Genomic DNA, 144179 nt, shown 5'->3' on the forward strand with positions numbered 1-144179 from the left:
GGCTATGATTCTTGACTAGGGGCTACGCTTGGTAGCGTCAATCGCTTAGATGGCTCTAGGGGCTTGGCCGAGGAGCTAATTCCCCTAAAGCCAAGGTCCCACGCCAAAAACTGAGTTTTGGACAGAACCAAGGTATTGTATGGTCCTTGGACTCAAACCTATGGGGAAACCAACTACTTGGATGAGAAAACTGAGTTTTGGACAGAATCAAGGTATTGTATGGTCCTCGGACTCGAACCTATGGGGAAAACCGAGTTTTGAAAGAAAAACTGAGTTTCGTAAGGTCGGCTACTTGATAAAAATTCTAAGTTACTCAGTCCTCAGCTCAAATACCATAAAAGGTTAAAGCTATTAAAAGCGTTAAGAAGATGGTGAAATGCCCTACTATTCAGCAACCTGGAGGGGCTGTTCATTTTGTGGGTTGCATGTCTTCGGATGGTTACTTCCTACACCGCATCGAGCATTCAGTTGTCATCTCGGCTATTTTTGGGGTAAGTGTTATTTTCGCAAGTCGGCATTGTTGTGCCAAACAACTCTATTAAAATCATGGCAATATCTTATCCTTAGCAAGAATTTTGATCCTAAGTGTCATTAGCTCAAGTCTGTATTGTTGTGCCGAATAGCATTCGTAAGTTCATAGTAGCGCCTTTTTCTTTGATAAGGGATTTCGGCCCTAAGTATTGTGCTCTAAGGTCGGCGGTATTGTGCCAGGCCGCCTTCATAAGCTCATCATGATGTTCCTTTCTTTTTCTTCCTAATAAGGGTTTCAACCCTAAGCATCACTTCTTCAATTCAGTAGTATTAAGCCGAATAATTTCTATAAACACAGAGTAAGATCTTTTTATTAACCAGGATTTCGGTCTTAGTCATCGGTCAAAGTATAAAAATAAAAAGAATTCACAAGATAGTATGTTTATTCACGGCATAACCATTTCGGAAATAAAGAGATTGAATGTATGAAATAAAACAGTAACAACTTTTATTAAAATAAAGAGGTATTACAACGTACAAAGAAGGGCTTAAACAAGCCTATACAGAAGGTGAATTACAAAAATAATAAAAGAAAAACAACAACAATATAAACGGTCCGATGTCTTTTCAAAACTCGTCTCCGAAGTCTTTCCAAATTCTGCCTTGGTAGCGCCCATATTGAGAGAAGGACCTTCTTCAGAAGAAGAGGGAGGAGATGAAGAGAAAGAAGGAGGAGAAGAAGAGAGAGGAGAAGAAGAGGAAGAAGGAAAAGCGCCAGGATGGATCTGGCGGTGGAAAGAAGAAGAAAGAGAGGTAAAAGGAAGCACCAGTGAAGGAAGAGAGGAAGAAGCGGGGACACTTGGTCCCTGCGTCAGTCCTGACTCCTAACACGCTGGTGCCATGTTAGTTACGCTCATAAGAGAGCGGCTGGTACTGATAATGGGTGACCCCAGCTCAGTCACGTCGAAAGTTTGACGTGACGAGCCCCTGCTTCGGATTTTGGCTAAAAGAAAGGTAAGAAGGATCTTGAGTCTCCACCATCCTTGCCCTGACCGAGCCATTTTGAGTCTCATAAGAATATGGTGTTTCTGGGAGACATACGATTCCTCCATTACTTATTCCTATCTCGGACGTATCACGATTTAAGGTGTAACCAGCGGGTAAAAGTAAACTCTGGAGGGAGTCTAAGGGTTTCAGATTTTGGGAGGATTAAAAGGGTTCGTGTATGGGAGAAAATAATCTCTCGCTTTTTCTTTTTATATGAGGGGCGAGGCGGAAGGTATTTAATATGTTCAGATCTCCAAGGAAATCTGTAAACAAGAATATGCCCGCTCCACTTCCCCACACCATCAATAACCGTTAAATTTGAATGGTCTCGTAAAGGGAAACTATTAAAGGCATGTTTTGGATAGCCAAACGGCATGAGCGCGTCGTGAATAAATTTAGAGGAATGTCTCGTAGATCGGTACATTTCCTGGGCAGACGAAGAGACGTCAACATTAATGAAGGGCTGAGTTGAACGAGCTATAATAAAGGCTTGGTATTATCAAAACCCTCCTCTCCAACCAAGAGGTTGGACAGCAGGGTTTTGAGGGGCTATTGTGGGGCCCAATAATCCGTGGGCCAGGCCCATTTACTTGTTGGGGTCTAAAGGCCCAAGCCGAGGAAGGTAATGGCCCAGGCTCGGCAATACAAATACAAAGTAGCTTTGGGACACAGTCGAGGACGATTCAGTCCTCGGCATAACCGAAATCTCACAAGAGGAAAGGGCAAAAATGGTATAGAAATAACTTTGGAAAAAAAATCTAAAAATATCTATGACATTTAGAAAAGGGTACGCTGGGAAATATGACGACCAGGGAAAGCTGCCCTTACTGCCATTCAATACTCTACACCTGACAGAGCCATATTCTCCGGTTTTTACAACCATCCCCAACCACTTTGGGTATGGGTTGATGGGACAAGTATTAATCTTGAAAAATCGAACCCCACACGTGGACGTTGGATAAGTAAGACAGGCTAGTATAAAAGGAAAAAGGAAGCAATTCGGGGAGGGGCCTGGGAAAAATGGCCAAAAACCAGAGCCTCCCAGCCCGCCTCCAGGAGAAAGACTCCAGGGGCGAAAACAACTTAACCATGTATGGATATCACGAAAAACCCACCGCCTGGTGACCAAGGCCTAGCCTTTCAAACCCACGCTCTACAAATGATATTGTTTGGGCCTTTTTACGTGCGAACCCAACACTGTTAAGGTTCGTTCCAAATCGTGTCCTTACAATAATAATAATAAAAAAGCTTGTGTCTCTAGCATTTTCCTCATTTTAGTGACCGTAAAAAAAATATATAGATTTAAAATCTAAAACAAAATATATAAGAAAAATGGCTCAACAACAAAAACAACCCTGCCCTTTAAAAAATTCTAAGCAAAAATAATTTTGTTCTTATCCACAAAAAATATATATATTCAACAGCTAAGTAGTAGCAAAGTAAGAGATTGAAACTGTAGCACACAGCTAACAATAAAGTCAACCCCTCTAACCCAAAGTTCTGGCTCCATCCCTGTTCGTTGTACAAGTCAGTCATGCAATCAATTAAGGCGTAAATACACTTTTGATCCCTACATTTTGGGTCATTTTTTGATTTGGTCCTGTATGGCACCAAGGTCCTAAGACCCAGATGGGCCTTGGGCTCAGGCCCAATGGCACGGCCCCATCACTCTAAGCTCTGCTTGAAACTACCTTCAAGAAATACGAGCTTTGAACCTCGGCCCCTAAACTATGCTCGGCATAAATTTCCCGAACAATCAATGAAACCTTGTCCAGACGTACCATAGGATGCTCGGCAGTTCGGGGAACATCACTACCGAGCATATTCACCTGAGTTGGAACCAAGTTCCAAAGCCATAATCGCTGCATTCCACTCTCACCTAAACATCCACTTATAACAGATAATATTGGACCTTCAATTGCACTAACAATAGCAGTAATCATGATCTCCTCACTAACTTAAAGCTATAAATAAGAGAAGTTGGGGAAGAAGAAGGGGTTTAGAAAAAATGGAGAAACAACAGTCATTTAGGAAGGGAGGAGGGATATTACTTTGAGTTTCTGTGCCGAGAATGACCCAAAATAGGAAATCCTAAAACCCACTTTATAAATAAGTTGTGAGCCCAAGTGAGGTTGAGCCCAACAGTCTCATTTCAGGTGCGCACAGGTCCCTAAATTGATTTTGCTGTTAGGTCAATTCCTGATTTTTTTAAATCGTTTTTAAATTGGTCCCTGTCGCCATCCAAGTAACAGAATCCTATTACGTAGCAGACAGAGTGCCCTGATTGCTGACATAATGCTGACGTGGCACTGACATGACATTAAAATATTATTAAAAAAATTATTTGGCATTTTTCAATGCCAGGTCAGCATTTTAATTTTTTTTTTAATTTCTGATAAAAAATTTCAATTTAAACTGAAAAAATTCAAAAAAAAAAAAACTTTATAGTTTTAAAGATTGAGGAAATTTTTTTTTAGAGCAATTAACACTATTCACGCTCTATGTTGGCGTTTTTGTGTTTGTGTTTGTGTTTGTATCTATTTCATTTTCTTCTTTCTTTTAAGATAAACCAAAAAAAGTAAAATCAAAACAAAAATAAATTAATAAATATCCCAAACAACATCAGCCAGATGCGTATTTATCGTGCTAAAAAACACAAATTAGTTTGTGTGTTTGTGTGGCATTTGTCTCTCTTAGTCTATCTCTCTTGATATGAGACGACTTGCTCTTAGATTGAGTTGGCTGAAAAATATCCCAAACCACGACTGAGAAAAAGAAGAGGGAAGAAGATCGGCCCAGAAGAATTAGAAGTGGAGATCGGCCTGAGAAAAAAGAAGAAGAAGAGGCAGAGGAGCAGACTTTTGCTTGTTTGTGTTGTTTGTGTTTGTATCATTCTTTTGCTTCTTTCTTTGTCAATCTCCGACTTTTTTTCTCTCTCTAAACCCGAATCCCTCTTCCTCTCTCTTTTGATTCATGGGTTTTGATTCATGGGTTCATGGGTTTGTGGGTTTGATTTTTCTGGGTTCATGGGTTTGATTATTTGCTAAGAAAATCAATAAAAGAAAAGAAAAAATTGATTATTTTAATTTTCTGGGCAAGTTTTCATCTTCTTTTCTGTAGAACATGAAGAAAAGTTCTGGGTTCACCTGCATTGTTCTGGGTTTGCATTTGTTCTGGGTTTGCTCTTGATTCTGGGTTTTATTTCTTGTTTTTCTGGATTTGTTGGAGATTAGATTTGGTTGTTGGATTTGGATTTGGGTTTGCCAGAGATTGGATTGGTTGTTGGGTTTATTTCTTGAATTTTTGGGAAGAACAAATTGGTATGTTCTTATGGGAAAAAATAATGAAAGTAAAAATGATAATAATAATAACAGATTTAAGGCCAAAAATAATAATAATAATAATATGAAAGTAAAAATTTAAAATGCTGACCTGGCATTGAAAAATGCCAAATAATTTCTTTTAATAATATTTTAATGTCATGTCAGTGCCACGTCAGCATCATGTCAGCAACCAGGACACTCTGTCTGCCACGTAATAGGGTTCTGTTACTTGGATGACAGTAGGGACCGTTTTAAAAAATTAAGGACTAACTTAGGAGCAAAATCAATTTAATGACCAAATCGAGAAATGGTCTAAAATGTAGGGACCAAAAGTGTATTTGCGCCATCAATTAATTATTATTATTATTTATTTGAAAAAAAAAAAGAATTTAGTTGTTATTGTGGTTCCATTTTTAATAATTAAATTTGGGCCAAAAAAAAAAAAGTTAAGGGAAGATATACAAAACCTCCCGTGTCTCTTCCTTAAAACAAAGAATCTACTTAAGGTTTTTTGTGTAACACTCAATCCATTTATAGTATTATTTTATAAGCAAGCAATAAATGTGTAATACAGTCCTCTGATGGACTACGTCACTTGTTTACCATTCTACTAAAAAATTCTCACTTGTTTAAAATTGCTGAGTCAGTAATTAGTTTCTATTTAAAAAATTTTCTAACTTGGCAATTTTAAACAAGTGAGAGTCTTTTAGTGGAATGATGGATCACGTCACTTGTCCATCATGAGGACCTTATAATTTCTCCCTCTTCACATGTATTGTTTTATGTGAATATACAACTCTAAATATGGACATGTCATTACACAAGCAACTCACTGTTTATTTTCACAAATATTTAACAGTTTATACATAAAAGCAATATGAGACAAAGGTCAAGTGTTATATTCAAAACCTAGGTGTTTTACATGGAAACCACATGGGTTTTCTAAACTATCCCCACCCCCCCCCCCCCCCCCAAAAAAAAATTTTAAAATAACTAGAGTGAGTAATAGTTTTTGGTAAATTTTTTAATTTATTTTCCATTTATTACCCTTTCTTCAATTAAAAAATAAAGACACATTTAACAACAGGGGTTCTCTTAACATAACATTATTTCAAATCTATATCTATATAATAATATCTAAAAGTTGAAGTGCAGAATTTATTATTACCATTCCCTTGTTGAGCAACATCAGTGTAACATTTCGGTCCATTCAGTCCACTTTAGTGCATTTTATTTGTAAAATCTATTAGTAAATAATTAAATGAATTAATTTAATTATTTTGTCCAAATCTATTAGAACATGAAGTTACTTAAGCTTTTTTTAAAATTAATATTAATCTAACAGTAAGTTCTTTTAAATAATGCATCTTATGAATGTTTGGTTTTAAATTTTAAATAGTAAAAAGAACATTTAAACGATAACGTTTACTAACTAAAAAATTTACAAACTGACATGATTAGTTAGTTACACATCAACAACATAATAAACAAATTCCTAATTATTTTGTAGTGATATAATATCTAAAAACTAAAGAGTAACATTTATTGTTATTACACTCCTTTTGAGCCAGATCAGCATAGTATTTCGGTCCATTAAATATAATTCGGTTCAATCTGTTCCATTTGGTCCACTTCTGTCCGATTTGGTCCGTTCGGTCCATACAGTCCACTTAGGCTCATATGGTCCAGTTCAGTCTGTTCAGTCCAATGCATCTCAATTCTATCTGTTTAGTCTACTTAAGTCCATTCGGTCCATTCAATACAATTTGGTCCATTTGGTCTATTTCGGACTAATTGGGCCTTAAATTAATTTATTCTTTTTGTAGGTTTTCTTTTCAATTTTGAGTTCAAAATTTTATTTTTTTGAACTCAAATTTTTGGGTTGAAAAGTATGAAATTTTATTCTATTTGGGCCAAAATCTTTAGTTTTAGGCTTAAAAATACAAACAAAATAGGCATTATAATTTAGAGATATGAACCTTAAAAAAGTAATAAAAATGATAAATATTCAAAAGAATACCTTAAAATTCCAGTTTCAATAATATAGACATTATACTATTATTTGGAAATAAAAAATATATTACAATTCTAAATAATTTAAATTTAATATAACATGTTACCTGTGTTATGGGATGAGAGAGTAGATTTAAAAAAATATATTTTTTGTAGTCAACTAATTATGGTATATTTAAATAAATAAATAAATAAGTCTTTTTAATAGCATCTTATCCATTTATATAAAACAATCATATTTAGAAGTGTGCATGGATCAAGTTAAATCAGAGTTGAGGTAATTCCAAACTAACAAGATCTTTGTGAGGAGAAATCTCCAAACCAACTCAACTTAGCTAGCTTGTAGGGGTATTGGGTTTGGTTGGTTGGGTAGTCAGGTTGTGCTTATTTAATCAATCCTAATAGAAAAATTAATTAAGTTTTCATTCAACCATTTAAAGTCATTATTCAATATAAATTATCATTATTTACTCAATTGCATGGTTTTAAAAAACTGGTATAGTCAAAGAACCGAAAAAACACCCGATTCCCACTTTTTATCGATTCTTGATCTATTTTTTCTTTTAAACATTTAGACCCTATTTGGTACACCCACTCAAATGCATGTTTACAATTTTTAAATAACATTATACGTATTTCTATACACTTTTTCACCCATAGCCACAGGTATTTCCATATATGTTTTCAAATACATATTTTCAATTTTTAAGTATATATACCAAACACCTCCTTAATAGCGTGGTCGGGTTACGTGGTTGAAAATTTTGTCAACCCAACCCAAGCTTCAAAAAAAATACTTAGAACTCAACCTGAGACGTTAAGTCAAGTTGGGTTAATCTACGTGAGTTCATCGATTAGTAGATTGAGTGCATGCCCTTAAATTCCTAATCTAGTTCTCATCTTCCAACAGAATCAAAATTTTCTTTGAAATACAATCAATCGCCATACTCACTTAAAAGAATATAAAGTTGGAACGGACCAAGCACGACTTTGTAGACATAAAATATAAGCCTAGAGTCTCCACATGACATGCATGAACAATATGCACGTTTTTTCCCATCAAGAAAATCCATGGAGACAAAAAATAAAATATAAAATCAAGCATACAAACAAACCCATTTATTTATTTTTTTTAAAGAATATCTGAAATCCAAATCATCCCCAAGGACCCCAACCCAAGATTCTTGGAATGGAAAGAAAAACACTACTCGTCATAGTATGCTTCTGTAATATTTGAAGAACTCAACTACGAGAAATAATTCAGAATTGGAGAGGTAGCAAGCAAATCAGGACCGTCGACAGTAAGCCTTGCACATATGTTGGCAATCATAAAAGCAAGGTCCACCACAGTGAAGTGGGCAATCCAATCTCATGCCTCTACACCTTCCTCGACCCATGCATTGGGCAAACTCTCCTAGCTTATATTCTTCCTTCTTGTTCATGCCTACTCCTCCTCTTCCCTTTCTTTTACCATGTTTTGGTTGTCCTCCACAACCCCATTTATACCAACCACCCCCTCCACCTCCACCCCCCCATCCCCATCCCCATCCCCATCCACCACCACCACCTCCTCCACCTCCCCTCCCTCACTCTCCCCTCCCCTCCTCTCCCCTCCCCACCACCTCCACCTACCACCTCCACCTCCACCTCCACCTCTCTATAATATGCACCATTATATCTATTCTTTTTGTTGATTTCAACTTCATTGTAGGTTTTGTTCCATCCACCTGTATCTTCATTTCCTTGAAGAGCTAAAGAAGTAGTGTTGCTTTGAGAATTGGCCGTGCCATTTCCTATCTCATCACCTTTCATCCCAATAACACCAATGGCAATAAACAGGACAACCCATGTAAACCTTATTGTATGATTTGTATCCATACTTTTGGACGTCCAAATATGCAACTATGAAGTAATCGCCACAAATAACAGCTTATATATATGTTAAGTGTAGTGGCATTGCCAGCTAGACATTTAGTCCACTTAATCCAGAGATCACAAATATAAAACAAAGAGATGCCTTTGGTCTCACTTTGTACCCCACTTGTACAATTGCATTAATTAACTCAAGTTGCAACCAGCAAGAAGCCTAAAAAAAAATTGCTCATTCTAAACTACTTGGGAGCACCGATCCTTGCCCACTCATGCGCACACACCCTTTTATCTTTGTCTCAGCTGCTCTTACAAGTTTTCTTTGTCTCCTAGGGACCACCTAATTCGTCTTAAGTTTGGCTTAGAAAATTATTTGAGTAAACAATATGGTGAATCACATTGTTTTTATCAAAGAAGTTATATAATGGAAAAGTAGCATAAGTCGAATTGTTAAGAACTTTTTTTTTTTTTTTTAATACAAGATAAAATTTCTATTCTAACCTAATCTAAGTGTATATATGTGTGAAGTTCCCTCCTGGAGACTTAAACTCCGACCCTTGCCCCCTACACCCTATAAACACTTATACTTGTGAAGTAACTAACGTACCAAAGGTGTGCAGTGGTCGAATTGTTAAGACTTAAGACCTCTCTCTCATGTGAAACCCATTATGTGGAAATGACCTAAATTTTAAAAGCATCATGTGCCCTATATTGATAAAGATTTATAAAAAAAGCCCCCCCATCTCGCAAATAACTGACAGTTTGGGTCCGTTTGGATACAGCTGAAAACTGAAAACTGAAAAACACTATAGTAAAATAATTTTTAAATGTGTGAATAGTATCATGAAACCTATTTTTAATGAAAAAATTGCTGAAAAATGAAATTTGTGAGTTTGTGAACAGTGCACGGTGTGCACTGTTCACAGAAAAAGTCAAACTTTTCTGCAGAAAAAAGAAAAAAAAATTCTGAAAACACCGTGCACTGTTTACGGAAAAAGTCAAACTTTTCTGCAGAAAAAAGAAAAAAAAAATTCTGAAAACACCAAAAACCGTGCACTCTTTACGGAAAAAGTCAAACTTTTCTGCAGAAAAAAGAAAAGAAAAAATTCTGAAAACACCGTGCACTGTTCACGGAAAAAGTCAAACTTTTATGCAGAAAAAAGAAAAAAAAAAAAAAAATTCTGAAAACACCAAAAACGCAACCATTAGCCCTGACCCTTTAAGAAGTCCCATAGTCTGTTAACTCTAATCCCATTTCATTTTTCATACACATACCATGTGTGACGGGCTTGAAAATTGCACATAAACTGGCTGATTATCCAAAATGTCATCATTTTTTTTTTCCAAAAAAACAAAAAAGTCCGTACCAATTTAGAAAGTAAACAAACTAGGCAACTACGTATAATGATGTAGGTCAGCCAATGATATCAGTATCACTAAGTCTGAGGATGTCTTTTGCTTGGCCTTGAAGTCTGTGAATCAATTGAGGAAGCTACGTTACAGCAAGCAAGCAGTGCTTAAAGATGGTGGGGGCAGTGTGGTGAAAGTAATAATGCATTTCATTCCAATTTACCAAATAGGTAACTGATCAGTAAGTCTGGTACCAATATGCCATAACTATTTTCATAACTTTAGACATGTTTGATATATGTGTTTAAACGTATGTTTTCAGTTTTTAAACAATATTATACGTATTTTCATACACTTTTTCACCCATACGCATTTCCAAAAAATACAAACAACATTACTAGAACAACATTACCAAACAGATCCTAATTGTGAACTTGTCACTTTCTATAAAATAAAAAAATAAAAAAAATTGTTAATTTATCTACGTGCAACTTTTGAGTGGTAGAATTGTGAACCTATATAGACTCATCATTTTTTTTTCTACCACATTACAACTCGCTACTTAGGCAAATCGTGGCCAAAATTATAAAAATTATAGTGGGAGTAGACATACCCTTTGCAAATGGCCCAGGAATTGGTTGCAAGACATGGTCAGGCCTGGCCATCATGCATGTTCCCAACTACTCCATTTGGATCGTATAATTGAAGATTTATACATACGGAGATTATTTTACAAGCAATATTTTTAAAATCGGCGCTTTCACCTGTACCTGTATATATGTAGGAGTAGTTACTGACTGCTAGAGTACTGTATCAGTTGGTGTGATTGAACATTCAAGAAAAGGTTGTTGAGGTATTGTTTGAACTTTAAAAAAATATTAAAAAACACTAAAGATAAATGAAAGAAGAACGAATAGAGTTTAGAACAATGTGATGGGAGAACATTTCAAATAGCCATAAAAGGTGCCTTTTGCCTTAGAGACGAGCCAGAACAGACAAATTACATAAATTAAGGGTTCAAAAAGCTTCATCAACAATAAATCAAAGAATATAGAAAATCTCCACAACTTCTTTCATTCTCATTGACATTACCTATTGTGAGTGCTTTATATTATCGGTCCCATTACACTGAAAGAAAAACATGACCAACATGCACAAAGATCATGTACTCTCCCTTCCCAACATTTTTTTTCTCATGCTAAATAACTCACTGATCTTGCCCTTTTCAAGCCTTGAGCCCATGTGTTGTTATTTCAATTCTTACTTCTTAGGGCTTTGAGGGCTGTAAACGAGCCAAACTTTGTCGAGTAATGCATGTTTAAGCTTATCTCATCAATAAAAATTAAATGCTCAAACTTGGCTTGAGCTTGAGACAAGCCTAAAAACAATGTTTAAACTCGAGCTTGTGAGAATGCCAAAAAGTTTGAGCTCGCCTTGACTTGGCTTGATTAATTAGTCAAGCCAAGCTTGAGCTCAAATTCAAGCTCAAGTCAAGCTTTTTAGCTTGGGATCCAAAAAAATTGCATCATCAAATGCTTATATCACCAAAAATCAAGTAAACAAAAAACAATAATATACTCATTTTATCATGCTTCTAATTCCACTCGTGATTAGAAATTGTTCAAATTACAACTTTACATAATTATATCCATCCATTCATCATTCATTGTCTATAGCATGAGTAATTGTTCAAAATACAATTTTTACATTCACATTTGTCATTCATGCAACTATTATCTTCACAAATCTAAATAAATGAACATTCCAAATCCATTCATCATTCATTGTCTATAGCTTGAGTAATTGTTCAAAATACAATTTTTACATTCACATTTGTCATTCATGCAACTATAATCTTCACAAATCTAAATAAATTAACATTCCAAAACATATATGAATAAACAAGCTATAAATTAACATTCTAAAACATATGTGTAATGTCATAATAAGGAGTTTATTTAATAAACATATATCAAGCTATAAACGAGCCTAAGCTCGGTATGTTTTTATCGAGCCTTATTGTTCATGAGCTTGTTCGCAAACAATTTTTTTTTTTTTTTTTTAGGCTCGACTTGTTTATCAAAAAAGCCTAAAATTAAGGCTCAAGCTTGGCTTATTTATAAACAAACGAACATAAACGAACTTTTTATTGAGCCGACCCCGAGTTGTTCATGAACGATTTGGTTTGTTTACAGCCCTAGGACTTTGACTTGCTCAAAGCCTATGCTGATTCAGTTATTCAAACTTTGATGACTATTTTCATTGCTCCATTGTTTTACTTTTCTAGCCTTGGATGACTTGTTTTACTGATTCAGTTTTCGAGGCTTTTAATAAATTGCCCAAAATCTATTGATTCAATTTTTTCACCAAGAGCCTTGTTACTCAATAGGCTCAGGGCATGGTGAGTAAAGTGAGGCAAGGCATTTTTGTCATCCCTACACAGATAGTAGTTGAGACTTGAGAGGATTCCCCCCCAAGGCTAGCCCTAGGCTTAGGCCATGGCCTAAGGTCCCCTGACATAAAAAGGCCCCCAAATATTGGGCGGTAAGTTTTTTTTTTTTTTTTTTTTTTTTTTTTTTTTTTATTTTTAAATTAAAGAAAAAGTGTGAGTTAGGTGTATATTTTATCCCAATTTTTGGAAGACCTAATATATTAGAGTTAAGCTATTATATTACAAGTTTTATTATATAGGTTTGACAAATTGATATGTCACCAATGAAGTAATTTAATACTCATTTATTATTTTGTTGAAGTGCCACCTCACTGTTACATCACTATGTAAGTTTTTTATAGTAAAATTTGTATTAAGTTTAGCATTTTCTCCACACACACACACAAAACTGTGTATGAAAAATGCTAAAGCTAATACAAATTTTAGGAAAAAAAATTTATAACTAATGTGACAGGAATATAATTGGTGTTACTTAAATAATATAATAAAATGAATGTTTTAATAACTTTTCTTTTATTGATGATATGCCAATTTGTAAAACCTATATAGTAATTATCATTAGCTCACTTTGGGTGAATCATATTAATAAGCAAGAATTAATAATGAATTTGAAATTAAATAAAAATAAATAAATATTATTTAAGTGATATTTAGATGTAAAAAGACCCCTATAAAATTCTCACCTTAGGCCTCAAACAATCTTGGGCCGGCATTGATCCAGCCTCACATCAATACCTCTTTAGGCAAGGGAAGATAACCTGTGTAGGACAAAGCATTTTTGTCATTTATACACCAATAACAATTGAGAGGAAGCCCTTTTAGCAACGAGTTTTGGACTCTTCTTTTTGATAATCTAATAGTTATAACAGTAGGAATGGGGGGTTCAAACCTTTGTCTCCTCATAAAGGGGAACAAGAAGGAAATGCCACTAACTTATAAGGCTTTTGGCCACTCCCAAACAAGAACTTGGATCTAAAAGCCTTCCAATCCCAGTTTAACATATAACAAGGTAAAGGAAAACAAATCCACAACTGTGTTAACAAGCATAGTGTGTATGGGCGGCCAAAACAAATACAAATTACATTTTAAGCCACATTGTTTGTGGGTGGCTTCAAAATTCCAACAAAAAAATTTTAGATTAAAACCTATACTTCAAAAAAAAAAATAATAATAATAATAATAATGCATACATTTATGGTACCTAGTTAAGGAAAAAACATTTAAACAAAATCCCTTGAAAGTGGCCCTAAGATGGAGAATAAAAAGTCTTGAATCCAAGATATCATGGATCTTGTGAGGCTTTGGTAACCAGTAAACCAACCCCTTGGGATTCAGCATTTGTGTGTCTACATATTAATAATGTGGTAACAAAATCATATAAATAACAAAAGTTAGAAAGAAGTGGATTCGTGCAATCTTACCATTTTCTTTAGTTTAGGGAGTTAATTTTCCAAACTAAAACCAAAAGCGGTCACTTTTCAAGCAACTCAGAGTTGGAGCATCTAATCTCATTTTTCCCAGGATAATTCAAACAGGCATTAGGGAGAAGGAAAGGATCATGAATGGTGGTATCAAAACTTGAGCAAGTTGTGACTCTTTGGCCAAAATCACACACTAACAGGAGCATTATGGAGTGAGGATTATAAAGATTCTTAGTTCTTACTCATGCTTTTAATCACCTTTTTGTGTCGCATCATGTCATTCTTGATGTTTCACCAATATTTTCCCTACTACTGCACTTCTTTTCTGCAACCTCAAATAAGTGCAAATTAAGGCATCAATTAATATATCTGAGATAATTGGCCTAGATACCTTTGAAGCTAATTACTAAAAAAGAAGATAGATTACATATAAAAAGGAAGGAAAAGAAAGAAAGGTTTATTAATAAATAATAACAAAAAAAAAAGGAAGAAGAGGAAAAGCAGTAATGTGTAAGACCAAAACAAATAAGCGAGACCTAAATTAAAGAGCTTTTTCTTCCTGGGGTTTGGAAAATGTGCTTCTGAAATAGGGCTAGTAATAATCTAGTTCAAGCTGCTCTAGGATGTGTTTTGTGGCCCAAAGATATGAATAGTGGCCTTCTATGATTTCTGTTACATCAACCTGCAAAACCAATGGAGGAATCATCAGTATTGAATAAAGCAAAATATGAGCATGAATTACAATACTCAATGAGCAAGATAGGAAACAAAGTACGTACATTCTCAATCCCAGGTACATCAACAGGTTGAATACTAGCTAATCCTTGAGAAAGTAAACTGTACATGTAAAACCTCTTAGTTCTATATAAGTATTGAATTCAAAGATAGTGCTAATTAAAAGAGGTAGAGGAGGCAAATAGCAATGCGTCAGATGCAGTAATTCAGGGTATCACATAACTTGAAAATAATAATAATATGTCACCATTATAAATGGTGGGAGTTCCTCGTCTAACAATAAACCATAGGGTTTAAGAAATTCCTAGCAGATATATATTAATTATGTTGGCAATCCATTTCATATTACTAAGATTCAAGTACACTTTTGGGCCCTTAAAGTTTGGGGTTATTTTCATTTTAGCCCTTGTGTTCCAAAATTTTTATTTTAACTCTTCATATTTGATTCCGTTTTCATATTGGCCTACCATCCAATTCTGTTAGTAATCTGAACGTTAAGTACCAAATAAATGGTGTCCATTAAGCCACATCACCTCATATATTGTCAAGTATCACTAGATTATTAACAGAAATGGATAATATGGCCAATATGATAACAAAATCAAACATAAAGGGCCAAAATGAAAATTTTGAAATGTAAAGAGCCAAAATAAAAACAACCCTAGAATTTTAAGGGCCAAAAGTGTACTTTTGTCTATAATTAACAAATCATCTCCCAAGTAGTAATAACTAGGTGAGGCATAATTCATAATTTTATTGTAAAAACAATGGGCAGTATTTAAGATATCAAGGAACAAGGAAAATTTCTAGTTAAGGCCCAAGTCCAACCCTACTTGGTGTACAAGGAAAAAAAATCCTGGTCCAATCATACTTGGTGTGCAAGCAAAGAAATCATGATTCTACTCGTATTGCAAGTCTTTTAACTCTAATTAGTCTAGAACATCAATCTAGACCACATTTATTTTCGTCTTTCTATTTTCACAAGCAATATATAAGCATATGAAACAAGCACAATATTTTCTTCTCATGTTTGCTGATAATATAAGAGCTACTAAAATATCTTCCCTCACAAAAACAATATCCAAATTTACATGTGAATGACCTATATACCTTGCACGGAAAATAATGCCAAGTGTCCAGTCAATTGTGGAATAAGCATTCACAAATCTGCCAGCAACCATCTGCAAACCACTACCAGGCTCTAGTACAACGGACCACTACCAACCTCTTGAAAAAAAACAGCAGTATAGAAAAGCTTGTACAATGAACCAATCAAGAAATCACAAACATAGCCAACTACCTTTCTAGCCTCCTCCCAATTTTCATCTTTAATTGAAACTGGTGCTCCAAGAAGAACAACCCGTTCTACAAGTCCAGCTACAAAAATATAACAAAAAAGAACTTCACTCAAATAACAATCCCATCTATCAACAAATTTGAAACAACAATCCCATCTATCAACAAACATGAAGCAGAGTGAACACTACCGTTATCTCCTTCTGCATCAGCCAAACAATGGAGACATTTAAAAATTACTCGCGCCCCTAGTGACTCAGTGAGAAACCTATAAGTGTTACAGGCCTGGACCATGCATGGAGAAGGTATGGATGATACCAACAATCTCATAAATATATTTTTAAATTAACATGAAATTTTCCTACCCGTTTCCTTGCAATCCCTTCAACAACACCTTAGCAAGCAACTTCCCAGCTTTATCTAACCTAAACGAAAAGAAAGGAGAGGCTAGAATTAAATTGAGAGGGAAACCAGGATTCTCAGTAATCACTCATGCTCATTACTAATATTTCAAATTTGTGTTCCTGATAGTGAGAATGCTAAAATTTAAGAGACTGATTCAATGCACACATGCAAAGACGATGAAGAATGTTGTCGGATTTGAAGACTAACTAAAAAAACAATTGCCATATAATGTGCACTTCTCTGATAGCAAGTACGTTTAATTTTTTCCAGAATTACTAGGAGCATTTTGCAACTTGTGGATGACCCTATTCACACTGGATTGGGATGTCATGTGTAACGAATGTCGTCCAATTATATCACCCCCACCCCCCCACCCCCCAAAAAAAAAAATACTACTTGCATTTGGTTACTTGATGAAAAAATCAAGTACAGTCCAAAGCATCATGGTACAGTGGGAAAATCATCCCTTCTTGGAAGAAATAGGTATTCCAAATTCATTATTTTTGGCCAAGCAAACCAGTGTATCAGTGATATTCCTATGTTGTGCACATAAATGAAGGTCACCACTCAACACGTTGTTGCCTGTGTGTATAATATGCATATATTGAAACTCAAGACAACTTTCCTATATCTTCCATCTTGATAAGTAGGTCTTCCCTAGGCCAAAAAAAAAAAAAAAAAAAACAAAACAAAAGATAACTAACCTGTCCACAGTAATTGCCCATTCGCTGTCTATAAGATCAGATGCTGTGATTAATGTAGCAAAGCCAATGCCGCCACAAGTGTGCTTAGTATGGTCATGATGGCACCTTGTTTCATTAATTGCAATGCAGCTCCTGCAAAAGGAGAAAATGTTGTCGGTCATTAAAATGCAACCTATAGATTGTCATTAGTAGTGAGAGTTATAAGGTTCAGGAAAATACTTGAAGTAAGCCAATCCTGAATTGCAGTGCTCAATGCAATCAAATTCTTAGATTCCCACCAAAGAGCATACCTATATATTGCACTCCTTTTATATGAATTACTAAGAGTGCGTTTGGATTGGGCGTTTTCTGCCCAATCCTGCGTTTGCGTTTTTCCATTTTGCTTTTTTTTTTTTTTTTTTTTTTTTTTTTTTCACGCGTTTTGGGTGTTGCGGCTACTGTTCAATGAACAGTAGCCGCAAACTTTGACTTTTCAAAATTTTTTGGACCAATCACAGCACATCATGTACTGTTCACGGACCCACAAATTTCACTTTTCAACAACTTTTTCATTAAAAATGGGTCCCACGATACTATTCACACATTTAAAAATTATTTCGCTACAGTGTTTTTCAGTTTTCAGTTTCAGTTTTCAGTTTTCAGCTGTATCCAAACGGACCCTAAGTAGAAAGACATGAGGATCTGTTTTCTAGAAAATGGAAGTCTATAATGGAAAAACCACTTGTGAAGAACCAAAAGATCTTTTAAAAGTTAGATTAAGAATAAATTGATGATGCATCATATGAAACCATATAAAATCAATTGATCATAAGTGGCAAATCCTTGGTCATGAAACCAGAGGATATAAAATGGAAAGATCAGAGATTTTGACAGAAACCAAAGGTAAGAGACCAAGAAAAGGAGAAGTGGCTGGTTGGGGGGGGGGGGGGGTGCAAATACATATGAAACTGCCAGCCTACATCAAATTCTAGAAATACAAATTTCCAACCTTAGTAAAGAATACAGGTTTTATTTTTCAAATAATGTGGTAATAATGTGTTTCATACCTCTCCAAGTTATCATAATGACCCTCCCAAGGTCTTATAAAATCTTTTACATCAATAACTAGTCCTAAAACCAAAATTCCAACTGCTAGTTGCTGGGGGAAAAAGGTTGTGTTAATAATTGTGAGCAGTGAGCATAGACAACATTCAATACTCGAAAAAGTATTAGCTGTATCATCATTCCAATGAGGGACCTGCTTGAAATAGGCTTAAAACACTCTCCCCTTGGGGAAAAAAAATACAAATAACATGATAAAGGGACTCACACCTTGGTTATGATTTCCTCCAACTACTTTGAACTCAAATTCTTCAATGCATCCAATTCTTCTAGCCATTTTAGTCCCTAAAAAGCCAGCTCAAGCGGCTGTGATGCAAAAAGTATGAGTGGCTTTATCCTTGTACATTGTTTTTTCTCTTTCAATTTTAAGATATAAAAGCAATGCTTAAGGATGTTCCTAAACTTGCTTTTCAGCAGTTGCATACACATTATACTCCAGACAAAGCACTAGTTTAAGTTGTAGAATCCTTTGAAGTCTCTATCCTTAACTAACATAGTGCATAGATTGGTTTTGTATAGGGTTATGATTCTGCAAGATTGTATGCAAGCTTCACAACATCAAGATTAAGCCATTGCATAGATTACCACAGTTAAAAATATCAAGGCCCAAACTCGATTATAACTTTAATCTAGGTTTACTATATCTAATTCTACTTTGAGTGCAAGAAAAGTAAGCATAGTCTTACTTGGCATACAAGCTAAGTAATCCTAATTCTATTTGTATTTTAAGTATTGTTAGTCTCTAGGAAGTCTACTATATATACCCATCAATGAGCCATTTGCTATTGGCCTATAAGGCCAAACCATGTTGATTTCATACATTCTCTCTCTTTCTCTTTCTGCCATCTCTCTCTTCTTTATTTTCTTATTTATATTTTCCCACACTTCATCATGGTGTCAAAATTAGGTCTTGCCTTTTCTATTGTATTAATTAAAAGTTATATTTTATCTTTTCTAACAACCACTATTACCATGTAAATTGGTATTATTTAGGAATGTGACCCTTACCAGGCTGTTTGCAAACATCACAGAATCAAACTAAGTCCCTCTCTCTGTCTCTCATACATACACACACACATGCAAACACATACATTCGGTGGCAAATTTTTTGTAAACTGATAGTCTCAAAAAACGTGAATAGCTAGATTGGGCACTTTGTAATTTTCTTACTTCGTATTTTGGATCAGTTACAACAGCAGGTAAAACATTATACAAATAAACAAATGAAGATGGCATCCTATATAAGATTGTCATTAAATTTCTGATCACAACACATTTTCCGTTTAAATGGAAAAAGCCAAAAGCAAAAACTATCTAAAGAAGAAATTTGTTTCCTCTTATCCTATAGCACTTCATAGTTAATCACAAATTTTAGAAAAGAAATTCCATTTTACATACCTCCAAATGATGCAGCAATAGTAGTAGAACCAGCTACAGATCTTGTGGCACTTGCGGCAGTAGCAAATCCACTAGCTCTAATCGCAGGGACAACACTGCCCAATGTAGGAGCCAGAGCACCCAAACCCTGTGCAACAGCTAGGGCAGCTAGGCCTATGATAAAATAAAATAATGTAAATGATAAATAACAATTGCTCATATTAGCATAAATTTTTTGAAGAAATGATATCCATTCTAGTAAAACCAACAGCCCATACCACCAGTGATGGCCATCAAGGTTCCTCCAGTCAAAGCAGCAGCACCAATGATACTTCCCCGCCTCCATGTATCCCAAGAGCTCTCTGGGGTATCTGATTTTTTTTCCTCTGCTCCTTCATCTTTCTCAGAAGCCATTAGAGAGGAAGTAGCTATTATCTCCATGGCTTCCTGTTAAAGACCAAAGTTTTCATAAATGGCACATGGAAAAACTTCTGAAATCGAATGACTAATATTGTAGGTCAGCTCATAAGTAATCCAAAACATTATTAATGCACTCATGCACGCACATTCTTGTTTTTAGTATAAGAGGCTAGTTTGTCATGAAAGAGTAGAAACGACCTAGAAGTTTAACCAATTAAATGGAGGTTACAGTAAATAAATAGTTCAAGTAGACTAACCATTTTTATCCATTTGACACCAAGCCATGTTGCCAGCAACCTTAAAGCCACACGATGCCGAGCATCATAGCCCTTTCCTAATTGAGAACATCTCTTTTCATCTTCAGTATTCTTTGCAACACAAGCTGAAAGTAGCATGTAAAGAACTGTCACTTTCCTCTGATAGCTGATCAGTGTTCCCTCTTCCACAGGTTGCTCACAAGCTTCACCTATAGATTCATTAGAAGTTTTTTCTCCAGAAGAAGTCTAGGACCTTGTCTTCTGTGTGTTTTGATAAGGCTCTCCAGCCACATCAGAGATTGATTCTGTCTCAGAATTGGAATATTTCTCGCGGCACTTGATTTCATATTCACGACTCCCATTTTTTTCCTCATTGGAAGGTGGAAGGCTCTCCATACTAAGCACCATAGCATCAACAGCTTTTGTCAAAGCTAGTTCCTTATCAGATTTTTCTATAATTCATTCCACAATTATTTTTCAAAGTCGTTAAGAACTGAAGAGAATGATAGACAATCTCTTTTATTTGAACTTACTACTCACACAACTTATATCTATCACCAATCCCAATTTGTAGTTCAACAAGTTGTAGTCATGAAATAAGCTGTGCTACTTGACTTTTTGGAAAAATATACCGATATGTCCTCACAGCTCATACATACTAGTCCTACATTCCTAATAAGGTTACCCCCTGACACTCCCCTTCTTTTTCTTAGGTTCATGGGATTTGTGCAAAGAGGATTAGGCATATTATATATTTCTATTCAAAAAAGAGTTTTTTTTTTTTTTTTCCTTACAATATATGACTGAGAGAGAAATTGAAGCTAAGTCTTTTTTAATCAAGAGAATATGATAATGCAACTGACTTATAAGACTCCTAGCTATCACCACACCGATATCTCTATAATCATCTTTTTTTTAGATGTCCATTGTCAAGGACGGAGCTATCATTGGACTAGGAGGCAATCCCCACCCACCCCCCCACCCCCCAATTTTTTAAAATATTATTATATATGTATACTAATTTTAGCAATTTCGTTCTATAAAATTACATTTTGTTTTCCTTAAACAATATCATTTATTCTTTTTAAGCATAATGCTATATTCACAAACTTTAAAAAAAAAATTACAAACTATTTTGGTAACAAATTCTTATTGGTTCACATGATAGGTCTATCACTCACATCATTTTTTTTAATTTACCAGTAAACACTTATCATATTAGTAATTTATTAAATAAATAAATAAATAAAGCTTGTATCTCTATCATTTTCCTCATTTTAGTGACCATAAAAAAAAAATATATATATATATATATATATATAGATATATAGATCTAAAATGTAAAACAAAATATACAAGCCCAAAAAAAATAGCTCAACAACAAAAACAACCTTGCCCTTTAAAAAATTATAAGCAAAAATAATTTTGTTCTTATACACAAAAAATATATATATATATATATATATATATATATTTATTCAGCAACTAAGTTGTAGCAAAGTAAGAGATTGAAACTATAGCACACAGCCAACAATAAAGTCACCCCCCTAACTCAAAGTTCTGGTTCCGTCCCTATCCATTGTACAAGTCAGTCGTGCAATCAATTAGTTATTATTATTATTTATTTAAAAAAAAAAGGATTTAGTTGTTATTGTGGTTCCATTTTTATTTAATTATACAACAATATTGACTTTAGGTTTAATCTAAATCGTTAAAAGTATTTTAATAATTAAATTTGGGCCCAAAAAGTTAGGGGAAGATATGCAAAACCTCCTATGGTTCTTCCTTAAAACAAAGAACCTACTTAGGTTTTTTGTGTAACACTTAACCCATTTACAATATTATTTTATATAAGTAAGCAATTAATTGTGTAATACTAACTTCTTGGGGGGGTTTTTCGAATGCAACACCCCATCTCCACATGTATTGTTTTATGTGAATATACAACTCTAAATATGGACATGTCATTACACAAGCAAATCACCATTTATTTTCACAAATATTTAACGGTTTATACATAAAAGCAATATGAGACAAAGGTCAAGTGTTATATTCAAAACCTAGGTGTTTTACACGGAAACCACATGGGTTTTCTAAACTCCCCCCGCCCCCCCCAAAAAAAAAAAAAAAAAAAAAAAAAACAACTAGAGTGGGTAATAGTCTTTGGTGAACTTTTTAATTTATTTTCCATTTATTACCCTTTCTTCAATTAAAAAATAAAGACACATTTAACAACAGGAGTTCTCCTAACATATCATTGATTTCAAATCTATATCTATATAATAATATCTAAAAGTTAAAGTACATAATTTATTATTACCATGCTCTTGTTGAGCCACATCAGTGTAACATTTCGGTCTATTCAGTCCACTTTAGTGCATTTCATTTGTAAAATCTATTAGTAAATAACTAAATGAGTTAATTTAATTATTTGTCCAAATCTATTAGTACGTGAAGTTACTTAAGCTTTTTTTGAAATTAATATTAATCAAACAATAAGATCTTTTAAATAATGCATCTTTTGAATGTTTGGGTTTAAATTTTAAATAGTAAAAAGAACATTTAAATGATAACGTTTACTAACTAAAAAATTTACAAACTGACATGATTAGTTAGTTTCACATCAACAACATAATAAACAAATTCCTAATTATTTTGTAGTGATATAATATCTAAAAACTAAAGCGTAGCATTTATTATTACTACACTCTTTTTTAGTCATATTAGCATAGTATTTCAGTCCATTAAATATAATTCAGCTCAATCTGATCCGTTTGGTCCACTTCTGTCCAATTTAGTCCGTTCGGTCCAAACACTTAGGCTCATATGGTGCAGTCCGGTCTGTTCAGTCCAATGCATCTCAATTGAGTCCATTTGGTCCACTTGACTCCATTCAGTCCATTCAATTCAATTTGGTCCATTTGGTCTATTTCAGACTAAGTGGGCCTTAAATTTACTCTTTTTGTAGGTTTTCTTTTCAATTTTGAGTTCAAATTTTTATTTTTTAGAACTCAAATTTTTTGGGTTGAAAAGTATGAAATTTTATTCTATTTGGACCAAAATCTTTAGTTTTAGTTTAAAAATACAAACAAAATAGGCATTATAATTTAGAGATATGAGCTTTAAAATAGTAATAAAAATGATAATGTAAGGACTTGGTTTAGACTTCTAGCCCAACGGGTATATGGACTTAAGTCCAAAACAGCGTAAAATAATAAATTTGTAGAGAATGAGTTGGAAAACTAGGCTTTCGTGAATCAGATAACAGAAAAATAGGTTTTGATGCTAAAAAGAGAAAGATAATAGGAGTTTATTAAGAAATAACGTTCTCGGATTGGTCCGAGGACACTGATTCTTAAATATTTATTCTTAAAGCTTTGTAACAGATTTGTTTACAATTTTTCCTCCCCCTTTCCATGGAGGGCCTTTCACGTTATATAGCCCTCTTTGGACCATCTTGATCCTACACTTGTTGATCATCTGAGCCCTTACTTGAGTACCTGTCCCATCAGACACCTTCTTTGGTTTTTTGTGAGTAGCGTTCGCCAAGACAGCACTGTTCAGAGGTCTTCTCCACATAAATGCAGCCAGAAAAGTAGTTGTAATGCATTTAATGCAGTGGTAGCAACTTTCTTTAGATATTTCTAAGTTTCCTTCCTTCTTGCACGTTCATGAGACATATTCCTATCGTTGGAACTTCTTAGAGGGTTACCTTTGTTGTTGGAATACATGCTTGAATTGCATTCATCATGATTCGAGGAGAAGCACCTCCTCGGATCACCTTTCGTTCGTTCCTCACTTATAAGACTTTAACTAGGGACCCCTGATAACTACTTGCTCCTCCTCAGACAATTCAGCGTTCCCAAACAAAAGCCCAATGCCCAACATGTCATTCTGGGCCTTTATCCCTACAGATAATATTCAAAAGATTACCTTAAAATTCAAGTTTCAATAATATAGACATTATACTATTATTTGGAAAGAAAAAATATATTACAATTCTAAATGATTTAAATTTAATGTAACATGTTACATTTGTTTTATGGGATGAGAGATTATATTTAAAAAAAAAAATATTCTTGGACATGTTCAAATTAGTCAACTGATAATGGTATTTTTTTTACAAAAAAAAAAAGTCTTTTTGATAACATCTTATCCATTTATATAAAAAAATCATATTTAGAAGTGTGCATAGATCAAGTTGAATCAGAGTTGAGGTAATTCCAAACTAAAAAGATCATTGTGAGGAGAAATCTCCAAACCAACTCAACTTAGCTAGCTTGTAGGGGTATTGGGTTTGGTTGGGTAGTCAGGCTGTGCTTATCTAATCAATCATGATAAAAAAAATTAATTAAGTTTTCATTCAACCATTTAAAGTTATTATTCAATATAAATTATCAATATTTACACAATTGTATGGTTTTAAAAAATTGGTACAGTCAAAGAATCGAAAAAAACACCCAATTCCAAGTCAAGTTGGGTTAATTTGCGTGGGTTCATCGTATTGGTAAATTGAATGCATGCTCTTAAATTCCTAATCTAGTTCTCATCTTCCAACAGGATCAAAATTTTCTTTGAAATACAATCAATCGCCACACTCACCAGAAAGAATATAAAGTTGGAACGGACCAAGCATGACTTTGTAGACATAAAATATAACTAAGCCTAGAGTCTCCACATGACATGCATGAACAATATGCACGTTTATTCCCATCAAGAAAATCCATGGAGACAAAAAATAAAAATATAAAATCAAGCATACAAACAAACCCATTTTTTTAATAATAAAAAAGCCGCTAATATCTGAAATCCAAATCATCCCCAGGGACCACAACCCAAGATTCTTGGAATGGAAAGAAAAACAATACTCGTCATAATATTCTTCTGTAATACTATTTGAAGAACTCAACTACGAGAAATAGTTCAGAATTGGAGAGGTAGCAAGTAAATCAGGACCGTCGACAGTGAGCCTTGCACATATGTTGGCAATCATAAAAGCAAGGTCCACCACAGTGAAGTGGGCAATCCAATCTCATGCCTCTACACCTTCCTCGACCCATGCATTGGGCAAACTCTCCTAGCTTATATTCTTCCTTCTTGTTCATGCCTCCTCCTCCTCCTCCTCCTCCTCTTCCCTTTCTTTTACCATGTTTTGGTTGTCCTCCACAACCCCATTTATACCAACCACCCCCTCCACCCCCACCCCCCATCCCCATCCACCACCACCACCTCTTCCACCTCCACTCTCCCCCTCCCCCTCCCACCCATCCCCATCTATAACTACCGCCGCTGCCGCCTCCTCCTCCTCCCCAACCCCACCTCCACCTCCACCACCACCACCACCACCTCCACTTCCACCTCCACTTCCACCTCTTCTATAATATGCACCATTATATCTATTCTTCTTGTTGATTTCAACTTCATTGTAGGTTTTGTTCCTTCCTCCTGTATCTTCATTTCCTTGAAGAGCTAAAGAAGTAGTGTTGCTTTGAGAATTGGCCGTGCCATTTCCTATCTCATCACCTTTCATCCCAACAACACCAATGGCAATAAACAAGACAACCCATGTAAACCTCATTGTATGATTTTTATCCATACTTTGGACGACCAAATATGCAACTATGAAGTAACTGCCTTCGCCATATATAACAGCTTATATATATGTTAAGTGTAGTGGCATTGCCAGCTAGACATTTAGCCCGCTTAATCCAGAGATCACAAATATAAAACAAAGAGATGCCTTAGGTCTCACTTTGTCCCCACTTGTACAATTGCATTGATTAACTCAAGTTGCAACCAGCCAGAAGCCTCAAAAAAATTGCTCATTCTAAACTACTTGGGAGCACCGATCCTTGCCGACTAGCATGCGCACACACCCTTTTCTCTTTGTCTCAGCTGCTCTTACAAGTTTTCTTTGTCTCCAAGGGACCACCTAGTTCGTCTTAAGTATGGCTTAGAAAATTATTTGAGTAAACAATATGGTGAATCACATTGTTTTTATCAAAGAAGTTATATAATTGAAAAGTAGCATAAGTCGAATTGTTAAGACTTAAGACTTCTCTCTCATGTGAAACCCATTATGTGGTAATCACCTAAATTTTAAAGGCATCATGTGCCCTATAATGATAAAGATTTATAACAAAAGCCCTCCCATCTCGAAAAGAACTGACAATTTATCATTAATGATTCAATAGGCAATAGAATAATGTTGCAAATAACATGGCAACCGTTAACCCTGACCTTTTAAGAAGTCCCATAGTCTGTTAACTCTAATCCCATTTCATTTGTCATACACATACCATGTGTGACGGGCTTGAAAATTGCACATAAACTGGCTGATTATCCAAAATGTCATCATTTTTTTCCAAAAAAAACAAAAAGTAATAAATCATTTCCGTACCAATTTAGAAAGTAAACAAACTAGGCAACTACGTATAATGATGTGGTCAGCCAACGATATCAGTATCACTAAGTCTACGGAGGATGTCTTTTGCTTGGCCTTGAAGTCTGGGAATCAATTGAGGAAGCTACGTTACAGCAAGTCAGCAAGCAAGCAGTGCTTAAAGATGGTGGGGGCAGTGTGGTGAAAGTAATAATGCATTTCATTCCAATTTTCCAAATGGGTAACCGATCAGTAAGTCTGGTACCAATGTACCACAACCATTTTCACAACTTTAATTGTCAACTTGTCACTTTCTAAAAACAAAACAACCAAAAAAAAAAAAAAAAATTGTCAATTTGTCTACATGCAACTTGTGAGTGGTGGAGTTGTAAACCTATGTAGACCCATCATTTTTTTCCTACCCCATTACAACTCGCTATATAGGCAAATTGTGACCAAAATTGTGAAAATTATCGTGGTAGGACATACTCTTTGCAAATGGCCCAGGAATTGGTTGCAAGACGTGGTCAGGCCTGGCCATCATGCATGTTCCCAACTACTCCATGTGGATTGTATAATTGAAGATTTATACATACGGAGATTATTTTACAAGCAATATTTTTAAAATCGGTGCTTTCACCTGTACCTGTATATATGTAGGAGTAGTTACTGACTGCTAGACTGTATCAGTTGGTGTGATTGAATATTCAAGAAAAGGTAGTTGAGGTATTGTTAGAACTTTAAAAAAATATTAAAAACACTAAAGAGAAATGAAAGAAGAACGAATTAGAGTTTAGAACAAGGTTATGGGAGAACATTTCAAATAGCCATAAAAGGTGCCTTTTAGAGAAGAGCCGGAACAGACAAATTACATAAATTAAGGGTTCAAAAAGCTTCATCAACAATAAATCAAAGAATATAGAGAAAATCTCCACAACTTCTTTCATTCTCATTGACATTACCTATTGTGAGTGCTTTATATTATCGGTCCCATTACACTGAAAGAAAAACATGATTCAAGCCTTGAGCCCATGTGCTGTTAGTTCAATTCTTACTTCTTAGGACTTTGACTTGCTCGAAGCCTATGCTAATTCAATTTTTAGATTTTTGATGCCTGGCTCAACCCCTATGCTGATTCAGTTTTTCAAACTTTGATGACTATTTTCATTGCTCCATTGTTTTACTTTTCTGGCCTTGGATGACTTGTTTTACTGATTTTCTGATTCAGTTTTCGAGGCATTTAATAAATTGCCCAAAAATCTACTGATTCAATTTTTTCACCAAGAGCCTTATTACTCAACAGGCTCAGGGCATGGTGAGTAAAGTGAGGCAAGGCATTTTTGTCATCCCTACACAGATTGTAGTTGAGACTTGAGAGGAATCCACCCTCACATCATTACCTCTTCAGGCAAGGGAAGATAACCTGCATAGGACGGAGCATTTTTGTCATCTATACACCAATAGCAATTGAGAGGAAGCCCTTTTAGCAAGGAGTTTTAGACTCTTCTTTTTGATATTCTAATAGTTATAACAGTGGGAATGGAGGATTCGAACCTTTGTCTCCTCAAAAAGGGGAACAAGAAGGAAATGCCACTAATTTATAAGCCTTTTGGCCACTCCCAAACAAGAACTTGATCCAAAAGCCTTCCAATCCCAGTTTGACACACAACAAGGTAAAGGAAAACAAATCCACAAGTGTGTTAAGAAGCATATATGTATTGGCGGCCAAAACAAATGCAAATTACATTTTAAGCCTCATTGTTTGTGGGTGGCTTCAAAATTCCCACATATTTAAAAAATTTATATTAAAACCTATACTTCAAAAAAAAATTAATACTTACATTTATGGTACCTAGTTAAGGAAAAAAAAAATTTAACAAAATCCCTTGAAAGTGGCCCTCAGATGGAGAGTAAAAAGTTTTGAACCCAAGATACCATGGATCTCGTGAGGCTTTGGTAACCATTAAACCAACCCCTGGGAATTCAACATTTGTGTGTCTACATATTAATAATGTAGCAACAAAATCATATAAATAACAAAAGTTAGAAAGAAGTGGATTCGTGCAATCTTACCATTTTCTTTGGTTTAGGGAGTTAATTTTCCAAACTAAAACCGAAAGCGGTCACTTTGCAAGCAACTCAGAGTTGGAGCATCTCATCTCATTTTTCCCATGATAATTCAAACTGGCCATAGGGAGAAGGAAAGGATCATGAATAGAGGTATCAAAACTTGAGCAAGTTGTGACTCTTTGGCCAAAAGCACACACTAACAGGAGCATAATGGAGCGAGGATTATAAAAGTTCTTAGTTCTTACTCATACTTTTAATCACCTTTTTGTGTTGCATCATGTCATTCTTGATGTTTCACCAATATTTGCCCTACTACTGCACTTCTTTCTACAGCCTCAAATAAGTGCAAATTAAGGCATCAATTAATATATCTGAGATAATTGGCCTAGATACCTTTGAAGCTAATTACTGAAAAAGAATATAGATTACATATAAAAAGGAAGGAAAAGAAAGAAAGGTTTATTGATAAATAATAACAAAAAAGAAGAAGAGGAAAAGCAGTAAAGTGTAAGACCAACGCAAAGAAGTGAGACCTAAATTAAAGAGCTTTTTCTTCCTGGGGTTTGGAAAATGTGCTTCTGAAATAGGGGTAGTAATAATCTAGTTCAAGCTGCTCTAGGATGTGTTTTGTGGCCCAAAGATAAGAATAGTGGCCTTCTATGATTTCTGTTACATCAACCTGCAAAACCAATGGAAGAATCATCAGTATTGAATAAAATAAAATATGAGCATGAATTACAATACTCAATGAGAAAGATAGGAAACAAAGTACATACATTCTCAATCCCAGGTACATCAACAGGTTGAATACCAGCTAATCCTTGAGAAAGTAAACTGTACATGTAAAACCTCTTAGTTCTATATAAGTATTGAATTCAAAGATAGTGCTAATTAAAAGAGTTAGAGGAGGCAAATAGCAGTGCGTCAGATGCAGTAATTCAGGGTATCACATAACTTGAAAATAATAATAATAGGTCACCCTTATAAATGGTGGGAGTTCCTCGTCTAACAATAAACCATAGGGTTTAAGAAATTCCAAGCAGATATATATTAATTATGTTGGCAATCTATTTCATATAATTAAGATTCAGGTACACTTTTGGGCCCTAAAGTTTGGGGTTATTTTCATTTTAGCCCTTGCGTTCCAAAATTTTTATTTTAACTCATCATATTTGATTCCGTTTTCATATTGGCCCACCATCCAATTCTGTTAGTAATCTGAACGTTAAGTACCAAATATATGGTGTCCATTAAGCCACATCACCTCATATATTGTCAAGTATCACCAGATTATTAACAGAAATGGATAATATGGCCAATATGATAACAAAATCAAACATAAAGGGTCAAAATGAAAATTTTGAAATGTAAAGAGCCAAAATGAAAACAACCCTAGAATTTTAAGGGCCAAAAGTGTACTTTTGTCTATAATTAACTAATCATCTCCCAAGTAGTAATGACTAGGTGAGGCATAATTCATAATTTTATTGTAAAAACAATGGGCAGTATTTAAGATATCAATGAACAAGGAAAATTTCTAGTCAAGGCCCAAGTCCAACCCTACTTGGTGTACAAGGGAAAAAAATCCTAGTCCAATCATACTTGGTGTGCAAGCAAAGAAATATTGATTCTACTTGTATTGCAAGTCTTTTAACTCTAATTAGTCTAGAACATCAATCTAAACCACATTTATTTTTGTCTTTCTATTTTCACAAACAGTATATAAGCATCTGAAATCAGCACAATATTTTCTTCTCATGTTTGCTGATAATATAAGAGTTACTAAAATATCCTCCTTCACAAAAACAATGTCCAAATTTACATGTGAATGGCCTATATACCTTGCACGGAAAATAATGCCAAGTGTCCAGTCAGTTGTGGAATAAGCATTCACAAATCTGCCAGCAACCATCTGCAAACCACTACCAAGCTCTAGTACAACAAACCACTACCAACCTCTTGAAAAAAAAAATAGCAATATAGAAAAGCTTGTACAATGAACCAATCAAGAAATCACAAACGCAGCCAACTACCTTTCTAGCCTCCTCCCAATTTTCATCTTTAATTGAAACTGGTGCTCCAAGAAGAACAACCCGTTCTACAAGTCCAGCTACAAAAATATAACAAAAAAGAAACTTCACTCAAATAACAATCCCATCTATCAACAAATTTGAAACAACAATCCCATCTATCAACAAACATGAAGCTGAGTGAACACTACCATTATCTCCTTTTGCATCGGCCAAACAATGGAGACATTTAAAAATTACTCGTGCCCCCAGTGAGAAACCTATGAGTGTTACAGGCCTGGACCATGCATGGAGAAGCTAGGGATGATACCAACAATCTCACAAATATATTTTTAAATTAACATGAAATTTTCCTACCTGTTTCCTTGCAATCCCTTCAACAACACTTCAGCAAGCAACTTCCCAGCTTTATCTGACCTAAACAAAAAGAAAGGAGAGGCTAGAATTAAATTGAAAGGGAAACCAAGATTCTCAGTACTCACTCATGCTCAATACTAATATTTCAAACTTGTGTTCCTAACAGTTAGAATGCTAAAAATTTAAGAGACTGATTTAATGCACACATGCAAAGACCATGAAGAATGTTGCCGGATTTGAAGACTAACTAAAAAATCAACTGCAGTATAATGTGCACTTCTCTAATGGCAAGTACGTCTAGTTTTTTCCAGAATTACTAGGAACATTTTGCAACTTCTGTTCACTGGATTAGGATGTCAAGTGTAATGAATGTCATCCAATTATATCACCACCCCCCCCCCCCCCCCCCTTCAAAAAAAATACTACTTGCATTAGGCTACTTGATGAAAAATTCATGTACAATCCAGAGCATCATGGTACAGTGGGAAAATCATCCCTTCCTAGAAGGAACAGGTATTCCAAATTCATTATTTTTGGCCAAGCAAACCAGCGTATCAGTGAAATTTCTATGTTGTGCACATAAATGAAGGTCACCACTCAACACACTGTTGCCCGTGTGTATAATATGCATATATTGAAACTTAAGACTACTTTCTTATATCTTCCATCTAGATAAGTAGGTCTTCCCTAGGCCAAAAATAAAAAACAAAACAAAAGATAACTAACCTGTCCACAGCAATTGCCCATTTGCTGTCTATAAGATCAGATGCTGTGATTAATGTAGCTGGCAAAGCTAATGCTGCCACAAGTGTGCTTAGTACGGTCATCATGGCACCTTGTTTCATTAACTGCAATGCAACTCCTGCAAAAGGAGAAAATGTTGTCAGTCATTAAAATGCAACCTATAGACGGTCATTAGTAGTGAGAGTTATAAGGTTCAGAAAAATACTTGAAGTAAGCCAATCCCGAATTGCAGTGCTTAATGCAATCAAATTCTTAGATTCCCACCAGAGAGCATACCTATATATTGCACTCCTTTAATATGAATTACTAAGTAGAAAGACATGAGGATCTATTTTCTAGGCAATGGAAGTCTCTAGTGGAAAAACCACTTGTGAAGAACCAAAAGATCTTTTAAAAGTTAGATTAAGAATAAATTGATGATGCATCATATAAACCATAAAAATTAATTGATCATAAGTGGAAAATCCTTGGTCATGAAACCAGAGGATATAAAATGGAAAGATCAGAGATTTTGACAGAAACCAAAGGTAAGAGACCAGGAAAATGAGGGGTGGCGGGTGAGGGGTGCAAATACATATGAAACTACTAGCCTACATCAAATTCTAGAAATACAAATTTCCAACCTTACTAAAGAATACAGGTTCTATTTTTCAGATAATTTGGTAATAATGTGTTTCATACCTCTCCAAGTTATCATAATGACCCTCCCAAGGTCTTATAAAATCTTCTACATCAATAACCAGTCCTGAAACCAAAATTCCAACTGCTAGTCGCTGGGGGAAAAAAGTTATGTTAATAATTGGAAGCAATGAGCATAGACAACATTCAATACTCAAAAAAGTATTGGCTGTATCATCATTCCAATGAGAGACCTGCTTGAAATAGGCTTGAAACACTCTCCCCCTAGGGAAAAAAATACAGATAAAATGATAAAGGGACTCACGCCTTGGTTATGATTTCCTCCAACTACTTTGAACTCAAATTCTTCAATGCATCCAATTCTTCTAGCCATTTTATTCCCTGAAAAGCCAGCTCCAGCGGCTGTGATGCAAAAAGTATGAGTGGCTTTATCCTTGTACACTGTTTTTTCTCTTTCAATTTTAAGATATAGAAGCAATGCTTGAGGATGTTCCTAAACTTGCTTTTCAGCAGTCGTATACACATTAAACTCCAGACAAAGCACTGGTTTAAGTTGTAGAATCCTTTGAAGTCTCTGTCCTTAACTAACATAGTGCATAGATTGGTTTTGTATAGGGTTATGATTCTGCAAGATTGTATGCAAACTTCACAACATCAAGATTAAGTCATTGCATAGATTACCATAGTTAAAAATAGGCGAAAAACACATTTCAATCCCTACATTTTCAGTCGATTCCCGTTTTAGTCCCTAAGTTTTTTTTTACCGCTTTTAGTCCATCTCCTGAAAAACGGTTCCATTTTAGTCCCTACCGTTACATCATAAACGGATATTGCTGATGTGGCAAACGGCATGCACTGTTGGCCTAACGTGGTCATTAAAATAATAATAAAAAATGTCATGTCAGCATTTAAATTAAAAAAATTAATTTATTAATTTTAACTAAATAAAAAAAAATTAAAAACAGAATTAAAAACTAAAAATCATATGAACTAAGATCTAAGTGTGTCTTGAATAAGAACACCAAGAACACAAACTCAAATTCAAGAACACAAACCCAGAAATTAAAAAAAAAAAAAAAAAAACCATCAAAGCATGATAATGTGATCTGTGCTAAAAGAACAAACATAGCCTTGAATTTCCTCACAAATTAAGTTCTGTACATTTAAGTAGAATTAAAAGCATCTGATCTGAAATGTTAGTACAAAAGATTTTGTTCAACTATCGAGATAATAAGAAAAAACGCATCCAGTTGATAAAAACAAAATTTTTTTCAAATCTCTTAAATATTTTCAAACCTGACCAAATCAGAGCAGTGGAGAATGGTATGGAATGTCAGAAAACTGTTGTCCCTCTCTTCCTCTTCGTTCTCTCATCTCTGAAACAGAGCAAGCAAGACCCAAACCCAGAACAATTCATTTCTCCATCTCTGATACACTAGCACTAAACTAAGAAAAACACAGCAAACCCAGACCCAAACCCAAAAAACACAGCAACTCAGACCCAGAAAACACAACCAAAACCCACTAACACCGGCAACCCAAACCCACGAATCAAGCACCTATACCGCCACAACCAATACCCACAATCGAGCACCTTACAAATCAAAAATTCAGCAACCCAAAAGACAAAAATAGAAACCAAATAGAAACCCACAGCAACCCATGACAAAAATAGAAACCCAGCACCACGGCAAAACAAGCACCACAACCACGACCCACGGCCAGACCGACGGCGACACCCATGATCCCACGAATCGAAGCACAGATCGGAGCACGATCGCACGAATCGAAGCACAACTGGAGTACAGATCTCCATGCTAATGACCCACGCCGATCTCCACACTGATATCACCTCAACTCTAATGCCCAAGCTAATGCCCTCGCTGGTCAAAAAGTTTCAAGGTTGGGTTCGGTCTCAGGCATGGGAGAAAGGAAGGGATGGGGCTGAGTGAGCTGAGAGTTTTTTCCGTTGTTGTGTCCTATTGAGGGCTTTTTTTCTTTTAATAACAAACCCAGAGCTGCGTTTTATAAAACGCATAAAACATCAAAGCATGATAATTTTTTTTTTTTTTAATTTTTGGGTTTGTGTTCTTGGATTTGAGTTTGTATTCTTGGTGTTCTTGTTCAAGACACACTTAGATCTTAGTTCATATGATTTTTAGTTTTTAATTCTATTTTTAATTTTTTTTTATTTAGTTAAAATTAATAAATTAATTTTTTTAATTTAAATGCTGACGTGGCATTTTTTATTATTATTTTAATGACCACGTCAGGCCAACAGTGCACGCCGTTTGCCACATCAGTAATATCCGTTTATGATGTAACGGTAGGGACTAAAATGGAACCGTTTTTCAGGAGAGGGACTAAAAGCAGTAAAAAAAAAACTTAGGGACTAAAACAGGAATCGACTGAAAATGTAAGGACCAAAATGTGTTTTTCGCCTTAAAAATATTAAGGCCCAAACTCGATTATAACTTTAATCTAGGTTCACTATATCTAATTCTACTTTGATTGAAAAAAAAGTAAGCATAGTCTTACTTGGCGTACAAACAAAGTAATCCTAATTCTATTTGTATTTCAAGTATTGTTAGTCTCTAGGAAGTCTACTATAAATACCCATCAATGAGCCTTTCGCTATTGGCCTATAAGGCTGAACCATGTTGATTTCATACATTCTCTCTCTTTCTCTTTCTACCATCTCTTTCTTCTTTATTTTCTTATTTATATTTTCCCACACTTTATCATGGTGTCAAAATTAGGTCTTGCCTTTTCTATTGTATTAATTAAAAGTTATGTTTTATCTTTTCTAACAACCACTATAACCACGTAAATTGGTATTATTTAGGACTGTGACCCTTACCAAGCTGTTTGCAAACATCACAGAATCAAATTAAGTCCCCCCCCCCCCCCCCCATCTCTCTCTCTCTCTCATACACACACACACACATGCAAACACATACATTCAGTGGCAAATTTTTTGTAAACTGACTGTCTTAAAAAACATGTAAAGCTAGATTAGGCACTTTGTAATTTTCTTACTTCATATTTTGGATCAATTACAACAGCAGTTGAAACATTATACAAATAAACAAATGAAGATGGCATCCTATATAAGATTGTCATTAAATTTCTGATCACAACACATTCTTCGTTTAAATGGAAAAAGCCAAAAGCAAAAACTATCTAAAAAAGAAATTTGTTTCCTCTTATCCTTTAGCACTTCATAGTTAATCACAAATTTTAGAAAAGAAATTCCATTTTACATACCTCCAAATGATGCAGCAACAGTAGTAGAACCGGCTACAGATCCTGTGGCACTTGCGGCAGCAGCAAACCCACTAGCTCCAATCGCAGGGACAACACTGCCCAATGTAGGAGCCAGAGCACCCAAACCCTGTGCAACAGCTGGGGCAGCTAGGCCTGTGATAAAATAAAATAATGTCAATGATAAATAACAATTTCTCATATTAGCATAAATTTTTTGAAGAAATGATATCCATTCTAGAAAAACCAACAGTTCCCATACCACCAGTGATGGCCATCAAGGTTCCTCCAGTCAAAGCAGCAGCACCAATGATACTTCCCCGCTTCCATGTATCCCAAGAGCTCTCTGGGGTATCTGATTTTTTTTCCTTTGCTCCTTCATCTTTCTCAGAAGCCATTAGAGAGGAAGTAGCTATTATCTCCATGGCTTCCTGTTAAAGACCAAAGTTTTCATAAATGGCACATGGAAAAACTTCTGAAATCGTATGACTAATATTGTAGGCCAGCTCATAAGTAATCCAAAACATTATTAATGTACACATGCACGCACATTCTTGTTTGAAGTATAAGAGGCTAGTTTGTCATGAAAGAGCAGAAACTACCTAGAAGTTTAACCAATTAAAGGGAGGTTACAGTAAATAAATAGTTTAACTAGACTAACCAATTAAAGGGAGGTTACAGTAAATAAATAGTTTAACTAGACTAACCATTTTTATCCATTTGACACCAAGCCATGTTGCCAGCAACCTTAAAGCCACACGATGCCGAGCATCATAGCCCTTTCCTAATTGAGAACATCTCTTTTCATCTTCAGTATTCTTTGCAACACAAGCTGAAAGTAGCATGTAAAGAACTGTCACTTTCCTCTGATAGCTGATCAATGTTCCCTCTTCCACAGGTTTCTCACAAGCTTCACCTATAGATTCATTAGAAGCTTTTTCTCCAGAAGAAGTCTGGGACCTTGTCTTTTGTGTGTTTTCATAAGGCTCTCCAGCCACATCAGAGATTGATTCTGTCACAAAATTGGAATATTTCTCATGGTATTTGATTTCATATTCACGACTCCCATTGTTTTCCTCATTGGAAGGAGGAAGGCTCTCCATACTAAGCACCATAGCATCAACAGCTTTTGTCAAAGCTAGTTCCTTATCAGATTTTTCTGAAGAAGGTCCATCACTTGCTTCTGAGAGTAACGTCAAGAACTGAAAATAAAATGAATGTCGTATTCAACAAAAACAAGATATAGCAAAGGGTCAAGCCAAAAACGTGATGAAAAATAAATAAATTTGAAAAAATGATTTATTTGTAGGTCAATAAGACATAATTTTCTTTACTAGAGGAGCTATGAAGTATACCAAGCCACTGGCTTGCTCTCTGCTAATTGTAAATTGAACAAGCAACCAGGAAAGAACTCATAATCCACAATGAATCATAGTGTCATGAAGTTTCTGGTGACATACTTCTTTAATTTCTCTAATTAATGGAAAACCATCAAATCAAGCACAATTCTAATTGACATAAATAGTAATCAACTACAATTTTTCTTTGTTTGCTAGGACACCTCTTTCACACAATAAAAAATTCAAATAAATGCTCATTATACTGTAATCAGGAGCCATAACATTAACATCAATAAAAGAAAGTTGAACTAAGGATAAGCACATGTCCACATTGGAGAACAAGTGCTAGGATGTCAATGCTTCAGCCAAGGGCATAAGCTCCTCAAGATTTATGAGCAAGCATGATAGAGAATACCACACACACACACACACTATTATTGGAAACCAATCCACTTTAATACTGATTGTCATTAATCGACAGAATTGAAGTAGCCAGCAGTCAAAGAGCCATTTCTCTTATAACAAGTCAAGCATTCATTGCCTTAGAAGAATTAAAAACCTACTTTTCTTCCTTTTTTATGTTAATATTTTATTTTAGTCAGAAAACTTTCTTTAATTCTTAAATAGTTCACAGAAAAGACATACAACTCCAACGTGATGCCGGACTTGTGAAGAAGTTCCTGCAATTTCCTTTAACCCTTGCCAAGCTTGGTCATTCACTTCAAGAAACCTGTTCATGTTCATACAAAAATTCCCAACTATCCTTAGAATTACAAACTCCTAAGAATTTAAAATATATGTATATAATTGAATACATACATATATATTGTCTTGGTGTATGCTTTTTGCAAATTATATAGTTTCAGTGGATGAAAGTTGAAACTAGAAGTAGAGTTAATGCCAAGTTAGAAATTTGATGAGACGCTCTAGAATCTAAAGGCTCTTAATTAAGTATTACTAAAACAGAGTACATAAAATGTAAGTTTAGTAAAAGTAGAAACAAAAAGGAAGGGGCGGTAAGACTTGACGGTCAAGAGATAAAAAAGAGTAGCAACTTTTCATATCTTGGATTAATAATTTATAAAGATGGAGAGATTGAAGAGGATGTGAATCATAGGATAAGATTAAGGTAGATGAAGTGGAGAAGCGAATCAAGAGTATTGTTCAACCATGGAATACCTATTAAGGCTTTATTGTTGTTGTATATATCACATAATCTTATTGACCTAACAATCTTTAAAACTAGTTAAATGATTAAATTTACTAGAAGATCCTGATTTTGAACTTGTTTACACTCTACCTCCCAATTTTTTAAATCTCACATATTAACAATTGTTAATTTATTCACAAAAAATAACATAATGCATAGATATATAGTAAAAGAAAGAAACAACAAAAAGAGTACCTGAAAACAGGCCAAAGCAAGCCAGATTTCTCGTGGACCCAAAGATGAGGATCTTCGGAAACCGAGGCGTTTTTTCCTTCGCTTACAATTACACCTTCTTCAATCGGCTCCTCATCCAGAGTGACCAAACTATTTAGAGGCTGAGTTTGGTGGAGCTGAGACTGGTGAATTGCAAGTGCAAACAGAGCTGCCGCAGCATATCGCTGTGAAGGCGTCAATACCGAAATCTCCATTTCCATGACTCTTCAATAATATTGAAATCCTAATCAACCATTAATCTGTTTCGGTTTGAACTTCGGAGTTAGAATGTGAATATCACAGTATTTAATAGTGAAAATTGGAAGCGACTGATTCAAATATATGTACTTAACGAGAAATTATAAGATCCACATAGTTGACAAGTGATGTGGTCCACCATTTCACTAAAAAGCTTTCACTTGTTTAAAATTGTTAGTTAGAAAATTTTTTTAAACAGAAATTAATTACTGACTCTGCAATTTTAAACAAGTGGAAGTTTTTTAGTAGAATGGTGGACAAATGATGTGGTCTACCAGAGGATTCTATAATTTCTCGTACTTAACCGAACTGCCTTTTACTTTTTCAAAATCGCATTCGCACCAACTTCGCCGAATGAGTGAATTATGAAATGGGAACAGCTATTTATCCATGCGCACGTGGGAGCTTTGACACGTGACATCACGTGATGTAACTTCCTATGTGGGAAACGAAGATCTTCTGTACACCTGGAGTCGACGTGGCATCCTCTAATTTTGCATTACACTTGTTTACCATTTCATTAAAAGACTCTCACCTATTTAAAATTACTGAGTCAAAAAAAATTTCAAACATAAACTAACTATTAATTTAGCAATTTTAATTAAGTGAGAATTTTTTTATTGGAATGAGTTCTTTTGCTTAACCGATGGGACACTTTCAAGAAGACACGTCTTGGCTGCAAGTAGATGACAATATTAATCGCAATAAATGTGATTGAAGGTAGGTGAGAAATAATAAATGTTTATGTAAGATAGGATGGATCAATCTGAGAGATGACCAAGTGGTCAAGGTGGATGGGACTGGGTACCCATCCAATAAGGGGTCGATTGTAGAGTACTTTTACACCTAATGTGATGTCTTTCACAAGATCGAAAAGGACCATTGGCCTGATGATTTGGAAGTTTTTTTTTCTAAGGTTTGAGAAGCCCAAGCTCGGGGATTGCAATTATAAACAAAAAGTCCCCCCCCCCTCCCCCAAAAACCCCCTTTTTGTTTGTCTCTTTGCACAACAACTCATCGGCTTAGATTCAATTTACTTATATAACTTATAGTAAATGTGAAGTTTGTTAAGGCTTGATATTGTATATATAAGCTATCGAGCTGAATCACGCTAATATTTATTTTAGGTCTCAATTTCACTCTCACATTCTTAATCACATAAAAATTATAATGTGGTATCAAAGACAATCCTCACAAGGGTATATGAAACCCTTGAACCAATTGTTGAACAATCACAACCAATGTCATTATTCCGATTATGGGTGTCACTATCATTCAGCCACCCACAACGCTTTCATTTGCTGATTTCATCATTATGGTCATTGGTACAACCATTAGTTGACCATAATAACCATCCTCCAATTGATTGTCACCGGTCAATACCACAAAGTGTCATCAACATCCATTTTACACATTACATTCCACATTTTGCATTTCAAACTCAAGTTGTCTTTAAGCTTACATGGGCACTTTGAGTTTGAGGGGGATAAAAAATATCAATTTATATTCAATATACTTATATGACTTTATACAACTTGTATTTTTGCAGTACATGTAATACATATTATAACTTGTACAAAGTCTTATGGTTAGTTTACAATTAGCCTATGATCCAATGTAGTCTCTAACAATATCCCTAATATGTCATGAATCTAGGCTGTTAGGTTAAACCATAATAGTTAGAGTCCAAATCTTCTATCTCATTCTATGCTCCACAAATCAATTTATGCCACTTGTCCACTGATTCCTAATTTTATGCTATTTTATTTGACTTACTTAAAATAATTTTTTTAATAAAAAATAAACCAACACAACATCACTGCTGACTTTTCATTATTCCTAGACCAAAGCAACCACATCTATCTACTCCATGTTTTCTTGCCATTAATGTCCCTGAGGAGCACAACCTAAACCCAACTTTAAAAAGGTTTTGATTCGTTAAATAGAACATCATCGTGGTAGTCCTAGACCCCTTATTCTTCTTAATTTTCATTTGAATAGTTGAAATTTACAACTATATTTTAATCTTTCTTAAGAAATATATTATCTGGAAACCTTTTTAATTTTGGAGGAGTTGAGTGGCGGGAGAGCAGAATAAAAAACCATGGTGGTGGTTCCTTGCTAGTGGTGTCACCGTATGACGATGGTGGTCATGGGCATTCAAATCAACTTCAGATCTACCTCAAATTGGTGGTTGTGACTGGAGTTGATGATGTCGACGAACTCATGTCAGTGGCATTGGGTTGAGATTGGTGGTTAGGGGTGGGGTTGCAAATGCGTTGGATTTTTTTTCTTTTTTCTTTTTAAAATTTATTTTAGGTAAGTCAAATAAAATAACAAAAAATTAGGAATTAGTGGATAAGTGGCATATTTTGATTTGTGGAGCATGGAATGGGATTGACGATTTTGATTCTAATAGTTAGTTATCATACAAGTATTGTGTAAAATTTATTGTAAGGTCAACTAGCTTAGAAATAAAGTAAAGTTTACGTTTGGAAGCGTGTCTGAGTTCAGACCGACTACGTATATATATATATCATGTTTTTATGTTTAGCTTTCAACACTCCGTTGTAGTCTAGTTGGTTAGGATACTCGGCTCTCACCCGAGAGACCCGGGTTCAAGTCCCGGCAACGGAAACTTTTTTTATTTCTTTATCTTTTTAACAAAACGACAATTTTTATTTTATTTTTTAAGAAAACGACAGTCATTTTAATTTACTCTTTAGACAGACCAGCAGCTAGGGTTTATTTAATTCATTCTCAACTTTTTGCAGCTTCAATCAATCTCACCCAGCTGCTTTCAATTTACCAAATTTCACTTAAAAAAAAAATGGGCAGGAAAAAGAAATTCATCGACAAAAAGAAATCCGCAACGTTCCAATTAATCGCCCGCGACTCATCCGATCCCATTTACGACGACTCACCTGGTAATGACCGAGTCTTCGTCCGCATCGACAATAACCCCGTCTCCATCTTCGCCGGCTCCGGCGAGTACGAAGACGAAGGCGAAGGCGATTCCGATTCGATATTCGCGGATGCGCCGGAGGACAACAATGATAACGAGGCCGATGATCGGGTTTTCGGCACTCCGGCGGCGAGGCCGTCGAGGAAACCGTTGCCGGAGAACGTGAGGAAGGAGATTTTGGAGCTAGGGTTTCCGGATGACGGTTACAATTATCTGAAGCACTTGCGGGAGATTAAGAACACTGGTGGTGGCTCCGCGTATTATCAGAATCCTAAGGCGAAGCTTGAGGAGCTTCCTCGTGACGTCAAGGTCGGATTAGGTTTTATTTTTCTTTCTACTCTGTTTGGATGCTGAGAATTTTTTTTTGGAATAAGCTTGATGTGAATGTGTGTTGTTGTTTTGTTTAGGCATATGATGCTTCGAGAGTACGAATTTCTGGAGGGGATGGTGATTCCAATGAGAAATCGATTTTTAGTGTTGCGTCTAAGACCGTTGGTGTGAGGCTTCAGAAAGCTGTTGATCCGGATGTTGCTGCATTACTTGATGATAGCGATTTGTCGCGGTTTGCTTCCGATGATGAGGACTTGGAAGAGGATTTTGTTGTTCAGGCAAACCTTGCTGAAGAAGAAGAAGAGGAAGAGGTGGATAATAGATTGAATATAGTCGAGGAAATTGAGGAAAAACCCAAAAATGAGGTTGATAAAGCCGGTGCTTTGGGCCAACAAGAAGTTGTGGATAGCCTTGTGTTTCAGAATGGAGTTGGAAATCAGCTGGTGAAAGAAGGAGATGAAATTGTTGGCGACAAGCCCCGGGCCCCTCGTCTTTTGGATGAGCAATTTGATCTAGTGAGTTTCTTTTCCTGTTTTTCATTGTAATTTTTACTTTTTCTTGTTTTGTTCTTTATTTTTCTAGATGATTGCATATTTGGGCTGCGTTAAAATGTTGAATTTCTCAATTGTTATATTAGACTTGAGGATGAATGATCAGTGTAAGCTAAGTCTAAAACTAAGTTTGCCAAAGAAGAGATAAATAGTAGTGCGCATAATACATATGACATACTTTTTTTTGATAGGTAATAAGAATATTATTAAAACAAACTGAAAAACAGACGAAGCCAATACAAGGTGTTCATGATGGTGAACACAAGGAAAAGCAATAAACAAAACAAACAGCAAACAATGAACAGGAAAAAACTTAAAGAGCAATACTAAGAGAAGAAATAAACTCTAAGATAGTGGAGCAGTCTGAGAAGCCCCAACACCTACACCAATCAAATAAAGTCTTCTGGCAAAGAGCTTGTAATTGAACCAAGGATTTCTCGATGTCCTCAAAAGAGCGCCGATTTCTTTCCATCCAAACAATCCACATCAAACAGCCGGGAACCATATTCCAAATGTCTGAATTAAATTTTCCCAGCCAAAAACTCCAACAATACACCAAGCTTTCCACAGAGCCTGGCATGACCCAATGAATCCCAAAGATCTTAAGCATATAAATCCACAGAGAGTGAGCTACCGGACAATGGAGGAGAAGATGATCCATAGTTTCCTCATTCCGATGGCACATACAACACCTATTCACCAAAATGCGCCCCCTAAGCATAAGATTATCCAAAGTAAGGATCTGCCCATGAACCGTTGCCCACACAAAAAAAGCCACCCTCTTAGGGATCTTAGCTTTCCAAACACCCTTCCACAGAAAATTGGAAGCAGCTGCACCCCTAATGATATTGTAATAGGTTCGGGTATCAAACATGCCATTCCCTTTGAGACACCAATGAGAAGTGTCATTCCCACCACCCCTAGGGATCCGAGATTGAATGAACTCAAGAGAAGATAAGGCAGCCCCTAATTCACTTTCATGGAAATTCCTATGAAATCTCAAATTCCAGATTCTGTCGATACCACCCTCTTGATAGCATAAAACATCAGAAATGCAAGCTTCCTTGTGATTAGAACACACATACAACTGAGGATAAAGCCTATTAAGCGTGTTATCTCCAACCCACTTATCATGCCAAAAAAGAATACGAGAGCCATCCCCCACTACTAAGGACACATGGTTGGAAAAACTCTCCCAACCATGGGTAAGACTAGTGGGTATGGTGGTGGATTGAAAGTGAAAGTGAAAGTGGTATTTTCTTTCTTGGCATGATAGTTGATACTGTTCTATCTTTGTGGATCAGGTTACCAAATCAGCATGCCCCTCACTACCCTTCTTCCCCCCCCCCCCCCCTTTTCCATCCCTACCACTCAGCCTGCACCTATCCCTCCTCTACTTCCCCCTGTACCACAGCCTCTCAACCTGTCACCCCCTCAATTCCCAGGTTTCTTTCCATTACCATTCCCACCACCTTTTAGCTTTTTGCCATACCACCCTTTTTGTCCACCTTTAAATTCTGCACTGTCTACCCCACCTTCCTCTGTCTTGCCATTGCATCCACCTCCTCTGCCTAGACCAACCAATACCAATAACATTTCACTCACACCTCTTCCAAACAATGTGCCTCTCCCTATCTCTGTTCCTAAACTTTCTCCTCAGGTCAGAGGGGGTAGTATAGGTTCCTTTCGTATTGATTCTAAATCTTTTTCATTCTCTTTTGATGGCGGGAGGGCTGATTCTTATGCTATACATGAAAGTCGTTGGAATTTTAAAAGTTCTGTTAGGCTGAGTCGCAAGGGAATGAAATGGGTCCTCTCTTGCTTTGTTGATATTCGTGATTGGGTACCAGGAAAGGATTTGTTGTACAAACATTTTAGAGAGAACAATAAGTTTTTCGAGTTCCGGTGAAGGTTGAATAAGGCTGGTATTTTTGTGGATATAGCTGTGTTTTTTGGTGGAGCTCGACGTGGTTGTGTTATGGTACCTGCGAGTTCTAACCGGGCTGGGTGGAACTTGTTTTCAAGAGCATCAGATAGTTTCCTAGCAGGTTCTAACACTGTTGGGGTGGAAGGGAGGATTTCCGGTGGAGCTGCTGCTGGTGGCCAAATGGATGGCGGTGGACTTGATGGGAAGAAACTTTTCAATACTGGCAACCAGCGGAAGTTGAGGAATTTTGAAAATTCTAGAGCTTATTTGGGACATAACGTGTTCAAGGGCGAAGCTGATGCTGTGTCAGTTTCTAAAAAAAAATTTGTTAGACCCACGCGTGATTTCATGTTACTAAAACAAGATGGTCCAATATGTATATTGAATAAAAGGAAAAACTGAAGAAGATGGTACAATAAGATAGCATAACACATATCACAAACCGCTCTGATCATTTGATCCATTGCTCGACCCAATGGCATTCCAATTGTGACATCTTCTCTGATAATGGACTTTACGTATCACATGGTACAATTAAGAAGCCCTTCCATGTAGCCCCAGGAAAAAAACAGTATCAAAATTAACTATTTAAGTTTCCCAACCCTAAAAGATAGTTTCTAGGCTCAATTCACTAAATGCCAGTTGGATCACTTTATTTCTGGACGCATTCCAATGTGCTATGTTGTTTTAATTCCTATTCTTTCCTCTGATTTATAAAATTGTTTGTTTTCTAAATTTCTCTGTAAGCACATTTTTATAAATCTATGTTTGGAACTTCTTTTTGGCTTTTCTACATAATTCATCTCATCAACAACTTGAAAGTTTAAATTTTCTTTAGCCTTAGATTGTAAAGCATTTAATAACATAGTGATTCCTGATTCTGATTGTCTGAGGTGGTGCGCATACATTATGTGACTTTGCTGATAATATTGATGGGACTGCAACTAGTCATATTGTACGTTCAAAGTCTTTTGGGTGTGTGCTAATTCATTGCATAATTTCAAATACTAACGTCTTGTGCCTAATAGTTCTTCAATAGAAAACAAGAAAAGAAGCAATCGATTCCCAAAAAAAAAAAAAAAAAAAAATTCTGTTTAAGGTTTAGCTTTAGTCTATAAGGAAGAAGGTGCTAAAAAAATTGACTAGTATATTTGCAGGTCATCTTAGATAGATATATAACAGTTTGTCTGTGTGTGTGTTGAGAGGAGTTGAGGAAGGTGGATGAGCTGATGCTGAGTCATTTGAGGCAGTTCACATATAGTTTGGGAGCTGAGCCCAATTCGTTGGTGTTAGAAATAATGCACTCCCTTTAAGTGTGTTTACACCTTGATTATTATGTGAGTTAGATGACATCCATGCAGATAATTTGCTTCCTAGGGGATTTGAAGCTTTATCATATCACTAGCTCATTTATGTTATTTCATACATGGGTTCCAACTGATGGAAATCAAGATCAATTGATTGAGAACTTGAACTAGAATTGCATTAAAATTAAGAGTTAAAGCTTGAATTACAGAGAAACTGGAGAAACAAGTTTCTGTCCAGGTCTGAAACTGAATTATATTCACATCAAAAACTAATTTTACTCTTACATAGCTAGCCTATTTATAATCTTTAACTATTAGGAAATAAAGTAGCTAATAGTTACATAAGTCAAAGCTGTAATTAATGAGGATACATAGCAGATATGAGAAGTCAAAATAAGGGGCTGCTGGCAGTCCTAAGAGGTCAGAAAGGTTGGCTGGCTGGTTGTCAGTCCTAATGGTAGAGGAGGGGTACATGGCAGATATGAGAAGTCAAAATAAGGGGCTGCTGGCAGTCCTAAGAGGCCAGAAAGGTTGGCTGGCTGGTTGTCAGTCCTAAGGATAGAGGGTGGCTGCATCATACTCTCCTCCATAAAGGAAACTTGCCCTCAAGTTTCAGTTGGAAAATAAGGCTTCAAATGCTTCACATTGAAGGCATTAGAGATGTTTAAGTGAGGGGGTAGTTGGACTGTGTAGGCATTGTCATTGATTTTAGTCAATACTTTGCATGGACCTACTTTCCTTGCTCCCAACTTGGAATAGGAGCCATGAACAAAATCCATACTAATATATTCCCATGGTTTATTAGGCACTGGAAGGGGTAAATACAGACCTGCATTAGTGGTTGTACCCTTTCCTTTTTGACAAACTTGGCACCTTTGAACATGCCGCTCAACATCTTTTAGTCATTCCCGGCCAAAAGTAGTCTTGTTTAAGGAATTCTAGGGTCTTTGATTTGCCAAAATGCCCCAAATTATGTTGTTCTACAATCATCAACTCCCTTAGAGAACATTTAGGCACACATAATTTCAGTCCTTTGAAAAGAAATCCATCCTTCAACCAAAAGTCAGACTTGGTAGGTTGCTGTCCCTGCTGCAATTGTTGGTATAAATCACCAAAATGTGGGTCATCTTGGTAATTCTCCTTGAAAACTTCAAAACCAGCAACCTTAGCTTGCATTTCCACCAAGAAATTAGTCCTCCTACTCAATCCATCAGCCACTTTGTTGAGAATTCCTGACTGATGTTTCAATAAGAAAGTGAATTGCTGCAAAAAGCTTACCCACTTAGCACGTCTCTTGTTCACATTAGATTGGCTATTGAGATATTTAAAGCCTCATGATCGGTGTGTAGAATAAACTCCTTGTAGGCCAAATAGTAACTCCAATGCTTGATGGCTTGAACAATAGCATAGAATTCCTTGTCATAGGTAGAATACCTAAGTTTTGCTTCATTCAACTTCTCACTAAAGAATGCTATGGGCTGCCCTTCTTGGCTAAGGACACCCCCAATTCCCACTCATGATGCATCACAATTAAGCTCAAATATCTGGTCAAAATTGGGCAAGGCAAGGATAGGAGCTTCAGTTAACTTCCTCTTCAAAAGTTGGAAGCTTTCTTGGGCTTCATCAGTCCAAACAAAGGACTTTTGTTTGAGACAATTGGTGAGAGGTGCTGCAATGGTGCTAAAATTGCTAATAAACCTTCTATAAAAGGTAGCAAGACCATGGAAACTCCTCACCTCATGCACACTAGAAGGTGTAGGCCAATCAACAATTGCCTTAACCTTGTTTTCATCCATGAACACTCCTTTGGAAGACACAACATACCCGAAGAACACCACTTGATCCATCCCAAAGCTACACTTTTTCATGTTACCATAAAACTTTTCTCTCCTCAAAATGTCAAGCACAAGCTGTAAATGCACCAAGTGATCCTCCAACAGCGGCTATACACCAAAATATCATCAAAATATACCACAACACAAACCCCCAATAGTGGTTGCAACATTTGTGTCATCACCCTCATGAAAGTGTTAGGTGCATTTGTCAAACCAAATGGCATAACATGCCATTCAAATAATCCATGATGTGTGCCATTCTTAGGAGTCAAGAGAGCGGGTACCGCACAAGGGCTAATACTAGCCCGAATGTAGCCTCTATGAAGAAGCTCTTGAACCTGTTTTTGCAATTCTTCCTTCTCCTTTGGAGCCATACGATATGCTGCCTTGTTTGGAAGGGGTGCACCCGTTACCAAATCAATGGCATGTTGAATGTTTCGCATAGGAGACAAGTTAGGAGGTAACTCATGGGGAAAAACATCACCATATTGCTGTAATAACTCAGTGACAGCACTAGGAACATCAGTTCCAGCCACTGTGTTGACTGGAATTAATGCGAAAATGTAGCCACTATCTTGACTTTCTTGAATAAAGCTTTTAGAAGCGAGTAAAGAGGTTGTAGAGGATTTAGAAGTCACATTTTGCTTCATTGGCAGCAAAGTAAATTGCTGATTGTCTTTGCTTAAGGTATAGGTGTTCTTCTTCCCATCATGCATCATTTGGCGATCATATTGCCAAGGTCTTCCAAGAAGGATATGGCATGCATCCATTGGTACTACATCACACCAAACTTCATCAAAATATTTCTTCCAGATAGAAAATGGCACCAAGCAACGCTTCATTACTTTCACCTCATTACCCTTCTTGAACCAAGAAAGTTTGTAGGGATGTGAGTGATCTTGAGTGGCAAGCCTCAACTTATCAACCACCTCCTGAGAGACCACATTTTCACAACTTCCCCCATCAATGATCATATTACAAACTCTTCCTCCAATGCTGCAAGTTGTATAAAAAATATTGGTTCTCAACCAATCTTCTTCGGAATTGAATTTAGGAGCAAGAAGAGTCTTTCTCATCATAAGTGTCAAGCCCTCTTCTTCTTCAAAATCACCACCAACCTCATTTGAAGGTTGATCAAAGATGGGTTCTCCATCTTCATGTTCAAGCTCTTTTACTTCCTCCAACATAAGAGCCTTCTTCCTACAATCCGAAGATCGATGCCCTGGCTCTCCACACTTGAAACATTTGAAAGTACCCACCTGTTGCTGTCTACCCCCGCCAACAGTGGCTGTTTGGGACTGTTTTGGGGCTGTAATAGCAGATTTAGAACCTGCTGGTTTCTGTTCAATCCCAGAAGTTTCTCCTCTCCCATTTGTACTTGAATTCCCAACCTTATATTGGCTAGAAATTCCCTGCCCAGACCTGGAACCCCACTGTCCAGACCTTAAAGCTGGCCTAGTTTGTTGCTTCTCTACCAGTAAAGCCTGGTTGTAGGCTTCCGACACGTTCCACAATGATTGAAGACTAAGGACATCTTGGATGGATGGCTTCAATCCACTCAAGTACCTTGCAACCATTTGTTCTTCACTTTCATTCAAATCTACCCTTACTACAAGTTGGTGAAACGCCTCCATATACTCCTCTACACTTCCCTCTTGCTTAAGGTTGTGTAGGTCTTTGAAGAGTGATTGGGTGTTGTTGAAAGGAAGAAATTGCTCACAGAGCTTTTTCTTCATCTTCTCCCAACTCTTGATCTTGACTTTACCACTTCTTTGGCGAGAAATTTGCAATTGTTCCCACCAAGCGGAAGCTCTCCCTTTAAGGCGAATAGTGACTAGCTTCACTTTCTTTTCATCTATAACTTCATAATAATCAAACACCCTTTCAACGGTGTTAAGCCAATCTACAAAGTCTTCCGGTTTGAGACTCCCTTAAAATTCTGGAATTTCAACCTTGAAGTTGTAGTCAAGCCTTGGCTCATTTCTTTCCACATAAGGCCTACCCCTTGGAGGAGCTCCAAAAGGGTTCTCAAAATGAGAATGAGAGTCATTGGACTCATCGGTAGTCTCATGAGGAGGCTGCATACGCTGCACCACCTCCGTAAGTAAGTGCCACAACTTGTCTCCTTAATTCAGCAATCATGTCTTCTCTCTCTATGTTTTGATTCCGTCCAACATTCCTCCCCATTGGAGGGTTGGCTTCAACTCCTACCCCAACATTCATTTGATTCCCCCTTATTCCGCCTCTCCTTCCTCTCCTTCCTTGAGCCATTAGAAGCTTCACAATCTTTGAAAAAAATTGTAAATAGAAGTAACAACACAAGTGATCAAATCTGTGATATTTGCAACAGCCACAGATTTGATTGTCACAAGGAACCTAGATCTAAATTCTAGGATCTTGAATGAAGGGAGAAAAAAAGAAACACAAGGAAATCTAGGGCTCAAATGATCAAAGTGGTAGGGAAAAAAGAGGACCAGTTCTGTGCTCTGATACCAAATGATGGAAATCAAGATCAATTGATTGAGAACTTGAACTAGAATTGCATTAAAATTAAGAATTAAAGCTGGAATTACAGAGAAACTGGAGAAACAAGTTTCTATCCAGGTCTGAAACTGAATTATATTCACATCAAAAACTGTTTAATGTGGACTATTTGGTCTGAACGGAATCGGCGGGCCTTTGAGGATATGGAGAAAACTATGGTTCAGTTATTAGAGTTTTGCCAGAGGACCCTCTTTGATTGGTCTCGTTGTTGGCGTTTCTCGGATTGTTCTACCCTTACGGATTTTATTTCTTCTATTAGAATAGATTAGGGGCTGTTTTTGTCTTGCTGTTTCTTTTTTCCATTGTTCACTACTGTGAACTCTTTGTGTTTCTCTTGCTTTTCTTTTCTTAATAATATTCTCTTCTTACTTATCAAAAAAAAAAGATTTTACTCTTACATAGCTAGCCTATTTATAATCTTTAACTATTAGGAAATAAAGTAGCTAATAGTTACATAAGTCAAAGCTATAATTAATGAGGATACATAGCAGATATGAGAAGTCAAAATAAGGGGCTGCTGGCAGTCCTAATAGGTCAGAAAGGTTGGCTGGCTGGTTGTCGGTCCTAATGGTAGAGGAGGGGTACATGGCAGATATGAGAAGTCAAAATAAGGGGCTGCTGGCAGTCCTAAGAGGCCAGAAAGGTTGGCTGGCTGGTTGTCAGTCCTAAGGATAGAGGGTGGCTGCATCACCAACGACCTCTAATTTTTCTTTTCATGAAGAGTTTTGATTTCCCCCCTTATTCTGTTATTCTACATGGCTGCAAAGGAATTTTCAATTGCGTATCCATTGTCTACCTTGATCACCCAGTTAATTTTCTTCCTGGGGTATTTGAAGCATTATCATATCACTAGCTCATTTATGTTATATCATAAATGTGTTCCAACTACCTGAATTTTTCTTTTCATGAACAGTTTTGATTTTTCCTTTCCCCTTAGTCTACATGTCTGCAAAGTAATTTGCTATTACTGGGTAATTTGTATCCAGTGTCTATCTTGATCACATACCAAAAGTATCAGGGAATTTTGGTAAGCCTTGAGGCATTTACCACAGATATTTATTGTAAATAAAAGGAAAACTTTGTATCCTCTTTACTTATCAAAAATAAACTTTTTATCCTTTTAGCTTAAATTATATGGTGGAATCACTATCTTCCTTTGTTTGATGGACTTTCTCTTGTCCTATTAGATTTCTTTTTCTCACAGTGTTTTATCTTTTCCAGCTTGAACGGAAAGAATATGGTACTGATGATGATGAAGATGATGATGATTATGTTTATGTAGCTGAAGAAGATGAGTTCCTAGCGGAGAAGCTCAAACATACTCTAGGTGACAATTTGATCGATGACTTGGAGCTTGATGGCAAATATAGGGCTCCTGCAGATTTATTGCGTGATACTGAGGGGCCAAAAAGTAAAGAGCTATTAGAGACTGCTGCTGATGTGATTCATCGCATTGTGGAATATGCTGAGAAGTATGAAAACGAAAGTGAAAATGAAGACAAAGATATGATTCTTGAACAAGAAAGTAGTGATGAATCAGAAATGTGGGATTGTGAAACCATAGTTTCCACGTATACAAATTGTGATAACCACCCTGTTAAGATTGGGGCTCCAATAACTAGGAAAAAGAAGTTGGCTGAAACTGTATCCAATGCCAGGTGTGCCACAAGTCATGTAATATCCCTTCAAGGAAAACAGAAGCTTCCGGTGGATTTTCTTCCTCCTAGTAGAAAACCTGCTGCAGAAAAAGTGAAGGATGTGGGTAGCAACAAAGTGGAGCAGCAGAAGAGGAAACCCAATGGTCAGGAATCAAAGGAGGAGAAGAAAGAACGGAAGGTATTTCCTTGCTGCTTGTTTCATCTTATGTGATTTCTTGAATAAACAGTGCCTCAAACATTGAATTATCTATCAATATTGGCTGATATAATAAAATTCGGTCCTTTGCCTGTCTGCAAACTGCCATCACAAAACATGTTTCAGAAGGAAATAAGTTGCAGTCAGTACTTTGTCTATTCAAGCATCTGTTGCTTTAAGAAATCATGTCTGGGTTTACATTGTTTTGATGGTATATTCTAATTTCTACTCTTTCTACTATAATGGCGTTGGATTTTTCTGCTTGCAGGCTGCTGTAAAGGAGGAACGCCGTGAAGCAAGGCGTGTGAAAAAAGAAATGAAGGAGCTTTATAGGAGCGAAGCACAGCGTGCTCAGAAAGTTGCTGCTGTTGCTTGCCCATCTTCCATACATCTTATGTGAGTGGTAATTGTTGAATTATTGAGTAAATGGAATTGCTGCATCACCTAAGGAAAAGAGAAATAGATAATAACATAAGGTTTGCTAATATTATTTATAAACATTTATAGAGCTTCTTTCTTCTTTTAGAATAGTCTCTTGGTTTCTTTGTTTCTATGTTTTTGGTTGCTGTTCTTTCCGTGTTCATCATCAGGAACATCTTGTATTCTCCTTTTTTATCTTTTATCAATAATATTACTCTTATTACCTATCAAAAAAATAAATATTAGTTATAAAAAAAAGATAATAACATAAGACTAAGAGGAATAATTAAAAAACTAGATGAGCATAGACCTCAGCTACAGCAAAGAAATCCACGTTTTGATGTATTCCGATGCTTAATAGTCATAAAACATTTTCAGCTTTTTTGTGGATTCTAGTTAGCTCAATTGGCAAAATCTCTTCTTGTTGAATAAGAGATCTGGGGTTTGAATTCCCTTCTACACCTAAAACCGATTAATGTCTTGGCTTGATGATACAGAGTAATCATTATAGAGCGGATGCCATAGGTTGACATTCTATCTTATTTATCATGACCTAAAACCGATCGATGTCTTGATTTGATAATAAAGAGCAATCATCATAGAGTGGATGCCATAAGATGAAATTCTATCTTATTTATTATCAGTTCTCACACAAACAGAGACTGCCCCTACCCCAACCTTCTGTGCTTGTCTCCTCCTATACTAGCTGTTGTCTGCCAAACCCAGCCATCATCTGCCAGCCCAGCCGTTCAAATCGTCTATGAACGCAGCTGCTGTGAACCCCACTGCAAGCCACCTAATGCTAGTGTGAAACTAACTCAATCCACCACTGCACCCAGCCCAATCACCACCCGTTCTGCTGCTGGTGCAGATAAAATTGAGGGAAAATTGAAACATTTTTCTATAGAAAAAAATTCTGTAAGCAATCAAATGGAGCTTAAATCATCAAAATCAAAACTACTATTTCGTTTGGTTTGCTTTAGATGTATTTTTGGAAAATAAGCAAGTCTTTTGCTGAAAATATTTTTTGACAAAATATTTTACAACAAAACAAACGGAACCTTAGTTTCCTTCCTACAAGATAAGATATAATTAGGGAAAATAAGAGGAAAGAATAGCAGATTTATTTTTTCCTTATTTAGTTATGTAGAGAAAGTGAAAGTAATCAAAAGAAAGTTTTGATACCTCTTCTTCCTCAGGCCCTATTTTCTCTAAATCTTTCCCATCAGTATTTCTTTGTGGGTTAGATGCAAAATCTTTGCGCACTCTCCTCACTTTTGCCTTTTATTTTCTCTTCTAATTTGTACAGAAATACCTAATAGCATAATGTTCTCATCTTAAATTTTGCTAACAATTCAATGAATTCCTTCAACTGCCATTGGGCATGCAGGCATCCCTTCTTTCCTTCTTTTAGTTATGCTTAACCTTGTTGTCCCAGAACTGATTCTGTTTTTTCTTTTGTCAAATAGGTAAGTTATTGCCAGATTTTTGCCCAAGACAGTGTGGTCTTCCAGTGGGGTGCTTCTGTTATTCCAAATTCCAATGAAGAACAATGCTGTTGCTGTTATACTGTCATATTCCACCAAGTAAAGGAGCCTGTATGCTCAGCTAATCCTTGATTGCCACGTGAATTCAGGCCACATGGTTCATCAGAAGTTCATTATTTATGGTGGTTTTATTCTTGTTCCGAGGGTTGGGTTGGGTTGGGCTTTTGCTACTAATATATATATCTTTCTTGTTGAAACATGCTCATCTTACTTATGCAATAAAGTTAGATTTTTATGTCATTATTTCTCTGTACTTGCAAAACAAAGAAACTTGAAAATCTTTGGGATATACTGAACGCAATTGTTGTTTACCTTCACTTTTTGTACATTGCTAACAATCATGATCTATTTATCCGTACTTGAAGACGTTCATTTTAGTTAGCACTTAGTAGATTCCTATTGCTGTTTTCAATTGCGAATGATAAATGGGGTCCCCTTCACGTCCTAAAAAATTTCCATGTATGTGGAACAACTTTGTCTAGATTGAGGAAGGATGAATTTATTATCTTGTGTATCCGTTGCATACAACATTCCTATCACATGGGCGTAGACCTCACAATTGGGAAACTCACACCTACGTTAGGGGTGTTGTATCCAACTTCGACACAAGAAACCAATGGCCTTCATTCTAGTATGTTTTATCTGTCCTAGATTTGTGCAACGGTCAGCTCAAAGAGCAATTTGTTCTGAACTTGTGGCCGAAAAGGAAACATTTGGTACATTGTAATATGAATAACTATGAATAAGTAATACAAGAAGTTGGAATAGCATAACTATTTTCTATTCATTGTTTGGTGATAATACTGTGATGAAAGTCTGAATCTATGTTAAGATAGTGGAATGTTATTATTTACAAATTTCCTAATATACCATTTTAAAAAAGATATATATTTTACAATATGGCTTAATATCTATCATTTTATAAATTAAAAGAATATATATATATATATATAATTAATTGATTAGTATTATTTTTATTAATTAATCTGAATAAATATACAAAATTGATAACATCATATCATAGTAATATAGTTATTTTTATCACAACATATAGATACCAATTTATAAATACAAACAATATAAAACTAAATACAATTTATAATTTTCAAAATTTTAATACCAAATCATAACAAAGAACATGCTAGGATAGTGGGTTTTTTTTTACTCTTTTCACATCATTAAGAAGAATAGTAGAAAAAAAAAAATTAACATGGAGAATAATGAAGCTAAAAAATAGTAAAAGAATTATGAATTGATTCTTGAGAGAGAGAGAGAGAGAGAGAGAGAGTTATTAGTGTTGGGGTCAATTAGTAATATTTATTTTTGTATTTATTATGTAGGTTAAGGAATAATTATTACAACCATTTTGATAAGGAATAGTAATTCTTCATTTTAAAAGGACACGACTTGTGTCCAGTAAAAATTTCCACTGGACACGTTGGATGATGGACACGTGTTGGACACATGTCCACTCTTAGACACGTGTCCATCATCCAACGTGTCCAGTGGAAACTTCCACTGGACACAAGCCACACCCATTTTAAAGAATAATTAATCCTAAAGAATGACTATTATTTGTAATAAAACTCAGGAGGTTGGCCGAGTTGGTTGGGCTCTTGGTCTCAAGGTGTTTGTATTGGGTTCGACTAGGTGTGCTCCCTAATTTGAGTCCGGCTACCTGCATTTTGAAAAAAATTTCCTGGGCCAGCAATTTATCTCACTATGGGCTCACCCGTCACGAACAGTGATTAGTCTCTGGTTGAAAGTTTTGAGAATACACTATGCAAAAAAAAAAAAAAAAAAAAAAAAACTTGTAATAAAAACACAACCAAATAGTTATTTCTAAAGAATAGTTACTACATTACAGAGTTATTACAGTGTACCAAACGTACTCCAAAGGTTTTTTTTTTTTTTTTTTTTTTTTTTTTTTTTTTTTTAGGGGGGGGGGGGGTGTGTTTCATGGGTTTGGAATGACTCAAATACATGGGAGATATAAAATTTACTTCAAGAGAAGTAGAGAACATGATATAACAAATGTTTTATTAAATTAATAGAAACTGCGTACCAACAAGAAACTTATACAAATGTAGCACCACCATGTAAGATAGTATATCATCATATTCAGGTTCTTGTTGGGTTACAAATTGAAACCTGGGAAGTAGAACAACATCAAAATTCTTAGTGTAGAATAGGAGCTTGGGCTCCTTTACCAATTTTGGGTGTGGGAGTGGGATTATAGACGCCATAGTCTTCTGGAAGAATCTCTGCTTGAACCCGGTGCTGTTGCTCTCCTCTGTGCATCTCCTGTTGTGGGGGAAGCGAAGTAGATGCCATTGATGGTGCTGATAATAATGGCGACTTTGACGATGATGCTGTTGCTATCACGGGCATCATAATAACCATCATCATGCATGACAAGAGCATGACTAACCTTAAAGTTCCAGTCATGATGTTTGCCTGCATATCCAACCTCATCATCTTCTTGGTTAAGCTTATTTTAACCTCATGAAAAGCATTTAATCAACTACTTATCTGGAGTTAATAGTTGATTTATGATAATTTAGAGTTCTTATTGGAGATGATTTATAAACTTAAAAGCAGTGTTTAAATTAAATTGATCACTCTTTTCACACAATGTGAATGACACCGCATGTTTCTTGCATGTGTTTAGGATGCTTACTGGTGTTATTTTCATAGTGGGAAACCTATACGCAACCATGCATTGAGAGCAGAACGAAATGTTATATAGCTTCTCCTCAATGCAGCCGCATAAAAAAAAAAAAAAAAAAAAAAAAAAAAAAAAAATCTCTAAAGGGAGTGGTTTGGTTTGCTGTAATATGCCTTTGATGTAATGTACATTACAATGATATGAATATAAAATTTTTGGTTTATTTTTTTTTTCTAACATTAATATAATTTAAAATTATAAAATATATCACATCATCTTTATCTTATCACATTCTTAAACAATGTAAAGTTGTATTCTTGTGTTGAGATTGCATTAATATAAGATTACAATAACATAATATTACGGCATAATGTAACATCATGGTGAACCTCCTAATTAATTTCCTTGCCTCCATTTCTTTTCTTTTTTTTTTTATTACTAATCAAGAGCAAATTAAAAAATTGGTGAATTACCGCACTTTTAACCCCAAACTTTGTCCCAGACGAAATGGTGATTGAAAGTCATGGTTTTTTGTGCTCCATTTGGGAAGAGTTCACTTGCAACAACGAATTACCTAAATTTAAAATTAACTGGAATTCGTTTAACTCGACGATTTATGTGTTTCATATCAAAATAAAGTGAATCGGAATACAGTTTCATATATTTGGTATAAATATAAACTATATAATTCAAATTCAAATGTATATATTTGAATTCCAACTAACATATATTTAATTGAATTAAATTAATGTGTTTCATATCAAAATAAAGTGAATCGGAATACAGTTTCATATGGTTGGTATAAACATAGACTATAATTCAAATTCAAATGTATATGTTTGATATCAAACTAACATATATTTAATTGAATTATATTAATAATCATTTAAATTAGTTAAAACAAAACTCTTTTGACGAAATATTAAAAATATTCTTAATTTCCATTTTCTATCCAAGCATACCATTTACATTTGTTTTAGCATTAATGTTTTCTAGAAAATTGTTCATTTTCTAAAGAGCATTTTCTAGTATTTAGTATGCAATTTTTTTATATATATTTCTTGTATAATTTAAAAACATGTGTATTATGTAAACCAACTAATGTAATCAATATAAATAAATAAAAAATCAAGAATGAATTTGGTTTTCATACTAAAATTTTGACTATATATAAATACAATCAAAATTAGTTATCAAATTTTCATAATCACTACTACTCATCTTGCTCATATATATGGACAATAACGTACATACATACGTAGGTACATACATACATATATCTTCAATAAGTACAAATAACAATAACTTTTAATTGTCTACTCTTTTTGCTGGTACACTAATTGTCTAGTATGGTCAAACACAAGTCTTCAATATTACTCTAAATTATGTATTTACATAATGTATCTGCATAATATATTATCACTGCATAGTATCTGTATAATGTATTAGCCAACAAATGCAATTCCCCTAAACAATTATCATTCATTATATAACAATGTTATTAATTTACCATAAAGATTGTCCTATGTAAAAACAATTTAGAGCCATATAGGCACTATATTTAAAATTTTCATCTTTTACTTCATTCATTCTTTCTTCTTATTTTTTATTTTTATTTTTTGCACTTTTATGTGCGAAAAAGAAGTAACCTCTGCCTGGAATCCATTAAACCAAAAATTTCTTAGAGAAAAAAGAAAATCAAGCTTGAAATTCAAAGTAAAGAATTGGGATTTTGGTAGAGAGGAATGAAATAATTACCGTTGCAAATCTGTTTTCCTTCGCAAGTCGGAGCTATTGATTGATCAATGAAGGGAAAAAAAAAATCTAACCAAAGAACTATGTTACAAGGGGAAAAACCATTGAGAGAGAGAGAGAGAGAGAGATATATATATATATATATCTATGGGAAGAGGAGAGACCAAAGTTGATGACAATGAGGAGAGAAAAATCAAAAAGAAGAGAGAAAAAGTGGGCCTTGAACCCGGGTCTATTGGGTGAGAGCCAATTATCCTAACGAACTTGACTACAACGGATTTGCTATTTTATCTCTCTCTCTCTCTCTCTATATATATATATATATATATATATATATATCATTCTTTAAAACCCATAAAAAAGAGGAAAAAAGAACAATATTTGTTGTCAAGACTTTCTGTTGGGTGAGAGCTGATTATCCTGACCAACTAGACTCCAGCAGGATTCAATATTTATTTCCAACATTTATTTATATGACTCTTTAAAACCCATAGAAAAGAGGAAAATAACTAATTTCCGTTGCCGGGACTTGAACCCGGGTCTATCGGGTGAGAGCCGATTATCCTGACCAACTAGACTACAACGGATTTGTTGGTTTTATCTCTAAATATTTATACCTGACTTTTTTAAACCTCCACTGTAATTGGCTAATTGTGCATTCCGTTCTCTTTTTGCCCCAAAAGAGAAATTTAGATAAATGAGAGCAGATGATAGTTTGACTGTGGATCTGTGATAGCCCAATTAGTCATAGACTCATGGCTAAACTTATTGTTGGTTTGGCTACTAAAAGTTTTTTAATAATGATTTCCATTATATGAATGTAGCATAGCATAATTATAGCACATGCCTCAATGAAGACTTCATTCTGAGTAAAAATAAAAGAAGGAAACTTTGAAATTATTAGGGTGGACATGGCTTAATGATTAATATATGGGGGAAAAAATAAAAAATTGAATCCCATAAACGAAACCAAATTGCCTGTCATCCCTAATCCCCACCAAACCAGCCTAAATGAGCCAAATAAAAACGAATAATGTCATAGATATAAAATATTTTACAAATCTTTTTACAAATTATTGATGTGGTGAATGATTATTAGTAAATAAAAAAGTAACATTAATAGTGAGTCTAGATAAAAATCAATAAAAGGTTAGCCATATCAACATTTTATAAAAATATTATAAAATAATTTATAGCGATAACATTACTCAATAAAAATGATACAAATTTTTAAGAGAATGACACATCCGAACTAATTTGTCCCTACTTCTTCTTCTTCTTCTTTTTTTATTTTTTTGGATGTAGTTGGTCCCTACTAACTGCCCTACTGGTACAACTATTAAATTGTGCACTAATTAAGGCTTTTAATACTGCATTCAATTGCCCCATGACAGTTAGGCTTTTTCAGTTTTTCAACTCAAGCATCATTATCAGTAGCTTTTGATGTTTCTAACTTTTCAATCACGACAATGTTGTTCTCACCCGGCTATACTAAAGCATGAAGTATTTTGATATTTTCCAACAAAATAAGCTCTGACTTAAGGCTCAGTCAACTTCTCTCTGTATGCTCTTTTTTTTAAATTTTTTTTTTTTTATATAAATAAACTTTTTCTGAATGATAATGTAAACACCTCATTTCCTCTCTTTTTATTTTCTTTATTTTTATTAATTTGATACAAATCTGTCGAGAGTCTTATAACTCAACTAATTGACACTTTTCGGTGTGTTAATGACATCCAGAATTCAAATCTCTCATCTCCTGTTATAACAATTGAATTATTAAACAAAATATAAATACAAATTTAGGTGGCGGGTAGTGATGCGAATAGACAAATATAACTATATTTTTTTCCAGGCCGGTTTCCTTGTTACAACCATTTTACATGACTATAGTTTCGTTGCCATAGATGTTACTAATTGGAAGTTGGAAAGGGTCAACTATGCCAGAAATTGCAAGAAGGCAACTAAAACACAGTTAATTGTAGGCAAATAATAAGCAATGAGAGCAGATTCTAAACAAGAAAAAGCAATGAGAGCCTATGAAAATTCGAGGATTTACTTGTACAACAGAACTCAGTTCATTACCCAAATGCCCCACCGTTTTAATACCTCTCAAAAACAAAGCAATTGCTTGTCCATAACTGCACTCGAAGTCACTGCTTCACATTTGTCCTTTATGGTTGCTTTTTCAGTTTATAGAGACCATAATTGCCATTAAATCCTCTTCTAGATGATGAGAAAGTTAGAAACAAACAAACGCCGTATTTGACCTTTTAGTTAGCAAGATGTTAACATTTTGTAAAATCCTCTACACGACCAAGTCTAGCATTTACTGGAAGCTAAACCCGTTTGAGAAGTTTCAACATGTGGCACATCTAATTCTTGGTGTAGTTATAGTACAGAGACTTATTGTGCATGTTAAAGACAAAAATAAGTGCACCAAAATGCCGTTTTGGTATTGAATTATTGATCGTGCCGGTTACTACATTGACCCTTTCAAAAAGGTTGACAAATGGCAAAGTTTAAATCAGAAAATTATGGAGAAGCATATAGGTAAGGACCCTCTAGCTAATCACCCTCCAACAGGACCACACTACACGAGCTCATTAATTGACCACTTCCTTACCAAGAATGATCTCTAACCTGTGTGCATAGTACATTTTCTTAGAACTGTACCTTACTGTACTCTACTTCCTCAGTTATACAGTTAAATTCAATTATATAACTGCATTGATCAATGCAACATAAAAGTTGTTCCCTCTGTTAAAGAAAATTAAATTCAGCTACGTGGCTGTATCTAAGTTTTGTTCATCGCGCAAATGCACATACCTAAGTTTTGCCCCTCCCCCTTGTGCGACTGACTGACTGGAAAAAGCGTTCCTATGGAACTATGGTCTAAATACCTGTCTAAGGAATCCAAGTTGTCAGGTCACAGGTCGAATGATGATCATGTAAGAACTTTACAGACATGGTGCACAAACATTCTAGATGGACTCCAGCAATTAGCATACAACTTATGAAAATCGGCTTGAAAGGGAAAAATATGAGACAAATTACAGTAAGGAATCCATAATTTTGGTTATTATATTTACTAAAGCAGAACTAGCCGTCTAGTATCAACATAGTACTACAATTCTGCAATGGAACAAGATTTAAAACCTTGATTTAACATTCCAAAGACCTCTATTACAGAGCACAATCATCAATCTACAGACTGCTGATTCACAAGTTCTTGTCATTTTTTAAGGAAAAAAAAAAATCTTTCATAACTTCCATCACTATTGATGATGTCCAGTGTTATAGTCTTCTTAAGCACTAATTTGATTCTTACACATCTACAGATGAAATCTCAGTGTCATTCCAGTCATGTCAAGTTATTGTCAAATGCAAGCAAAAGAAAAAGGACACGGTTGTGTCCAGTGGAAATTTCCACTGGACACGTCCGGATTCAGACACGTGTCCACCAAAGAAAAAAATTCATTATCACTGAAAATTATATTCTTAGGACTCTAAAGGCCAAAAACAGAAAATTGTCTCCATTTGATGCCTCAATTAAAATATAAACTCATTTATAATATTCTAAATAGAATGCCACTGACCCCTAATGCAAATATGGACTCATCAGTTAAAATAAATTCTACACAAAGAATCAAAAATCATTAAGGTAATATACACCACGAATGTTGGGAGAAGAAAAAAAGGGGAAGGGAGAGGGATCCTACAGTTGCTATTAGATAACAACAATTGAGAGCAACCACGTGAAACATTTTATTATACAAGGGCATGATGCTTGCTGAACACATTGATGAACTATATATCTCACACTTAACAACTAGAATAACATGATGAGATAATACAGAAAAACTTTTAAATTCTTCTAGCTATGGACCATTATGCGATTGCACATTAAAGCACATGCACTTATCTTTCATCGCTTCAGCCTCACTTCCATACTCTTTGAATCTGTACTCCTCCAGCTTGTACGTAGAAGGCACCTTTCCCTCACTGTAACATTGATTGCAGAGACTAAAATGAGATTTCATCTCCTTGAAGCGGGACCCGATAATTGGGTAGCGGCAAACAGAGCAAACATGTTGGCCATGTCGGTTCCTATCTCCGGTTTCAAGCTTCAACAGAGTGGGCATGATACCGAAACCCCAATCAGGATCATCAAACATGACAAGAAATTCAGTGTAAGACATCAGTGAAGCATCTGTTTCTCCATGGATTTCCAGCATCTCACTAACCCCTTGAGAAGGGACAAAGATAGCTCTCAATAATTTGACATATCTGACAGCATCAACCCTTTTAATCTGCGAGATGCCTTCATTCACAGGACGCCACAAAAGAGCATCAAAAGCCACACGCTTGCGTTTCTCAGGAGGGCCACTACAAATGGGTGCAAGGACAGCAAAAAACATGCCCAAATCCACCCTGCCTGAACCCGCTTCATCCAAGACAGACAGTATCCTCTCGTTTATGGCTTTGACAGCTCCTTGGAAAGTCTCAGGCTTCAGGAAATTAAGTAAACGGCGGAGAATTTCTTCCAAGATAGGTTTACGTATGGATTTCTCCGGAATGCCACTACCAGAATAAGACACCGGCACATCACCTTCAATCATTTCCTTCTTCAGAACCTCCAAATCACAACGACCCAACCTAGTGATCCTCTGAAAGGCCCTAATTTGAAGAGCACATGCCAAGTCCTGTCTCAACATGGTTTTCTCCCCCACAGTCTTAAATTTTAAGGGTTCCACAATGATAAATGATCCTTCCCCATTGGCACCCCCATTATTTGACTTCACCTTCTTTTTCTGCAGCTGTTTCAAATGTGATATTGCATCATGCAACTCAACCCTGTTCGTCATTTTCAATGCTTCCTTCAAAGCTTTCTTAGCATCCTCAGTTTCCCCAGCTCCCAACAAAGACACAGCCTTATTAAGCTGTGCCCGCCAATGATTCGGCCACACAGCCAAAACCCTAGTATACATCTCCGAAGCTCTCTGAAACCTACCCAAGTCCATATAAAGCCCACCCAAATTGTACAAAGCATCCACATGACCGGGTTTCAAATCAATAGCCTTCTGAAAAACCTCAATTGCCCTCTCATCCTCACCCATACCATGTAAAGCCGATGCCAAATCACAATGTGCATCAGCATAATCCGGTTTCATAAATATAGCCTCTTCTAAAGCCTTAACAGCTGCCCTATACTCCCCTACCCCAAACAAAGCACTACCCAACAATTTCAAAGCTCTAAAATGTGTAGGACAAAGTATAGCAGCTTCTCTATAGTACTCACAAGCACTTAAAACCATACCTTCACCTTCCAGCGCAATGCCGAGATTGACATAAATCTGTGGAAGCAAATAACCCCATTGATTCCCACCGTTTTCCGCGGCCTCTAACGCCAACAAAAACTCCTCTTTCGCCTCCTTGTGATTCCCAAGCACATAATGACAATTCCCAGCTCTGAAATGTGGCCTCACATCCACAGGTTGCAATTCACAAGCCCTTTTGAAACTCACCAATGCTTCTTTAAACAATTGGTGTTCATACAAAACTCTACCAATTGCCATGTGCCCATCAAAAGCTTCCTCTCTAGACCTCGCCCCATCGGCTCGGCTTCTCAAAACCCCTAACTCCTTCACAAACAGTGCATAGTCAGCTCCAGACTCTTCCCAAAACACCCTTTTGTCTGAAATCTCAGTCGAAGGTCCTAGCTCCCTTGACCAACCAGCATCTGAATACGCATCGAAATTCTCACCTCTCAATTTCCCATCTTTCGCTTGCTTCGATTTCAACCTCTTTATCAAAATCTCCATGTCCTCGACTATCTTCCACGTGTCGTCGAATACGATCCCGTGGTTCGGCGAGATCGCCCAGGCTGCGATTCTCTGCTTCTTCTGACTCTCGAGGCCGAGTGCTCTCTCATCGGCTATCGAAGACGACGAAGCTTCCGAAATGCCTTTGGCTTCATCCAAATTGAGCTCCAACCCCAGCGCGTCGAAGTCACGGTCCACGTCACCGGCACCGTCGTCGTAGGTCCGCAAAAGCCCTTCGTAGGTTAAACCGTTCTCGCCGTCGATGAACTCGCCGTAGGTCCGGAAAACCTCGTCGAGAATCGCGTTGATTTGCTCGTCGCTGAACTTGACTCTAGGGTTCACCGCCACCACTAGCGCCGCCATTTCCTCTCGGTTGAGACCTCCGTCGCGGTTCACATCGAATTGTTGGAAAATTCTCTTCACCTTCTCTGATCTGCTCCCTCTTGTCGCCATTTTTAGGTTTTCAACAGTTTCAGACACAAAATCTGAGTTCAAAAAATATATATATATTTTTGAGTATATATATTAGAGGCTAATTCATGAGGTGGGGTTAGTTAGATGTGTGATTGAGAGCATGATTTTGGGTTAGTAGTGGAGAGAGAGAGAGAGAGTGATTTGTTTTTGTTTTTTGTTCTCTGTCATTGGATCTGTAAAGCTGACCAAAAGCGAAGGAGAAAAGGAAAGAAAGACAGAGAGAGAGATACAGAAAAACCAAAAAAGAGTGAGTCTCTCTCTCTCTCTGTTATCTTTCTTTCTCTCTCTATATTTCTCAATGGCTGTGATGATGATATGAGTTTTTTTTTTTTAATTTTAGTTTTTTGTTTTTGCAACCAAAACTGCACTTTCATTCAAAAACAAGAATTAGTTAAATTATGATTGGTTTTAAATTTAAAATTTTAGTTTGGTTATTGGTGAGGAGTGAGGAGAGTCGGGTACGGCATGTATATATATAATGGCTGGTTTAGGAAAAAAGATAAAAAGAGAGAGATGTTTGGTTAGCCAGCTGGATGGTGGGGCCATTGTTTTCCAGTTTGTGTCGTAATTCACTTAACAGGATGTCGTGTTGTGGACCCTTTGTTTTTTTGGATGGGAATCGTGTTGTGGACTTGACAATGAAAATTTATATCATTCAACCGTCACTTATAATAGCTGGACCGTTTAGTTTCCTTGAATTTTAAGTCTTTCAAAAGAAATAGTCTTTCTTTTTAGAAATAAAAGTCTTTCTTCTTCTTTTTTCTCCATAAGGAAAAAAATTTATATGTATGGAAAATAAGCACATCAACATTTCACTATCATTCTCAAGGATTTTGCTAAAATATTTTTGGTTATTGAATTTTGATATAAATGATATGGTATCATTTGATATCTAATCTTTTTTTTAAAAAAATGAATAACTTATTATTTTAGTTTATAAATAGTTCAGGGATAAAAAATGATCTTTATTATAGTTTAAGGATAGTGAGAAATGATCTTTATTAGAGTTTATGGATAGAAAGTCAAATATTTTGTAGTGTAGGGACAAAATACAAACTTTTCAATAATTTAGAGGAAAAAAAATATTTTTCAAATTTTAAGAACATAACATAAATTTTTAGTAAACTTTAGAGATCAAAGTTATCCAAAAAAAAATATTTAGTCTATTTCAATGCAATAGTACCATGCATCATCGTGGGTAATTTTACAAACATAATCATAGTGGGAGGCTGGAGGCTGGAGCCCACATTCCCTGTATATGTGTTGGTGTTGGCGTTGGTGGATGAGGATGGCAAATGTGATCCAATACCAACCCGTGGAGATGAATAAAATGACAAATCACACAAAATCCAAATCTAGCACACGTTAAAAAAAATCCAAATTTCTTTCCACCTTTATTATCTTTGTTTTTTGGTAAACGACGCTTGGATTAAAATTAAGGAACAATAAGTCTATTACAATAAGCAATTCTAGTTTTCTCTCTGGCCAGTAAATCAACCACCACATCCGATGAGTTATACAAAAGATGAACATCAAAATCATAGTTGAGATCTACTCCCATACGAGCAAGGCAGTCAACACAACCACTAGCTTCTTTGAACGCATGTGCCACCGTGTGATTAGGGAAGGTCTTTATCAGGTTCCTGCAATCAGTTAAAAGAGGTTCAAGCATTAGATTGACTACTGAGGGACTTGAAACAAGGTGTACAATAAATTCAATGTCCATTTCAATACAAATATTTTCAATCCCCAGCTGCTTGGCCACAGTAAGTCCATCCTTCAATGCCCACAATTCAGCAACAGTGCTTGGCATGTTTCTGAGTTTGCGAGTGAATCCAGCTACCTAGTCACCATTGTTGCACCTCAGGATGCCACCCCCACTTGCCTTCATCGGGCTCCCAAACACTGACCCATCTGTGTTAAGCTTTGTTCATCCCCTAGGGGGTTTAAGCCATCTCACTTGGACTTGCATTCTCCTTGGTTTGTTCGGGCCATTAGGGACTATGACATAGAACTCCACTCCTTTTTTAACACAGCAAGCACTTGTGCCCTCTTCAGTTTTCCTAGTTTGAAAAATAGCCTTGTTCCTATGCAACCATAAAGTTCACATCGCTTGCGGGAATAGGATTTTCCAAGGCACACAGGGTCTTGGATACATGCTAGTCTTCCCACAATTATTTTTCAACCAAACTTCCAGATTCGACCCAAAGAACTCCAAGTTACCTTCCTCAATTCCCAAGTCTTTCCACACAGATTTTGCCACCTTACAATCTCTGAGAGTGTGAAGGATGGATTCGGGACTTCCTCCACACAACTCAAAAGTTAGGTCAAGATTTAACCCTCTTGAACCAAGAACTTCCTTCATAGGAACCCTGCGATGAGCACACAACCAAAGAAAAACTTTATTCTGGGTGAAGTGCTTGCTTTCCACACCCATTGATGATGACTAGTTTCAAGGTTCAAGATGTTAAACCCTTTAGCAATGAGGTAGGCAGATTTAAGGGAAAAGGAACCATCCTTAGAGAAAGCCCAAACTAAGATGTCCTCTTGGTTCGGGTTTGCCGCAACAGATATGCCTTTGATTTCTTGCACAATCCTGTGAGGAAGATTAAAAGAGATGCTATCCATATTAGCTAAAAAGCTCTTGACCGATAGCCTATTCTCCCCATTAGCTAAAGGCCTTTCAATTTGATTTCTAAGAGGTCCAGATGGGAGCCAAAAGTCATCCCATGCACATACCTTATCCCCATTAGCAATGGAACATTTCAGACCCTTATTAAAAACAATACCTCCATCCTTACAAGCTTTCCAAATGCAAGAGGCGGTCTAATTTCTTGTTTCACCCCTTAGGCGTGCCGGAGTAAGATACTTGTTTGTAAGCATTTGAGCCCAAGGCATATCCAGGCTAGAGGCAATTCTCCAACAGAGCTTAGCCAAGATGGCAAAGTTTCTGGTTTTCATTTCAAAAATTCCAAGACCCCCCATGTCAATCGGAGTGCTAACCTTGTTCCATCCAACCAGGTGGAGCTTCTTTTTTTCCTCCCAAGTATTGAGGATACTGCTGCCTTTATGAGTACCAACCTTCCCGCCAGTGAAAGGCACTTCGATTTCCAACCAACCAATTTGGCTTGAATTCTCTCCACAACAAATTGGAATTCATTTCGTCTCCTACCTTTATGAATGATAGGGAACCTAAGGTATTTCTCAAGGTTGTGAGTTTCACCAATGCCTGTCTGATTCACTATCTCCCTCATTTTCTCCATTGCAACATTAGGCAAGAAAATAATTTTTTATTTTGCTTTGCTAATTTTTAGACCTACGAGTTGGCAGAATTCGTCTAGCACTTCAACTATAGCCTTAATATTGCTCTCATCAGTTTTGGCAAAGATTTAGAGGTCATTAGCAAAGAAAATATGTGAGAAGCCAAGTCCACTACGAGAAGCTTTAATCTTTTTCCGACTTCCCTCCTTACACTTCAGGTTGATAAGGGTGTTCAAGAATTCCATACATAGAATAAATATGTATGGGGAGATCGGGTCTCCTTGCCTCAAGCCGTGTGAAGGAAAAATCTCCCCAATCTGACTCCCATTGAAGAGTAAGGATGCCGAAGTAGAGGAAATGCAGCTAAGGATTAAATCCACAATATCAGAATGAAACCCCAATCTCAATAACATACTTCTCACAAAGCTCCATTCCAGTCAATCATACGCCTTCTCCAAGTCGATTTCTAATATCATGAATACACTTTTTTTTTTTTTTGTTTCCACCTTTATTATCACGTCTGAATAAAACTCACAATTTAAATACAAAATACAAATTCCATGCTATTTTTCTTTCTGAACTATATGATTATTCACTCTCAAAAAAAAAAAAAAAAAACTATAGGATTATTGAACTATCATGCAAGATAATATTGTGTGTGAATGGTTGATTTTGATGTATTAAAGTAATCAACATAGGTTTAATTAATGGAGAGAATAGGTTTTTTTTTTTTTTTAAGAGAATTTCGTAGCTACAATGTTTGGTGAATGAAAAATTAAATAGAACTAATGGAAGGTTGTTGCCTTACACAATTTTGTTTTTGAACTTATTCCATAATTTTAATCTGAAACAATAAGTCAATAAATGAATAATTATTACAAAATGCTATGTCTACAATATTTTCACAACACTTTCTTAACAAATCATAAGTGGTATGTTGTTATGGGTAGGTAAAAAAGTAATTTAAGTTGTGAATTTTAAATTAGAACCAATAACAACTTACCACATATGATTTGTTGTGAAAATATTGTAGACATAACACTACTCATATTCTAATTGCACTTAAATTATGTTTACATGCTAATTCATGTGTACAATCTATTATCTAACAATCAGGTGTGTGTGTATATATATATATATATATATAAAATACCTATTTGAAATTGGCAATGCTATTGTCGATTTCAATGCAATTTGTCTTTTAATAAATGCATAAAATTGAAAAGCTCACTTTGCAATATCTTTTATTTTTTCATATATTTTTGCAGGAAGGGTAAAAGTCAAAAACTTACTTGAAAGGGATCCAAACAAAAATGTTATAAATATAACAAATTTTACCACTTTTTTCATAACATTTGACATTCACGATTGTAATTAATGTAACGTCATTTTTATATATACTTAAATTAGAATATAGTAGAATTTTTATTTTGTATTAAAAAAACAATTATTACAAAAATTGTGAAATTTATTTCCTCTTTAGACTTATTGATATAAAAACCTCACTCCCAACTTAAGGCAAGCAGAATTTGGCGACCTTTGTGGTTAAGTTAGGGCGATGTAAAGCTAAACATTTATGCCTCTAGAGCAATAAAAGGGAATAACGTGGGAGGATAATTATATGGGGCTTTAATTCGATTGGATAGCCAGGTGCTTTCTGTGTGCTGTGAGTCTGTGACAAGGTCACAGGGTGGCTTTGCATGAAGATGGGATGAGACTTTGGTCGAGCTCAGTTTTGCGCAGATAGAGAATACATATTGTGATTGCGAATTGAGTTGTCGAGGAGAGTAAAGTTGTTGTGACTGCAAAGCCAATGAGAGAAGAGCTACTAACACCACACCACCAAGGATAACTCACCCATATTATCTCTCTTGGAACAATTTATTAGGAAAAATGAAATTAAAAAAATAATTTTTATGTAATGGGTTGAACAAGTTATGAATTCGAATAATTAGGAGTTTTTGTTTTTTGTTTTTGAATGAACTTTTTGTTAAATATTTTGTTCATTTATTGTTGTTTGACCTAATTTTGTTGTTGTTTGGGCTATGTTTGCTGTTATTTGAGTCTTTTTCTTTTTCTTTTTGTTATATGGGTTTTTAATTTTTTGTTTAAGGGGTTAAACTTATGTTTGGTGAGCCAAGATTATTATTGTGATTATGCTAGGGACACAACAATTTTACAATATTCCTAAATTAGCATACCAAAATATTTAATTTAAATTAAAGATTGTGATGGAACCATGTGTGAGTTAGCATACTAATCTAAGAATATTGTGAAATTATTGTGACATTTTATTGTGTCCCTAGTATTATTTTTACTTTTGTTGAACCCAAGTTCTTGAATTTTTAAGTCAAGGTGCTCAATATTTTTTTTAAAGTTGACAAAATAAGTGTAATTATGTTTTTTTTTTTTTTTTTTTTTTTTGTAGGTATAATTTCTTTTGTTGACAAGTCAGGGTATTATTATGAACACCTTAGCTCTATGTAGAGCCACCACTACCCTTGGTAATGGCTGGATATCAAGCCTTTGTCTACATAGGCTTGCTTCTAGAGTTTAGATGCTATTAGAACTCTTGTTTTTTTCCTTGCATAAGGAGGTCTTCCAATGTATTCACAAAAACAACAACAAAGCTAGCTTTGCACTACCTGTTGAGGCTCTAAATTAAAGGGTAATGATTGTTGCACACAATGCATATATACACACATAGCATACAAACAACTGAAATCAAGACTTGAAAAAAGAATTACCATAAACTAAATAGTTTTACTGATTGGATGGAGGAACGTTCTCCTTTTATATACTGCTCCCACCATACACATTGATTTTGAGTCTTGTTTTGTTATAAGCTGTCACCTCTGGTTTAAAAAAAAAAAAAACCTTTAAGAGTCTGATTGGTTAGAGTGAAAATAGGAAGGATATAAAAAGGAGAGAGAAAATAGGAGAGAAATGGAGGAGAAGGGTCTGATTTTTTAGAGTGAAAATAGAAAGGATAGAAAAAATGGGAGAGAAAATGGGGAAGATAGTTTTGGTTGGGAATGAAGGGGGCAGAAAATAGTTGATTTGAATTCAAATATTATTGTTGAAATTTTTTTTTTTTTTTTTTGAGAAACTTATTGTTTAAACTAGGGAAGTCAAACGATAATGGTACCCAACTACTACTAGTCATAAATTAAAAACCGTTTTTGTTCGTCAGAAGAGAGTTTAAGTTAGGTAGTTCTAGTTCTAGAATAATATTGGAGTTAGGGGGTTATAGGGGAAAAAAAAAAAAAAAAAAGTAAAATGGTATGGAAAAAATGTGCTAAACGTTCTTTTTTTTTTTTAGTGCAAAAACGTTGATAACTTACATACCGGAGTTTTGATTTGATTTTATCTTAAATTGATAGTTAGAAAAATGAGAGAAATGATACACAATGTTACTAAATTATATAACTCTGTGTTGAATTTTTTTCATTTTCTCATTATCTTAAGAAGAAAAGAATATTTTATGGTAAAAATTTAATTTTTTGAAAATTCATATATATAATATTACTTTTTTTTGGGAGGAAAGTTATATATATATATATATATATATATATCATGGGAATTATTTATATTTTTTTGAGTAAAAGTTAAAAAGAATGTTGCATTGTTTAAAACGTCAATAACATCATTCACAATTTGTTTCGAAATTACCAACATATGAACTACAATTTACTAAAAAAAGAAAAATAAGTGAACCATATTTACTAGAAAAAATATATATATATATTCACACAAAAAAATGGATGGATGGTGATTATAAATCATTAATTTCCGTTAATTAAAAGTGGTGGCAGTTATATTTCAAAGGTCAGCACTGATCCTTGTGTCAAAGACTAAGGAACGTAAGAACCAACCCTTTCTAATTTCCATCTGTGTCTTCTTAAAGCCAAATTCCGCTACACACACAACGTGACTCATTTTACAGCTTTTCATTTTCCTCGGTATTTTTTTTTTTTTTTTTGTCCCAACATTTTTGGCTCATCTCTCTCTCTCTCTCTGTCTCTCATCTCTCTCTGTTTCTATCTACAGTGCCTTCTTTTTTCTGATGTTTGGAGATATCAACTTTGGGAGTTAAGAGTTTTGAATAAATTGAGAGAGAATGAGTAGTGAGGAGCTAACAATGCAAGGGGACATGGAGGGTGGGATTGGCTCAAGCCCACAAGAGGAGAAAATATTTGTTTCGATTAGAGTGAGACCTTTGAATGAAAAGGAGATATCGAGGAACGATGTTTCTGATTGGGAATGCATCAATAATACCAGCATCATATTCAAGCATACCCTGCCCGACCGCGCCATGTTTCCTACGGCCTATACATTTGGTATGCATATGTTTCTTTGATCATAATAAAAGATGACTTATAAACTGACATGACAATGAATATGATAAATGTTACATCAATGATGTTTTGTTTTTAAAAACTAACACGTATAAGGTTGTTAGGCTTATGTAGGAAAATCTGTTGTCTTGGTTATAGTTTGTTGAAGTCAATCATCTCTTGTGTTTGTAAATGTCATATTGAAGGTGCCTCAATGAAATGGTATGTGTAATGTATGTCAAAATTTTTCTACCATCTCCTGTGTTTTTTAAATGCCAGCCAATTCAATAGCTTAGAGGTGTTTGAGCTCAATCGTGAAATACTGAAATTGAAACCATGTATATGGTAGTGGTATGATATGAACCCCAAGAAAATTTAGGCTTTTCTAGGAACATTTAGTTTTTATTTCAGATAGAATTTCTTGCAAGAACTTACTTTATTTTTCATTTTTATTTTACCTTTGGCAACCAATGCATTGGAAACAGATAGAGTATTTGGGGCTGACACCCCTACAAAGCAGGTGTATGAAGAAGGAGCCAGAGCTGTTGCTCTTTCAGCAGTCGGTGGTATTAACTGTGAGTATTTTTCTTGACCTCATCTTCTTCCTGATATTCTAATACATTTGCGGACTATTGATGATGATGTATATGTACAGCAAGCATTTTCGCATATGGGCAAACCAGCAGTGGAAAGACGTACACCATGACCGGAATTACAGAATGTGCAGTAGCAGATATGTACAACTACATTGATATGGTATGTATAAAATTTTAGCATCACATGCATACAACTTATCCATATTCCTTGACAAATTAGCATAAGTTTGACTTGTTTTATCGTCTTTTAGCATAAAGAAAGACAATATTTGTTAAAGTTCTCTGCTATGGAGATCTATAATGAAGCCGTTAGAGACCTCCTCAGCTCAGACAGTGGTCCACTTAGACTTCTAGATGATCCAGAGGTAAATAGTGTTTTTTTTTACCCCCTCTTTTTGTACCATTGTTCTTTAAAGGTAGTTTTACGTGAATCATCTTTCATAATTCTATGTCACTTTTAACAGAAAGGAACTGTTGTTGAGAGACTTACAGAGGTCACTTTGAAGGATTGGAGCCATCTGAAGGAGCTCCTTTCCATCTGCGAAGGTAAGGGAACTTGTATTAGATTATTGCACAAAATGATTTCATATTCATGTTACGGTTGTTTCACTATATGGATATTATATTGGTATCTGTGCAATGCATGCTTGCAGCTGAAAGGAAGATAGGAGAGACTTCTCTAAATGAGACTAGCTCCAGATCTCATCAAATTATGCGACTGGTATGCACATTAAATTACAAATGATTTATTATATAAGACACGTTTTACTTTTATTATAAATTTCTGGATTCTATATCTATTCCACAGACAATTGAAAGTACTGCTCGTGAATATAGAGGAATGGAAAATTCAAGCACTCTTGCAGCTCAAGTGGTATGAAATAGTTATTATCCATGAGTGACAAATAATAGGTTTATTCCCAAGGTTCAGTTGGAATGGTTGTGCTTCAAATGATAAATTACTTAAGTTGGCTTCCTTGTACAGAATTTTGTTGATCTTGCTGGTAGTGAGCGCGCTTCTCAGACATTATCAGTTGGTACAAGATTGAAAGAAGGTTCCCACATAAATCGCAGTTTACTAACCCTTGGAACTGTAATCCGCAAATTAAGGTCTGCTTATCTTTCTTATTCAGCAGTTAAATTTTCAATTTGTCTGTCAAATGGTAGCTAGAATATGCAAAGTGAGGATAATTGCATGACATTGAATATGACTGTATTGCTTTGGTAATTGGGTATTCTTAGATGACCTTCAGATTTAAGTCCAACTTGATTGTCTGCTTGCCTTGAAAAGAATGAAAGAGATTGATATGATGCTTTCAAGCCAGTACAGTACATAACTTTTGCTAGTGAATTCCATCCTTGATGAACGCTACCGAGTGTACATGGAGGGAAGGTGTATCATTTTGCATCATGTAATACAAGCAACCTAGGGAAGGGGTAAAGTCCTGAAGGAAGCTAGAAGTCAATTAGTCTTACCTCCCCTGTGTTCATGGTTGATCCATGTTTATTACCAGCTTGCCAAACTGAGCTTTCTTTACAGGACACCCTTATGGAAATCATGTTTGCAGACTCTAGTCACTGCTCTAAGATTTTGACTCGCACCTTATGTTTGTGATTGAGTCTATCAAGCAGTATTCCTGAAATTCTGTATACAGATCAATGTTTTTTTCTTTTCCTTTTGCCTTATTGGCCAGGACTAGTTACTTTTTGAAGAAAACATATTGTTAAAAATTTTTGAGGTCACTGAGCTGGGGCTAGAGCATGTAAGTCTTTTATATGCAACATATAGTAATGTCTTAATTGCTATCCTGGCCAAGTTAGCTTTCATTCCCCTGTTATGTTGTGCAGACTGTAGCTTTGTTTGTTTCTTTTCCTCACAATTCTAATGTAATATTTGTGTTTGATCCTGCTTCAACTTTGAGCAAAAGACCAGGTCATGTTATATAGGATCTTGAAGATAGATGTGATTCTGTTCAATTAATTGGAGGGACTATGAATGTTTCCATATCAGTATTTATTCCTTTAGATTTTTCTGGATTTTATGTCTGCTGCCTATTTAATATCTTCTCTCTTGTTTGGGGGCTTGGGACTGGAAGATTCAAATTTCTTATTTTTCCCCCCAGTTCATTTGAACTTGTTGCCTTCTTTATTGTGAACATAGCTTAATTATTTGTTCGTTGTTGATCTACTGCTATGACTGGTGCAGCAAGGGAAGAAATGGGCATGTTCCTTACAGAGACTCTAAGCTGACACGAATTCTGCAGAACTCCCTGGGAGGCAATGCCAGAACAGCCATTATTTGCACCATGAGTCCTGCACGCAGTCACGTTGAGCAATCAAGAAACACCCTCTTGTTCGCGAGTTGTGCGAAGGAGGTGACTACTAATGCACAGGTCAATGTGATGATGTCAGATAAGGCTATGGTAAAGCAATTGCAGAGAGAATTGGCTAGGCTGGAGAATGAGTTGAAGAGCTTAGTATCAGGTTCCATCACATATGATTTTGCTGCCTTACTGAAGGAGAAAGATCTTCTGATTGAAAAGGTATGAGATGAATGTCTACCACTCACCTTCTACAAATAACCTTGCTATTTGGCAAGCAGACAAAACAAAGGTTAAACAATAACATTTTCTGTTACCTTGAGCTTTTTCACTCTGTAATTTCTTTTTCTTTTCTTTTTTTGAAATATTTTTTATTTCTTTGGTCATGTATACATAGTTTGGGCCCCCTTGGCTCTTTCCGAGACAACTTAGAGAAAACATAAAAAGATTGTTTGAAAAATCAGTAACAGTTACAGTCTGCTTTAACTTTTTTTTTTTGGGGGGTTCAGAGCAATTACTTTATTCTTGTAAGATCAAGTAAACTTGTCTACTTAGAAAAGACATATATTTTAAGGAAGATTAATTGCTATTCACCTACTAATCAAAAATTAATATTCCAAATATAATCCTAACAATTATATCAAAGAATTAAGAAGGTACATCAAATTTGATGACAAGGGACAAATACTGGACATCCATTTGCACATAAATTCTTTTTGAAACTTATCCTAACAAAAAACAGATATTATGGAACATCCATGAAAGGAAATGTGTTTGTAATATTTGGAAGAGCTAGGTTATTATGCAGGACAAGAATTCTTCACCACTAGGAGATTAAACATAGGAATTGATATCAATCACCTTGTAATTTGTTCACTTCCTGCCCCATATCTTGGATGAGGCGAAAGACCCATTAAGAAGCTCCTTTATTCAGATGCATCTTGATTTTAAAAACTTCTTCAGTGAAATGTATATATTTTTAGCATGGTTGAAATTTTACTTGATTTAGAACTGAAAACTAGTTGAGTTTGCCAAAGTTGTTGTAGTATGGCGTTTGGTGCTTGGAATTTGAAAAGGAGGGTTGTGTTAGCTGTTTAAGTTGGAACATAGTCTATATAAAATAATATTATTTTCCTCTTACACAAATTTTGCTCACATGTTCAAGTGTGGCTCACATTGCCTTTTTATGCAGATGGATCAAGAGGTTAACGAATTGAAACAGCAACTAGATCTTGCTCAGTCTCAGGTCGAGAATAGACAGCAATCAGATGGAGAAGATAGAATTCTAAGAATTCATGATTATTCTGTATTAGAATCATTGATTCTAGTCAATCCTCCTCATCTCAATTTAAGTCCCAGAACTAGCAATATGCCTAGAGATTTTGACGAGCCTAACACGCTTAATTCTAGCCAGAATTACCAAAAGATTCCTGAAGACAACTTCCTGCTGGATAGTACTCCTAAGTTTGTTGGCCCTAATCCATATAAGGTTTGGGAGGAGATTGCTCAAAGGGCTGACGCAGAATCTGAAGATAGCTGCAAAGAAGTGAGATGCATTGAAGTGGAGGAATCACAAATGGATGAAAAAATAGAAGCCACTCCTTCCTTACATGGTCCTAAAGAAATAGCTGGACAATTACCCTTGCAAGAGGTAATGAAAGAAGACGCTGTAACATCTCCACAGAAGGGAGTAAAGGAGGCTATGAGTGAAGATGCTATAACATCCCCACAGAAGGGAACTAAGGAGGCTATGAGTGAAGACGCTATAACATCCCCACAGAAGGGACCTAAGAAGGCTATGAATGAAGATGAAATATTGTCTCCATATAAGCAATATAAGAAGGTTATGAATGAACGCGCATTATCATCCTTAGAAAAGGAAGCTAAAGAGTTGAGTAAAAATGCCAATGTAGATTGCACTTACGATGATCTGAAGGAAAAAATTCAGAGCATGCAAAAGGCCATCAGCTGTCTTATCAGTTTCTGTCCTTCAGAGCTATCTCCAAGTTCATCTGAAGCATTTATGACTAAATCTGGAAGCTTGAAATTAACTAGAAGCAGAAGTTGCAAGCCAAGTCTCTCACCCATGCCATCTTATAACTTCGAGAAGGCAGAACGGAATGAGAACTCACTACCTGTTTTGCTTCCAAAGGTATTCCATGAAAGACCAGAAGACGATCAACAAAAGATTGCTGCATCAAAGTTTAGTTCCAATGTTGGAAAATTGTCTAGAAAAAGTTCCCAAAGTTCTTTTAAGAGTGATTGGACTGAATCTCAATACAGTGACAAGTCTGATTCAGAGGATACTAGAAGCATTCTCAGTTTTGCTACAGAAACGAGTGAAGCAGCCAGACGTCAGTCCAAGAAACAATATGATGAAATGGTGAGAAAGCAAAATCTCTCTCTCTCTCTCTCTCAATTCTTTTGGTTCTCATGCAAGTCATCTCTTGTAGGTAGACAATAATTATTATATTGTGGGGTAAAACTTAGACACAATACTATACCTAAAAAATTTGTCTTTTATCATTTATTTGGAGTACCTCATATCATCCTTTAGACGTCACTTGAACCTCATCATTTTAGTCAACAACTAGTAAACATATAATAAAGAAATTATCGGTTATGATATCCATTTCAGCATTTACTATTGTGCTCAAGTTTTAATAATTCCTGTATGTTATTTACAAGACTGCAGGGAGATTGATTTTTACATTTTGGCAATAACACAAGTAATCTCATTTATATCCTGGTGCTATGATACATAAAACAATTATGGACGCATGTTTTTATGAAAAATTTGTTTGTATAAGGCCAATAGTGCTGTCATCATGTTGCCCTATAACAATGACTCTAATAAGCGGTCTGTCTAGTTTTCTTTTGCTTCCTTTGGGGGTTTGTAGTTTGTAAATCGATTTCTTATTATGTGCTCCCGCTCTATGGGGCCTTTCTTTTTGCTCAAAATGAAGCTGTCCAGTGCCTTGTGGGGATTTCTCTTAGTGCTCTCATAGGCTTGATTACTCCTACTCTTAGATATGACCGTTCACCATTTCTTTTTGGAGCGTTGATTTTAGAAGTAATGCCTTATGGGTTTTTACACCTAGACTTTGTTGTTGGAGGAAATTATATTGAGAACAAACCAGCTTGATTTGTTTATAGATACAAACACTAGAAGTTTCTCAAAAAAAATATACAAACACTAGAACAACTGTATGGTGTTGGTTTCAGAGATCAGTTATACAAACTAGATAATGGATATTTCTTTTGGAAATTTTAGGCAGTTTGACTTCCTTCATAATCTTTATTATGTGCCCTGTAGCCAAGTGGTACTGCTTGGTTCTTCCCAGAGAGAGAATTTAGTTTGAATCTCCCTCCCTCGCCTGTCCTTTTTTTTAGAAAGACTATTTTTTTTTTTTTTGGGGTCAAAATGTGTCCTTTATTATGTCATTTTTATGTGTGGTAGGTACAAAGGGCCAGAGCCATGACCTATGAATCCAGAGACAATGTAAAAGATGCTGGCCTGGATGCTTTGCAGCCTGGCTTTGATTGGTCCATCGAGTTTGAGAGGAAGCGGAGAGTCATAATTGAACTTTGGGATGCATGCAATGTACCACTGATCCACAGAACCTATTTCTTCCTTCTCTTTAAAGGTGAACCTTCAGACTCTGTATACATGGAAGTAGAGTACAGAAGGTTGTCCTTTCTCAAGGACACATTTTCACATGGAACTAGCAGAACTAAAGAGAGTGATCCAGCTTTAAGGTATAGAATTTCTCTTCTGTCTGGGGATCCATATTAGACACAATCTCGCAAGCACAAACATACATATGCACCCCCAAATGTAGATTATTAAGATAGTATTATAAAATTTAAAATTTTGATACCACGAGCTCAAAATTAAAAAAAAAAAGGTGATGAAAATAGAGACCCTTGTGATTCTTTTGAAGAAATGTTTCTAAAAATGTATAAAAGCAATGTAAACTTGTATTGTTTTGCAATTGATCATATTCGTATGAAATCTCTCTTATAGTATTCTTAGCATGATATTAATAAGGAAACTCATTACATTTACTGAGTCATGCAAGAAACTTATACTTGCATATTCATCCATAGGTATTGGATATGTCTCATTTGTTAGAAAGTATGAGGTGTAGATACTGATGCATATATAAACCTGCACAAGTAATCCTTAAACGATTTCCTTTTTAGTTCCAACAAGCAATCTCTAATATCATTGTTTTTGGTGGGGGGACAGTGCAAAGGCTCTCAAACAAGAGAGGGTAATGTTGTGCAGGAAAATGCAGAAGAAGTTCTCGAAAAAGGAACGAGTACTCCTTTACCAGAAGTGGGGTATTAAGTTGAACACAAAGCAAAGGTGCCTACAATTGACATACCTCTTATGGAAGGACACAAAAGACATGAACCTTATAAAGGAGAGTGCTTCCCTTATTGCAAATTTGATGGGGTTTGTGGAACCAGGACAAGCCCCCAAGGAGATATTTGGACTCAGTGTCATACCTCAACCAGTAAACCAGAGAGCGTTTAAGTGGAAACACAGTTTGTCTAGTTTGTCTTCTGTATCATAAGTTTTTTGGAATTAGGGAGGTACATTTGTTGATATTTGGTCCCGCTTTGCTGTTCACTGGTTCAAATGAGCTTATAGGGTGTTCAGTTTTATCTCCAATTCTAAAAGTAATGTTTCTTCTATTTCGAAAGAATACTAATTGAAAGGCTTGTAAGGGAGTCTGATTGCATTTAAACGTTATTCTTTGTTTCGTTTATGAATGCATATCTTTTCAAACTTCTTGGCTGCATTTGCTTTTAACGAACTTACTTGTTTTTGCAGTTGACTGGTAGTTCTGCCACTATCATCATTGGTTATTATAAGCCTAAAAACAATCCATATCCGTTAGTTAAAGAATTTTGTACAACCAAACTCATTTTACATCGTGTTGATATTGTTTCTAAGAGTGTTCATATCCCTTAGCAACACTAGCTAGGAGGCAAACCCAAAGAGCAGAGGCAGTATATGGTGTTTTACTTTCAACCTTCAACATAGAGCATCACACTCACATTGTGGGTCCTACAAGGTGAAAAACTATACCCATATTCAGGTATATATATCATCTCTCACATAACAGGTGGGCCCAATACAATGTATACTTTCTCCTACAAAGTGAGTGTGTTTCAGCTTGCATGTAATGAAAAGACGATATACTTATCTTTAAAAGGCAAGTTGGCCTTTTTTTGGAACACACACACACACACACACACACAATATAAGTATAATGTTTATATTATTGCAAAATTATTATATAAGGTAATCATTTAAATATTTATCATTTTATTACTTTTTTAGGACCTATATTTCTAATTTCTAATGCCTATTTTGTTTATATTTTTTAGCTCAAAACTAAAGAATTTGGCCTAAATAGAATAAAATTTCATACATTTCAACCAAAAAATTAAGAAACAAAAATGAATTTTTGAGGCTCAAAACTAAAAAAAGACAACTTACAAAAAGAATCAATTTAAAGCCCAACTAGTCCAAAATTGACCAAATCGGACAAAAATTAACCAAACTAGATTGAACGGATTGAACCGAACAGACTGAACTGGACTAAATGGCCTAATTGACCGAAGTTGTTTATAGATTTATAAGACATACAGCAAAATTTGTGATAACTATAGTATCACTAAAAAAGAATTACACATTTATTTATTATGTTGTTGATGTGAAATTAACCAATCATGTCACTTTGTGAATTTTTTAGTTAGTAAATGATATCGTTTAAATGTTTCTTTTTACTATTAATAATTAAATGAAAACATTCATAAAATGCATTATTTAAAAAATTTAATTGTTTGATTAATATTAATTTTTTTTTTTTTTAAAAAAAACTTAGATGAATTTATGTGCTAATTGATTTGGGAAAAATAATTTAATTAACTCATTTAATTATTTACTAATAGATTTTACAATTGAAATAGACCGCAGTGATCTAAATGGACCAATTAAACTGAAATGCTACTCTGATGTGGCTCAACAAAATCATAGTAACAACAAATGCAATACTTAAACTTTAACAACCCAACCCTACATGCGGCACAAAACCTTCAAAGATGCGAAGTTAAATAAGAACTTAACCAGCAACAAAATTGCCACCAATGTGATCACCAAAAAGAAAAATAATACTATATACACTAATTATGATTCGAGGACAGCTCCTTCAGTAATTTTCCATCCTGACCTGGAACTAGACATTTCGTATCTCGTTGTGTAGATTCTGCTGTTGAAGGCATTCTGCTCTGGATGGTCCACAACAGTTAGATGGGCTGATTCTTCAAGGGTTGCTTCCACCACAGCACGCCGCCCATCTAGTGAGACGGTGATGCTGTCAATAGTGAGGTTCAACAGATTATAGTCATAGAACCAACCAAGCTGGGCAATTTCAGATGCACGATCTGTCCATATCTTCAACATCTCTCCGTCCAAAACCTGGCAATCCTCAATATCAGTGAAATGTTCAGAAAGATATAAACCAATATTTGGTAACTAACTAGATATTCTAAAGATAAAATACATCAAAAAAGACCTTCATTGGCTGTCACAAACAATCTACTGACAAACTCCAGTTTACGCATAGCTTAAACAATTTACTGCCTACGTTGATGCAATATAAACTCAATATACTGCACTGTAGTACAATGTTGGCATTCAAACAACAAAAATTGCCCAAAACAAAAGACAGAACAGGTCAAGAATGTACTATATTGAAAAGTGGCTTAACACTGGCATAGACAAGTAAAGCTGTAACAAAGAAAAAAGTCATCTTTGTTTGTGTGTGTGTGACAGAAAGTAAGCAAAGGGGTTTCAGTATGCTCAAGTAAAATTCAAACTTTTGGTGCAGAATTTTGCCCAGAATTAACTTTAATCACGTCTAACATGAACAATGAGTAATATCTTTCTGTAATCCTTTCACACACACACAGCATTATAATAAGGAAAAGAAAAGAAGAAATCCCTATGGGCATCCACATCTGGTGGCTAGCTCATGGAAATGATCCCTACTAATTACCAGAGACTCCGGGTGACAAACTTACCTCTGGCAGTCTTTCTATGTAATGATCTGGTCCAAAGGCTTGAGATTTAATATTCTGCCATTTGCGAACTAGATCCTCTGCAATCCTTGCATCCATTTTGGGTAATTCCTCGCCAGCTTTTTCATCATCTAGGCCTGAAATTCAAGGCATGATGTGATCAAAATGCCTGATTCAACATTTATATGCATCTTGTGAAGTCGAATATTCATTACATCAAGTGTTACATATCAAATCTAAACATGCAAACCAATTGCAGTCAAGGAATTTTGAAGTTAATCTAATACACATCTCAAAAGAAAAATAATTTCTAAGGAATGTCTAATTTGATCAGGTCTCATAAATTGAAGGAAATGGTAGTCAAGAAGTGAAATGACATTTATTTGTAGAGATGTTGCTTTAGATCGAGTCAAATGGCCTAAAGAATTCATGTAGCTGAGTATATGTATCATTGTGTCATACCTACACTGATGACATCAGATGCCGCTGCAGCACCAACTTCTTTACGTAAAACAGACGAACCATGCTTAGCTGGTAAATACCTCAAGCCAACCAAAGTCATTAGTCCAATGACCACACCAGCACACATGATCTTCACACTTGAATCTTTAATTTTGTCAATAATCAATTCTTCTTCATGGATTTCAACAGAGCCATTGCTTCCAGAAATCTCAGCTAAATTGGCAGAATCACCTCGTTCAGATTCTCCAAGAGGCTCTTCACTTTCCACACTGGGAACAGAGTAATTCATGTCACCATCTTCTTGATGCCCTGCCCTCTGATCCCTGTGACTAAGAGGAAACACCTTCTGCAACGCCTGTATTGCACTAGCCTTTACATGATCAAGAACTGCGGTAGCCTCAGCACCAATCCTCACTATGGCTGCTGCTGCAGCTAAGGGTGAACCACCAACTCCCTCCAGCCGTTCTAAATACCTTAGGACTTTAGGATCATCATAGTAATCCCCAAGCTTGAACCATATATTTTTAGTATCTCTAAATCTGGGAAAAACCACCTCCATCAACCATGTCTCCAACAGTTTACAAAGCCCAGGAAGATCCTTGTCATAATCATCCTTTGAGTTCTCCAAGATAAATTCTACAACAGATGGATTTCTGAAAGGTGAATTATCACTATCTAAGCCCAACCATGAGCGACACTCATCAAGCTCCCCTACAAGTAGTGAACAAAGGCCCCTCTCCAATGCAAAGTCTACCTCAAGGTTTCCCCTGGGAGTATCAGCAAGGACAGCATTATCAAGAGCTGTTACTTGAGTTTGCTGAAGTTTTTGGAACAGGCTATCAGCGTCTTTTATCAGATGAGGTTTTTTACCAACAAAGGCTTGTGCAACAAGTGCAAGTGCCACTCCATAAACTTCAAAACATTCTGCTGGCACGGTAGGTGGTGTAGCTACATATAAATCGACCTTTCGAGGAAAAAAAAAATCAAAATAGATATTAATAAAATTGAGTTTAAAACAAAAACTTTCACGGGAAAGAATTGAAAAGTTAATTGATGATAATACCTGCTCAGCTGTTGTCATACGCAAGAATGCTTCATTCAGGAAATCCTCACGTGTGAACCCTCCAGCGATAACAGCAGCTCCTCCTCCCCCAACAGCCCACAAAATGTTACGCACACCAAGGAGGCCCTCTTCCCTTCTTGACCGGTATTCATCACCTAGGGGTAGGGCTAGAAGTTCCAGAACACAACGTGGGGTAATTTCTTCCAATGTCTCGTCAATCTGTGCTTCTAAATCTGGTGAAAGACTACTAGCCCCTTCTTCCTATAAGACCAAGATAAATATATCACTTTTCTACAAAAAAAAGATTCTTAGCAAGCTACTAAAGATTGAAATTCAGAATTCATCACACTGACACCTGATATTTTCCATTCTTGTCACTCTCCCTTTTACTTTATTTTATTTTATTTTTATAACGTGAAACCTCATTAAGGCAGCCCTTTGAGAAATACACAACCCCACCCACCAGAACTGTGTATTAGGTAATCTCCTAGTATGTATTTCAGGCACAATTAATGCAGCATTTGTAATCTCTTTGATTGGCAACCTAAATGGCATGCTATTACACGGCTTTCTATCCAAAAAAATTCTATAAGCAAATCTCCTTATTATTGATCAGCATGTAATGCATTGCCAAAACCACTATATAGGTGTGAATTATGTCCGGTTTGAAACTCAGAACGGCATGTATAAATGAAACAAATCTAATATAAAACAATACTGCATATTCAATCAATCAATCAATTAACAAACCCCTAGAGGCACATAATTTACATTCAAACAAAAATGAATGTAAATTAAACCTGCAAGAGCTTCAAAGCCCTTCCGAGCACCTCACAACCCCGAATAAAATCCGGGGGTGACAATGCCATTGCGTCCCTCGACATGTCGACATAAGCAAGTGCCAACACCAGCACAACATCTTGCTTGAACGATTTGGGCAGCCTCTCTCTAAGCAAACTCTCTCCAATTTGAATAACCAGCTCAGTCTCTCCCGCCTCTTGCAACACGCACAAAGCACCAGGAACCTAGAAAAAAAAAAAAGCATTAAATTTTTGTATAAGCAACCAAACAGGGCATGAGAGAATTGGCAATTGGTAAAATTACTACCTTGTCCCAGGGGACTTGGGTGAGAATGGTGTCGAGATGATCTTCACCGAGGCCTTGATTGTAGTCTCTTCGTGAAGAAGGGTTCGTGAGGGTTTCGAAAGCGGCTTGGAGGATTTGGCGGCGGCTAATCAAGGCGTCGTCGGTGAAACCGTACTGTGGAGGCTTGGAAACCCTAGCTTCGTAAGCGCGCCTAATGCCATCGCCGAGGAAATGCGTTTCGGCGCCGAGGACACGGTAGAAGTCGATGGGGATGGACACGTGGCGCTCGGGAGGAGCCAGCGGAGGAAGAAGAGTGGCGGTGGAGGAAGAATGGTCGGATGAGGAGGATGAAGGTTCGGCGAGGAATTGGAAGTCGGCGATGAGGCGGTCGGCCCATTTGCTGGCGGAGCAGGTAGTTGTGAGGCTGAGCTTGTTGTGGGATTTTGAAGAGTAAGGCGGTGGGAGTGGGAGTAATAAAAGTCTTGGAGTGCTACAGAGCCCAATGCTGAGGCCCAGGGGTCTCGAGGCTAAGGCTTCCATTGAAATTGAAGCGCCAGACTGCCTGCTGCCTTCAAAGTTATTATTAGAGTTTCTTTTGCTTTTGTTATTTTGTTTCTTTCTACGAGAGTAGTGACGCTCTCTCTGCAGAGTTCACTATCCCTGTCCCTGTCACTGTAGATTTTAATTATCATTATATTTTTATATTATACCGAAGTAATCGCAAATCCGTTGTAGTCTAGTTGGTCAGGATATTCGGCTCTCACCCGAAAGACCCGGGTTCAAGTCCCGGCAACGGAAATGGTTTTTTTTATTATTTTAAATCAGAATTTTAAAGACAACATGACTCACATCTGAACTGCCTCAAATGATCAAGGGTGTTTCTTATTAACTGAAGCCAAAGCTACTACAGTGAAAGTCTTTGAAACCTCAATTAAAGGCACCCAATTCCTTGTTTTTTAAAGGTAGCTCCAGTGGTAGTTTCATCCATCCTTGAAGACTCCTTTTATATGCACTAATAAATACAGTTGTTGGTATTACAAAAGATATTCCACTCTGGCTAATTATGGTTATTGGTGAAACCTTTACTAAGCAACTGGTCAATAAATTTATATTTACATATTATATTTATAAATAGAAAAATTGGAGATTTGTTTTGAAATAGAAATTTAAAGTGATTATTACTAATATTGTTGGGGAGATAATATATAGTAATACTAGGACTACGAAAAAACACACAACTTGTTCAGATGGCAAGTTGTAAATGGTGAAATTGTAGCAAAAGTTATTAGTTTTGTTGTAGTCTTAGCATTTTTGGGTAATATATATGACATCATTTAACCCAATAGCTTAAATCAATGAATTTGGGCACAACTATTTTATCTTGGGAGAAGTTTACAGAAAGCCTAAGAGTATTGGTTTAAGAAATATTTTAAGAAATTTTTTATAAGAAAAGAAAAAAAAACAATTAACTTTTTTTTTACAAATTTTTTATTTTTATTATAAAAGTAGTATTAAAACTTTTATAAAATGACCCATTAACAAATGCCTTAAGAGCATCCGTTAACATAACCGTATTAAATTAACCAAAACCACTTATTCTTTTCATTATTATTAAATGGCATTATGATTTTTAGTTTGTACACATCATCCTTTCATTAGAGAAACTTAACGGATATTAACAGAATTGGATTGATTCGTAAATAATTAGTAATATAACTCCTTTTGATAAAGCCATACCATTTTTTGCGTTAATAAAAAGGCTTATGATCTATCTTTCAATATTATACACACTTAATTACACAAAGTAAATTTGTATTGGACCATTTGCAACAGCTTATATTTATAAAATTTGATGAAATCCATGAGCACTATTGTTTATTCAAAGTACCATTATGACCAGAATAGTTTAAGAAACCATTTTAAGCATCAAACACTTTAAAATTATTAGACAATTCACATCCCTCAGGTCACATTGCATTGGACCAGATGAGATGGCCAATCCCTCGTGATAGTAGTTCACAAGAGTTAATGATTCTCTCCCCCAATGACCAAATTTAAATAGCGCAGAAAGAGACCCACCCCCACCACTGTTGAACCTTTTGGGGAAGAGGGTAGGAGAGCCCAAGAGACTAAAAAGTAGAAATAGAAAAGAGAAAACACAAAAAAACATATGCACTTATAGCATCATGGCACATATAAGTCACATATACAACTACCACTACTACTACTACTATACTAGTGGATCTCTCTGCATATGGCGTTGTTTCTGTCAATCACTCTTTCCAGTCCATCTCTGCTAGCATTAGCTATTTCACACGCTCCCAAGTACACCCATAATCCATCTTAAGTCTCAAACACACACTCTCTTTCTCAAAAAAATAACCCAAACCCCACAAACAGTTTCATCAGCTCCTCACCACTATAATGGCAGCAACGGCTACTTTCTTCTTCTTCTTCTTCCTTTTTCACTTCACGGCGATCTCAACCTTTGCACAACACAGTGCCGAAACTTTGTCAGAGATCCAAGCATTGATGTCCTTTAAGGCCAATCTCCACGACCCACTTGGCGTTTTAGACGGCTGGGATTCTTCCACGCCGTCTGCACCTTGTGACTGGCGTGGCATTGTTTGTTTCAACAACCGAGTCCGCGAGCTTCGTTTACCTCGTCTCCAACTCGGGGGTCGACTCACTGACCAACTCGCTAACCTACGTGAGCTTCGAAAACTCAGCCTCCACTCCAACCACCTCAACGGTTCTATACCTTCCTCTCTGTCCCAATGCGCTCTCCTACGTGTCGTTTACCTTCACTACAACTCACTCTCCGGGACTCTCCCACCTTCCATTGTTTCCAACCTCACAAACCTTCAAATCCTCAGCCTCGCTCACAACCTCCTCTCCGGTAAACTCTCCAACGACATGTCGTTTAGCCTCAGGTTCCTCGATTTATCCTCCAACTCTTTCTCTGGCGAAATACCCACAAACTTCACCGTGAAATCTCAGCTCCGACTCATCAATTTCTCGTACAATTCTTTCTCTGGTCAAGTACCAGCAAGTCTCGGAGAGCTTCAACAGCTTGAGTATCTCAGCCTCGACTCGAACCAGTTGTACGGTACTCTACCTTCGGCTGTTACAAACTGTTCCTCATTGATTCATCTGAGCGCCGAAGACAACGCGCTTAAGGGTCTAATCCCAGCGACTATCGGAGCGATACCAAAGCTTCAAGTGCTATCATTATCACACAATGAACTCTCAGGTTCGGTCCCCACAACTCTGCTTTGTAATAATAACTACTCGTTTTCACTTAGAACGGTTCAGCTTGGGTTTAATGCGCTCACGAGCATGGTTAAGCCGCCAAACAATGGAACATGTTTCAGTGTTTTGGAGGTCTTTGACGTTAAAGAAAATCACGTACGTGGTGTGTTTCCGACGTGGTTGACTAATGTGACCACGTTGAAGGTTCTAGATCTTTCTGGAAACTTCTTTTCCGGTACGTTACCTTTTGAGGTTGGAGGGCTTTTGAGGTTACAGGAGCTTAGAGTTTCGAATAATTCACTTACTGGTGTGATTCCTAGTGAGATTGTCAAATGTAGTACTTTACGGGTACTTGATCTTGAAGGGAACAAGTTTTCGGGTTCGGTTCCTGGGTTTTTGGGTGGTCTAAGGAGCTTAAAGGTGTTATCTTTGGGAAGTAATATGTTGTCTGGTTCGATTCCAAGGGAACTTGGAACTTTGTTCGAGCTTGAAATGTTGAATTTGGGTGATAATAATCTCACTGGGAATGTACCGGAAGAGATAATGAAACTCAGTAATTTGAGTTCTTTGAATCTTAGTAATAACAGGTTATCCGGTGGTCGTGAAGTATTGTTGAATATTGGGGGCTTAAAAAACTTGCAGGTTCTGAATTTGAGTCATTGTGAGATTTCAGGAAGAGTTCCTGCGAGTGTTGGGAGTTTGATGAAGCTAGCAGTTCTTGATTTGAGTAAGCAAAACCTTTCTGGTGAGTTGCCGGTTGAGCTTTTTGGGTTACCGAGTTTGCAAGTTGTTGCTCTTGAAGATAACCAGTTGTCTGGGAATTTTCCTGAAGGTTTTAGCAGCTTGGTTAGTCTACAATATTTGAACCTCAGTTCCAATGCTTTCACTGGTGAGATTCCAACAACCTATGGATTTCTTCAATCATTACTTGTTCTCTCCGCATCACACAATCGACTTTTGGGTATAATTCCTGCAGAGCTTGGTAATTGTTCTGATCTTCAAGTACTTGAGCTTCGCTCTAATCGTTTGGAGGGACAAATACCAAGTGCTATTTCTCAGTTATCTCGTTTAAAGGGGCTTGACTTGGGTCAAAATAATTTTACAGGTGAAATCCCATATGAGCTCTCCAAGTGCTCGTCTCTGACTTCTCTGTTATTGGATTCAAATAACATTTCAGGCCACATACCAGATTCGTTGTCGAAGCTATCAAACCTATCAATTTTGAATCTTTCCTCAAACAGATTGAGCGGAGCCATTCCTTCAAGTCTTTCACGTATTTCTGGTTTGAAATACTTGAATTTGTCTAGTAATGATCTTGAAGGTGAAATTCCGAAAATGTTGAGTTCTCAGTTCAATGATCCTACTGTGTTTGCAATGAATAGGAAACTATGTGGAAAGCCCTTGGGTAGAGAGTGTGCAAATGTAAGGAGGAGAAAGAGGAAGAGGCTAATTCTGTTTATTGGTGTGGCTATAGCTGGAGCATTCCTCTTGACATTATGTTGTTGTGGCTATATCTACAGCCTCTTACGTTGGCGCAAGAAGCTTAGAGAAGGAGCAGCTGGGGAGAAGAAGCGAAGCCCAGTGTCTGCAGGATCAGGAGGCGAAAGGGGAAGTCGAGGAAGTCGTGGAAGTGGTGAAAATGGAGGACCAAAATTGGTGATGTTCAATAACAAGATTACAGTTGCAGAGACATTGGAAGCAACAAGACAATTTGATGAGGAAAATGTCCTTAGCCGGGGAAGATATGGGCTTATATTCAAAGCAACATTCCAAGATGGAATGGTGCTAGCAGTTCGTCGCCTTCCTGATGGTTCAATCGATGAAGGCACATTTCGTAAAGAAGCAGAATCATTAGGCAAAGTAAAGCATCGAAACCTAACAGTTCTTCGAGGCTACTATGCAGGAGCACCCGATGTAAGGCTTCTTGTTTACGACTACATGCCTAATGGAAACCTTGCCACTCTCCTCCAAGAGGCTTCTCACCAAGAAGGCCATGTGCTCAATTGGCCAATGCGTCACCTCATTGCACTTGGCATTGCTCGCGGGCTAGCATTCTTGCACTCAGTCTCAATGGTTCACGGCGATATCAAGCCACTAAATGTCCTCTTTGATGCTGATTTTGAAGCCCATTTATCCGAATTCGGGTTAGACAAACTAACCATAGCAACACCAGCCGAGGCATCCACATCATCCACCCCAATTGGTTCCTTAGGCTATGTATCACCAGAAGCAGCATTAACAGGACAAGCAACAAGAGAGGCAGACGTTTACAGTTTTGGGATCATATTGTTGGAAATACTCACAGGAAGGAAGCCAGTTATGTTCACACAAGATGAAGACATTGTGAAATGGGTGAAAAGGCAATTGCAAAGAGGCCAGATCTCAGAACTACTTGAGCCAGGCTTGCTTGAGCTAGACCCAGAGTCATCAGAATGGGAAGAATTCTTGTTGGGTGTGAAAGTAGCATTGCTTTGCACAGCACCTGATCCACTTGATAGGCCATCCATGGCTGACATTGTATTCATGCTTGAAGGCTGTAGGGTAGGACCGGAAATTCCTTCCTCAGCTGATCCCACCACAGTTCCTTCACCAGTTGGAGAATCTTAATTTGTGTCCAATTTTTCTAAACCACCATTATTTGAAATTGTTTCATGATTTATGTTTTGTAACCATGTAATTTTAATTCCTTATTAATCTCTGATTGGGTTTTTTTTTCACTCATTTTCTCTAACTATTTTATGTATGTACTTTTTTTTTTTTTTTTGTGTCCCCACGGCGCCGTTTAGGAAGCGTCGGCGGGGTCCATGGTCACAAGTCACAACTGGTTAAAATAGAATTCTATGTTTATTGTTCTGAAAAGTCTTACTCCCGCCAAAAAAGGAACTAAGACACGTGGCGGAATCAGAAGGGAGGTGAAAGTAGCCGTTAATGTGACCTGGGAAAAGACCCCAAGCGTTTCTTATCGGTAAAAGGGGAACGAAGTTTGTCAGGAATCGTGAAAGTGTCGGAGTCCAAGAAAAGAAAAAAACAAAACAAAATCTCTTTAAGATTCTTTCGGGGGGGTTGCCACGTCGGATTTACTAGTCTGTTGACTAGCACGTGGTCCCTGACTGACTTTTTTACCCTATTAAGGCTTAGGCAATTTTTTTTTTTCACTCGTAGAGTTGTTGTGATGTAATAATACTGTGGCAATGGATTTGGGTCCCACATTGTTATGAAAAAAGTTATGGGTCCTCACTGTAATGTATAGCATTGGATTGGGACCTACATTTTTAAATTCTGAAAAGAGCACACAGAGGGAGAGTGATGCGAATGTAATGTTATACGTGTCAGTTGCAGTGTACCCTACCTAGTTGAACAGTGTGTTTTAATGGCGCAATTTTGTTCTTGTGAGTTTTTTTTTTGACTTCTTGTTCTTGTGAGTTGAGAGAGACTGCAAACCCACAATTAATAGAGTCATGGCAATGGCAGGCACAAAGCAACAGTATTCAACTGGTAGACGAGTGTCTTTCAGTTTTCATTGATGTTATGACTGCCTTTCCCTATCTACTTTTTACCTCGCTGTTAAACTTGTAAAAGTTTAGGTACTTTTGTCGAGACCTTTCTAATCGAGTGAAATAGCTTGTGTCTTTTTCCGAAAACGTTTCAAATTCCCCTTCTCTCTCTAATTGTAATTAACTAATTATAGAATAATTTTAAAAAAATACTTAATTTTTTTATGAACAAAAAAAGAAAAAAAGAAAAAAAAAACCTTTAGTTCAGGTTTTAAAGTATTGTATCTTATCATGTGCAAAAGTTTTCATATATTTCTATTTTTTATAATGGCAAATGTTAACAAACACGTGTATATATATATATATATATATTTATTTATTAAGATAGTACAAAAGGGAGACCTATTTAATAAAAAAATTAAATAAATAAAAGAAAATGAAATAAAACTAGCCTCTTTGATTATTTTAATATATTTTTTCTCTATAAAGTTAGCTCTATACTAAAAAATATAACATAAAGTTGTAAAAAAGGACAAAAAATTGTACCAAAAAAAGTCAAAAGTTGGGGACCGGCTAACACAACCCTTTTATAATTTATAAAACACCTCATATCAAATTATTTATTTTACATTGTATTTTATTAAAATATTAATTTTTCTTAATTTTTTAAATTGTTTCACTTTTTTTTACATACAAATATCATCAACTTTCTAATTTAATTCTGAGATACTTAAAGAAATAATAAACAACTAAATACAAAATAAATAGTTTCAACGTAAATTTACTCAATTATTGTAAAAAACTTGTAAATGTAAAAAATTATATATAAACTTATGTGCCTTAATTTTAGTCAAAACTGTGTAAATTCTACATTTTCTTTTATTATACATGGATTGATTTGAAAGCTTTTTATCTTATTAACTTCTTACAACAAAATTTATTCAATGTGAACAATAATATTTGTTAAAAACTTTGAAATTTAATGACATTATCTTTTCTTTCTTTCTTTTTTCTATAAAGAAAACTATAGTCTATAGCTAAGTTTCATCCAAAAAGCTCTACCTTTATAACCATCCTGGTGGATCTGTGGAAACACAAAAATGGAAATTACCCACCGAAAGTTTGCTGTATTTAATTCTACTAAATGATAGGGTGCAAATGGAGTGAATCGGGTTTCTCTTCTATGAAATTTTTTGTATTTTTAATTTTTTAACGACTTTGCAATTTAATTCTTTCATCCGTTGTGACCAAATATGATAGTTGTCTATGATGTCCTAATCAATTAATTTGAAGATGTGATAGTATGTGGTGTGTGACATACAAAGCAGCTGCCGACGTGTATAATGCTGATGTGACGAATTGAATGCTTGCTCCCACTGTAGCCACGGTCCATGACAAGAAAGAAAGGAATGATGTTAGTATAAGACGGAACTTTAAAATAGTATTAAAGATGTAGGCACAGATTTGGTCCCCAATTGTTACACATCCAACTTCATAGTTTTTAATTCTCCAAAAAAAAAAAAAAAAGAACTTCATAGTTTTTAGTGAGAAACTTAAATAAATGCAGATGTTGAAATTTGGTGGTTTTCATTAACAAGTACTAATTCTTGTCTAATTCCGTAAATTCTATGAAAATGGAATGCATAGAGGATTTACTTGTTAATAATGTATCATTTCATCCACGAAGGTAAGCATGTGGTGGGCTTGCTAGTATGTGACATGACATGAATTTGAAGGTTTTAGACTCAATTCAACGTATTGTTGTTTTATGGGATTTTTTAAGTGACTTAATAAAATACAAACATTTTTATTCATAAACTTTTTCAAATTACCGCATCTCTTTTGTGCGATAGTCATTCCACAAGTATAAATACTTATGGGGTGTGGAGAGTAAAGGACAAGGTTCAAGTTTCCCAGAGAGAGCTTCACACCAAGGGCAGAGCTATATTATAGGGTGGGAGGCCATGACCCCCCCCCCCCCAAATTTTAAATTATATATATATAATTATTTTAATGTTTTCGAAATTTAATATACAAAAATTAAAGTTGGCCCCTCCAAATATTTGAATTAATTCAATGATGCTCTTAAAAAAATAATTGGTCTAATAGTTATAGAGATATAACTTTATTTTTTACAATTCTAGTTTTTTTTTTATTGTAAAATATGTTCTTATATTTGTTAAATATTTAATAAAGTTTGGCACCAAACATGTTTGAATCTATCTTTTTCAACCCATTATGTGGCAATTAACAAGTTACTGACTCATTAAAAAAAATCTTGACACTAAAACTACACATGAAATTTCTCTTTAGTTGCCACATGATGAGTTAAAGCAAAATTGTTTCAAATTTGTCTGGAGCTTAATTTATTCCTCCAAGTTTTGGATCATTCATATTTTTGAAAATTTCATTAGTTCAATTGAAAGATTTTTTTTTACAATTTGATAATTTGTATTGATAATGAAACTTTTTAAAAATTTCACTATGAAAATTGTAAAAATGAATTTTATTTTATGAAAGATCGCCATCAAACATAATTTTGATTGAAAATACTATTTTTTTTTTTGTTTGGTTGGGTGTGTGCATATATATAGCTTATCAAACAAAAAAGTGTGTTTATACTTTATATATGTGTATATATAATAAAAAAAGTGTCTGTGTATGTGTATATATGTGTGTGGAAGTTGTCTTGATAAATATATGCCCCATCCCTCCCAAACAAAAATTTCTGGCTCTGCCCTTGCTTCACACACATATATATTTAAATTAGAGTAGAGTAGAATTTCTATTTGTATTAAAAAAAATTAAAAAATTAAAAAAAATTCAAATCCTAATAAAAAAATGGTTTTTTTTTCTTTCTTTTTTTGCCTTTTAAGCTAATTTTACAAACATATTAGTTATGTGACCACTTTTGGAACTTGTGTCTCTGAAACAAGAATTCTACTAAAAAATTAATATATCATGATTTTTTTTTTTTCATAGAGAATTAAGATCTAAAAGTAGTCACACAACTAACATGTTTACAAAATTAACTTAACAGGCAAAAAACATTCAAATACAGAATTATACACAAATACTTTCAGCTACATGATTTATTTAATAGCCATATTACTTATTTGAATAATTTAATAAACTTATAAGTGTAAATTACAAATTTAGTCCCTATCCTTTACACTGAATTTTTATTTATTCCTTAACTTTTTAATTGTGTTAAATTGGTCTCTAATATTTTTAGTGTTGTGTCAATTTAATCCTTTTTATTATCTCTTGGATGAAAAAAGCTGATGTGTCAAACGGAATAATACAAAATTATTTTCTATGCCACATCAAATGCAACTATACAGCCACATAGTAAAAAAAAAAATCTACACACGTGAGATAAATTTGAGAAACTAATAAGAAGAATCAAAGCGCCTAGAAGTTCCAGCCAATCTACAGTTACAGTCATAGTTAAGTTCCGTTTGGATAGTGGCTAGCGTTTGGCGTCCAAAATTTTTGCCTTTTTTTTTTACCAACACCTCTTGCACTGTTTATGGGATATGAACAGTGTATTAAGGTAAAGCTACAATGTTTCAACAGTGAACAATAAATCGATAGGAAAAATTACTCGATTGATTATGACTATTTGGTTGGATAGCAGATATTATGCTGGTAGTGATGCAAATGAATGTTGATGAATGTTTTGCCAAGGCACAGCAAAAGATGCGTAGGAAGGCGCGCAAATGGAAAATGAGATTCTTTTATATTCCCACTAAATGAAGATGGGAAGGTAAGAGTTTCAGTCAGACAATTCCAAGCAAGATTCACATAGATTGCATTATTTAAAAGCATTAAAGCTTAAACATGATAAATCAACAGTGATTGAGAAATGTCGTGGGAAAAAAACGCCGCAACACAACAGCAACGAAAGTGAAACATTTGAAATGTATAACTTAGAAATAAAACATTTGAAAGTGAAAAAGAGGAACCATACTGACAACCACAACCTCGGAGGCCATGACAACCACTTTGATCTGCAACTTCAAGGATTCTATTGGAGATGAGGGAGAAGAGATGGATTTTAGAACCTATTAGTTCCTCCCAAACTTATCTAACTTGTGTAGATTTTAATTTAGTTTTTTTTTTTAATTGACGCGATGGTATAGTTAGCAATTGATGTGGTATAGATTTTTTCTTTTATTGTTCCATTTGACACATCAGCTTTTCCCATCCAAGAATAACGGTAAAGACTAAATTGAAATAACACTAAAAATGTTATTATAAGGACTCAATTTGTAACGACCCAATATGATATCGGGTTCGCACGTAAAAAAGGTCCAAACAATATCATTTGTAGAGCGTGGGTTTGAAAGGCTAGGTCTTGATCACCGGGCGGTAGTTCGGGTTGGTTCTGGTCAGTAAATCTCATTTGGGGAGTCTGGGGAGCTCTATGCTCTTCTTACTCTCCTTGCTTCTAGGACACCATGGCTGGGAGGACGGGTTGTCCCCCCCACTTTCTGCCTTATAAGCAGTGAAGTAAAGGGAGTAGTGTACCACCAAGCCTCTTGTGATCACAGAGATGTTTGGTGGTACACTACTCCCTTTGCTTCACAGCTTATAAGATAGAAAGTGGGGGGTTTTCTTTCGATGTGAGATTCCAAAGGGTGCGGTGTAAAAAGGCTACAAGGCAAAAAAGCCCTTGACCTAAAGTCTAAATTGAAATATAATGTAAATGATGAGGTTAACTTTCTAATTTACCAAACTTATAATTTTATACTGACGTCATCAAAATCTAATCTCCGAGTGGACATCATCATTTATTGTTTAGTATTTATTATTCACTGCCGTAACAAGAAATAGTATTGTGCCTAATTTGACCCATCAAACTCCAGCTGTGTTCCTCATTTTGTACATGATTCATGATACAAGGCAATTAATTAGTTTCCACTGCTTAAACATAACATTAATTATGTTACAATAAGTTCCCTAACTTCCATGTGCAATTAGTACTAACGGAAGTAGATGGAGGACTTTGGACAATGGACATGGGCCCTCCAAAATAATTGTTAGTAATTTATCCTAATGTTTTTAGGAATTAGGGGGCCTTTGATATATGCACTTAAACAACAGTTTTCAGTTTTTAAACAACATTACACATATTTCTACACACTTTTTCATTTACATGTATTTCTAAAAAATACAAACAAACTTACTAGAACAACATTATCAAACGAGCCCTTGATTTTTGTGCATTGTCTTTCCAAAAAATGGCCTCCACTAATAAAAATTTAAATCTCTAAAGTTCAATTTTTCATAAATTTGGAATTTTTAATGCAGAAAAAATCTATCTCATAAAATAAGAATATAGACATATATGTATATAAACAATAAAAATATTTAAAGTTCACATTCAATATTTTAAAAAGAAAATTTAAATTTGAGCTTTTAAAGTAATTAATATTCAATAAAAACCTTCATTTAAATTTATATAGTCTTACAAGAAAAATGAATGAATTTATGGGTATGTGGTGGGTATGGACATGGGTGATGGTTATTTGTTATTAAGACATTTGTTTACTGTTGTTAGAATGACACCAATTACATTTATTATCACACATTAATTTATAACCTTTTTGTAATAAAATTAATAGTGATTTTAGCATTTTCTTTATAAATAACACCATTTGTTAAAGCAACTGCATAATTAAATTTAATAAAGAAATCAGGTTCACACCACCTAAGAATTGTACTTTGGTTTTGATACTTAGGATCTATTTGAATACCGTTTATTACTGTAAGCTGAAAACACTGTAGCAAAATAATTTTTAAATGTGTGAATAATGCTATGGAATCTAGTTTTAAAGTTTTTTTTGCTGAAAAAAGTACATACAGGTCTCATGAACAGTATACAGAATCGACTACAAATGCTGAAAACTGTAGTTCTCAGCGTCATCCAAACGTGCACTTAAAGGGAGTGTTAACGATGAAGTACAACTGCCTCATCGTTTTTCTTTACTTTTACTGTACAAAACACATACACTACCCATCGGCAGATATGTCCACAAGATTTTAATCGGATACACTTTAAAAGAATCAAAAGATTTTCAGCAATGAAATATGAACGTTCTATATGTAACTATAAGAAGAATTTATATTTATACAACGGAATAACATTACAACTATCTTTCCTCTAGGCTGATGTCAAACCTTCAGGCAATGAATCAAAATCAGAATCAGGATCAGGTGAGAGAAATTTGCGGCAAGCATGCAAAACAGCTGAATGGAAACCGTTTGGGTTGTCTATGAACACAAAGTGTCCAGCCTGCATTTAAACAAAAATAAAATTCTCTCAAGATTCAGATAAATGTTTTTAAAAATATACACACAAATGAGCAAGTGAGTGAATGCGCTCACACGCGAAGGCAACAAGATAGACAAGTAATGGTGAAGAGAGAGAAACCTGCGGAACCCGAATGATTTCACAAGGGACCTTCATCTGCTTGCGAGCTTCCATTGCCCCTTCATAATTCATCCAATCTTGGAAGCCATAAATGAAAGTAGTTGGCACTTTCCACTCTGAGGCACTGCAAACAAGATAAGAAAGAATAGAACATTACTTTCCGCATATGTAAGTGTGAATGTGTGTTTCATGAATTTCTTTAATAAAAATACATCCACAGTTTATTTAGACAGAATTTTGAATCGCGTCTTGACAAGTTCAACTTCAAATGACCAACATGAATGAAAAGAAGGAAAAGACTGCACATTTGATGCTTCATGCCTAGCAGATGTGAAAAACTTTCACCCATTCTTGGTGGCAGAGCAGGACAAAATCCTTCTTGATTTGGATGGATTGAGATCCATATTGCACCATTCACCTTTTTTATCTTCTTTTTAACTTTTATTCCCAGCCTTCAAAGGTATTGGTTGCAACGTTCACTTTTTTATCTTCTTAACACCACGTGCAATAACTTTGAAGGCTGAGAATACAACAATAAGTATACAACAGAGTATGTATGTTCACTTTTGGCATAGAAACCGTACATATTCTCAACCGTACAAAAAAACTCTGTTGTATACTACTTGTTTGCTAAGGCTACATCATTATATATATATATATATATATATATATATAAATAAAATGGGTCTTGAATGAATTTTATTACTTATAAAAGTAATGCATTACAATAGAAAGAGTAGCAACAGATTGTGGTTTCACAAATTTAAGCCTCAAAGACTGGAGTCAGATTTATGAGCTTTAACATTGTCCAACTCCACCAAATATTATAAACTGAGTTAAAATTAAAACAGGAAAATCTACAACACTAATTCAAAGCACACAATAAAAGTAAGAAATTTGATATAAATAATTTTTTTTTTTTTTAAAGCACGAGTTAATTCTGTGACAAATTTAAGAACTTTAAAATAATTAGGATAACCAGACCTGTTTTGGAGGGGCATCCGAGTAAATGCGCCAAAGGAAAATATGTATTTTAAGCACAGTTCTCCACTACCTTTGGCCGCTAAAGTGTGGTACACATAATCTTCAATTGAAAAGGCAACCATTAGCAAACTAGTGATACTGTTTTATATACTATTAAGCCAACATATATATCTTATACTACCTGTCAGCAATCTGGATTCATCTTCAGTTAGTGTGTCGCCAGTTGCATATGTACCAAATCTAGCACTTGTGTACCTGCGAACAATATTTGGACCCCAAGGGCCTAAACCTCTGCAAAAAATAAAATATATATGAAATTAAAGAAAATACAAAATACTAGGGAAAATTGTACAATCTAATATTTGGTACAAATGAGAGAGAAGCTTTCTGAATGACGGGCAAAGGGATTAACTCTCATTTTCAAAGCAACTCACGATTCAATTAATTCAACCCATTATAATGAAATAGATTGAAATTCATATTTATAATTCAAGATCAGTAATGAAGTTCATAGAATAAACTACGTAGTAGAATTCATTTGTTTAGAATGGTGATAATATACACGATTTAAAAATTTCAGTGGGAAAAATGACACCTCAGTAACCAAGATTGTACGCTTGGAATCCATTCATTACACCATTAAGCGATATTAAAGGTACTTGTCAAAAGAGAAATATTAATGGTAATGAGGGAAATTATGCTAACATCAAGGGATTGATAAGAATGAACTACTGCTAAAACCTAACCTTAACCCTATTTTAAAGGGATTTTTGCAACAATTCTTTGTTAAGCATGAATAAAAATCCTCTAAATCATAGTATATACTAGACTCGTATCATTGCAAGTTTTCGAGCATATAGACAAGATTAATGCCGCAATCCACAGATAGTCCTCAGAAAGGCAAAGCCAATGGACAGCTCGGAGTGTTAAGACCACATCATGCACAAAGTATAAACGTACCAAAAACCATTCAAATATAAGAATGGACAAGGCTCTTGTTTATAGTATGGTCTCAAAGAACATATTCAATAAAAAAAGCACATAAAATATTTACCTAACAACTTTCATAGGAGTAAAATTAGACTCCCACAAATGGTTCAGAATTGCTCCTTTCCATGTTGCTCTGAACCGGGTGAGTGTCTCGTACTTAGGATCAGAATCTGATGAAAAACCAGCAGGTCCAACTAGAATCAGGTGTTGAACATGCTCTGGATGCTATACATGAAACAAAAAATTGACATCATAAACGGAACTGGTAATAATATTACTCCTAGAATTCAAACATTGATGTGGGATGTTTATCACCTTAAGAGCATATTTAGCTGCAACATAGCCTCCAAATGAATGCCCAAGTAGTATAAAGTTGCTGAGGTTTTTGGCTTTCCGCCATTCCTCAAAGGAGTCAATGAACCATGTCTCAGTTTCTGCATTACCAATTGCAAGTTTAACATAATCCATATATATATATATATATATTGTATCACTTCACTGCTGTAGTATCTTATCTAATCTTTATAAATAAGCAGTACACAAAGACTTAAGCATTCAATATATTGAACGAAAAAACCTTTTTCTCCATAAGAAAGATTTTTACTTATTAAAAAAAATACGTCTCCATTAGTCCATTCAAAGTGAAATAAAGCAGTCTCAATGTAAAACTACCTTCAGTGCTTTTACATGTAAAGTCGGGCCTGCTTGATCCACCCCATCTGCAAACAAAATAGGAATATGTACAAATACAGTTAAGCTAAGCAACAAGGTACAGAAACATGTCTCTCATCAAAGACAGATCCCCTATCTCACCCCCCCCCCCCCCCCCCCCCCCAAAATCTTCCCCAAAAAAAGGGATTAAAAGGGGAATTAAGGTAAGTTAATAATATGTAGAATAAGAAGCAAAATATACAATAAATGTTTTTAAAGCAGAATCTAGAAAGCACTTTGAGGACCAAAGGCCTTAACAAGAAAAATCTGTGCAGCACTCAACATCAGATGTACAAAACATTTTTTCAAAAAATCCAAAAAGGGTGATATAATTTTTATTTTGCACCAAAGGTACTAAATAATACATTGCCAAAGCACAAAATTTTCTTCTCTTTCTTGCACCTACCATGTTCTAAGGTTGCACCACCTTCTTCATTTAGATTAATTCATTTACTTACATAAAAAAAAAAACATATAGACACTCACATTGTCTGTCTCTCTAGCAACACTGCTATTCTGATTGATTATCATAACTTCCCACTTAATAAATCCAGAATGCTATCATATTTCAAACTAGGATTACAAAACCATGTTGAACTCCAACAGCAACAGCGAATTGATGCACATGCAATTGTCCAACAATCAAACAACATAATGAAGAGCATAGCATTTGATCTCAACACTATTAAAAGCATTCTGCCTATGCAGGATTATTGCTCATTATGGTCTCTGTGATTTATGACTGCAAAGTATATGCATTAAACAAACATCCAAACTAAGGTTATGGCATCTAAAATACCACATATGTTTAAATAGCTATGCTCCAAGAGCCCCCCTAAAAATGCTTCTATGATTTTAAAACGGAACCATCTCATGGTTTGGATTAAATATTACAAATAAATGTGTATCTAGATTCTAGTGGCATATCATTAATTGCGTGACACCATGTAAACTGTTAGCTGGAAGAAATAGCATCTTAACCATAAAATGGACCCTCTACAGGACGATACATCTTTCTCATTCCATGAGTGAGAGAAACTCTTTGTTACCATATGCACAATTATTTATGTCAGAAAAGTTTCCTAAGAGCAAGCCACTCTACTCAAAATTTCTTGCAATTACCTAAAATGCGATTCGAAAACATAAAAATTTAAGCCATAGGCCCATAACAACAATGTAGATTCAAGATAAGAAAAACCTCACCCAAGCTGATCAATAGCAATGACCCGAAAACGTTTGGCAAGAGCATCGAAATTCCTGAAGAAGAAACCTTGAGAAGCACCATAACCATGAACCATTACAAGAGTGGGTGAACCCTCCTTGGCATCAAATGTAACTGTGTTGATAAACCTCGATTCATTGCTTTTAGAACGAAACCACCTGATTTTCGAGCCAGGTGGGCCAGAACCTATATCAACCTTTTCCTGAACATATGGAGTCCTAAAAATTCAAGCAAATTCACCCACCATTTCAAAATCAGACAAAACACCACCAATAATTACCATTATCAAACCCTAAACTAAAATTATTAAGAACATGTAAAAAGGAACTAAAATATCAGAATTTCCAACAATGAACACCAATTTATAAATATCAGAGTTTTACAACCAATTTTTTCAGGCAATGGAAATTAGGGTTTATAGTTTCAAAATTGGGGGGGAAATTTAATATTCATAGTATGAGAGTACTGATTAATACTTTACGAGAGAGAGAAGACGCTTCTCGGCGGCAATGATGTGATCGGTGGAGGTGGGGATCCAACGGAGAACAGAGGGCCACAGAGAGCTTGATTTTGCGGTGGCAGTGGCGGTGGCGGTGGCGGCGGCAGCGGATCCCATCTCGGTGTTTCTGATTTCCTCCGCCATTTTTGAGCAACGAATTCGTGCTGGGTTCATAAAGATTCCGTAGAGCTTTTACTACAACTTAGCTTTTACAATTTAGAGATTCCACGCTTTCTCTATTTATAGGACCGGTGTGCGCGCCACGGGACTTGTACGCAAAAAATGAAAATAAAACCAATTATTTTAGTACTTCAGACCTTTTTAGAAGTTTGAAACTAGAAGGTGACCCATTACCATTACCATTACCCACGTGTTAAAAAGTTGAGCCCAGGTTTAATTAGAAAATAAAATTTGTGGTAAAAGTTGTATTGTTTTGTGAGTTGTAGAAGAAAAAAAAAAATTGACGGAAAATTGCGGTAAAAATTTTATAAATAGTTGTGTTGTTAACGTTATTTTTTTTTTTAATTATTTCAAGAGAATTACACGTGAATTTGTATTTATTTTTTTTATTAATTAGGGTATAGTTTGTGCATATGCACGGCATAATTAAAAACAACACAATTACACATAGAACAAAACTTAGGTATAGTACCTTAAGTGCTGTTCTTTAGATTCCTCTTCTAAAATTTAACCATATGACTATTTAAATAAAAAATACACTTCTATCCCATAAGAAAAAATCAACATTGCAGAATTTTAAAAAGGGAACCTAAAAAACAGCACCTAAGTACTATACTTAAGCCTTGCTCTTACACATATATGGATTCAAATTATACATTATTTAAGTCATTGATATATACATGATTTTTTTATTCTTTTTTTCCTCTTTATTTTTTTATTTTATTTTTAGGATATACATATAAGTTTACTCTTTTTTATAGGGTTTTTTTTTTTTTTATGGTTTATTTATATTAGACTCTTCGTTTTCTACACAACATTAACTCACCTAGAAATTAAAAATATATATAGATAGGATAAGACACATGGTATAAAATTAGACTACAATTAAAATCCAATTTGAAATCTAATTGGACTTTATATATTATCTTAAAAGGATAATACGCGCATATATATTAAAATTTCAATTTATGGTTTCCGCTTATGATGATTATGCTTTTTTTTTTTATCAAACCAAAATACAAATTAATTTTTTGTGTGTGCGAAATTGAACTCCAATTTCTTTTTCAACTATCCTCTTCTCACATGTACATTTGTACTTAGTTGGTCAAAAACAAATGTTATTCTTTTTTACTGAGGTTCAAGCTTAATACTCTAATTTTAGAGTATCTAAAATTTTATTATTTATTTTAAAATGAGTCAGTTTAATTTTTTATGTTTGTAAAAAAAAAAAAAAAAAAAAGAGTTTTGACTATGATTAATTAATTTTCTGAAGTTCTATATTTTAATATTAAAAAAATTACTTTTTTTAAGACATTAATAACGTGCTAAAAAATGTATATATCCTACCTACGTCATCGTTGACGAGTCGATGGAGACAGGGAGAGATCACTTGACGTCCGCCGTGACGTACTTTCAGGAATCAGGGTGCGGTGCACTAACCTTAGCTTGGGGTTCAAGTTCAGTCAAATTAAGAACACAGCAAACCAAATGGTCAAACCCTATTGGACTTTTGAATTTTTGTCACTTATTCTTGGCCGTTTATTTTGTAGACTTTTAGTGCTTTGACCATTTCAAAATTTAACCAGCATGAACTTTGAAGGTTTTTGAAAATGTGACTGTTATTTGCCAAGCCCTACTTGGTCCTATCCAAAGCAAAAAAATAGTCTCATGTGCTTCACACATTTTAGATCACATTAAAATATAATTCTGCAATAACTGTTGCTGGTGAAAGATTATAAAAGTATAGTAAACCTTGACTAGTCGTTAAATAAATCTTAAAAGTTAAGTAATTTGATGATTAGTTCAACTAGTGGATCATTGGTTGAACTGTAAAGTCAAATAAAATAATTGAATAAAATAATATTTTCGTCACTGAAGTATGCATGAGTGTCATTTTTCATTCTTAAACTTTAAAAAGTTATGTCAAGCAAGAATAAGAAAATGAAAATGTTACTTGGCATTACCCAAATAAGTTTGACACTAAAAGTTTTGCAATTCAATTAATACTTTTTTGATATTTCTAAAGCTTTCCATTCTTAAGTTTTAAAAAATTATGTCAAGCAAGAAGAAGAAAATGAAAATGTTACTTGGCATCTCACTTACATATAATCATGTTTGTATATACAAATATATGAAGTTGTGATGCTTCCAACTATATGTATAAAAGATATATAGTAAGTGAAATGATATTTCCATTATATATTTGGTTGATTTAATAGGTTTGATACAAAAAAAAAAAAAAAAAAGGTTTGATGCAAAAGGTTTTGCAATTCAATTTTTTATTTTTTGGTATTTCTAACGGCCTCTACTAATAATAATAATAATAAGTTTGACCGCCTAAACCAAATCTAAGCCCAAAAAATCATTCAGGGAATAAAATGTTATTACCATTTTTTTCCATATCTTTAAAATTTGAAAAATTATTATTTTTTATTTGTTTTCAATCTAAATGCTGATGTGACATTTTTAAATATTTATTAAAATTTTATTCATCATGTCAACGTTACATGTGCCAACGATGCACAACATGTGTCATGTATGCATTTTCAATTAGTGAGTTAATAGTGGAGACCAAATTGATTGCTACCAAAATATAGAAACCAAATTGATTGTGAACCTGAAAATTGTATTTTTGCCTAAAATAAATATGTAAATTGAAAAAATAGGCATGCTTAAATACTAATTAAAATTATGTCTAAGAAACTAACCCTAATATACTTCAAAATCAAGGTTTCACAAATAATAACACTAGAAAACATGAATAAATAAAGGATATCATTATCATAGAATTTCAACCTAATCTGTACTAAAAACTAAATAAAATAAATCTTTACTAATTAAAATCTTATTATTTGTCTTAAAATTATAGAAACAAAAGCATATTTCAATTTCCAAAGTCACATTCTTTGTATATTAAATATCTAACTAGTTGCTTGAATCCCACGAATCTAAACTAAAACTTGAAATCCCTTTTTCGTTGAAAACTCTACCATCAGCCTCATTATAAAACTCTCAGTTTTCATTACGCTCTTCATTCAAAAATCAAATAGTTTGTTTTCCCTATTTTAGAACTTGCCACACCGCTACCATGTTCTTCTCGCTCCTCAAATAAATAAATATCTGCATACGATCATGTGTGAGTGTTTGGTAATACAAGCCAAACACTATACCACCTGCCGTATATTGTGGTCTTTGTTATGATTTTTTTTTTTTAATATTTATTTATCTAGGGCAACACGAAAGGATATGGGCACCGCGGGATCAAGGGGACCCAAACCTAAGACCTAAGTATTGTTGGATCAAGACTTAGCCACTAGACCACCTATCACCTTGGTGGTGTTATTATTTTTGTTCTTTAAAAAAAAGAATTGTTATTATTATAGCAGGTCTTTGAACCCACAACTTTATTTTCCACCAAACACTTATAAATTGAACAATTGAGTTAAAACTCATTAGGGGAGCTAAATATATGACCTCTAAAGTTGATCATAATATAAATTGAACAATATTAATTACTCAATTTCATGCAAGATTTTACTGAACATGTTCTCTACCAAATACCAAATCATAACTATCTAATATTATATACCAAACATCAAATGGGATTTTGTAATATTAAGGACTAAGGATGAGAAAAGGATAGAGATGGTTGGTAAGACCAAAAATAAAAATAAAAATAAAAATAAAAAACCCAAAAATTTTGTTTAAAAAATTAGGCTAAAATATAAATTGCACCCATTAAATTTGACTAAAATTTATTTCAGTTTTTTAATTTTACTTTCGTTCAATCGAATCTTTTAAGTTTCAAATTTATTCAATTTAGACCTTTATTCAAATTATGTTAAAAAAATTTGTCATTAAGTATGTAATTAACTAATAAAAAAAATCTCGCATAAAAAATTTATAAAATATATTTATTAATTTGAAAATTTTACACTTTATCACCTTAAACTATACCCTCAATTATACTTTACACCCTAAAATTTTCAAATGCACGTTTTACATCGTAAACTCTAATCACTGTATCACTTTGCACCCCAACACCAAGTTTGTTGTTAACTTGAATGGAAAAATATGGCATCACATGAAAAGAACTAATTGCCCATCTTCTTAATCCTTTAAAAATAAAGGAAAAATTATACTTTACCACCCTAAATTATACTCCTTGCACCCTAAATTTTGAATTTCCATTTAAGTTAACAACAAACTTAACATCATGGTGCAAAATGTAACAAAGGTTATAGTTTAAGAATGCAAAACGTGCATTTAAAAAGTTTAGAATGTAAAGTGTAATATGGGATATAGTTTAAGGTGGTAAAGTGTAATTTCTTCTATTAATTTTAAAGATATTTTTTTTCATGTGAAAATAATTCATTTTTTTAAAAGGAAAATTTTCAACAAAATTAGATAGAATACATAGATTGAATAAATTTGAAACTTGGAGGACTCAATTAAACGAAAGTAAAGTTAAATGATTGAAATGAATTTCAACTAAACTTAAAAGGCTTCAAATTGCATTTTAACCACACACACACACACACAAAATAGTATAAAATATTATTTAGTAATCACCTCATTGATTTGGTTGGTTATGGTTCAACAAGTCCTAAAGACTCCCGAACCTCAGTGGGTTTTAAAATTAGAGCCCAAATTTGTCTTAGGAATTTCAAAAAATTTTATATCAACCCATTACAAGTTTACAACATTAAAAAAAATTACAGTAAATTACATATTTGGTCTCTACTCTTTTAGGTTGTGTCAAATCTTAGCGATACAAAATTCTTTTTTTAAAAAAAAAAATCATAAAATTACTTTTTTGATCCCTAACCTTTTAGGTTATGTGTCATTTGATTCGTGCCACCCAAAATAAAACTTAGTGCGACTGGTTTTCTTGGCCAAATAACCCTCCAGGATTATACTATAGTGTCAACCTAGGTAATGAACGCACTTCCACTCATGAAGGTTCAAGAACAACCTTCTGATATTGTCATTCCTTAAAAAAAAATATGTGGGAGAGAGAGAATAGAAATTGCATATTTGGAAATATAGAGTAAAAAAATGACCTCTGTGAAAGGGTGTTATGATGGGTATTATATAGGCTACTTAGGACAATAATCGTCTATAGTTATTAGTTACTAACAACCCATAAAATCCCAACAGCTAGTTTACCCATAATTGGACAACGGCTAGAAAATAAATAATAATAAAAGTGTTTGGAACACACACTCACACTGTGGACACAACAGATGGAGTCACCACCTAATTTTCACAATGGTCTAGGAACCATATTTATAGCGTCATCTCGAGAAATGATCATTGATCTTACTACCAGAGATATGGGTTTGAAGCTAAGTTACGGTCTTAGGAAGGTGTTAGGCACCCAAAATCGCTTAAACCTAAGGTTGGCTTTCTCTCATTGTATCTTATGTCTTAACCCTATTAAAGGCACATTCAACATTGCATCTATACTCACACATACGCTAGCATACATCTAACAATCAACATGGCATCAATCATCCCAAAACCTAACCACTCATCTATCATGGCATATCACAAACCCTTGCATGTTACTATCATACGTATCATATCCAAGACAGCACATAAGCATAGAAAGATCTAAGCACACATGTGATTGCATCTATACTTCAAGAAGAACTCAACCAAACAAACATGTTTATCTCCATCATCAAGGCAAAAATCATGTTCAAAGATACATGTTTATGTGAATGCATAACTTACCTCACTTATCTTGCTGCATCTCAGTACCTATGACATGAATGCATGAACATGTGAATGCGTGTTCATGACATCAAAATAAAGAAACACAAGATAAACCCTAATTTAATCATGTGAAAGACAAACAAACAACAAACATTGAACAATGACTCATATCTATAAAAAGGGATCAAAACAGAGGCATAATATGTGAAACAAGAAGAAGAAAACAAAGTAGAAAACTCAAACTAGGGTTTTTGGGCAACGGTATGCACACGCATGAACAAGCCAGCGTACACAACCAAGATTATGCGCACGTGGGTTTCAACCCAGAAACCCTAGCCACGAACACTGCAACACAGAAAACAGACTAAGATTTCAAAACAATAAATGTAACAATCTATCATGCTTTAAAACATAAAAACTACACAACCTAAACTAAGAACAAAGACATCAAAGAAAAACAAAACAAAATCTATTCCTAAACATGCATTGGATCTAACAACAAACAAGAGCAACATTTAACACATAAAAACATATTCATCAATATATCAAATCATATCAACTTTCCAATCAAAACATGATGAGACAAAACAAAATAAAACCAAACAAAACAAAACATATTTCTAAGCACGAATAACATATAAATTAACTAAGAACAAGAAAACATAAATTGTAAAAGAAACAAATCAAGGAAAAGCCATGAAGAGAGACTCACCTTGCTATGGAATACAAACTTGAATGATATTTAATCAGCCCCTCAGTGCCTACACAACAAGATTCAATTAGATATCAAGGTAAAAGAAGATTTCCAATTGTTCTTAGGTAATCACAACTCAAAAATAAAATTAGTTTTGAAAAGGGTTTTGAGAAATCAAATTGGGAAAATAGTTTATGCCTTAGAACTAACTAAAGAGAGGTTTTTAATTTGTAAAAAACGTGCAAAGGTGCTGTGTGTGTGTTTTAGAAAAGAGAATTACGGTTTTAGAAAAGATAGAGGCTAAAAAATGGCTCTCTCTAGCTAGGATTTGAGTTTGGAGGCATAAGAATGTATTTATATGTTTAAAATTAGGGTTTTCAAACTTTTTAATGATCTTTGGACGTTCTCAAGAGTCCATGGGCCGGCCCACATCGAAACATTATGTTTTGGGCCCTTAAAATGAAATTTTAAAACCTAGAAAATCGGACTGCTTGATTGGCCCAACTTCAAACAGTTATAACTCACTCAATTTAAGTCCAAATTAGGCAAAATTTGTGTTCAAATTAAATCCTAGGATGTATACCTTCCAATGAGATAAACTTTACAGAAGATTTCTTTGTGGATCAAAAGTTATGGCCAAAATAGTGAATAAAGGTCATTTTCCAGCAACATTTTCAAAACAATTTGAGCACTTTTGAGTTGTGATTACTTCCAAACTATCAAAAAAACTTTAATTACCTTTTGTAGACATTTCAAGCTTATCATTGAGACCGGAGACTAAAGTTTATTAACTGAGTACAAAATGAGGTGTCTACACACACCAGCACCCTTTGCCAGCCGATGTGAGTGCCAGTGAGCTTTGAATTTCCATCTTTGGATTTATGAAATTTGAACATTTTTTTTTGTAGGCCCCTATGAACAACTTTGGAAGTTCATCTCTGGGTATGATTTTTCCTCGACCTTTTATCAATGTAGAGAGTCCAAGTGCTCCTTTCCAATCCTCACTTCCCGCAATGGAAATACCAAGTGACAAATCTTGATGGAACTGCTAGTGTCATGGTGCTTGCAAACCTGACCAAGCTCCGAATGTTCCTTAGTTTGACCCAGTATATTTTGAATAATTGTCATTCCTTTTTTCTTTTCTTTTTTTTGCGTAGAAATTCTTCATTTCTTTGAAACGAGTTTGAAAATCATCCTTAAAATTGGAATTAAACTTGTGGTGAAAAGCATAAGAATGATGAGGAGTGTGCAACATACATACTCATGTTAATGTTAATGTTTACATTTATGTTTATATTTATTTTTTTTAATAAAAATAATATATTTAAATATAGTAATTATTACAAGATTTGCGGCATGGTTACGGTGGCCACCACAATTGGTGTGAGAGCCACCGTGGCTACCATTTACAACATAACTCAAACAGAGACCTTTTCATTGAGTACCAATGCATCAACATCAAATTTGATCCTTGTCTTGGTTGTATACATGACAATGTGTTTGTTCTTCAGTAAATTTTCCATGAAAATTGTTTCTAATTTCTTAAAACACAAACAAATTCTAATGTCTATTTTGTGACTCATCTATGGTAGCACTCTAGCTTTGACCCATTTGTCCCTCTCTTCTCCTATATCTTTAGGAAAAAGCCTATACATATTTTCTAATTAAGTACAAATGCATCAATATCAAATTCGATTGTTGTTTTGGTTGTATACATGATAGTGAGTTCGTCGTGGAGAGCGGCCCGTATCAAGTAATTCTCTTGTGTAAATCTAGTACAAATGTGTTAATTTTTATTCCCAAATCACGACAAAGTTCTCGATAATTCCTTTACTATTTTGGGATCCATGTACAAAAGTGACTATAAAAGGAGTGTTGTGTCCCAAGGGCACATGGAAGTTGATGATGTTGCCTCACATTGAGATTAATGGATTGCGTTGAATTTTTATTTTGATTTTTCTACCCAAGGATAACATATGTTTATTGTATATTTTAATGTATATACATGTGCTTTGAAAAGCATTAATTCATAATGCACTCAATTTATATCCATCTCAGAACAAACTCCCAATAGCCCTCGCAGGTTCTGAAAACATCCAGCTTGAGTGGTTTAGTCATCACATTAACCAAATGCTCTCGTGTCCCACAATGCACTAGCTCCATTGTACCAGCCTTTGTGAGCTCTCAAAGAAAATGGAAACATACATTTATGTGCTTACTACGACCATGCATTACTAGGTTCTTTGAGAGTTTGCAAGTAGATATGATGTCTAAACATAAATTAAAGGGAATCTATAATTTAACTCAATTTAAAAAAGGCGTAAATGCACTTTTAGTCCTTACATTTTGACCTTTTTTCCATTTTAGTCCCTACATTTTATTTTTTCCACTTTTAGTCCCTAAAACCAATTTACGCTTTCCGTTTTAGTCCTTGAAGCACTATTCTGTCACCAAACTAATGGGAAAACTGGACGTGGCTGACGTGAGTATTAAAATATTATTTAAAAAAATTATTTGACATTTTTTAAATGCCAAAATTATAAATAATTAATTAATTACTCAATTTTAATTAAAATAAAAAAACAAACAAACAAAATTATTTTCTTTCCAAAAAAAAATTTACTTTCTTTTAATTAAAAAGAATTTTTTTTTTCAAATTTTTTTTTTTTTCAGAAGAACATATTCTTTTTTTGATGAACTCAGAAGAACATATTCATGTTCTTTATGTTGTTTCCCGTATATGATTCATATTCTTACCAAACACAAAAAACACAAACTCAAATTTAAACATTACCACAAGATCACAAACACAAACACAAACACAAACGCAAAGAACACAATAACAAACATAACCAATTAAAAAGAGTAATTAAAAATTTTTCTTTTTTTTCTTTTCATTATTTTCGGAAGAACAAAGTTACATGTTCTTCATGTTCTTCGGGAAAGAACATGAAGGTTGCCCAGAAAAGTAAACATGCAAAAATTCATTCAAAATCCCTTTCCTCCACTAAATCCTCCAACAAATCAAACCCATAAACCCAGAAAAATAATAAATTCCACATGAAAAAAACAAACCCAGAAATTTAAAGTAAACACAGCAGCAACCTGAAACCACCAAACCCAATCAAATCTCATCTGCCCCTCTTTCCACTCTCATCCACTTCTCTTTTTTCTCTCTAGACCATTCCCCTAAATCAAATCTCTCTATCTCTCTCTCTCTCTCCAAACCCAATCACTCTCTCTCTCTCTCTGTGGTGAGACCCAAATTCCCAATTGATCCGCAAATGCCACCTTTGAACAACAAATCGATGATGATGAACACCAGGCCAGGAAGAATCGGCGGCGACTCCGACGAATCGGAGACGCCATCGAACAATCTCTGGGTCGGTAACCTAGCCAGCGACGTTGCGGACTCAGATCTCATGGATCTCTTTGTCCAGTACGATGCGCTCGATAGCGTCACCTCTTACTCTTCTCGCAGCTATGCTTTCGTCTTCTTCAAGTGAATCGAAGTTGCTAAGGCCGCCAAGGATACCTTACAAGATGTCGATCTCCATGGCCACCCTATCAAGAGCAAATCGGACTCCGAGGCAGGGACTAGATCGGGTGGGGCTGAGGTGGAGGAGGAGGAGTCAGGTTCAAAGATCGGGCGCCAGGAGCCAGGGTCAAGCTCGTCCTCGGACTTGTGAGGTGAGTGGGACTCAGAGCCGAACTCATCCCACTCGGACGAGTCATGGGGAGTGGTGGGATCGGGGGGCGAGTCATCGGAGGAGGATGAAGTGGCGTCTTTGAGATCGTTTTGAGAGAGAATGAAGACGAAAGGGCGAGCGGTGAGTGAGAGAGGGTAGAGAGAGAGTATGAGGTTTTGGTTGCTGGGTTTCTATTCTTTTGCTGGGTTTCATGTTTTGCTGGGTTTCATGTTCTTTGATTCGGTGGGTTTCTATTCTTTCTACAGTAACATTAAATTGAGTAATTAATTATTTTTTTAATTTTGGTATTTAAAAAATGTCAAATAATTTTTTTAATAATATTTTAATACTCACGTCAGCCACGTCCAGTTTTCCCGTTAGTTTGGTGACGGAATAGTGCTTCAAGGACTAAAACGGAAAGCGTAAATTGGTTTTAGGGACTAAAAGTGGAAAAAATAAAATGTAGGGACTAAAATGGAAAAACGTCAAAATATAAGGACTAAAAGTGCATTTACGCCTTTAAAAAAAAAAAAAATTCTCCCCAGTTAATTTTATACCCTCATTTATTTAGTTGTTTAAAATAATGTTAGGTAAAGATTAGATATAATTTAGAGAATTAAGAGATCAGGTAATTAACTTTCCAAATTCTTTTAATATATAGACATTTTGATGTTTTTTTTTTTTTTAAAAAATTGAATAATAAAAAAATAACATACATGCTCATGTTGTTATAAAAAACCATGTTTATGTTTATTAAGTTTTATTAGAAATGTTATTGTAAGGACACGATTTAGTACCGAACCAAAACAGTATCGGGTTCGTACGTAAAGGGCCCAGACAATATGATTTTTAGAGCGTGGGTGTAAAGAACTAGGCTAACTGTAAGCTCTCCTCCAAAGACTCAATTTCATGAACGTTCAAGGTTTTTCAGATGATACTCTGGATATTCCTCCTTAGTGACTAGTACCAATCCTTCTTTCTCTTCTCCCTTTTCTCTCTCTACTTTCCGTCTCTTGTTCTTTTTCTTTCTTTTTTCTGTCTCGATCCCCCTTTCTTATGTTCTTCTTTTAGTTTATATATCTCCCTTTGCGCTCCATCCTCGCCGCACACGTGTAGGTTGGGTTCAGAGGATTTCTTTCTGTCCCATCTGGCACCTCCTGGAACTTCCTATGGGCAGCTGTAAGGCTGCTTCCCCACTGTTCAGGCATCACCTCCACATTAATGCGGCCAGAGAGTTGGTTGAGAGGTCATTAATGCGGAGGTAGCTGTAGTTTCAGATATTTGTTTGCCTTATCTCTTTCATCTTTAGTCGGCTACTCTACCCTTTGAGATGACTGAATTCTGAGATCTGATCGCAACGAGACCACGTCCTGATCGTCCTCGGACGCGATCGTCCTCGGACGCGTTCTGCCGAGGACCATGGTGTCCTCGGACGGGTATATGGCCTCCGATGGGCCACTGGCCCAACAATCCTGAACCCATTCTGAATCCTATGGGCCTATTAATCGAACGATCCCCACAATAGCCCCTCAAAATCCTACTTTTCGACTCTTCAGGAGAAAAGGTGGATTTTGACGTCATAAGCCTGCACCTGTGCGCGTTTTGGGGCATGCCCCTGACGCTTCAGCACCCCGGTTTTGGTAGCATTAAATTCTGACAACTCCCTTGTCTCCCACGTTCGACGGTGAGATCCAAATCAAACGGTAGGGGGCTTCTCTTGTTTTGTGAGCGGGAATTTTACCGCTCACAACCTTCACATGACTATAAAGGCGCTCCCAAATTGAACCTGCACCTTGTCCTTAATGGTTACGTGGTTCCAGAGTTTATACATTGAATCTGCCTTCTTCCAGTCTTCACTGTTCTCCTGGCGACTACAAATAATCATACGTTGTCCGAGGTCCTTCCTTTGAACCTGTAAGTCCTCTTGAAGCTTTTGCCATTGTTTTTCTACACCAAAAAGTTTTTTCTCTACTAAGTCTCTTTAGAAAAATGGGGAAACAGAGGAATCCCTTTCGGCGTCTCGTTGACTCCGAGGAGGGTATTAGAAACTTCCGCTCTAAGTACAATATCCCACCTATGGTAGGGATGAGGTATGCAGCCCAAGGGGAGTGGGTTGACGCCAGGCAAACTGGGGAGGTGGTTATCCCCATGATTGCCTTTATTGAAGGCGGGATGACCATCCCCATGGGCAGTATCACTAGGGGTTATCTTAATTTCTTTAGGCTATCCCCCACCCAATGCGCTCCCAATATGTTTAGGGTTCTGGGGAGTATAGACGCTTTGAATCAGAGAATGGATCTAAACCTATCCCATCACGACGTGAATTGGGTATACAGCCTTCACCGCCTAGCTGACCAGGATTATTATCTCAAGTCGAGATATCCTGCAGTAAGGCTAATTCAGTGCCTCCCTACTTCAAATAAGTACTTAAAGGAGGATTTCCTTATTTTTTCTGGGGAATGGCATGATGGTCTACCTTGCCCGACAGTAGAAGGAACACCAGGTGGGTGCAAAGTTACAGACCTATGCCACTTAGCTCGTGAACACATTTTACTTACCTTTATTATTTTCGGGTCTTACAAATTTAACTTTAAAATTAACGGTTTTGCAGATAGACGCTACACGAAGCCCAATCTCAGATTAGTCAATAAAGCGAGCCTAGACAGATTATTGAAAGCCGAAATATACGTGAACGAGGCTGATGGTCAGCTACGGGCAGCACATTTAATTCTTGGCTATACCCCCCTTTCTTTTGGCTTTCAGGCGCCGAAGTACGTGATTAGGGCACGCGATCCTCGGCTTCGCCGTATCAGTGTTGCCTACGAAGGGTTCGTTGTTCCAGAGGGTATCCCACTTCCCAAACACACACCTCTCACAGAGCCTCTTCTTGTGGCCAGCGTCTCGGCGGGGCCTTCTTTACCCTCATCTTCCTTCAAGAAAAAGGGAACCAATAGAAAAAGGAAAAGGGGAAAAAACAAGGAAATCGTTGTAACAGTGTCTGAATCCACGGACGACTTAGAGATTCTCGATCAGCCCACAAGCCCCGAGGAAAGTTCTGACGAGATGGGGGTACACAGGAAACCCCAGAAAAGTTTAATGGAGCTGATGGAAGGTCAACAGGGAAAGGCTGCACCTGCCCAAACAGTACCATCCCTGGTTTCATCTCTTCCAGCCAGGTCTCCTCCTACAGTTTCTCGCCACCCTCCTCAATATTCTCCGCAACCAACGCCGACCAGTGCTGCCGAGCAAGAAAAGCGCAGAGAACAAAAGGGTAAGGAGGTGATAGATGCGAGTAAATCTCACCCCACTCGAGAGGAGGACGTCCAACGAGCTGCAAAGCAGCAGAAAACTAGGCACGCCGCTATGCGGGGTCAAGAGAAATCCGATTCCCCACGTCCCGATTCACAGGCGTGGCTGCCAGCTCCTATGCTCGGTGGGGAGCCCCTGCGAGACGATGCCTCTATAAGGGACTTCAACGGCGGCATTGGGTGTCATGTAGCCTCGGCCATAGAGGAGGCCTTATTGCTCCCAAAGGATATGGCTGAGATAAAGAAGGTGAGGAAGAATCAACTCATCCTTGACAATAAACGATATTTGGGCATGGTGAGATACCGTTTTTTACACTGTTTCATTGTGCAACTGTTGCTTACTAATGCGCATTTTTCATTAACTAGGATGCTAATTCACACCCCGTTTCTTACAGATCATCCAAAATACTTTCAAGCTCGACGAGATGCTCAATACTTGCTCCAACCAGCTAGATGGTGAAAGGAAAAGAAGGGCAACGGCTGTACAAACCTTGTCCAAATCTGAACAGGATTTAATCGCCGCAAGGAAAAAACTACAGGTCGAAGAAGAAGCTCGCAAGAATGCTGAATTGACATCAGAAGGTTACCAGAAGCAGACCGAGGAACAAGCCAAGCTTCTGCGCGAAGCGAATGCCGAGTTGAAGAAGACTCAGGAGCAAGTTCTTGTTCTTAAGAAGCATCTGGAAGAGACTCAGAAGCTAAGGGAGAAAGCTGAAAAGCTCAAAGAACAAGCCGAGAAAGCGAAAATCAAGTCCGAACAGGCAATGAATGAAGCCGAGCAGAGGGGCTATGAACTTGGGATAGCTGAAACTGAGAAAGCCCTAAGAGCCGAAGTTCCGGAGGTATGCCACATCTTCTGCGCGAGAACCTGGAGTGAGGCTCTGGACCATGCTGGGGTTGAAGCCTCATCGGAACTACGTAAGCCAGAGAACGTATATTATCCCGAAGCGATACGCTCTTCAGCGCCTCAATCGTACCAGGCTGATACCCCTTCCCCAGCTATTAACCCTAACGAGGAGGCTCTGCCTCGCAATTCCCCTCCAGGAGCTTCCCCCAACAAACCCACCACTGCTTCAAAGGCAGAGACGGTCTCACAAGGTTTTCAACAAGAATTGGACTCCACAGTTCAATCAACTGGGGACATTACCAATTAAAAGTAAAAAAGTAGAAACTGTTTTGTAACTTTGACTAGACATTTAATAGAGTACTTTCTCGTTTGGCTTCTTATCATTCTGATGACTCTAAGTTATCTTCACCCGTACTTACTTTGTCGTCGTAATTTTGTATGGGTCCATCTCAATCACCTTTTTCATTATACGCCAACCGTGCATTCGGGGCTTTCTCTTTCTGACTCTTTAATGAATGTTTATAGGGCATTATTTTCACCAAGTTTATGATTTAGAAAGCTCATCACCGCTCTATTTACCATTTAATAATTCGATACACCACTTAGCAGGTCAATTTCTACCGAGTTTACGGTCTGAGGACTTGACATGACCTAGTTTCTGTTCAACAGTTCAGTATGAATGATAGGATGTTAATTTCCACTAGGTTTGCGATCTGAGGACCTGGCATAACTTAGTTTCTGTTTAACAATTCAGTATGAATGATAGGATGTTAATTTCCACTAAGTTTGCGATCAGAGGACCTGGCATAACTCAGTTTCTGTTTAACAATTCAGTATGAATGATAGGATGTTAATTTCCACTAAGTTTGCGATTCGAGGACCTGGCATAACTCAGTTTCTGTTCAACAATTCAGTATGATATGACAGGATGCGAAATTTACAGGATGCATATTCGACGTAAGTTTAAAAGAGAAAATCTGAATTGAAACTTCTTTACTAGTAATAATACCTTCTGAGATTATTTACATTCCAAGGATGGAGTACAGGTTTTTCATCTAGGTCTTCTAGATAGTAAGCCCCTATTCCTGCTACAGAAGTAATCCGGTAAAGTCCCTCCCAATTGGGTCCCAGTTTTCCCCAATTTGGATTCTTAGTGGCCCCCAGGACTTTTCTTAGCACCAGATCTCCTATGGCTAACGGCCTCATCCTCACATTGCTATCGTAGCACTGCTTGAGTTTGTGCTGGTAGTAAGCTAGCCGTACCATCGCGCTCTCCCTTCGTTCTTCAATCAGGTCTAGACTTTTTTCCAACATTGCATCATTGTTGCTAGAAGAGAATGCACTGGTCTTCAATGTCGGGAATCCAGTTTCCAGGGGAATAACGGCCTCGGCCCCATAGGTCATGGAAAATGGAGTTTCTCCCGTCGAACGACGGGGTGTTGTTCGATACGTCCAAAGCACATGTGGTAGTTCTTCCACCCATTTTCCTTTCGCGTCGTCTAGTCTCTTCTTAAGCCCATTGACAATGACCTTGTTAACAGCTTCAGCCTGCCTATTGCCTTGCGGATAAGCTGGAGTGGAATATCTGTTTCTTATTCCTAGTTCTGAACAGTATTTCCTAAAGGCATTGCTATCGAACTGGAGCCCATTGTCCGAAACAAGAGCTCGTGGGATTCCAAATCGCGTAACAATGTTCTTCCAGACAAACTTCTTCACATCTACGTCCCGGATGTTCGCCAAGGGTTTAGCTTCAACCCATTTAGTAAAGTAGTCTGTGCCGACCAGCAAGTACTTCTTGTTTCCTATAACTTTAGGAAAAGGGCCGACAATGTCCAGCCCCCATTGTGCAAAGGGCCAAGGGCTCGAAAGAGGGTTAAGAACTCCTCCGGGTTGGTGGATATTCGGAGCATATCTTTGACACTGATCGCATTTCTTAACGTACTCCTGCGCTTCCTTCTGCATATTCGGCCACCAATAACCTTGCGTTAGTGCTCGGCATGACAGGGACCTTCCTCCGGTATGGCTTCCACAAATGCCCTCATGCAACTCTTCCAGGATTAATTCTGCGGTCTCAGGAGGCACGCAGAGCAAGTATGGCTCAGAGAATGACCGTCTATATAGCTTTTTATCCTCGGATAACCAGTACCGAGGTGCTCTCCTTCGTATTTTCTCAGCTTCCACCTTATCCTCGGGCAACACGTCATTGTCGAGAAATTTTAATATAGGGTCAATCCAGCATGGCGTCAGACTAGCTTGACGAATTTGGCAAACTTCCTTTTCTGGGGAAGTGGGAGTATGCAAGTCTTCGACAATAATTACTCGAGGGAAACTTCGTACTGAGGAGGTGGCAAGGGTCGCTAAGGAGTCTGCGTGGGTATTTTCACCTCGTGGAATATGTAATACGTCAAAAGATTCGAACTCTGTTCGCATATGCCTAACCCGGTTCAGATACCCTTGCATCCTTGGGTCTCTGGCCTCCAACTCTCCAGTCACCTGGCCAATGACCAGCTTCAAGTCCGAGAACAGTTTCACCGCCTTTCCGCCCATTTTATGGACCATGCTCATTCCCATTATCAGAGCTTCGTACTCTGATTCATTGTTAGTAGCTGAGAACCCTAGTCTTAGCGACTTCTCGATGATGACCTCTTCGGGAGATATCAGAACCAATCCCAATCCAGCTCCCCGTTGGTTTGCGGCCCCATCCACGTATACCTTCCATACCGGCCCTCCTGGAGCGGATATTACGCCAACCGATTTTTCATCCATGTGATCTTGATTCCTGCTAACTTCCTCAGGGCACTCAGCGAATTCAGCTACCAGATCGGCAAGAACTTGACCCTTCACAGAGGTGCGGGGCATGTATTTGATGTCAAAAGCACCCAGAATCGTTCCCCACTTGGTAATTCTGCCGGTATAGTCAGAACTTCTAAGTATGGATTTGAGAGGCAATTGGATCAAGACAACTACAGTGTGAGCTTGAAAATAGTGCGGAAGTTTACGTGTTGCATGAACGACTGCCAGTATGGCCTTCTCTAACGACAGATATCTCACCTCGGCTTCATGGAGGGATTTACTCACATAATAAACCGGCCTCTGTACGCCACTGTCTTCTCGCATCAAGATGAAACTGACTGCGTGAGGAGCTACCGCCAGATAGGCATACAACACCTCATCCACTTCAGGGCTAGACATGATAGGCGGTTTGGATAAATAGTCTTTCAACTGCTGGAATGCCTCAGCGCACTCCTCGGTCCATTCGAATCCCTGCCACTTATGTAACAGACGGAAAAAAGGACGACACCTTTCAGCCGATCTGGAGATGAACCGGTTCAACGCAGCAGTCATCCCCGTCAACCTCTGGACTTCCTTTGGATTTCGAGGCGCTTGCAAATCGTTAATGGCCCTAATCTGATCTGGATTCACCTCAATTCCCCTATGGGTCACCATGTACCCCAAGAATTTCCCGGAACCTACACCAAAGGAACACTTCGAAGCATTCAGGCGCAACTTATGCTCTCTTAATATCCCGAAGATGCTAGTGAGGTCCTCCACATGTTCAGTCACTACCTTACTTTTCACCACCATGTCATCAATATAAACTTCAATACTTCTGCCCAGCTGTGGCTCAAACATTTTCGTCATCATGCGTTGGTAGGTAGACCCAGCGTTTTTGAGACCGAAGGACATCACCTTGTAATGGTAGTTCCCAATCGGGGTCACGAAAGCGGTTTTTTCCTGATCATCAACGGCCAGCGGTATTTGATGATATCCTTGAAAGGCATCCAAGAAACTCATACTAAGGTGGCCCACGGTTGCATCCACCAACTGGTCAATCTTGGGCATAGGAAATGGGTCTTTAGGGCAGGCCTTATTAAGATCGATGAAATCAACGCACACTCGCCACTTCCCTGTTTTCTTCTTTACTACCACCGTATTGGCCAGCTATTGGGGATAAAAGACTTCTTTAATAGCCCCAGCCTGTTTCAGCTTGGCAACTTCACTTCTAACTGCCTCGGCATGCTCTTTCGATGGTCGCCGAGGGATTTGTCTCCTAGGGGGAATGGCAGGGTTCACGTTGAGTCGGTGGCAAATGAAACTTGGGTCTACTCCTGGGGCTTCATACGGGTCCCATGCAAAGACGTCCACATTGGCTCGGAGGAACTCCAGCAAACTCGCTTTCTCTTGCAGAGGCAGCTTAGCCCCAACTCGGAAGAATTTTTCTGGATCATCAGCGACAATCACCTTTTCCAGATCTTCACACTCCGCTCCATTGGTTAGTATGTCTAAACCCGACGCTGGGGGCTTTAATTGCTATGACTCATTATCGGCTGTAGCCGAGGTTTCTGCCTCTAGCCGATGCTGAATGGCCGCTACTTGGCATTGCCGAGCAGCCGCTTGGTTCCCTACTATCTCCAGCACTTGGTCTCCAGATGGGTACTTCACCTTTTGATGTAGGGTAGACGAAACCGCTTTGAGTGCGTGAAGCCAAGGTTTGCCCAAGATAGCCGTATATGGAGAATAAACATCTACGACAATAAAATCCACCTCCACCACCTCCGTACCTGACTGTACGGGCAACCTGATTAGCCCCATAGGAATGACCAATCTTCCCTCAAAACTGACTAGAGGGGAATTATAGGTCGTCAAGTCCCCCGGTTTCAAACCTAGCCCCTTGTACAAATCCGGATACATCACATCCGCTGCGCTCCCCTGATCAACCATCACTCTTCGGACATCGTACCCACCAATCCTCAGCGTGACCACCAAGGCATCCTCATGGAGTTGTATAGTTCCAATCAAATCTTCATCTGAAAAACCCAAAATCAAAGGGACACGCCTCTTGGCTCTCTTCGATGCTTGAGAACGATCCTCGGCAGGGAACCGGGACACCGACGACACTCTTGTGGGGCAAGAGCCAGTCCTTCCCGGGGCCGCAAAGATGACATTGATCGTTCCCCGGGGTAGCCTTGATGAGGCATCCCCCCGCACCTCAGAACCTGCCTGGCTCGCCCTTCCGCTGGAATGGTGCAAGAGTTGCTTTAATTTTCCCTCTCGGACCAACTACTCCAAATGGTCCCATAAATTCCTACAGTTGTCTGTCGTGTGACCATGGTCTTGATGGTAATGGCAATACAAACTCGGGTTGCGCTTTGTAGGCTCTCCCGCCATCCTATTCGGCCATTTGAAGAATGGCTCATCCTTTATCTTCTCCAAGACCTGTTGAACAGGCTCCCGAAACACTGCATTAACGGCCTGGGCATCCGCCGAGGCTGACTGCCCAGCGAAGTCTCTCCTTGGTCGATTATTATTATAACGATCCGACCTGAAATCCCTTCTCTCCTGAGGGATCACTTTAGCCTTTCCTTTCCCCTGATGTTGATCCTCCTCTATTCTCTTGTACTTCTCTATTCTGTCCATCAGCTGGCGCACACTGGTGACAGGTTTGCCCGTCAAAGATTTCCTCAAGTCATAGTCAACTGGGAGACCGGCTTTGAAAGTGGTTATAGCCACAGCGTCATTCTTCCCCCCTATCTCGTTAAACATTTCCCAGTACCTATCCGAGTAGCTCTTGAGAGTCTCACCCTCTCGCATAGACAAAGTCAATAAGGAGCCCAGAGGCAAAGGAATTCTGCTGCACGTAATAAAGCGAGCGCCAAAAGCCTGGGTCAGTGCTTTGAAGGATCCCACAGAATTGGCCCTTAAGCCATTGAACCACCTCATCGCCGTTGGACCCAAACTCGATGGAAAAATCTTGCACATCATAGCATCATCCCTGGAATGAATAGCCATCTTCTGGCTGTAATAACTTACATGTTCCACCGGATTCGAGTGGCCATCATACAGAGAGAACGTAGGTTGATTAAACCGCCGAGGATGGGTAGCATCATCTATGCTTCTTGTAAATGGTGATTTGGAGATTTGACTCAATGCTTTGTTCATCGCATCGTTTCCCAAGCCCTTGCTAGTGGGACTTTTACGCCTACGCCTATGACGACGCTCCTCTTCGTAGGAGAAAGTTTCGCTTTGCGGAGTCCTCGACCTCCGCCTGTAACTAGTTTCATCCGACTCCCCGGATGATAGTTCGAAGCGAGGTGGTGAACGTTCCCGTCGTGCATGGCGTAACTCTCTCTTCAAGTCCGCAATCTCACGTTGCAGATCCCCATCATGCTTCACGTGGGAAACGTGACTCTTCCCGCGTGTACGGGTTCTCATGGTGTGAGTAGTATGTATGCTCCCCTCCTGGATTTCCCTCTGTTCGGGACTTCTTCGAGGACCACCATGCTGAGAGCCCCTTGACTCTGCCTGATGCGGGCTGATATCACCCTGATGCAGCCCCGCTGCGGGGTGAGGCAGTTCCACTCCTTCCATCGAAAACGTTGTATTAGAGGTTACACAAGCTAACACAAGTTCTCCCCACAGACGGCGTCAATTGTAAGGACACGATTTAGTACCGAACCAAAACAGTATCGGGTTCGTACGTAAAGGGTCCAGACAATATGATTTTTAGAGCATGGGTGTAAAGAACTAGGCTAACTGTAAGCTCTCCTCCAAAGACTCAATTTCATGAACGTTCAAGGTTTTTCAGTTGATACTCTGGATATTCCTCCTTAGTGACTAGTACCAATCCTTCTTTCTCTTCTCCCTTTTCTCTCTCTACTTTCCGTCTCTTGTTCTTTTTCTTTCTTTTTTCTGTCTCGATCCCCCTTTCTTATGTTCTTCTTTTAGTTTATATATCTCCCTTTGCGCTCCATCCTCGCCGCACACGTGTAGGTTGGGTTCAAAGGATTTCTTTCTGTCCCATCTGGCACCTCCTGGAACTTCCTATGGGCAGCTGTAAGACTGCTTCCCCACTGTTCAGGTATCACCTCCACATTAATGCGGCCAGAGAGTTGGTTGAGAGGTCATTAATACGAAGGTAGCTGTAGTTTCAGATATTTGTTTGCCTTATCTCTTTCATCTTTAGTCGGCTACTCTACCCTTTGAGATGACTGAATTCTGAGATCTGATCGCAACGAAACCACGTCCTGATCGTCCTCGGACGCGATCGTCCTCGGACGCGTTCTGCCGAGGACCATGGTGTCCTCGGACGGGTATATGGCCTCCGATGGGCCACTGGCCCAACAATCCTCAACCCATTCTGAATCCTATGGGCCTATTAATCGAACGATCCCCACAGTTATATTTAAAATTATTATTATTAATTATTATGAATTTAGAGCTTGTTCACAATTTTTAAATTATATTTATGAAAAATAAATAATAAATTAGAATTCAAGGTTTAGTTAAAACATCAAAGGTTGAGTTTAAGGTTAATTTTTTTGTTTTTTTTGTATTATCCTATGCCATTGTTTAAACCAGATTTTCAACCTCTATGACATTACTTTTTTTTCTTCATCCAACACTACTCCAAAAATCAAAATCAATGATAGTTATGTTCAACTTATTTGTCTCTATATATAAAATTAGTCTTCTGCTATATCCCCAATGACTAAGGTTGGGTCGATTCGGGTTAGTTTCATAGCCACCCGAAACTCGACCCAATAGTAATCGGGTTCAACAAGGAGAAACCCAACCCAACCCAAAATATACAGGTGTATGGTCAGGTCGAGCCTTTATTTTATTTAATTTTTTTTTGGCGAAACTACATTATTGGTCTCTAAAGTTTGCCTAACAAGTATTATTAGTCCCTTGAGTTTGAAGTGGGTGCTATTGGTCCCTCAAATTTAAAAAATGAGTGCAATTGGTCATTCTGTGCCATCAAATTTAACATTAAAAAAATCAAGACACAAAATCTGACTCGTTAAAAAACTCATCCACCTAACTCATTTCAGGAGACCCATTAAAAAATGGGTCATCCCAATTTGAAATCACATTGTAATGATTTAGAGAGAGAGAAAGAGAGTGAGAAAAAAAAATCATTAACAAAGTCGTCGTCATCCACTACTGGCACTGCCGTCTTTTTCCCTTGCAACCCATTCCTTTCACATGCATAACCATTGGTGAGACAGACAACTCAAATGCATTTTAGTCACTAGAATAATAACTAACTATTTAGTCCTGGTTTCAAAAAATTCTTCCAAATGGTGCAGCAATTTGACTATATAGATTATTTAAGCATTGTAAATGAGACATTATGTTCTATGATTTGTTTGGCTATTCGCTTTGGATCTTAAACACATTCGCAGAACATTTGACGTGATTCTAAACGCTGAAGTACTTATAAAGCGAGTATGTGACTTTGGAGCGTGATGTTCAGCCAGTGATAGGATTTTGAAAGTCTAAGATCTGGGTCTCACCAATTGCGCATATGAGAGGAAGCAGTCGCAAGGGTAGAGGATGGCGGTGCCAGCAATTGAAGATGATGCTACTAGGATTTTAGGGCCCCGTTTGGTACACCCACTCAAACACATGTTTTCAGTTTTTAAATAATATTACACGTATTTCTACACGCTTTTTTACTCACACGTATTTCCATACATATTTTTAAACACATATTTTCAGTTTTTAAGTGCATATACCAAACACCCCCTAGATTTCTCTCTTCAAATCACAAGGCTTCAAATTGGGAACATTTGTTTCTTAATGGGTTGGGTCACCTAAAATGGGTTAGTAATGGGTGGGTTTATTATTATTATTATTATTTTATAATGAGTTAGATTTTGTGTTTTGATTTTTTAATATTAAATTTGATGTCACGTCATTTAAAATTTGCCATGTCATAATTCCATTAGACACGTAAGCATTATGACTAATGTTTATTAACAAAAGAACTAATTGTGCTCGTTTTTTAAATTTGAAGGACTAATAGAACTCACTTCAAACTTCAGGGACTAAGAGTGCTCGGTAGGCAAACTTGAGGGACCTAATAGTGTAGTTTCGCCTTAAATTTTCAAACCGTGTGAGTGTGAACCATGAAAGGTCTATAGAAACATTGAAACAACTGGAATTTAATGAGCTATTAATAGGGAAAAATTACTTATTGTATTATTCAAACTTTCCTTTAAAAGTTGTTAAGGTTTTTTTTTTTTTTTAAATAGAAATTCTACTCTGGTCTAATCTAAGTATATATGCATGTGAAGCTCCCTCTTGGAGACTTGAACCCCGGCCCTTACCCCCCACACCCTACAAGCACTTATACTTGTGGAGTGACCATCGCACCAAGGATGTGCAGTGATAAGTTGTTGTTAAGTTATTATTGTTGCTATTTTGCTAATTTATTGATTGACACTAATAAGAAAAAATTAAATCCAATTATCAACATTTAAAAATTAATGTTGGAGCTCAAAACTTGGGAATTGCATTAAAAGAGTGGGAAAGAGAAAAGGGAAAGTAGGAACAAATGACAACATATCCCATGACTGTGGGGAATTAATTTCTAATTACAATACGTTGAAACAAATATCTTATACCCTTAAATACATTAATTGCTTTCCATTTAAACAAATTTATTTATTTTAATTGCTTGAAGAACTGTAGACTTAATAAGGAATACTTCAAATAATTTTAATTGCAAGACCCTAGGACTTGGTTCTACAGCTGTCATTGAAAATTCAAATTTTAAATTTTAAATTTTGGATGCATGAATTTGTTGGTGGATGATGATGCCTAGCGGCTTACGGGTTTTTATGGGGACCCTGAGATCGCCATCCGGGAAACTCCTAGTCATTACTTAAAGTTTTAAGTAGTCGGTTCAATCTGTCTTGGGTTTGTTTAGGTGATTTTAATGAAATTTTGTTTGTTGATAAGAAACAGGGATGGCTGGATAGACCGGAGAGACAAATGCAAGGGTTTCGTGATGCTCTTGATTTTTGCTAGTTGAAGGATTTGGGATTCACTAGGTTCCCATTTACATAGTGTAACAGACGGCTTGGATATCAGAATGTGTGGATTTGGTTGGATAGAGGAGTGGCTCCGATAGAGTGGATTTTGAGGTTGCCATCGTCCCGAATTCATCACTTGGATGCATTCCATTTTGACCACAAACCGATTCTTCTATGTTCGAATTTTGAATATAGTCGATTTTATAAAAAAGGGCGGCCTTTTTGCTTTGAAGCTATGTGGTTGAAGGAGAGCTCCTGCGAAGAGGTCATTCGTGAGGCTTGGGGGGATGGGCAACAACCAATCACGGCTTGGGCTTTTAACAAAAAAAAAAAAAAAAATTCTTGCCAGGATAACCTTAGAGTGTGGAATCGGGAAAATTTTGGCCATGTCCACTACTCATTAAGGAAAAAAATGGCAGATTTTAAGACAACTAAAAAGGGAGGATGGTATAGAAGTCAGCCAGCTCGAATTCAAGCTCTAAGAGATGAAATTCTACTACTAGAATCTATTGAGGAGTGCATATGGAAGCAAAGGTCAAGAAATACCTGGCTTAAAGAAGGGGATAAAAATACAAAGTTTTTCCACAGCAGAGCTAATCAAAGGAATCGATGTAACTTGATATCAGGATTAAAGGATGAGTTTGGCAACTTGGTGGAGGATGAGGCCGAATTAGGCAAAGTGGTGGAGGAGTACTTCATAACACTTTTTCAATTCCAATCCTTCTGAGGCTGATGGCATTTTAAATGGTATTTAGCATTTGATGGTGGATGATTTAAGCTCTCTTATGGTTGGGGAGTTCCATGCTAGTGAAGTTCAACAAGCTCTTAATCAGATGGCCCAATTCACTACACCAGGACTTGATGGTATGTCCCTTATTTTTTCAAATCTTCATGGCATATTGTGGGTGCAGATGTCACGACTATTGTGCTTCAGGCGTTGAATTCAGGTATTGTTCCTAAGTCCATTAATACTACCTTCATCTCTCTTATTCCAAAGATAAAAAAAATCCTAAGAAAGTCTCTGATTTTAGGCCTATTAGTTTATGCAATGTCATTTATAAACTAACTATTACAGTGGTGGCTAATCGCTTGAAAAAGTTATTGGCTAAATCTATCCCAGATTCTTAAAGTTCTTTTCTATCAAGGCGTTTAATCACTGATAACATTCTTGTGGCATTTGAGACTCTTCATTATCTTAAAAGGAAGACATAAGGGAAGTTAGGGTATATGGCTCTTAAGCTTGACATGAGTAAAGCCTATGATCGGGTGGAATGGAGCTTCTTAGAGAAACTAATGCATCACTTGAGGCTTGAAGAGAGGATGATCAAAGTCATTATGTTGTGTCTGAAATCTATGTCCTTTTCAGTGCTTCTTAATGGGCAATCGTTAGGGAATATTAAACCCTCAAGGGGTCTTTGTCAAGGTGATCATTTATCTCTCTATTTGTTTGTAATGTGTGCTATGGGCTTGCAAAGTTTAATATAACAGGCTGCGGTGGATAGGATTATTAAGGGTGTGGCTATTTGCAGGAATGATCCTCGAGTTTCCTATTTATTCTTAACGGATGATAGTGTGTTTTTTTGTTGTGCAACGAAAGGTGAATGTCAAAAGGTTCTCGATATTTTGGCAATTTATGAAAGAGGTTCAAGTCAAAAAATAAATCGGGAGAAGACTAATATATTCTTTAGCACAAACACTCCTCAATTAGTCCAATCCCAAATTCAACACCTACTGGGGGTCCCGGCAATAAGGCAGTATGAAACATATTTGGGTTTACCAGCTTTAATGGGGCGAGCGGAAAAGAGAAGTTTCATTTATCTAAAAGAACAATTTGGAAGAAATTACAAGGTTGGAAGGAAAGGTTGCTATCTCAAGCAGGTAGGGAAGTGCTCATTAAGTTGGTTATCCAAGCAATCCCGATATATACAATGAGTTGTTTCAAAATCCCAAGAGGTTTGATCAAAGAATTGGAAGTTCTTATCTGCAAATTTTGGTGGGGGTATAGTGATGAGTTGAGGAAGGTCCATTGGGTTTGTTAGGAGAGGTTATGCAAAGATAAAGAATTGGGTGGATTGTGTTGTGAAATTTTAAAATACTCGCAAGTTTACAAACCGTACCAAAGTATAGTTTGACAAGAACGAGGTCAAACCCATAGGGACTTGAATGAACGTAGGAAAATTAATCCTAATCTAGTTTAATAAAAATTGGTTGTTTGCAATTAAATTTACTAAGCAAATATATAATATAAAGCAGTAAATAGATGTAAACAGTCTAGAGAAATGAATTAAGGTTTTGGAATCTGCCTTGTTAATTCATAGCAGCATATATTTACGATCATTAATTTTTCCCAACTACTGCATGATAATCTAGAAATCAATCTTACTATCATGGAAAATATTCTCATTAAAATCCTTGTTTTAAAAATCAAAGGCATGTTCTTCTTCGTTTCTTAAGTATAAAATTAAATCATCAATTGTATCCGTTGATAAAAAAATCACAAGAAATATCCAATTTTATAATCAAGAAATAATAAACCAAGCATTCAGTTAATTAAGATAAATCCTAAATCATGAGAAAAATATGATTGAACTCATATCTAGAATCTCATCTTAGTCAATTGATATGAAGCAAGAACAATTTAAATCATTAAAGAACAACTATTGTGGGAAAAATCAAATCACATAATTACTGATAAACCTTAACAAGGTTTCATCCTCAACCTTAATTATAAATTTAGTCACTCATAGTAATTGAAAGAAAACACAAAAATAAAATACTAAGCATTAAACTAAACAAATTATTAAAACTAACTGTGATGGAAGAAAACCAAAGAGGTAGCCACGACCTATATGTTCAGCCCCCAGCCCTAGCACTAGCCTCCTTTGAATTTTGCCCTAAAAAGCCTTTAAATAAGTCAAAAAATCCTATTACAAGTTGAATTCCTGTTTGGAGAAAATCCCAGATTTTTAGGCTTCACTTAACCGACAATTTTGGCCCATTTAACGTCAGAATTCGGACTTTCGGTAAACTACAAAGTTGTAGCCCTATAAGTTAAATTTCTAGCCCAACTTGAATCATCTCGATTGGACATCTGAACCAAAATTTAGCTATTATCAATGCACATTAGATTGGGATTCAAAGAAATTGAGAAAGTTAATGAGACTCTCCTAGCAAAGCAAGTGTGGTGAATGATGAACAACCTGGATTCTCTTTATTTTAGGGTATTTAAAGCTCATTTCTTCCCAAACTGCTCCATTCTTGAAGCTAAGGATTCTATTACGGGATCCTATGCTTGGAAGAGCATCCTCAGTGCTAGAGACATCATCTGGAAGGGCATGGTATGGCAGATTGGTAATGAGCAATCAGTCAGGATTAAGGAAGATAAATGCCTCCCGGTGAAGCCTGGTAGTTTGACTATTTCACCTCTCCCATTAGTCCCCCTGACACAAAGGTGAGCTCCCTCATTAACCTGGTTCTAGGAGTGTGGAAATCTGGTGATGTGAAGCAGGTTTTTCTCCCCCATGAAGCATTGATGATTTTGGGAATCCCACTGAGTCCTAGAGGCCCCCCTGACCGAGTAATTTGGGCACATACACAGTCCGGATTGTTTACAACAAAAAGTGCTTATAAGTTGCTGGTTAACTCAAGCACAGCTGGCAGTGCAGGTAGCTCAGTTTTGGACCCCCAAAAAAGATTCTGGGGAGGAGTTTGGCAACTGCGGGTTCCTGAAAAAATCAAGCATTTCATGTGGAGAGCGTGCAATAATGCTCTGCCCACGAAATGTAATCTGGCCCGGAGACAGATCACAGCAACTGATGCTTGCGAGTTCTGCAATGATCACCCAGAAGATGTATTGCACACTCTCTGGCGTTGCAAAGAAGTGGAGTCTGTGTGGTCCTTTTTCCACTGGTCCCAGACGGCAATATGGAGCCCTCCCCTTAAATTTTGTGATTTATTTGACAGGTTTTTACAGGTGCATGAGGACTATAGGAAAGAATTCTTTGCTCTCATTGCTTGGTGCCTATGGAATAGACGTAATTCCATCCATTTTGGTCGGCCTTCTCACCCTCTGTCTTAGATCGGTACCACGGCGGGTTCATTGCTCCAGGAGTTTCCGGCGGTGCAAGAGGTTGAGCCCGAAAAAGCTCGACGTGTGCTGCTGCATCAGTGGCGTCCCCCTGAGTTAGATGTCCATAAAGTTAATTTTGATGCGGCGGTCTTCAAAGCTTCGAATTCTGCTGGAATAGGCGTGGTGGTCCGTGACTGGTGTGGTATGGTGGTGGGAGCTCTCTCGATGCCAATCCCGTTATCCAATTTGGTTGCTGATTTGGAAGCCCTTGCTTGCCACCATGCTGTCCAATTTGCTGGTGATCTTGGTCTTCACAGAGTTATCTTTCGAAGGGGATTCGACAATAGTTATTAACGCGGTCTCTCAAAGAAATGCAGCGTTATCTTCATTTGGAAACCTCGTGGATGATATCCGATGTTGCTTCTTCTTTTCTGTTTTATGAATTATGAGTTTATTCATGTGCACTGTACTGGAAATTTTGTGGCTGATGCTTTAGCGAAAAAAGCTAAGAATTTTGTTTCTTATCAGGTCTGGTTGGAGGAGCTTCCTAAAGACATTGCTCCTCTAGCAGATTTTGATGTCCATTAGTTTCTGTTTCTTAATATATTCCCAAGGCCAATGGTCTGCTTTCTAAAAAAAAAAAAAAAGTTGCTAGTTTATTTCCTAATAAATATCATGAAAGGAAAATGAATTTCTGAACTTTTTATCACTGGCTTGATAATGTTAATGCTCATCATTTTTAATGGTTTAATTTTTTTTGAGAAACTTTTTAACGGCAAGCGTGCGTTTGCCTAATGCGTTTTTGCGTTTTAAATCTTAGGTCTCATGGCACTGTTCACGGACCGGCCAACTTGTGAAAAACGCAGTAATAAATTTGCTACAATGTTTTCAGCAAAATAAACGGTATTCAAACAGATCTTTATATACGGACAAAGAGATTTTATAATGCCTGCCGTTAGTAGTGGTGTGCATGTTGCTCTTTTTTCAAATTTCCATTTAGGAATATATGCCGCTATGGCTATGAATCAATTAAAGACTTTTTCAAATTTTCATTTATTTCTATTTTTAATTGCCCATTTAGGAATTTAATGAGTTTTATGGTCATAATTAAATTTATTGTCAAACATTTACATATCATGGATCTATCTCTTTATCTCCCACTCTTTCTTGGAATACATTTGATCCACTCAACCAAAGTTTCATGAGAAAGCAAAGCAAAACATAAAAATTGAAAAAGGAAGAAAGAAGAAGAACTCTCTCTCTCTCTCTCTCTCTCTCTCTCTCTCTCTCTCTCTCTCTCTCTCTCTCTCTCTCTCTCTCTCTCTCTCTCTCTCTCTCTCTCTCTCTCTCTCTCTCTCTCTCTCTCTCTCTCAGAGGTTTGTTTCATGTTTTGTCTAAAGAAAAAAGCAAAGATTTAGTTTATGTGCATTTTTTTTTTTATCGGGTGGGTCAGGGTTGGACCCAAGACCAACCCAAACCCAAAAAAGACCTGACTTTTTGGCCCGAACCCAACCCGAACACCTATCCAACCCACCCAATACCCTTCGGTTCGGGTCAGTTCGAGTTGGCCAAGTTTATACTCAGCCCTAATTATTCCCCATTAGAATAATTTAAAATTTTCACTTTTGTTTTCATATAAAATTAGTCTTTTGCTGATTTTGTAAGCACGTTGGTTTGCACCATGTCAATGGCAACCCAACATATAAGAGTATAAAAGGAAAAGAAAATTGATTGCAGCTCAGCTATAATTTGTTAGTAAATGATAGTCTTTGCATGTCCAAAAATTTATTCTAGCAGAGATTTTTCATGGAGGGGCCTGCACTTTTCAAAACTCAGTATATAATAGGTAGCTAACCTATTATGTTTCTATATATTTTTTTTTTTGGGTGAAAGAAAAATTAAATTAAACATAATTAAGTAGTATAAAGTTTAGGATAGGTAACATCTCAAACATCAGCTAATAACTGATACATAATACATGAAAGAGGATGCGCATACAAAACAAAGCTAACCTATTTTGTTTTTCAAAATATATATATTTATATATATATATATATATATATATATATATTTGATAGTTAGGGAAGAGCCTGAACATGACACCTCACTTTTCCTTATGTTGGCAAAAAGTCCAGTACCTAAATCTCCTCTAATAGATGGGAGGTCAGTTGCTACATATATTGTTCAAACATTTAGGATGGTACTTGAAGATTTCGCACTCCATTGTTCTTTTCTTCAGGGGTCTTGACAAGACTTTCGTAACAAACACAAAAAAGATACATAAAGAGGAGGGATCTCCAAGCCTTTGTCCCTTCCCTCCTCTGAAATATCCATAAAATGATAACTTGGTATTTTTAAAATTATAAGATTTAGTTTGTTACTTTTTAAACTTTTCAAAGTTTAGGGGAAATTACATTTTGTCACTCTAAACTATACCTCATATTACACTTTACACCTTGAAATTTTCAAATGCATGTTTTGCACTATAAATTATAACTCGTGTTATACTTTGCACCCTACCGTTAAATTTGCTGCTAACTTGAATGAAAATTCAAAGTTTAGGGTGCAAAGTGTAAAAAAAGTATAATTTAAGCTGATAAAGTGTAATTTATCTTTTATTTTTAAAGCATTGAGGAGATGGGTAATTAGGTCTTTTCACATGGTATCATGTTTTTTCATCCAAGTTAACAACAAACTTAACTTAGAGGTGCAAAGTGTAACAAAAATCATAGTTGAGGGTGCAAAAAGTACTTTAAAAAAATTTGGGGTACAAAGTGTAACATAAGGTATAGTTTAAGATGGTAAAATGTAATTTCCTCCAAAGTTTAATTTGTTACTTTTAATCTATAAGGGTCTAATTATATACACTCCTAAATTCTGGGGTTTAAAATGGAAATATATATATATATATATATATATATTTGTTAATGAATTTGAGTGATAAACTGATAATAGAGATATTACAGATAAACCTTACAAATTGTACTATTATTTAAGTGGCATTAGTCATATTATATTATATTAACACATTAATTTGTTAATTTTTTTATGGTAAAATTTACCATATCTTTAACATTAAAAACATAGTGGTACTCCTTTACCAACCCATCTCGCTCCCTCTCCATCGTCTTTAATCACAACAATAAAATAAAAATAAAAATAAAAGATGACTTTGAATTTTGAACAGTGGAAAACAGACTCAATGCACTATCCGACGCTGAAAATAATAATAATGAACAAAAGAAAACTAAACGCAAATGATCTTATTTAGCTTTTCCTGCACAGAGCTAAAAAATGTGTATATATATAATAGACCTAAATGTACATGGGCATTGTTGGAGCCGACTGCCGAGTGACCTAAAATATATGACCAAAGAGAAAAATGGCGGGAATATATTTTAGTAGATTTGGTCAACAAATTGTTTGATTTGGTCTAGAAGTTGTACAGAGAATTTAAAAGCCTAAGTAAAGAAGTTGAAGAAACTAAACGTGAACTGAAGCATATTCAGGCTTTTACACACCTAGTGTGTATATATATAACCAAGTTACTAGTATTTTTGAACCTGAAAATCCCAGAATAAAAACTTGGTTAGTGTTAGGTTCTAAGAACTTTGTAGGATTTGTATGTGCTGTCATACAAAGAGTGATCAACGGCGTCAATACCTCAAAAAAGCTTTGGTATAAGCTGAATTTTAACTTCTTTTTCCCTATCCATTTTACATCCCCCACAAATGACCACAACCATACACACACTTGATAAGGATAACAAAAGCATGACGACAAATCCTTCCAAAAATGATAATACAATAATTCTACACAACTTTAAATTTAAATCCGCACAATGCCGAATCAGAAAGATGAGAAAAGACTTTATTAAAATTTAAGAGTAGAAACTAATTTCTAATTCTATATCCTATCACCATAGCAAGGAAACTTCCTAAAACATATATTGGTAAAACAATTGCACTCACCCACAAGAATCTCTAGTAAAAAAAAAAAACACTTCCCAATTAATAGCAATAAACCGCACAACCACAACCACAACCACCAAGCAGAATGTGCTCTCTCAGATTCAGTCAGCTCTGGACTGACCAGCTCGGGAAGAAAGGATGATGCCAACAATGAGACCATAGAGAGCCAGTGCTTCGGCAAAAATAAGAATAAGAATCATCCCAACAAAAAGCTTTGGCTGTTGTGCATTGGCTCTGCATAAAACATATACAAGGCATTTGAGCTATTAAGCTATTATATATGCTATTATTAGCAAGGCATTTGGGAATAGGAATCACCCCAAAACCTATTAATCTGATTGAAAGATGTCAATTTAATCACTCATTATTCAAAAAATTATAAGCAAAATTCTCATTTAAGCGAATAGAATAGACCAGTTAACTAAGGAAGAAGATTTATTTTATTTTACTCTTTTCATTTTTTTTTAAAAGGTCAGCAAGAACACTTGTGGCGTGTTTGGATGGTAGAATTTGGATTTGGGTTATTAAAATCCAAATACCTTGTTTGGATAGTTTACAAAAGGTCAAGAATTTGGATTTGACAAATCCACCAAAGATTTTAAACCTTAAAATCCTATAGAATTTTAGAAATTCATATGACATACTTAAATATTTATGAATTTGGAATTAAGGCATTTCAAACCTATTATTTTAGAATTCAAATCCAAATTCAAGTATCCAAACGCAACCTTAGATCATTCAGTTCTCCATTATTATGCGTTAATCAAAACTGGAAAGACTCACCACCGATCACCACCCATATCCAAATGTTAACACAAATCAAAATCAGATGTAGAAGAATCAAATATAACTTGCAATTTAGGTGTTGGAACATGAGTTGAGGAACAAGATGGAATTTCCATAAATACCCGAACAAGTAAATCATGCAACCAAACAAAAAACATATATGAAAAACGAAATGCTAAAGAAGATCAACAATGTGCAAGTAAACATATATGTAAATGGGGTTATAGATATTATTATAACGTACCTGACACCAGCGTCACCGACGATACCAATAGCCATACCAGCAGAGAGGCCAGCGAGGCCACAAGAGAGACCAGAAGATAGATGGGCATAGCCATCGAAGAGGTAATAGGATTTAGCCTTTGGGTTAATCCCTGTGCTGATAATCACAGCAATGATGAGACCGTATATACCCAACACACCAGCCATGACCACCGGCACGATCGACTTCATCACCAGCTCTGGCCTCATCACACCCATCGACGCCACCCCAACTCCGCTCTTCGCCGTTCCGTACGCCGCTCCCATACCTGAAAAAAAATATAAAAAAAAAAAAGGGACAAAGTCACCCGATCAATACCATACCCGATGAGATCCGCATCCACAGAACCCGAATTGTAAGATATTGAAATTTTTTATTACAGGAGAAGACTAAGGCGGCAGCAGCGCCGAGGAAGCCAAAGAATGGGGCTGTTTCATCGCCGCTGAAAGTTGATGAAGAAGACATTTTTTATTTTCCGATCAGATCTGAGATGAGAAGAGAATGAATTTTTGCTTTCTCTTTTTTTGTTTAGTTCTCTTTTTGAATGGCTTTTATTCTCTACAAGATGCTCTGGGTTTGTTTGTTTTGTTTGTTTGTTGATAATTGTGGTTTGTGGATCAGAGTTTCAGACCCCTTCCTCCTATGGGAACTCCTCTGGTAAATGAAAAAATGCTAATCATACATTCTCAGTCATAAATAAATATGAGGGACATAGTTACAGAAATACCCTCAACCGTTGGACCTTTAGGAATACATCCTTTGGGCTTTCGTCCATTTTTTTTAACCCATTCCGAAATTATACCTTTTTGGGCTTTCTTTCATTTTTCCTTAGTCCATCCGCTGAGGGAACTCCTTTTTTTTTTTTTTTTTTTTAACAATGTATTTGATTGGTTGAAGGGAAAAGAGAGAGGAAGAAAATTGTGAGATGGGTATTTTCAATGCAAGCCCACCATTGGTATTCTCTCTCCAAACTGGAAAGAAAAGAAGAGAAGAGGGAATATGGTCATAAACACGAAATTATAAAATTACCCCTATTATCCAATTGTTTTTCAAATTACAATAAGAGTATTATAATTTTTATTTTCTTATGCTTTGCCATCCTTTCTACCAAATACACAATATCAAAAACTAAAATATTTTTTACCCTCTCACTTTATAATCAAACAGAACCCTCAGTTTTCTTGTGGTGGACCATCTCCTCAAAAATTCAAGTTAGAACAGTAATCTCCTAAAAAATTCCAAGTTTGCAACAATACTAACTCTTAACAAATTGACTTCAGTTCTGAGTTCTGACTTCTGACTTCTTCTTTTTTTTCTTTTTTTTTCTTTTTTCTTTTTTCTTCATTTTAGGCTTCAGCTTCTTGATCACCACTTAACGTTAACCGTCCATTCTACTTGAGGTCAAAGAAAGAGTTGAACCTTTATCATCTCTACAAAATAGTTTAGCACTTTTTAACTAACTTGTCTCATGTTCAAATTTTTTAAAATTCAATCTAGTTAAAGCACAATCCATTTTTGCCCAGTTTATTTCTTAAGCTATGAAAATAACCTCATCCAATTTCCAAACACTTCAGCAAATACAACAACAGGAGATTGTGATAGTGTATGTCTGCGTGTTCATCACTAAAGCTTTAATGCTTTGGGTAAGAATGGTAAATTGTTAGGAAGATACCATAAAGTACATGAAATTTATAATTTAAAAAAAAAAAGGAAGATACCATAAAGATTGCACGTGTCATGACCATAGAAACCAGCGCATGCACATAATTAGCCGATGATAACATTAGCAGAAATAATGGTAAATTGTTAGGAAGAGACCATAGAGATGCAATTATTATTAATCCATTTTGTTTTTCCATTATTAGACTCGAAAGATTATAACGACATAAACGCCAAGGACATAGTTTCCCACCAATAACACTATACAACTAGTATTGATAGCAACAAAAGGCCAAATACGTTGATAATGATGATGGTATGAAGGAAGCCTTCGGTCCACAATACATGTGATGAGAAAGACAGTTGAAATATGAAATATTTAAAACCATAAAAATCCAACATATTAAACAAATTAACAAGTTTCAAAAGCATGGGAAGAAAATGCCACAACCAATGAAAAACTAGATGAGATGATCCATTTCATTAAGAGATCTTCCATCAATACATGATATATTAATAATATGATAATAAATTTTTTCTGAAAAATTGGAAAGCTGGACTTATATATCCACTTATCAAAAGTTTTAATTTGTAGCACAAAAATGCAAGCAAAACTGTATCCAATTGTCTGAAAAAACTGTTGAACTGTACCTGGAGGAACCACAGAGCTGCACTTCATAACCATTTTTAAGAAACCCTTTCTAGAGAAAATTTTCTTACGTGTTTGTTAATCAATAAGAGGGGAAAAGAACATAATTACCCTTTGGGACTATAATACCAGCCATGCCAGCATTAAATGCAGGGATGAACTTCAAATAAGAAAAGGACCCAACTATAATTAATCAAGGAGGTGGGGGTTTAACAGGCAGCCTAAGAATTTCTTCGTGAAATCAATGGCATAAAAGATCAAAACTTACGGGTGCAAACCAGTTATAAGGCAACAGCAGGCGTACCTCTCATGAGCAAGACAGCCACAATATTTTCCCCAACCTAGCAACAAGCCAACAAATGAGTGTAAGCAGTAAGATAAAAAAATTTTAAAAAAAATAAATAAATAAAAAACAACAACAGCTGAAACAGAAGGGTAGATTAGGATAGGAAGGATTAAATCACTTAATTTCAAAATGTACATACACAATGTGATGAAGCTCAGTATAAATAGTGCAACACCAAAACAATACCTGAAAGTTGATCTTGAAGGTATTATCTGTCATACAATGTCAAATGAATTTAGGTGATCAAATATGAAACAGGCACCTTAGCATATTTATGTCGATTCAGTGTCACAAACCACGTGATAGATGCCCTTAATCCTTAAATGTTGTTAATAATATATAATACACCAGACACAAACATACATCCAGGATGCGCTGCAAGTGCGAACAGAATAAAAGACAAAATCCAAGTGGAAGTCAAGGCCATCAAAGATGCACTTTTGAAGGCAAATTGCAATTCCTTTGCTCAAAATTTAGCGAACAAAAGATAAGTTAGTAACTAATGTTCAACTAAAAAAATCTGAACAATGTTGAAGTCCTTTTGATGAAAGGATGGAAAAAGATTCTGTATGCTTGTTGACACTAAAATATCCTAATCTGTACATATTGAAAACAAGAATGTCAAGATAAATTGTCTCATCTAGGGGGATCCCCGAACAAAAAAATAGGGCTTAACTTTTCACCCTAGGAGGTGCAGCCTTGATGGATGATGAACCAATTGCTGAAAGTAATCCAATCTTATCGTTCCACCCAGATGCCTGCAGTCCAGACCATCCAAGTTACAATACTTGAGCCGATTTCTAAAGCAAGAAGTCTATGCCACCACCAAAAATGGCCTTTTGTTGTACTCCATGACCATCTCTGATCACACTTGCAAGGAGGCATCAGACCTTGAACAGTTTGCATTGGGAGGCAATGCCATTATGACCAAACAGGCAACAAAAAACCATCCCGTTTCTTCCACAATGCCTTCTGGATCATTAACAGGATACCAACCATGCCCCACCACCACAATATATGCAACAAACTCCTGCAGAAACAAGGAACCAGACCACTCCAAGCCTTGCACATAAATGGTACCAAAAAAAGGTCACCCAATCCCTGGGATTATCAAGATTTCACATTTGGCTTCATTTCCATGTGCCTCTCAATCAGTTTGTCCACAAAGGAACGGATCTGCAAGTTTAAACATAAGAGGACAACTCAGAAGAAAAGACATACCACGACATTACAAAATACCGCTAAGGCTTCATTTATGCAATAAGGTTATTCAGCAGGTACAAATAAAAGCTATTGCAGAAAATTTGGTTCCTTTCATGTTAGAAAGAATAATTCTATAAAAAATAAAAATAAAAAAATCTATTAATTTGTCAAGGAGAAGTTTTGTGCACAAGCCAACCCTAAAGAAAGCAATATAAGACGGGTGCTTTTCCAAATGAACCAACCAACAGGGCCAACATGGATTCGTAAATTTTAAAAATTATAAATTTTAAAAATATGTATATAGGGAGGAAAAAGGTTCCCCCAGATAAATAGATCCGATGTTAATAACATAAAAATGTAATACACACCTTATTCCTGCGCTTGAAATCAAGAAACTCTGAAACAGACATTGTTTTTTCAGCATCTGTGGCCTGCTCCATGACCTGAAAATTGAACTGTAAGACTGGGGAAAAAATAAAAGAACAGTTGCAAGCTCATGTTTAATCATGTCATACAAAATCCATCAGGATTAAATTTGCAACTAGATATAAAAGGAAGGGAGAAAATAGGGAAGATGAAAAACAAGTAACCTTAGTTGCAGTTTTCTTCATAATTGACTTGTATCCTTCCTTATCAATTTTCCTTGCTTTATAAAGGGGCATAAGCAATGATGCAACATAATCCACAACAGCCTGCTTAATGCGGTCAGCCCCTCGAGAAAGATTTTTTACAGACTCCTTGTTTACTGTAACTTGTGAAACAGAACTCTCATTTGCCAATCTATCATGCCTCCAGGTGGGTAGTCTCGAACTTGTGTTCGAATCCTCCTCATCCTTTATATTCACAGTCGAACGGAAGAATTCAGAATCAGCTGCAGCTGCCTGAGATTGCCATCTGTCAATTGCATGATAGTCCTTTATCCCCACACTACCAGCTGTATCAACCCATGCTTTAGTATAAATACTGCTATCCACCGCCACACTTTCACCAGAGTGCTCTCTGAAGTTCAAATGGCTGGCAATCTCATTTGAATGGCTCCGCAATGAGAGGTCATCCACTGAAACTTTTGAACTGTCAAGGTTAGCACAAGCAGCAGAGAAATCAACAGACCAGTTCCTAACTTTGCAGTTCCTAGAGTCTATTTCTGATATACAATCTTGTCTTCCCAAAACTCCCCCAGACCATTTCCTTCTAGTATCAACCTCATCCATTTGGGAAAATTGATCCCGTCTAGCAAATTTGTGAAATGATGGTATCTTAGGAAGCTGCAGTGATGTATTACATTTGGCTTCTGATGACGCATAGGCCTGCAATACAAAACCACCACTAAAATCCTTTAGAGATAGTAACCAGAAGAAAGAGGAAAAGATTCACAAAGAAGATAAGTAAAACAGAACAGCCTATGACTAAATATGGCTGCAGAAATAAAGTGCTATGGCACCTCCTGTTCCAGGTAAATATCAACATAATTGCATGCTATCTAAATTGCAATCAACCTAGTTAAATAATAACAATAACAAATAAAAATAAGGACATCAACAATCCAAGCTACAAGTGATGCCTGTGTAGTTTAAATTTTAGTGGTTACGTTTGGGTTCCACAGCAATTTACTCCAAATTGATACCAAAAATAAGTATCAAAACCTCATCATAGTACTGGAAAGTTTGTATAAAAGTGGTGAAGGATAGCCATATTTAATGTGTAAAAAGTGAAGAGTCTGTATCATGAACATTGCATTTTTCAGGCACACTAAGAACATTAACAAGAACACAAGGTATGGCAATATTTACAAATGCAAGACATTAAGTGGGTCAGCACATAACCATGATCTAAGCATCTTGCAAAGTTACATTTTTTGTATGTACTGCACCTTTGGGGTTATCCTCACAGCTGGAAATTTTATCAAATATGGGATGATAGTGGTTGATTGATGTTATATGTGCAAATGCAGCGGTGAAACCATGGACCACTTGTTACAACATTGCACAATTGCTATGGCTTCAACATTCATGTTATTTGGAGCTAAATGGATAGTGCCTATATCCATCCAGGAGTTGCTTCAATGTTGGAGAAGGAAACCCGAGTCTTTCAGATTTGGAGTCTGGACCATAGTCCCAATGTGTTTCACATGGACTTTATGGAAGGAAAGAACATTTGAGGGGGGAGATTTGTCAGTTATGTGAATTAAATCAATGTCTATTAGCTCTTTAATTTAATTGGAAGTAGAATTTTTTTGGTTTCATTGAATTTGTGTGATCTTGAGGAGATAGTTGAGCATACATCCAGTACACTAAAGCTGTCCCCCTTATCCTATATAATTGTATGAGTTTTCCTCAATACAGATCTTATACTCATCAAAAGAAAAGAAGCATTGTACCAAATCAAGAGAAACAAACCTCAGCAGCTGCAAGTGCCGCAGCACGGGCTGCTTCTGCAGCAGCAAAGGCAGCCTGTTCTTCCTCAGACATAGCAACATTGTTGCCCTCCAGCTCAGTATCCAGTGTACCTATTGAACCTTGGGACCTTGATGTAATCTCCATTTTTGAGTCATTTGTAGTTTCGTGTTGGGCTGCTTTGCCATTCACTTTCTTCAAATTTGCATTAGAAGGCAAGAAACTTCCAGATGCAGGAACCTGCAAGTTTCCTTTATTCTCCAAAGCACCATGATGTGTGTGCAGAGGCGGCTTTCCCATTACTGGATCTTTAAGAGATTTTCTCTTTGCTGAATCTATAGCAGTTGCTTGCCTCGATAACTTCAATCCACCATTAGAAGCTTTTTCCTTGCGAAAGACTTCAAGCCACACATTAACTAGCTGACTTGCTACTGCACGTATATCTCGGCTAGTATGTACACAAACTTTTTCTTTCACAGTTTTCCCTATGCCTACATCAACAGTATCAACAATTAAATAATAATTGTAATGAAAAGCATATTCCATCATCAACATTGTTGATATCAAATTACTTCTAGAAAATGAATTCATATCAACTCAAGTCAATTCAAACGCATTCATATGGGTGCATTTACACATAATTTTAAGAAAGTGACTTCTAATCATTCTAGTTAAATTTTCATATCAAACAATTTAAGCACAAATTATAAGCAAATTACCTCAGCATGATCCAGTTAAACAATTCAAGTCTTTTTTTTTTCTTTTTAAAATTTTGGTAAGTAACGGATTTAACAATTCAAGTCTTGAACAATCAAAGAGCTAATATCAGCTGAAACCACATAATTTTTCTCCTGCACAGTTTTCTGCTGAACATGTGAATCATTTTCCCAGTGAAATTTATTTATCACCCTTCCTGAAACTTTCTTCTAGAAACAGACTAAGAAGACAGAATTTAAAAACTTGAATCAGTAATGACTAAAGTAATCTTCTTTTTTTCTTTTTCAGCATAAGCAATCCTCTATGTACATATGCATGTGTAAATGCTGCATACAAAAAACAGAAACACAAATCAATACCTGACAAGCGCACAGCAAGTAGATCAGTTGAAACTCGTACAAGTAGACGAACACAATGCCGCAAGAGTTGGGTCCCATCCTTCCCCATAGAGTCCTATCATAAGCCAAACAAAATACACGGCATCAGAAATTTTGTTTAAAATGATGAACATAGGATGATGTCAACAGCCAAAGAACAAATACATTACCAAATTCCATATTCCATTCATTATAAAAAAAAATAATAATAAATAAATAAAAAAGACTGAAAAACTATGGAAGGCAAGTAATACCAGTATCCATGAGTTGAGTGTAGTAAGCCCTTCCTTGGTCCCAGCAAAGGATTTCAAGGTTTCAACACGAAGATTCAACAACTCTTTGGCCACACACAATCGTCCTGCAGTAGTTTTTGCATTAAAGAACATCTCCTGTAGTAAAGCTTCTATTGTCAAAATCTGGCCTCCATCTAAAGAGTCCTTGTAGAGGACATTAGAAAGCTCAACTGCATCAAGTCTCTTTGTTATGTCCCTAACTTCATCCCTCTCAAAGTCACTCTGTCTGTGGACAACCTCCATTGCCTCTACTTCTGCAGTATAGTCTTTTCCAGTCCTCAATATGTCAATTATACGCACTGCTTCCCGTAGCCCACTCATCATTGCACCACCAACTGTGTCGGGATGCTCCTTGCAGGTGGCTTCACCAGCAAAAAACAAACAATTCTCTACAGGCCTTCCCAATAAATCATAATCTTCTCCAGATGCTCCAACAGCAACATAGGAGTAAGCACCATAGCTAAAAGGATCCCTGCCCCAGTCTGTCACTACTGATGCAACTGGATCAGGAACTGAAGCCTCACCAAAAAGTTTACGGAGAACCATTAATGCATGGTTTACATGATCAGACGAGCTCATGTTTTGGCCATCTATAGCTGCCTTACCAACCACTAAAGCTATAAGAACAG

The 144179-nt window shown here is 36.2% G+C and overlaps 10 protein-coding genes, 1 long non-coding RNA gene, 3 other non-coding genes and 1 pseudogene across 25 annotated transcripts in view; 5 read left to right on the top strand and 10 right to left on the bottom strand.

Annotated features, from left to right (window-relative positions):
• Window positions 1–8121: 8121 nt before the first annotated feature.
• On the bottom strand, window positions 8122–8732 carry LOC115959222 (annotated as a pseudogene).
• A 5529-nt stretch (window positions 8733–14261) lies between these two features.
• On the bottom strand, window positions 14262–16073 carry LOC115974434. The gene is made up of 5 exons (XR_004087924.1): window positions 15982–16073; window positions 15792–15862; window positions 14726–14783; window positions 14483–14628; window positions 14262–14352 (listed from the first exon to the last, which is right to left on the bottom strand). It is a non-coding gene; the product is annotated as an uncharacterized LOC115974434 (long non-coding RNA).
• A 12259-nt stretch (window positions 16074–28332) lies between these two features.
• On the bottom strand, window positions 28333–38810 carry LOC115974432 (transmembrane and coiled-coil domain-containing protein 4-like). Of its 10 annotated transcripts, none has more exons than XR_004087923.1 (18): window positions 38473–38809; window positions 37713–37797; window positions 36435–36929; window positions 35990–36158; window positions 35731–35883; window positions 32768–32865; window positions 32506–32597; window positions 32030–32100; window positions 31807–31942; window positions 31081–31140; window positions 30915–31000; window positions 30727–30791; window positions 30535–30605; window positions 29470–29527; window positions 29227–29372; window positions 28945–29020; window positions 28697–28807; window positions 28333–28598 (listed from the first exon to the last, which is right to left on the bottom strand). XR_004087923.1 is itself a non-coding variant. In XM_031094804.1 (15 exons), the coding sequence occupies exons 1-15, from the start codon at window positions 38709–38711 to the stop codon at window positions 29232–29234; spliced, it is 2031 nt and encodes a 676-aa protein (XP_030950664.1). In that variant the 5' UTR covers window positions 38712–38809; the 3' UTR covers window positions 29133–29231. The 10 variants fall into 10 exon arrangements, 3 of the variants coding, with proteins under 3 accessions (XP_030950664.1, XP_030950666.1, XP_030950665.1); XR_004087919.1 differs by having other exon boundaries at window positions 28955–29020; window positions 30727–30803; XR_004087917.1 differs by having other exon boundaries at window positions 30727–30803.
• A 2502-nt stretch (window positions 38811–41312) lies between these two features.
• Window positions 41313–41385, top strand: TRNAE-CUC. The gene has a single exon. It is a non-coding gene; the product is annotated as a tRNA-Glu (tRNA).
• A 107-nt stretch (window positions 41386–41492) lies between these two features.
• Window positions 41493–54405, top strand: LOC115974436 (protein LTV1 homolog). Its single transcript, XM_031094808.1, has 5 exons — window positions 41493–42022; window positions 42121–42558; window positions 51429–52043; window positions 52330–52457; window positions 53951–54405. The coding sequence occupies exons 1-5, from the start codon at window positions 41579–41581 to the stop codon at window positions 53952–53954; spliced, it is 1629 nt and encodes a 542-aa protein (XP_030950668.1). The 5' UTR covers window positions 41493–41578; the 3' UTR covers window positions 53955–54405.
• LOC115974435 lies at window positions 43940–50535 on the bottom strand. The gene has a single exon (XM_031094807.1). It carries the CDS (start codon window positions 49397–49399, stop codon window positions 47720–47722), a length of 1680 nt encoding a protein of 559 aa, XP_030950667.1. The 5' UTR covers window positions 49400–50535; the 3' UTR covers window positions 43940–47719.
• Window positions 54406–58965: 4560 nt separating the features above from the next.
• On the bottom strand, window positions 58966–59038 carry TRNAE-CUC. Its single transcript has one exon. It is a non-coding gene; the product is annotated as a tRNA-Glu (tRNA).
• A 3033-nt stretch (window positions 59039–62071) lies between these two features.
• On the bottom strand, window positions 62072–65015 carry LOC115974438 (uncharacterized TPR repeat-containing protein At1g05150-like). The gene has a single exon (XM_031094809.1). It carries the CDS (start codon window positions 64727–64729, stop codon window positions 62333–62335), a length of 2397 nt encoding a protein of 798 aa, XP_030950669.1. The 5' UTR covers window positions 64730–65015; the 3' UTR covers window positions 62072–62332.
• A 6974-nt stretch (window positions 65016–71989) lies between these two features.
• On the top strand, window positions 71990–80011 carry LOC115974439 (kinesin-like protein KIN-7I). The gene is made up of 12 exons (XM_031094810.1): window positions 71990–72351; window positions 72834–72923; window positions 73004–73104; window positions 73196–73309; window positions 73409–73490; window positions 73598–73665; window positions 73753–73818; window positions 73930–74054; window positions 75151–75487; window positions 76458–77648; window positions 78726–79024; window positions 79518–80011. Exons 1-12 carry the CDS (start codon window positions 72132–72134, stop codon window positions 79846–79848), a joined length of 3024 nt encoding a protein of 1007 aa, XP_030950670.1. The 5' UTR covers window positions 71990–72131; the 3' UTR covers window positions 79849–80011.
• A 1249-nt stretch (window positions 80012–81260) lies between these two features.
• On the bottom strand, window positions 81261–85593 carry LOC115974440 (protein ACCUMULATION AND REPLICATION OF CHLOROPLASTS 6, chloroplastic). The gene is made up of 6 exons (XM_031094811.1): window positions 84996–85593; window positions 84689–84913; window positions 83889–84149; window positions 82826–83789; window positions 82367–82500; window positions 81261–81761 (listed from the first exon to the last, which is right to left on the bottom strand). Exons 1-6 carry the CDS (start codon window positions 85512–85514, stop codon window positions 81471–81473), a joined length of 2394 nt encoding a protein of 797 aa, XP_030950671.1. The 5' UTR covers window positions 85515–85593; the 3' UTR covers window positions 81261–81470.
• A 106-nt stretch (window positions 85594–85699) lies between these two features.
• Window positions 85700–85772, top strand: TRNAE-CUC. Its single transcript has one exon. It is a non-coding gene; the product is annotated as a tRNA-Glu (tRNA).
• Window positions 85773–87027: 1255 nt separating this feature from the next.
• On the top strand, window positions 87028–90986 carry LOC115974441 (probable LRR receptor-like serine/threonine-protein kinase At4g36180). The gene has a single exon (XM_031094813.1). It carries the CDS (start codon window positions 87399–87401, stop codon window positions 90831–90833), a length of 3435 nt encoding a protein of 1144 aa, XP_030950673.1. The 5' UTR covers window positions 87028–87398; the 3' UTR covers window positions 90834–90986.
• Window positions 90987–97659: 6673 nt separating this feature from the next.
• On the bottom strand, window positions 97660–102853 carry LOC115974442 (1-acylglycerol-3-phosphate O-acyltransferase). The gene is made up of 9 exons (XM_031094814.1): window positions 102543–102853; window positions 102048–102284; window positions 100806–100852; window positions 100449–100567; window positions 100198–100358; window positions 99325–99434; window positions 99144–99243; window positions 98160–98283; window positions 97660–98021 (listed from the first exon to the last, which is right to left on the bottom strand). The coding sequence occupies exons 1-9, from the start codon at window positions 102737–102739 to the stop codon at window positions 97890–97892; spliced, it is 1227 nt and encodes a 408-aa protein (XP_030950674.1). The 5' UTR covers window positions 102740–102853; the 3' UTR covers window positions 97660–97889.
• A 31798-nt stretch (window positions 102854–134651) lies between these two features.
• Window positions 134652–136590, bottom strand: LOC115974446 (V-type proton ATPase 16 kDa proteolipid subunit). The gene is made up of 3 exons (XM_031094818.1): window positions 136294–136590; window positions 135896–136181; window positions 134652–135099 (listed from the first exon to the last, which is right to left on the bottom strand). Exons 1-3 carry the CDS (start codon window positions 136376–136378, stop codon window positions 134967–134969), a joined length of 504 nt encoding a protein of 167 aa, XP_030950678.1. The 5' UTR covers window positions 136379–136590; the 3' UTR covers window positions 134652–134966.
• Window positions 136591–138379: 1789 nt separating this feature from the next.
• The window catches only part of LOC115974445 (lysine-specific histone demethylase 1 homolog 3), a 13333-nt gene continuing 7533 nt past the window's right edge, over window positions 138380–144179 (bottom strand). The window contains exons 4-10 of one of the 3 annotated variants that reach the window (XR_004087926.1): window positions 143512–144179; window positions 143240–143333; window positions 142167–142654; window positions 140361–141077; window positions 140139–140213; window positions 138754–139743; window positions 138380–138562 (exon numbers count right to left, since the gene is read on the bottom strand). The exon at window positions 143512–144179 is cut by the window's right edge and continues 1639 nt beyond it. Coding sequence is in view for 1 of the 3 variants with exons in the window: in XM_031094817.1 (XP_030950677.1) it covers window positions 139678–139743; window positions 140139–140213; window positions 140361–141077; window positions 142167–142654; window positions 143240–143333; window positions 143512–144179 (2108 nt within the window). In the remaining 2 variants the exon portion in view is untranslated. Of the gene's footprint in view, window positions 139744–140138; window positions 140214–140360; window positions 141078–142166; window positions 142655–143239; window positions 143334–143511 lie in introns of all 3 variants that reach the window. The other 2 variants (XR_004087925.1, XM_031094817.1) reach the window with 2 other exon arrangements.

This window comes from Quercus lobata, chromosome 2 (assembly GCF_001633185.2).
Source record: "Quercus lobata isolate SW786 chromosome 2, ValleyOak3.0 Primary Assembly, whole genome shotgun sequence".
In the NCBI taxonomy this organism is placed as follows: Eukaryota; Viridiplantae; Streptophyta; class Magnoliopsida; order Fagales; family Fagaceae; genus Quercus; species Quercus lobata.

What these genes read in the sequence shown, in the direction of transcription:
- LOC115974441 (XM_031094813.1), top strand. Translation starts at nt 87,399, where the DNA reads ATGGCAGCAACGGCTACTTTCTTCTTCTTCTTCTTCCTTTTTCACTTC.
- LOC115974438 (XM_031094809.1), bottom strand. Translation starts at nt 64,729, where the DNA reads ATGGCGACAAGAGGGAGCAGATCAGAGAAGGTGAAGAGAATTTTCCAA.
- LOC115974440 (XM_031094811.1), bottom strand. Translation starts at nt 85,514, where the DNA reads ATGGAAGCCTTAGCCTCGAGACCCCTGGGCCTCAGCATTGGGCTCTGT. An exon ending in ATCTGATGTCATCAGTGTAG is followed by an intron (nt 82,501 to 82,825) that starts GTATGACACAAT and finishes CTTGAATTTCAG; the next exon opens with GCCTAGATGATGAAAAAGCT. An exon ending in ACATAGAAAGACTGCCAGAG is followed by an intron (nt 81,762 to 82,366) that starts GTAAGTTTGTCA and finishes GAGGATTGCCAG; the next exon opens with GTTTTGGACGGAGAGATGTT.
- LOC115974436 (XM_031094808.1), top strand. Translation starts at nt 41,579, where the DNA reads ATGGGCAGGAAAAAGAAATTCATCGACAAAAAGAAATCCGCAACGTTC. An exon ending in TGGATGAGCAATTTGATCTA is followed by an intron (nt 42,559 to 51,428) that starts GTGAGTTTCTTT and finishes TATCTTTTCCAG; the next exon opens with CTTGAACGGAAAGAATATGG. An exon ending in AGGAGAAGAAAGAACGGAAG is followed by an intron (nt 52,044 to 52,329) that starts GTATTTCCTTGC and finishes TTCTGCTTGCAG; the next exon opens with GCTGCTGTAAAGGAGGAACG.
- LOC115974442 (XM_031094814.1), bottom strand. Translation starts at nt 102,739, where the DNA reads ATGAACCCAGCACGAATTCGTTGCTCAAAAATGGCGGAGGAAATCAGA. An exon ending in CGTCTTCTCTCTCTCGTAAA is followed by an intron (nt 102,285 to 102,542) that starts GTATTAATCAGT and finishes TTGAATTTTTAG; the next exon opens with GACTCCATATGTTCAGGAAA. An exon ending in CGGATGCCCCTCCAAAACAG is followed by an intron (nt 98,284 to 99,143) that starts GTCTGGTTATCC and finishes TCTTGTTTGCAG; the next exon opens with TGCCTCAGAGTGGAAAGTGC.
- LOC115974439 (XM_031094810.1), top strand. Translation starts at nt 72,132, where the DNA reads ATGAGTAGTGAGGAGCTAACAATGCAAGGGGACATGGAGGGTGGGATT. An exon ending in ACTGTAATCCGCAAATTAAG is followed by an intron (nt 74,055 to 75,150) that starts GTCTGCTTATCT and finishes TGACTGGTGCAG; the next exon opens with CAAGGGAAGAAATGGGCATG. An exon ending in GAGAGTGATCCAGCTTTAAG is followed by an intron (nt 79,025 to 79,517) that starts GTATAGAATTTC and finishes GTGGGGGGACAG; the next exon opens with TGCAAAGGCTCTCAAACAAG.
- LOC115974446 (XM_031094818.1), bottom strand. Translation starts at nt 136,378, where the DNA reads ATGTCTTCTTCATCAACTTTCAGCGGCGATGAAACAGCCCCATTCTTT. An exon ending in TGCCGCCTTAGTCTTCTCCT is followed by an intron (nt 136,182 to 136,293) that starts GTAATAAAAAAT and finishes ATTTTTTTTCAG; the next exon opens with GTATGGGAGCGGCGTACGGA. An exon ending in GTCGGTGACGCTGGTGTCAG is followed by an intron (nt 135,100 to 135,895) that starts GTACGTTATAAT and finishes TGTTTTATGCAG; the next exon opens with AGCCAATGCACAACAGCCAA.
- LOC115974435 (XM_031094807.1), bottom strand. Translation starts at nt 49,399, where the DNA reads ATGAAGAAAAAGCTCTGTGAGCAATTTCTTCCTTTCAACAACACCCAA.
- LOC115974432 (XM_031094804.1), bottom strand. Translation starts at nt 38,711, where the DNA reads ATGGAAATGGAGATTTCGGTATTGACGCCTTCACAGCGATATGCTGCG. An exon ending in TCCGGCATCACGTTGGAGTT is followed by an intron (nt 36,930 to 37,712) that starts GTATGTCTTTTC and finishes TTTTATTTTCAG; the next exon opens with TTCTTGACGTTACTCTCAGA. An exon ending in CGATGCAAAAGGAGATAATG is followed by an intron (nt 30,804 to 30,914) that starts GTAGTGTTCACT and finishes ATATTTTTGTAG; the next exon opens with CTGGACTTGTAGAACGGGTT.